At 33.6% G+C, this 144,179-nt stretch overlaps 1 protein-coding gene across 1 annotated transcript; it reads right to left on the bottom strand.

The window, feature by feature from the left end:
* Nucleotides 1–24,027: 24,027 nt before the first annotated feature.
* LOC122522886 (hemicentin-2) lies at nt 24,028–126,498 on the bottom strand. The gene is made up of 12 exons (XM_043644246.1): nt 126,277–126,498; nt 62,768–62,897; nt 56,889–57,100; nt 55,427–55,744; nt 46,465–46,616; nt 43,928–44,203; nt 43,135–43,294; nt 39,419–39,753; nt 38,430–38,793; nt 28,574–28,822; nt 27,042–27,322; nt 24,028–25,338 (listed from the first exon to the last, which is right to left on the bottom strand). Exons 1-12 carry the CDS (start codon nt 126,431–126,433, stop codon nt 25,195–25,197), a joined length of 2,778 nt encoding a protein of 925 aa, XP_043500181.1. The 5' UTR covers nt 126,434–126,498; the 3' UTR covers nt 24,028–25,194.
* Between the last annotated feature and the right edge of the window lie 17,681 nt (nt 126,499–144,179).

Below are 144,179 nucleotides of genomic sequence, written 5' to 3'. Positions count from 1 at the left end.
AAAAGAGAATAAACCATAAATATTGATCCAAAATTAATAGTAAATTAATCAAGTCATTTAAAATGAAATTTTGTATTTCAATTTTATATTTTTCATTCAAAGTCTTTAATATTTTGCTCGCGGAGTAAATAAATTTCATTTTCTCTAACTCTATCTGATTCCCTTCGATTATTTTCCTCTATTGGGAATAACATTATAGTTCACCCTGTTTCTTCTTCTCTTTCTTTTATCGAAGTTTACTCACCACGATATAGAAGGAACAGTTTTCGCGTGTTTTGCCAGTCGGTTTGATGTTTACCACTCGTCATGGTTTAAAGTGGAACTTTCCTTAACTACTACTGACATTTTCAAGACTTTTCTTTATCTCTTCTTCTTCTTCTTCTATTACATCTTATCGTAACCTTTGTCAGCGGACTTGTAATGCTAAGAATACCTTCGAAGAAGATCTTTTGTTAATCAGCTCTTACCCTCTTACCAACAGATTCTCTCTTTTCCTTGTCTCCTTAGCTTCTTTGCGTACACAAGCCTTTGCAGACGATGATAATCTATCTTCTCTCTTTCTCTGTCTTTAATCTCTCTCTCTCTTTCTTTCTTTCTCTTTTTCTTTCATTTTCTTTCATTTTCTTTCATTTTCTTTCTCACATAGAGAAACGAGCTATCTAGCTTTAACTCGTCTGTGTCCGTTAAAAGTAATTGTCAGTTTCTAGGAGCGTCGTAGAATTAGCATCGAGTGAGTAGTCCTCGTGGATTCTTCGTGAGATGATAAACGGGCTCGACACTTTTGCAATGTCTTTGAAAAGTGAGACAAAAGTTCTTGCGAATAGGAAATAGCAAAAAAAGCTAGTAAATGTATCATATATATACAATATATATATGTTATATGTATGCGTTTATATATATGTTCGAACGAACAAGAGAGACTAAAGAATTTTATATAGCCAGTTTTTGGAATTTAATCTACATTAATTGAATATTTTATATAATATAATTTCAACACTGATACGTTTTTTATACTAAATCTACTACGGGCGGTCAAAAATATGCATGAGTAATTTCTAAAAATGCGGTAATTTGTAAGAATCCAAAAATTGTGTTACGTCCTAAGCCGTTTTCTTTTTTCTTTTACCTGCTACACTCAATATTTTTCTCTCCGAAGCTTTATATCAGGTAAACCGATATAATTTTATTACCTAAACTAAAGAAATATATTACAAATATTTCCTATGCTCTCTTCAGTTTTCACATCCAAATATCATCACTCGCCAGGTAACCTACAATTCTTTAGGTCATTCTCCGGTAAAGGCTTAACTGCTTGACCAAAAACTGACCACACCTTTTATTACGCCATAGGACCTAACAATTGATTCAAAAAATCCTTTGAAAACGCATAAAATGTACATTATTCATTTATAAATAGAAGAAAATATATTGTTCACTATCCAATTCGTTAAAATCTTATTCTATATGAAGATATATGTTTTTTTATTAAAGCGATGATTTGATTGCTCAAGGTAAAAAAAGGCATACATAAAATATCGATAGTTTTAGAGTTAATTTGATTTTAATATTTAATAAAAAGTCTATTTTCGATCGAGATAATGGTGAAGTTGAACTCTACAGTAGCTTATGGAAGAGTAGAGAAAAGAATTTATTTAATTGATTGTATAATCTCACGCGCGCATACGCACGCGCATCCAAATTTATATTTAGAACGAGCAACGAAAATTTATAGCGAACAGTTAAGCGTAGGTACGATATCTATCGTACGTACATGCGTGCGCGTACGCGTGTATGGTTCGATGGCAATTTACAAATCGATGATACAAAAAATTGATCGTTACTATGTACCAAAAGGGGAAGAAAACGAAATAAAACGAAACAATACAAATATAACTTGGAATCGATAGATAGATAATACCGAATTAATTTCATCGTTTGAATATATGTATGTGTATCGTTGTGTAATAAAATATAAAATATGTATTATGGTTGTAATGGAATGGTGAAATGCAAACATACGTTCTCGATTTGGTTAATGCTAATCCGATTTTTCATTTGACATAGATTTTATTTTATTATCCTAGCCTGCGAATTCTTAAACGTCCGTTCATCCGAATTTGATTTCATGCTTTCTGCTTTTACTGTCGAAGATTACATTCGAGTAGCATCGTTTTTACGAGTGACCTCGTATTATCCGTAATTCTACGTTCTATTTCCCCTTGCGATCACACGCCGGTCAAACTTTCTGCAAGCCAGCAGCAGCCATCTTACCTCGCTTGACTTCTCCTTCGAAACCACCGGATATTTTCATGAAATTCTTAACATTTCCGGTCAAAAGGAAAATCCTCTTCCTTTTCTGTGATTGCTCAGTAAGAAAAGAAATAAGATCTATTTCCGGTATTTCGTTTCGTGACATCGAGCGAAAACCTACCAACTATAAACAACACTCCAATGTATCTTTTACTCGTATTGACTTATTCCTGCAACTATCGAGAAATACATTTTCTTTTTCTACTATTCGACAAACATTTTATGTTTGAACTCGCTTTTACAGCAAACGAACGTCTATTATTGATTTTTTAGTAAGGAATCTGCGCTTATTAAAATGTATTGATGAATTCAATTGTACTAGTTTTAAATAAGGCAAAAGTCTATTATCACTCATCCTTTGATGGATTCCAGTAGTTTTCTTACAAGAACTCTTTCATGCATATCCCATATTTAAAAAAAAATGCGATTTTTACTGCCTCTTTGGAATAGAACAGGATTTTTTAATTTTCTTTTTTCGATACGACTCACCCATATATTTAGTAACCGTACCCACAGTTCTTTGACTTTAGTGATTTGACTAGAACTGTTTTTTTTTCAATGTGGCTAGGCTATTGAGTCAAATAAAGCAAAATTGTATCTACAAAAATAATTACTTTCTATATGATATACATATATTTTATAGCCAACAGGTATAAATTTACGTTCGATTATAAGTATTCGATTTTACATTTTAATTATTTAATAATATGTTAGTAAGAATATAAAGTTGTTATAATAACAAGTTTCTCCTATAGCTATTTAATTGGTGGGTAAGTATAATATTATACTTACAACAAGAAACAGTGAAAGTGACGACGACATCGAGTGGAGAGTCGACGTGTTCTTAAATAAAAATAATCGGCGACTAAAAACCGACAATGGCACTACGAAACATTCATAATAAGATCTTATCTCGGGTTTATGAGTCCAGCTCGGTTGATTCGCGATGCGAGCCGTGTTTTATCCCTCCTGTCGAGGATAAGCTGGATAAATTTTCATCGTCGCACGCACATCCTACTTTACCCTCGACCTTTAATTTGACGCAATAAAATAGAAGCTTGACGCGTTTAAGCCAAATTGAAAGAAATAAATGTCCAATTGTTTTTCTACAAAAATATATGTATGTATGTATGTGTTATACAATTTGTCCCGTATTTTTGAAATTAAGAGTAATGTTGGAATATTTATATTTTATTGTTTTTACAGGAATGAAAAAATATCGTAAAAATTAGTCATTTCTCTACGAAAACACTTTCCTCACACATATTCAATACTACCAAAAAGGTGTCGCGTCTTTCTACAGTCTTTTTTACAGTCTTAACAGCACACGTTATTTTTTGTTGTTCCAAATGGATCACCCGTCTGTTTTACTAACAGTGCCCCCACGTTGCTTGACTCTCGTGATCTAACGAGAATTAGTAATCCAATGTGGTGCTAGGTCGTTGACTTCATAAAAAACTAATAAATTTTGGAAAGCTGCAAATAAAATGAACGAGAATATACGAGCATACACTTAACATAAATGAAAAGCGCGTAATATGAAACTTCCTTATTGGATTTACGTTTAGTAAAATTTCATTGTTCAGTTAGTAATATCTACTTAACGTTCAGAGGGAGAGAGAAAGAGAGAAAGAGAGAGCTTTCGACTAGAAATTCTATTATTTGGATGCAGCTCGGCGCCCAAACTCTGGAATTCACTGGAAAGTCCGAGTGAATCCAAGCGCAATATCTTCTGAACCTCATGATCCGTGGTACGAGATAAACGGTGGTCGCTAGCTCGTTCTAACGATCGGCTCTATGTGGAGAACCGAGTCTAATAGAAATTTCCCGAGAGATCAGATATCGTTGGTTGGAGAGTGCAAAAGCGCGGGCGGGCACCGCTTGGAAACTCGCTTGACGCGTCGAACGCGGCCTGACGATTATTCGAGTCAAAAGGTTAATGACGTAGGAGAAGTTGCTGGTTGTTAGAACGAGAGGACTTTGACTAATCGTGAGGGGGAGATCGACGTTGTCCTCTTCGCTTCGGGAGGTCAACGGTGTTTCCTACGAATCGAGCTTTAATCTCTCTCTTTCTCTTTCTATTCTCTTTCTCTATTTCTATCTTATTATTTCTCTTTTTCTATTACTTTTACCCCTTTCTAAATGAAAACCATCAACTATCCGTCTATTCATCTATCCAACTTTTTCTTCTGCTCCTCCTCTGGGAAGTATTTAATGCATTAATTGATGTCACGAGTGTTAATATGCCATGCTCCTTGACAACTTACATATCTATTTTTAGAACGCTATCGTTAAAGATTCCACGAGATTCATGACTCCTTGAATAACAATATCGTAGGCAATAAATCTTATTAAATTGTTTAACCCTTTGCACTTTAAACGTTAATAAGATAACTAATAGCAAGTAAATTTTTACGTTATTTTATGGTCACTTAATTATATTTTTAATATTACAGTTTTCTTTTATAATATATTTTTATTATTAAATATATATATTTTACCTTACTTTCGCTATAGGTCATTAATAATTAAACAACAAAAGTCAAATTAATGAATTACCATTACTAACGATAATTACATGGAAATAAACGATTTTCAATTTAAGATTAACACATCATTCCAAGAAATGTTTCTACGGCGTAACTATCCAAAATAAGATGGCGAATGAACTTACCTCCGTGTTCTATTGTTACTTAAATAAAATATTTTTCGGTTGATCTAACGCCAGCGTTTATTCTTCCTACTGTTAACCCTCGAATATCTTGTTCTTATTCTTTCTTTTTATATTTTCCTTTCCGTCTTTATTTTACTCTGCTTTTTTCTTTTTCTCTCTCCAAATGTATACACCCCCCACATACAAGTATATAGCTTTCATATATTCTCTCCAAAGACCAGCATTTCTTTTTTCTTCACCCCTAAATAAAACATTCGAAATACATTCAAGATTAAAAATCGAATAGACTTTTTTCCTTGCTGGTCAAAATGACGATCGGGGGACCGTTTCGAAGAACGAAAAACAAAGTGTGGGTAGGAGCTACGTAGAGAATACTGTACTATGTATAAAAGTAGAGGGAAAAAAAAATAAAAAAAAGGGGAAAGAAATTGGAGCGATTTTATTGAGACGAACAAAAAAAAATTGTTGAATTCCTTTCTTGTTACGTCGAGAAAAAGAGGGAAAGAATAAGGGTTTGAGAGGGATAGACAAATGGAGATCTAAGGAAATAGAGAGAGAGAAAGAGAGAGAAGAACAATGAAGAAATAAAAGAAAGAATACGAAACGATTGCTTGACCCTTTTCCAAGGGTAAACGAATTGAAATAGGATCGATAAATCTCTGCTGTGTACTTAATCCTGCCGAAGGTTTGATAATCGTGAATAGTTGCACCCAACGATAAGACTATTTCGTATGTTACGACGTAATGTGGACAACGATGCAGGTGATTTAATTTCCATGTATTTTAAAATAAAGTTACGCGTAAGTGTATTCATGAGTGTTCAATACTATATACATATACATACATAGATAACTAATTAACTCACAAGCAAAGTGAGTTACTTTTAATTACAGGCTTCACGATCTTATATAAAACTCGTTATTAACTTGTAATATTTATTCAGCGTCGACTAAGGTGTTTTATTCGAAACGTCAAACACACATTAGTTTCTTTTTCGTAAGAAATATCTTCGAAGTAGTAATTATGGTCTCGTGATTGTCACATTCTTATTTAGGTTCTTTATATGGCTTATAAAAGCTAGCTTCGATGGGATAATATCGGTTCTATTATTATTGGGAATTACGTTTACCGAAAGAGGGCATTAGTAAATCTAATCAAACTTTTCGATTGGGATATTCGTCGAATAAACGAATTTTCTTTTTCTCTTTTTTTTCTTTTATTCCAACTTGTTCTTATAATATTATTTTTGTTAGTCACGATAAAGATAATATTTTTATTTTCTTCTTTTTTTTTTGGTTCCTTATCAAACATTCTTTTTCTCATCGTTGTTTACAGAATCATCAATCTTAATTATGATATAACACATGATCACTTTTTTTCTTTTTCTTTTAGGATAAGCAGGAAAAGTTTTTGCGTAGCAAAGCAAGCCATTGTAAAATCGATGAGAAGTCGGATTTGACGTAAGCGGATAAACCGGACTGTTTCTCCACGTCACCTCGCCATTTTCCTATTTGTCCTACGCTACTCCGGCTTAAATTATTACGCTCGTGGAGAGACTTGCTCTTCTAGTAAAGCGGCACACATTGGATCTCGCTAAGCTTCCAATTACCGCGTAGAATGCGAACGTGTATCGCGTTAGGAGAACTCTCACGTTGGTGGCCATTTCTATGTATAGAATACGCGCGGTCTCTAGAACAAACCTGGATCTAGTGGAAAGAGTAAATTGAAGGATGGTAATCGGACTCGTACAGTTTTCCCTAATTCAACAAACCTCCGTTGCCCCTTTCTCATCACTTTGTGCATCTTCCAATCTTTCTCTCTCTCTCTCCCTTACACTCTTTCTCTTCTTCTCTTTCTATCAGCTTATCCTATGGCTTGGCACTAGCACGTTTGTCACGACGCAAAATAATGAATAGTTCTCAAGTTTCTAGAATAAAAGAGAAAGAGTCACATTCCACGAAGACCATTGCAATCTTCCCTTCGCTTTTCCACTACCCTCAAAATATTCATTTTACCTACCGGAATTTCACCACTTATTTTACTTTGCTTTAACGATCTCACGTTATTCATAAACGTAACTTCCTGACGAATGATGAATGATAAGATGCACGAAAATACCTGAATGCAGACTCCTTTCCTTAATTGATAATTAAATTTAATAGCAATTGTTATTACATCTTTTGTATTACATACACCTACATGACAATTTAAGATCAAATTAAACAAATACTAACAATGATATTATCATTATTGTCTGGACTTCGTTAAAATCGTATGAAATAAATTGATTTTTCTGAAGGGTTCTCCCGGTTAAGTGTTTTTTTTCGGACGATTCATATGTTTTCTGCATTCTGCATTTAAAAAAAATTTTTTTTTTTAGTAGTCTTAAGTAGAACTTGTTAAATTTAACTATTCTGATTTTCTACTACTAACCCTTTGAGTGCTATGGACGCATATATGCGTCCAGCAAAAATCTACCAGTTTGAACTTCTTCTTCTTCTTCATTCTTTAATTTAGGCAAGTTGCCTGTTTCGTAACGACGTTTTTCTGCCTATTGCACTGTTAAATTGTCGCACCATCGTTTTCGTGGGCGCCCCGTACTTCTGCGGCCAATCGGTGATTTATCCCGTGCAATTCTGCCGATTTTTGTTGTCCATTCTGCTAATAGACAGAGTGTCGTTTCTATGAGCCGCAAATTTTTTTTTTATGTTGGGTAGGGAGCTAACCTGATCCAACAACCTTCCTCCTTTTCCCGGGCTTAGGACCGGCAACATGATCGCTGACCTTGATCCGTCCAGCGATCATGCAGGCGGAGTTGTGTTTGAACTTGGAACGCATATATTATGCATTTATCAATTATTTCGGCCTAATTTGTACTTGAGATTCTATTTTTTTTTAAAGTGAAACTTCATAGACAACGGTAACGATCAAATTTTATGAAACGTATAAAGCGTTATAAATGAAACTTTCAATCTAAACTACTACAATATGTATCATATATATACACAATTAAGGATATACTAATGTATTAATTTCTAAATCTTCTTTATCCTAAATAAACTGTACCAATAATTTTCAGAGAAAAATTTAGTAAACGTAACGTTGCACGATTTTAAGGAACACACTCTCTCTCTCTCTCTGTCTCTCTCTCACTGTATATTTGAATTAATTGATTATTTTCCACACGACAATACGAAGTTCACTTCTATCGCACGTTGAGGCTAATCACATTCTTTTTTTTTTTTTATCAATGTAGTTCGCATTAGCAAAAAAGTATTCTGTTCCCAACTATCGCAACCGGTAAGCGCGTGCCGTTCATGCGGATTATTTCCGCTGAAAATATTCAATACTCGAATGTACAGAATTTCATCGTCGAGCCAGGTCGTTAAAATTTGGACATTATAGTATTTTTTTTTTACTTTTTTAACATTTTAACAAAAGAAACGGTTTAACAAGTATAACGGTTTCGTGTAACGACCGTTAACTGCAGGAAAAAATGATAGGAACATATTGAAGGCCGCCTCACACGCTCGGCCTGCAAGATTTGATCGATAAAGCTTATGCATTTACGAACTGAGTGAGTTTCGCTTCTTTTTCTTTTTTCACGTGTATTTCTATTCCGTTGAAAAATTTACTTATCGCAATACGCTCTTGAATGAACACGTTCACGCATTCGTGATAACAAAACAAGAGAAATTGTTAATATTGAATAAAAGAAAAAATGAGAGAGAAAAAAAAGCAGAAAAAAACCTATTGCAAATACGACGAGAAAAATACCCGTTTAATTAATGAATTGATCGAATCTATCGATGGATTTATGTTTAATGGATTAGATTAAAAATACTAGTTATTGCAGGGCGAATCTAATATAACAGAACGAACTGTGTTAACTGATAGAAAACATCATTTGAAACATTTAGAGATAAAACATATAGTATATACGCAGATTCCTTCCACATGGAGGAGTCCTCTGGTGATTATGAAAATTAGTGGTGAGGAAAATAAGGGTTAAATTAAAATAATAAATAAAACACGTGAGATATAATATATATCCTCTCTCTATATTGTAATATAAACAAAAGAAATCATGATGTTTTATTGGCTTATCAGGAAAAAGTCTTACGGCATAAAAACCCTATATGATTTATCAAATACGATAATTAATGGCGTCCAACTAAATGTTGGACGTGTGTTTTTCACCTTTCGTTAGCCTTACCGCCCGCCTTTACGGCTTAATTCACTTCTATATAGAAGGATACTTCTAATTCACTCAATATATTGCTTCTTCATTGCTTGAAATTTGTCCTCGTGGGCATCCAGCGGAAAAATAGAAAGAGCACCTTTGTTAGTGGGCTCAGCAACGAGGGTATGAAGAATGGGGAGGCGCGAATATTAGCGCTTTGAAATTCGCTAAATGACTGAGGCACGCATTTCGAATATACGCTAAGATTTTACGATCGTTTTGCGATCGTACAAAATATATGATGGAAATCTTTTTGTCGTGTATTGTCTTTTATTATAAATACAATTTTCAATGCTTTGTCGATTAAATTTATAATCAAACTGTATATTGTATTCCAAAACGGTATCAAAAAATTTATAAAACGTTTATAGTAGAAAATAATTATTAAAGCAGTAAAATAAATGAAATATCTTAAGCGTAAGAATAAAGCTCGGAATATATTTTTAATATCCTGTGTACTTAGTCACCGTGTTTTCGCGAAAAAGCCAATCTACTTGCTTAATACTTCAGAGGAATTCAACATATGTATGCATGCATGTATTTGTGTACATGGTTGTATGTATATGTGTATATATATATATGTACTTGTATTCGTGTTTGATTCAAACAAAAGCCACGACTTAGGATCGTTGCTCGAAAGTTCGGTCAAACGCGTAGGTATTTAGGTTGAAGGTGGGAGACATTAATAAATGGCAAGCTACTACTAGCGAACCATATACCACCACCATCGTTCCGCAGACTTGGTGTTCCATGGTGCACAATAGAAACGAGAAACAATGTGCACTCTGTTTGCGCCTGGTCTTATCCTTTTGCTTTCCTTGGGGCTTAGAATCCAACGGCAACCTACAGCTTGAGGCTTGGAAAAGCTCGATGTGTTTTTTGTGTGTGTGTGTGTATTTATTCGTGCGCTTATGTCCATACACATTTCTGACCTCTTTTTATATATGTAATTAGTATTATATAAATGAGAATTTGATCCTTCATATGAGTTATTTCTGGTCGATACGCATACCCTTCTAGTAATCAAAATTATCCTTTCTTGCAATTTTTTACCTATGAATAAAGAATTCATAAAAAGTATTAAATTATTTTCAACATGTTCATTCTTTGTAACAGCGTTTAAGAAAATTCAATGGATTCTACTTGTTTAACTTTTTTAATTCCATCAAATCATTTACATTGGGATAACATTGGTTTAAATACCGAGAATTTTTACTGGTTGGTTTTTAAAGAGAATCTCTATTACAAATAAAAAGAGAAGTTACTTTCACGTGATATCTTAAGCAAAAAAAAAATCATACTATTTGAAAGCACAGTAATTAATTGCCAAAAAAAATATGATAAAAATCTTGAATAAATTACAAAAAAAGAATAACGTTTTGCATTTACAAATAGTCGAGTAAGAATTTGTTCTCTGTACAAAGTCCGTTTTCATATACACATATATACATAAGTTCTCTCAATAAAATATCGATAATAAGTAATCAAGAACAATTATATTCACTTTGCGAGTATTAATTATTCTCCGTTATTTTGTTGTTGTTTTTGTTTCCTCATTGGGTCGTATATTAAAAGTATAACATTTAATATAAAATAAGGCGATCGAATCATAAAATACACAAAAAAAAAGAACAAAATGAATACTTTCTATGAAAGTATTTAAGCCCGGACTCGTAGGAAATTCGCTTGCTTTGGCGAGCTTTCTTTCTTTCTTTTTTTCTTCTCTTTATTTGAGCTTCTCGTGGTGGTTGGTTGACCGACCAAGTCGTTATTAAAGCACGGAATTGTGAGGAGGATACAGCGTCGTGCCGCGAATAAGAAATTAATTTTCTTTTCCTGTCTCTCGGTACCTTGAGAGAGACGAGAACTGGACCCTTTCGCGGAGCTAATCCAATCGCTAATAATAAGCGAGGAAGCCACTCAACTTTATAGTTACAAGCGTAAACTTCATCAGGAGGTTCCAATTACTTTTCACGGTAACTGCCGGCTAGCAGTTCTCACCTCCTACTCTTCCCTTTCCTCCACCACTATCTTAACCTCCTTCCTCCTTCCCCGTTCCTCCTCCGACATTTTTTCTTTTCCTTTTCTTCCAGTCTCCTTCACTGCCTATCTTTCCTTTTTACATTCCACCCTTTCTCTCGCCTTCTTTTCTCCCTTCCTCCTCTTTTCTCCATTTTCTGCGTTGTTCTTTAACCATCTCTTTCTATATGTCTTGTTTTCTCTTTCTCTCCTTTCTTCTTTTTTTTCTTCCTGTCCCTTTTTCTCTTCTCTCTCATTTGGCTTCATCTTTCTCACTCAGGAAATGAAAGCCGCTCTTATTGTACGACGGAACATTGCTGGAAGTATTGCCAGGGGCATTTAGAACATGTCTCTGATCGTATGAGTCGTTCTTGGAATTTACTACCGTTCGAAGTTAATGTTACTTACGAGCAATTATTACGAGTTTTTCGATCTAATAAACAAGATTTTTAAGAAATTTAAAATGTATTATAGCATACGTATCTCAATCTGATATACAGACAAAAAAACTTTCGACTGAAAAATTGACGATGGCGGATTAACAAAAATATTATATAAAGATAACGTATAGATTTGCAAAAGAACGTGATCGTCGTTGTCGAGATCGGCTCTTTTATGGAGTTGAGTTTTACTACGTAAATTCGTTGCATGTGAAGATAACGTATACTTAAAATGACCCTAGTTTTTTATTTATATACGTTAGATAGACACGAATTACTACGATCCGATTGTCAATAACGATCTATCGCGATCAATTTTTTGTTTTATAAAAATATTTATGGCGATGCTTCCCTTTTAATTTTTCATTCACATGATTGTCATTCGACAAGAAAATAAATGGAAACTATAAAACTTTTACTTTCTTGATTCTTTATTGTATTGCGGTCCTACGAAAAGCACATATAACGTAAATACCTTGAAATGTGTTCCCTAACCCGAAATAAAGTTCCGGGAAAGTACTTAGGGGAGTGAACGAGATGGTGATAAGACAGGAACCGTAAGTATGTGTTGTATCAATTAAACCGGTGATCAATCATAATTTACTCGTCGAGGTAACACGAACGATCGATATTTAGTTACCTAGTATTAAGCATTTAAACAGGAGGTTCTCTTTGAACAGGTGCCGTTGACAGCTTCAACCGGTGACACCGATCACTAATTTTTAAAACATATTTCAATGTGTCGTAAAATGTCTGTCGTCAATAATTCTATCCTTTTTAGGATCATTTTAGGACCCGTGTCTCTACTATTTGTTTTTGATATAATGAAAATTTCATTTTACATAAAATCGATAGTCCGAAAAAAGATTAAAATATTACATTCATTTCGAATGATCGGTTTACAATAATAAAATAGTTCGACGTTCACGGAAGAAATGAAAATAGTCGATAATTCGATAGTCGAATATATTTTCGTGCTAGGAGCATACTCGTTCACGATGATGGCACGTGCTTTAACTTTAGTAACAATGTTACTCTCAGCTCGTTCTACGATTTACTATACTGCATAAAGTCCATAACGCTAACGTTGAAACACGACGGAGATAAAATGTCAACTTTTAGTGTTAATACTCGTGATAATAGCCGAATGAAGACGAACGAGGACAGCGAGGTGAGCTTGTTATATCTACAGGATACTTTTACTTCGGATAAGAATATATTTTTTCCGTCATTCGGCTAACAGCCATTAGTTATAATATTGGCAAAGCAACGATGAAAAACGAGAGAACACCTAGTCTGATCGTGCCGCAGTTCCATCGTTGGCATGTTTCGATGATATTTATCTACTTTCCGTTAGAAAGAAAAAAGAGAAAAGAAAATTTAGAACTATTTCGTTGTAAAATTAAAATACGTTTTAGATCGACCTATATGTTGTATTCTTGAAAAAAAAAAAAAAAAAGAAAGGAATAAGACAAATTTTCCATTTCTAATTTTTTGCACGATGATGAAAATAAAAATCAATAGGCATTAACGAAAGAAAGGTCATAAGATATTTTAGGTATCTTTTAACACGTAAAAAATATAACGCATCGGAAAGATATCAGCGACAATGAATCTGCTTTTTACAGAACGCGTAGAGGATTTCTAAAGGCGTTCGGGGATTCTACGTTGTCATCTCGTAAAATCTCGGCAAAATAGAGGCAATAACGGATGTTCCTCTCTCACGGGGGTACAGGCAATTTGTAGGAACGAAAGGGGAATTTACAGACATCCTGTGAAAGGCTACAAATGTTCTTTGATTCTTCCCATTTCGTACAGCAGTTTTCATTTCCACACAATACCCCGACATTCCGACGTTCGTTCGACTATTTTTACGAATCTTACTTTTAAATCTCGTTTCGAACAACGTCAAAAGAAGAAGAGACAGAGAATACGAGAAAAAGAGAAATATTATTCTTTTTCTAAATCTCTTACCACTGATTGTTATTGTTTTGTAAAATCCTTTTTTTTTCCTTTCAGTTTTTTTTCCTCTTTGAAAAGACACGAGACAGGAAGAAAGGAAAAACAACAACGAAGTCTTTGATAACTCTCTCTCTTTCTCGTATTTACAATTGATATTATCTCGTGTAAATTTATCGATAACAAAAGACTATCTATTTCTTTTTATTTTACCTTTCCACAAACGTATAAGGACATTTCGTTTGACTTTCACCAAAGAAACTCGCATCTCTTTGGCTCTCAATAAACGTCTCATCCTCGTTTCTCGTTCCTGTTTCTTATTCACCCCCTTATTTCGACGCCTCGTAACAGCCACAGGCGAAGGGAAAGAGAAGCGGAAAGAGACAAATGGAGGATGACAAGGACGTAAAGTGAGAGAGAGGGAGAGAGAGAGAGAGATACTAAGGACGACAGTCAAGCTCGAAACTAAAACTAACTGTAACCCTCCCGTATAACTGTGTAACTACATTACAGCATACCACTTGTATAAATTAACTCGAATCTCAAGAAAGTAAGTGGCCGAAGAGCAAAGCGCTAGTTGACTTGCTAATGCTATTTACTATCTCCTGCGTACCGACGTAACACACCGTGCGCTTCTGGAAATTGTTCTTTAAAAGGACGAAAGGGTGCTACCGCCCAATGCTTTTGGCCGTCCTGCTTGTTCTAATTTTACAGCTGTTACCGTTTCTACGTTCTTTTAAGCTGTCAGTTCTTCTTTCCTTCTTTTCCAAGAACTTTTCTTCGTGTTCTTCAATTTATGTTGAAAGAAACAATTGCAAAAGACAGATTAATTTGGTATACGAATAATGTTTAAAATACAAAAATAATTGAGATTTATTTTATATTTCTTTTTATCTTCCAGAAGGAGTGTGTATTATTTTACGAGCAAATCTTAATTATGATTGAACTGTTTGGATTTAAATGAAATACTTTTAATGTGTTGTGTGCTTCCGTGTTTCGAAAGAAATTTCTTCGAGCCATTTGGAAAGTCCGGCTTGAGAAAAATTAAGTTCGCGATAACAATAAACACATTTCGATATGGATCTTTTTATCAATCAATAATCTTTAGTTCGAACAATGTGAATTCTCTAATATTAGACACGGTTTGATGATAAACGGTGTCATAAATACATTTATTTTTACAGTGACGTTGGTCTGTCATGGATCAAAATTAATTTTATCCGAATTTACTCTGTATGAAATAATATCAAATTTAGGAATCCTATGACAAATGTGAGTGATTGGAAGTAATGTGAAGAAATTAAAATTTATGTTATAATCTAATATTTTTGGTTTAATTAAAATATAAGATAAATCTAGGAGTATAAAAGTAATATTATATATACTATCAAGGAAACGATCAGATCGTACTCCCTCCGATTTTTTTTCAAAGTTTGCATACTTGTAGTAGTCCATGAGAATATTCATTGTGCTTTTAAACATGGCGTATATATTAAGTCGTTTGCGAAAAAACTGGTATAGAAATATCATATAGATTCTTATTCCTTGTAGTAAGTTCCCTTGTTGAATATAATAAATTCATATCATCTAACATCTCAAAATGCATCAAAATTATCTCGTATATTAATGCTTATTAATCTTTTATAAATCTATCGAACGAATTTTATAAATATTTCGCAATATCAAGAAACGGATTAACCCCCATTTTGAAAATAAACAGCTCATTTACAAAATATGCTTACTATGGGCAAACAAAAATATCTTGTTTGTTCGTTCCCACGTATTTTATGGCTGCCATCATTTTTCATTTATGTTTTGTTTGTAAAATGACTCTCATTAAAGAAATACGAAACCCTTAAACTGGAAATCGTGGTCGTGGTTCTTCAGTTAAAAGAAAAAGACGAGTCTTGTCTCTAGCCGCGCCTTACCCTCGCATTTAAATCGTTTCGGTTATAAATATGCAACGTCACTCGAGATATTTTACGCGTCCGGAAAACTTCTTCCTCGTTTTCTCTCTGATTCTCGAGAAATCGATTCGTTGAGATTTCGAGGTTCTATTCGTTTCTACACTAAAAAGGAAGAAGTAGAGAAAGAAGGAGATGATATCGAACAGCTAGACGAATTTAAAATGCCTGTTTAAAATTCTTCCTTTTCAAAGAAAAAGAACCATCTAGAATAATCTAGATTGTATGCGTTGATTACGTTGGCATATATATGAATGCGATCGATAAAAGGATTTAGAATGAACCTGTTCATATATATACATATATAATGTGTATTATTAATGTGTATTATACACTCTTGGCTTCTTAAATAACACAATTATATTTGTGTATGTAATTTTATTTAATTATTCGGTATTTAATTTAGTCTTTTATCTTTAGAATTGAAGATCGAAGCGTTTAAAATAATCGTGAACGGTCGAATTTAATAAATTCAAATTTTCAGATATTTTTCGCGTTTTTATAGGACAATTAGCATCGACTAATATCTTTATTTTACCCTCGTCTCATTTAACTGAACGATATAAATGTGGTACATCTTCCAAATCGCAATTACTAGGAAAGTTTACTTACAATTACTTCGAAAAGTAATTATGATCCTGGCTGTTCACTTAAAATATTCTCTTAGTAAACGATATAATTTTTTTCTCAAGTACAAATATAGTACTAAAAAAATCTGGATACGGTACTCATTTAAGCCAATTTTGTACCATCCTGTAAGGTGGTGAAATAATTTTTAAAGGTATAGTTTAATTACTTACAATATTTTAGTCGTAATTCGTATTATATCTATTATTAATTTATCCTAATCTGTAAAATTGTCATTAACACATTAGATAAAATAATATGAAAGATAATTTAAAGATTGAACTTTTTTCCTATACTCACAATGTATAGAGGTTTATCGTATGCAATACCTGATATGGTTCACGTCCCCAAAGTTCTTTTTACATTTCTACGGTTTATCTTGGAAACTTCGGATGTATTTACTCGACAAGCTTTGTTTGCGAGATAAAGTTTCACAAGTGCCACAATGCTTTCCGTCGAGCAAGTTTCTTGACTTCTTGAACGAAAGTACATAACCAAACTACCCACGCGAAGATTGGCTCGATGCTTTTATTAACAAAATATGACGAGAGATAATTTAATAATATCCGCATTACATCGTCTGGGAACAATGAAGGAGTAAATATGAGAAATACAGGAAACACAATGAAACAACTTTCTAAACGTAATTAATTGTAAGCTTTAATAATACTTATAAGTTATATTTGTTGTTGTTTTTTTTTTTAAGAGTTATACTAAAACTAGCTAACAACATAATATCCTCATATTGAATTAAATTTTCCTAGAAAACTTTCGATAAAATCGACTCGATTATTTCCTCATTTTTTATCCTTTAAACATCTAAATGATTTAAACGACGATAAAAAAGGGGATGAATAAAGTTTGCCGATTAGTACACAGTACGATTACTGGCTACTTTAAATCAATAAACGTGAATACTACCTAGTAGTTGGTTTATATCTTACAAATTTAATCGCACGTTTATCGTTGCTCTCGTAGATATACTTTCTCTACTATGTCTATAGTTAACCTCGAAAATAAACTAAAATTATCATAACAATACCCTGTTGAAATAAATATTCATAGTTACATGGTCACGACAATTGTACATATGTTACATGTGCCATAAATTTAATACAAAATAAATACAAAATTAAATCTGTAGATAAAAAAGAGTATTAAGAAAATTTATATGCATGGTATGAAAAATAAATTCTATAAATATTTTATTTAATAAATAAAGATTTAGGTATTGTGTATTATTTATCTTAATAAAACGTTTTATTTTTATCGAAATACACGTATCAAGATATGAAATCTCATTGGCACCTTTCTAACATTGAGTTGAGATCATTCAACGTTCTCGAGTTCAAAGAACGAAAAATGTAAAGTGCTTGGGGTGAAAGAGCTGTTTCTGATACACGAAAGGCTTTGTCAGGACTAGATAAAAGTTATCTATGTCTATTCTTGTCTCTCTCTTTATCTTGGAGTTCTCTTCGTTACTGCGACGACGTATTTAGCAGGTCGTCGCTTAATACGAAGCTTTGCGAACACAGAAATATGTAAATCTGTTGGAACAAGAAAGAGATGATGATCGTTAAATCTCTCTTTCTTTCTCTCTTACACACACATACCCCCAATTTCATGTACACATATACAGGAAAAAAACTACGCTCACTTTGCCGTTGTGTTACCACAGATTGCCACGATGCGAGCGACAGTGCTTAACTTTTCGTTCGAGCGAGAACTTCAATCAAAACTTTTCTTAACATCGACGTATGTACACAGCGTGACCTTATTTCTTCAAGCTTGACTTCTGTATCCTTAGTCTCCCATTTTATCTCTCCCACTCACTCTTTATCTCTCTCCCTTTCTCTCTTTTTCCTTTCTTCTTCTATTCTACTTTCATCAACATTTTCCAGAACGATTTCTTTTTCTTTTCTCCTATTTATCTCTTTTTCTTTTTCTATTTCCCTTCAACATCTTTCTTAAAAATAAAATTCCACGTTTTTAGCCACGCTTTTTATCATTATTTTCTTTCTCTCTTTTTTCATTTCTTTCTTCCTTTCCATCTCCAGCAGTACCCCATCTCTCTTTTCCTTTCTCTTTTCTTATCAACATTATTCATAATGATTTTTCGTCCACTTGTTTCTCTGTTCTTTTCTATTTACCTTCAACATCTTTCTCAACAAAATTCAACATTTTTAGTCACATTTTTCATCGGAATTCTCCCTATTTCTCTCTCTCTCTCTCTTTCTCTCTCTCTTTCTCTTTTTCCATTATTTTCTTATTTTTTTATTTTATCCTTGAACTATTTAAAGTTTCACGAGAAAAGATAAGAGAGCAGGATACCGCGGTGCAACGAACGAAGTAAAATGGTCGACTTCGAACGAAAGTATCCAGTACTACATCCTGGATGAGTTTCTTGGACACAGCTTCAACGATAGACTCGTAAAAACTGATCGCCGACGCTCGTAAAAAAGAAAATCTTGCGTGCGAAGCACCGACCAATCGCGACGGTTAACTAACTCTATCCTTTCTATAATTCTATTTACGAGCTTTCGTGTATTTGTATGTTTGTTGTATATGTGTGTCTCGTTTTAATGCATTAATAAATTTGATAGATATATTCTAATCGTCTGAAATGTTGAAAATTTAAATATCAAATAATCTGAAATTTAGTGCAATTTAATTTGTAATCTATATTGTACAAATTGTATGTCGTCTAGGTTTAGTTTAAAATTATTATACCAACTGTATTTTTTTTTTTAGTGAGAAAATTGCTAAATTATTTTTTCAAGTTTAGTAACCATTTCTCCATAAATTTTAGCGAAATCCGATGTATCCCATTAAAAATTTGTTTGACTGGTAAAAAACTCAAAAATTAATATAAATGTTAGTTAATGACTTTTGGTAAAACAAAAAAGATATAATTTATGTATAATAATTATAATTGTAGATATTATAAGCCGAAGAAAAATAAGTATTGCAAATCTTCTCTTTTTTTCTTATTTAAACCACAATTTTTATATGATTGTGATAAAACCACATATAATATATTGAAACGAAATTTTCTTCTTCTTTTTTCAGGTCTCTTTTTAAAATCGATTTCCTCCGCCTCTTTCAAAGAAGATACTTCTCGAAGAAATAGCTTTTCATCAAACGGTTATAGAAAAGTTGCTAAGCGATGAACGTTATTTATAGAAAACTAAAAAATTTCGAATTAGAATAAAAGTTATTTATAGAAAACTAAAAAATTTCGAATTAGAAGAAAAGGTTATAAAAGAAGAAATTACAGGTTTCATTTTATTTACGTGACTTAATTAATTATCACGGAATTAATGTTTCAACAAATTGCAAACTTTCAACGTAAATACGAAAATGTATTTTTAATGCCATTTTTTGTAACATTTTAATTTTTTTAGTACTCGCGATTAATTATCATTATTCGTTATACTTACGACTAATCAATGATGTCTATTTATGAAATATTCACGTTTCCAAGTTCAGACTATAAGTTTGAATCTTTAATTGTAATTTATCAATTAACGATTGTGTTTATTTTCCAAAAGTAGAATCTTTTGAATAAAATCTGTCTGACACTATTTCTAGTTAATCGAGAAATAATGAGTTTAATTATTAAAATAAATAGATGATACTAAAATAGAATATATAATATTTTGATATTAGAATGTTGTTTTTCTTCAAGGACACTCGAAATAGTTCTCGAATAAAGAATTGTTCGATGGATAATCATAGCACCAGGAAATTTGATTGAATTTGATATTGGTAACGTGATAGAAACATTTCGCCTTCGTACCTTTTTTATTCGTATTGAAGAATCTTTTTTTTTTGCTTTCTCTTTTTTATTATTGATCGAATTTCCTTCGTATGTTCGGAAAAAAGAGTGAATTTCTAGTTAAAATGTGTATTATATAGGAATCGTAAGGCGCCAATAGGATAGTTTAATATATCAAGATATTAGGAGAGTAATCTTTAAAGAAATCTACAATCATAAAATATTTATTATAAGCTCTCGAGAACGATTACGAAAATAGCAAAACGATTACGTTCAAGGTGGAAGAATAAAAGCGCGCGAGCTGCAATTACGTTCCTATGGTATCACCACAAGACGCTATTTTCTATGCATCGCGTTTTCAGTACGAGACTATAGAACGTGGTTTATATAGAACGAACGGATGAACGAACGAAAGAACGGCTAGATAATTTAACGTTCGTAATCGTTTTACCTTACCGTATCGATCATACACAGTACTATGAGGTTATAAATAATATATACTTCTCCGCATGTAATGAGTAGTTCAGCAGGTAAGAACAGCTTTTACTCCGTGTTCCTGAGTCTCTAGTATGAACTCGTCAATTATTAGAACGACCTACACCTATCGACGTATGTCATGAAACTCTTTTTACGCAATTTCTATCGACGCATATAGTTCGTAGATCTTGGCGCCATTCGACAGAATCGGACAGGAATTTTTATAATTTTATAATATCTTTCATGAAATTTAAAAAATAAATAGGGAAATTCGAGATATTACAATAAAAGAAAAAATACATAAAATATTTAATAAAAAAGAAATAAGTATTTCATAATAAATTATAATATTTTAGAAAACTCATATATATATATATATAAATATATATATATAATTAATGAATTTATTTAAAAATATATAATACTAGAATTGTTATGTATTTAATATATTGGAAACAATTATAAACAAAGCTAAGGCGTCTATGGACGCGTAGGACAATAAGTACAAGTTCTCTTTACATTTATAGTTTCGTAAAAAATATAGTTTCTGTAGGTTCGGTAATGATGTGTTAAAAAAACAATTAATATACTAATAAATAAGAAAATGTAAAAAAACTAATACATATATTACCAGACATTTTCTTTTTCCGAGCAAAGACAATCGGTTGATAGTGTTTCAGCAGAATAAAGAAAGTCATGGTATAATCTACCAGATTGGATAGAAAATAAAACCAATCGTAATCTCACGTTCTTAACGTCACGATCGAGCTTAGTTACCAAAAAATACTTAAGACAATCGTCTGGAAAACTTTTAACTAAGGTCGTCTCGAATTTCCACGAGACGGTTTTTCTTATCAAGTCAATTTAGTTTTTCTGCGAGTGGTATGTTCGCATTGTCTGGGGGGTTAACCGATTTTGGCTGTTGATTCTACCATAGCATGGATGGACTTTTGGAAAAGAAGAAATGAGATCAAGTAGCTTACAACATGACTCGTCGAATCGTTTCGCGAAATTACCTTTTACGGGGGATTCGCCGGTGGGAAATGATTTTTCACGAAGGCCTTGGATCGGGAACGTGGCACGATCGGTTCTTGCGGTTACAAAGGGAATAATGGTTATAGTCGGAATTAAAGTGGTCGTTATTGGAAGAGCTATGTGTCTTACTTGTGCGTTCATTCATGGGGAATAATCGTTCGCGATGAACAATCGCTGCTGCTGAACGGAACGACTCGTTCAAATTATTAATCCCTTCAATTAGAAATTCCCGAGCAAAGCGTACGAGGCTAATTGAAATTCGGAAAAATAATGCGTCCCACTACGCGTTATCTTCTTTTCCTTTTTTTTTTACCAAAAAAAAAATCTAATACCTTTTTTAGAGGGAATGTTAACGCGGCTACTCTAATAATTCACTTTGAACATCTTCAATGGTTTATAAACTTTCATAATCAAGGTACATGTATATATACACTTTGTGGGATAAAAATTCTCTGTAATCTAATATTTTTTGCTAAAAATAAAATTCTTTTTGCAAATTCGTTATAAATATTAATTACAAACTCAATAATTATAAACTCATGATCAAATATTATGATTATAATGGCTTTCATATCGAAAAGACTTCATTTCCATCTAAATGATACTTTTGTTAATAAACAATAATATAAAAATAATAATATTTATAAAAAAGACGCGGAAATAAATTGACGCTATTATATCTAATTGTTCATTTGTTGCTGGAATTTGTGAAAAAATAAAAGAGTCTCTTTGACGTAAAACATCATTTAATTTTGTTTTACCGATTATTTTGTATACCTACCATAGATCGTAGTACCCATTTGGTCGTTAAACATTATTTACACATTACAAACTTAAATTACAACTAGTAATTTTAAACAATCTTCCATTGCAAGAATTTCGTTAGAAGTTAGATTAAACAAAGTCAAGAGACATTGAAAGGATAAACGTCACACAAGGGAAAACAGGAATTGTAATTTTCGCATACACAATGAAACAATAGTGCATGATACATTAGTGGATTGCAGTTGGTACAAGGACTAGATATAGATTTCTAGGATTATGTTTGTATGGATTTTAAGTACATAGCTTATTTGTAGTTCAAAATGATACATTGCTTTGGCGAAATTAGAAGAGGAAGAAGGGTGGACCAGGACGGGAGGAGGGGGGGGTCTAAGAGGAGGAGGAGGAGGAGGAAGAGAAGAGTAGGTCGCCTTAACAGCTTTAGAGGCACGAATAGTGCTTAGAATAATAGCTTGAGCCGATCTGTCCTGCCCTGTGTTATCCAATTACCCAGAGACCAGGATCTCTCTACATGTATGCAAAACGCTGTAACGTCTAGGGATCTACAGCAAATGCTCGAATTACTGCATTTCATCCAACAGGATTCTCTGTCTGTCTCATTCTCCTGCTAGCACATTCTATAATTATGTAAGATACTAATATGCATGCAATGATCTATTTCCAGTTCTCAGAACCCCAAATGTCTTTGTCATAGGAAAGTTTGATAATACAATTTCAAACAATGACAACAACAACAACAACAACAACAATGAATGGCATTATTAAATATAAATCATAACTGAAAAGAAAATGCGTGTCAAACGTTTTCAACATTGATGTTAAATATATTTATAATCGTTGTTATTTATCCTAAAAAAAAAAAAGAAAAAAAGAGCAAAATAGAAAATAAAGAAAAAGACCAAAGTTAGTATTCCGTTTCGTTTACAGAAATATCTAGACTACTAATATCTATACGAGGACGGATGGCGATATAGTACAAACAAGGAACAATGAAATCTCTCTTTTGGGTACGGTACAGAGGGTGGATGTGAGATCCTCTACTGGAAGAAGAGGTAAATGGATGGTGGAAGTGCACGTTCTAACAATAAGAGGAAATTCGAGTCACGCACACGAGAAATTCCACCGACTCGTTTCGTTGAGTTCCTCTATACCTTAATAAAGAGAGAGAGAGAGAGAGAGAGAGACAGACAGACAGACAGACAGACAGAGAAAGAGAGGGAATTGGGGAAAGAGCGGACCAAGGAAAGGAATCAAACAATTTTAGGATACTACTACAACAAGATTGTTTATGTTTTTGTTTGTTAATGTTTTTTTTTCTTTTTACTTCTTTTTTGTAAAACAGATGAAACGTATTTCTTTTTATTCATATACCATTATTGAGAATGTGTTTGTCGTTAATCTTATGCGATCGGACATCCCACGGCTCATTTAATATATTCGTTTTGTTATTTTATTATTTGTTGCTTTTCTTTATTTTCTTGTCTCTCATTGAACGTTTATCGAATAAAATTCGGACATTATTTTGACTACTTTCTACAGGTGTCTCAGGCATCGATGCCTATTTACAATAGATTCCTTTGTACAAAAACTAATCTCATATAAACAGTAAAATGTGCGCGTATGCACGAACGCGCGCACGTGGCAGCATCGATGAGCGGGAACGAAAACGTTTATCTCGTTATTAACGATTACCATTACTCTTTTATTTTTTCTCTCCCTTTTTCGTCCCTTTATATTCATCAACGTTTTAAGATAATGTATGTGTATGCCTGTGTATGTGTCTCTTGCTTGATTAGAACGATTAATAAATGGGATGAATGTATTTATTGTAATAACGATTATTTATATTTGTTTATTCTTTTCTTATTTTTGTATCGCGTTAACAGTCTTTCGCAGTAAATGTTAGTTCTTGTTATTGTAAGAAATATCCTCAAAATATATTTATGTATATATAATATACTTATATATATATGTACGTTGTATGTGTGTATGTGTGTGTGTATGTGTACACATATATACATGCTTCTTTCCTCGAGTGAAACTACGTTTTTCCCTCTTTTTTTTTCTTAATCTACAATTATGTTTCTGACGTAACACGAAACAATGAGTATGTTATAGCTGAAAAATGATTTAACGAATGTTTTCGAGAACACAGAGAAAGTGAATCGACCAAAAATTTCACTGGTATATTCAAATCTCAACGACCAAGTCAACGTTCCCGCCATGACGATTTCGAATTATATATCCTTACATTCTTCAGAACGAAGTTTTGTACAATCAACATTTAAAGAAAATCTAATAAAGTCGTTAGAAATGATCAGCACAAACAATGATATATCAAAAGAGGATTCTTTTACCATTGCTTTTCTTCTTCCGCCTTTTCTTCTTCCCTCTATCTTATATTTTCTTTTTCTTTTTATATCATTAAATGTTTATTTGTCAATATCTTCTTCTTTTCCCTCTTTTTTTTTTTTATAATTTACACGTATGACCTTATACGGTGGATCGTAAAAATATTTGGCACTTTTTGAAATTGAAACACTTGTTCTAAATCGAAGAAATTATGCTCCAAATTGTAAACAACTAATAAATATATTCAATTAAATTATTTAACAATTAGAAAGATTAGATCGTGTTAAATGATTGTTAGTAGAATCTTAACTGAATAATTATTACAAATTCAGAACTTATCCGTTCGATTTAGGCAGTGTCGATCAATTAGAAAAATTGTCCAATCATTTCGATGATACACTCCCGTACACGTCCTATTACTATGAGAAGAGAAAAAGTCGAAAGAAGAATAAAGAAAAAAGAATAAAGAAAGAAAAAAAAAAAAAAAAAAAAAGAAAATTAATAAGAAAGTAAGATAGACGGGCACTCTCTTATTATATACAGCTCTCTTGTATTCGATTCGAGCGCGTCACCACTTCTGGCTGATGAAATTTCCCCTGAGCAGAAATTGACGAAGAGACCGGCCTCTGCGGCATCGACGATAAACATTTGCTCGTCCTTTGAAGGCTGTAATACACCTGAAAGCAACGCGAATGATATTTTTCCAGCGTTGTCATTGTCATTTTCGTTTTCATCGTCGTCGTCGTCGTCGTCGTCGTCGTCGTCGTCGTCGCCGTCGTTGTCGTTGTAGTCGTCGTCGTCTTTCTTATCTCGTCTTGACAAAGGCTTGTCATCGTGAAATGACGCGGAATAAGAAAGAAGTAAGCTTTCATAATCAACGATTCGCCTTTTTACCGTGCCGTGCTTGCGAGCTAAGAAGAAACACACGTTACATGCATCGATCTACAATTTTTTTTTTTATAAAAATCTTCAATGAATCTTCTTAAAATCGATATATATATATATATAGATTTTAATATATTACATAATTTATTATAATATTATAATATATTAGTAATATATTATTATACGTAGAATGAAGCAAAAGCTGCGCAGAAATCGAATGAATCAATTAGTCGAAATTACCAATTACCTAAAGGATTTAATTATAAAGGTAACTTATAATCGATGTGCAAATGTTATGCCCAATATCTTCGTAGTTAATCGTGTCAGCATTATTGTGTTAGTACCAGCCATGCATAACCATAAACCGAATATTATATAAGATATAAAACATATTTATAAATATTTATGAAATATATATAAAAATAAAAAATATATAATATGTTTGAAAATAAAAGTGAAAGCGAGCGAGTTAAAATAATGAAACTAAAATGAAAAATAAAAAAGTAGTATAAAGCGAAAGATTTGAAAGATAGTTTTATAAAGCGAGAACGAAATTGTAATTAATGTTGAATTAAATAATGATTACATATTAGATATGATCGCATATCATAACTATAATACGTACGATTAAAGTGAGATATCTATCGTTCGAAATGATATCAATCGATCGAAGATACAATTTTGATATTAAAATTATTCGAAATCACCTAAGGCAATCACCTTTGGGGCAGATACAAAAGTCGGCTTCAAGAGGAGTTACGCGCATCGGGACTGGCCTCTTCCTCGAATTATCGAGAAAACTTCAAGGCAATTAAACTTACGAAGGCACAGATAACCCAAGACTCTGCTAAACCGGAAAAGTTAAAGTGGAAGACTGCCGCATATTAAAGCGAGTGAACTTACCCTCCTGTGACCCTCCCCCTCTCCGTCATTCTTTCTTTTTCTCTCTTATTCCCAGACTTTTACCCCTGTTCCTTCCTTCCCGTTTTACCTTCATCGTCTTCCACCGAAACTCCAAATCTTTAAAAGAAGCTCATTCGTTTAGTCAAGGACACTTAAAGTACCGTCCTACGCTACTCGAGCACTTAAAAGTACGAAGAAAATAGATTGAAAGTCACACTTTCAATCCTAAATTCGAACCTTTTAGCATCTCACTATTATATTTCCTAATAATTTATTTATTTTTTCGTTTATTTTGAAAATTATATAATCTTACTATAATCGCACGTATATCATATGACTAAATATATATAATTAATACACATATTTCTATATTAATGTTTAAGTATCTAAAAAAATTGATTGTAGGCAATAATTTACGAAAAAAAACCGCTTATATAATCATAGATTACGTGATTATCGTGCTAGTGTCAGCCATACATAACCATGAATATATCGAATATTATTGGTCAATGCGTAGAAGTAAAAAAAGAAATAGAAAAAAAGTTAAAAAGATAAAAATATACAAAGCTTAAGAAATAGGCTGATCACTCACATTTTGGTTATTACGTTGGTTGTAGGCTTCCATAGCCATCTGTTTAAAATCCGCCATGGTTGGCTGATGGCTAAAAATTGTCTGATGTGGGACATGATTATGTGAATAATTTATGGCGGATGTTGAAAGACAATCGGCGAGTACAGGATCCGATGGTAGATCCAAACCGTGCTGAACGATCGGCCTTTTCTCAGGCGATGTAGCTTCGTCCGTGACCCGATCCTTTTTTCTTCGTTGAGGTGGTGTCTTGTAGACGGGCGTATATGTTAAGGGTCTTCTTTCTACGAACAGATTTTAGGAAGCCATGTTGAGCCCACGCTAAGTCAATTAGATCGTTTAAATCAAGATGGGTGAATTAAGCTTTTGTTCTTTATCTTCATTTTTTTTTATCTTTACTTTCTTTTTATCGTTTTCGTTATCACAGATTTTATTCGATACAAGAGTAAGCTAATTATGAAAATAAGAAAGAAAGGTAAAGAATAAGAAATAAAAGAAACCATGGAAAATTGGATAGACTTTTTTTGGTAAGATAGAAAATAATCAATTTATATTTTAATTCTCAATTATAAAAGAAAGGTAGATTAATGAACACGCTTGTTTTAACAAGCTATGAATCATTGTCTTTAGTGAGAAGGTTAAATTAAAGATTCTTCGCTTTACTTAAGAGTTATCTCCCTTCTTTCATGTTCTTTTGACTGTTTTAATATGCGAGAGTGTTCAGGAATTAGGAGTGCTACGATAAAAGATTTAAAAAAATTTCTACTCAGTTCTCTGGAAAAGTCGAAAGGTCTTACTCGCTGATAAAGTAACGGTATTCCTAGGTAAAGCTTTTCAACTCTAAGCCGAACAGCGCTGTACTTAAAGTCAATTTAATATTTAACGCGTGTACTATCAGCCACTTCTGTGAATCATGTATTTTTTCTACTGTTCAAGAGACTCTTGAAACTCTTTTAAAAAACCCGTTTATATTCTTACAGAAGTATTCAAATGTCTTGTTATTCGATGTCAAGTGGCATTGAATCCCATTGATAAAACACTGATTGAAAAAAATAAAATTCTTTTTCCTAATAATATTTTTAAAAATTATTTATTGTAACGAATCAGTCACCAGATTAGTTAGCCGAAAATCGTTCGATTGTTATAACTTCGTACAAGACAATAAAAAATGTTCATTTCTATTTAAAGTTTTAAGTTGTGTAAAATGTTAACAATACATTTAATTGTTTCCATGCGAAAACTTTGATACACCTTTTATGGATTTAACTATCAATCTTTAAAAACATTAATAAAAACATATTTGCAGAATGAAAAAGAAGGCAGAAATTGTGATTATCGGTTAAATAGATTTAGTTTATAAGTCAATCTTTGATGAATTTGATTAGCTTTTAAAGTTGCATTTATCTATAATTCAACTCTCTATATAAAGCTTTTCAAAGTTTTTCTACACTTTTTTTTTATTAGCTTGTATATAATAAATAAATATGGAAAGAAAAGTGAGGCAAAGGTAAAGAAAAGTTAGGTCGTTCCTTTACCATATTCGTTAGGTATGATGTCCGGATCGATGTCATCGACCGCCTGCTTGCTCTGAGGGTGCACTGGGGTGGTTGCACCTGCATTAGGTGGCTCGCACACGATCGGAGCGTGCTTTGGACTTCCGGCACGGTCGTTCGAATGCTTCCGGTAGAGCGCTGCCACGATACCAACTACAGCCATGACCAAAAGGGCCGCCGTAGCTATCAGACCCAGTAGCAATGGACTCAGCATCGATGCATCCGTGTTGCCTGTCGTAACAGCAACGTAAAATACTCGATCAACCGGAACTTGTATCGATCTTCTCACTACCCTTCCACTTTTATCTCTATAAACTATCCCTTTCCTTTCATTTCCTTCTTCCACTCTCTTCTTCTTACTTTTTTTTTATAGTCCATCCTATTTACATTACTCGTATAAAATATATTTGCTTAATGATATTATATAAACAAGTGTTCCAAAATAATTATCTCGCGTAATACAGATTATTATTTTAAACAATTTAATATATCTGTAAAATGGTTACTTTTTAATCGTATCTTGACAAAAATAATTTAATCAAGTTGTATAACATAATAACTTTGATATTACGTAAATTTGAAAAGACAATAATATTGTATAGCTTTTCGTAATCGATATTCTTATCGGTCAGACATATTCTATAATTTGTAAGTGATATGGTCGACCATTAGTCAGTCGAAAAATTGGCGTATGTTGCTGTACGCAATTCTTGATAATATCTTCTTTCTATTTTTTTTCCCCGTTCTATCTCTCACGTCGAGCTTCTCAGAGCTTCGCGCTTTCGGTTCCAATGCTTTAACGTTCGATCTCCCTTTGTTCGTGGAAACGAAAGCACACGGATAAAAGATACCCTACAACTTTCCTATTATTGACATGCGACGATGTGTAATACAAAGAGAGAGTCTGCCGTTGAATGATAGATCTAAAAGCGATCATTGCACTGAGCACATGCTGAATCATGTGTATAAGCTGACTCTTTCTTTACCTTCCTTCAATTCCTCTCTTTCTCTTTCTCTCTCTCTCTCTTTTCATTTCTATCTATCTATCTTCCTCGTTTTTCTTTTGAATGGTACTTTGAAAACTTTTGAGTTCGATTTGAAAAGCGAAATTTTTTCTTTTCAATAATAATGCCCAAACGATTTGGACAAATAGATATTTCAAAAGGATATAATTATGAAATCGTATTTCCAATTTCTTTGATATGCTCTCGTAATTTACGGCTCAACGGAACCATAGGTCCTTAAGATTTTGAAAGAATTATACTTTTTTGTTCTCTTGTCATTTTTGAGAGAAAAAGAGGAAGAGAGAGAGAGAAAGAGAGACAAGATTTTTTCTTTTTGTCCTATTTTTATTCTCTTTTAAAATCGGCATCAACCTCATTTAAAAATTGTTCATTAACAATTTGAAAAAGAATATTATTGTTAATTCTACCAACTGCTAGTTAAAACCAACAAAAGGTTATTTTTTAATCCGGATTAAGCTTTTTTTTTTTTAATATGTTAACTCATTTACTCTTTTATTTTTCCCCTTTCTCTATTTATCATCAAGACGTAAATGCGTTTTCATTACAGTAGTATGAACATATGTATCTATGTGCGTACGTGCCTTTCGCATCGAGATAACGCAGAGATATGGAAGTTACATCTCTCTCTCTCCCCTACTCTGATGTTACACTCGTCGTCTCACTGAAGCATGCGACAAACTCGCCCATCAATATCACCGAGGTCAGCTTAATAAGCAGGACCATAATTAACGAAGGTATGTCTATAATGGTGCTATTACCGTTCACCTGGTTTGCGTGTATAAATAGAGATGCGCGATCCTGTTACAATGTGTGTCTACGTAGTACCATACTCTACGTATTTCTACGAGCTCCATTATACATGTAGAACAATTTACACGACTTAACGTTACATAATGATCTCCGCAAAATTGTTCTCGAAAAGAGAAAAAGAAAAAAGGAAAAAATAAAAAATAAAAAAGAAAAGGAAAAATACCATTCAACAGTACGAAAAAATGTCTACCGCAGAATTTACGTTGCATAGTAACTTTTCATTCTCTCGTAATACCGATAAATAAAAACGCGAACATAACAATATTGTTGGGAAAAAAAATGATAGATACATATAATGTGTTTATAACAATGAAATATGAGGAAGTAGTACTCGGTTGCAGTAAAATATCAACGTTACAATTTTTGTATAGAAAAATGTTACTAATTTTCTATCTTCGCACTCTGCCTTTAAATCACAAAAGAGAGAGAGAGAGAGAGAGAGAAACAGAGAGAGGGAGAGAGTAAGAGGATTACTCCATGAAATGAAATGAATAACTATGCATGAAAACAGAAACACATAATTTGCCTATGGATTATTTCGTGTGTATTTCCTAATTAATTTTATCTCAATCAGTTCACGGTTTCACCACTTTAAGCGACCCACAATTAAAATCTATCGCATACAATGTGTATTATTAATAGTTACATAGAAAACAAGCGCCACAAAGTTGCTATAACGCATTTATACAAGCATAATGCTAATAATTACAATTCGTGATTGTGAGAAAAATATATATATGTATACTAGTTATCTAATCTCACGTTACGATCATTAATCCGATCGTAAATATATCTTGCTGCTAAAAAGGAAAAAGGCTATAAATGTTTCAGCGAAATTTACAGCACCATTCAAGTCGGTAATTCATAATTATTGGTACAATTTACAACCTACGACGATGCTTGGATATATTCGAAGTTAACGACGGGCAAGAATCCAAACTCGTGAATTTGCATTAAAGGTATTTACTCGGTGACTCAGCTATCGTACTTTATATACATATACCTACGTACACGTACACATGTATACGACAACCCGCTACATCGTTGTTATCTACCACTGGCAAAACTTACGGAAACGAGCCAATGCGCAGAGTCGAAGTTCGATCTTGAATTAGAATTATGAGACTGACGGTTAAGCGATCTTTGTTTTTCTTTTCTCTTTCTCTCTTGAATTCGGTCAGACATAACATCTCGTAGATATTGGTTTCATCTACTTTATATTGAAACTTTGGTTATGCTCTTATATTATTGCAATTGGAGTTGAAACTGAAGGAAGTAATGATGCAGCAACAACGCAAACGGGCACGTGTACTGTCTCGACTATTTGCCAAATATTGACTTTGCCGTTGGCACAACGTTTGGCGATAGTAACAAAAGCAAGACAGCGAAAGATAGTGAGAGAGACAGAAAGAGAGAGAGAGAGAGAAGAGGGAAGGGTTGGAAAGAGAGAGAGAGCCAACAGCCACAATACGAGATTTCACAAAAGCTGATTAATGAAACTGCAATTATCCGACGAGCAACACTGCAACGCGGATTTGTCTCGACAGCAATCAGAAAACATTCCGTTGCTGTTTCCTTTGCAGGCATTGTTATTCGACGCTTCTCTTTCGCGAGTACACTTGAGATACACAATGCGCGTCGATCGGATAATACTTCCCTGTTCCGGTGAACAAAGATACTCAATCAAAGGTGTTTTATGAAAGAGCACGATGTTGTCCACACATGCATACGTATATACATTCATACGTAATCAATGGTTTCGTAAATGTACAGTCAATCGTAGCTGAGGAACGATACAAATAGTAACACAAAGATCCTTTCAATCCATTTTTCTATCAATTTAATAAAGAAGGATTCATAAACGAACAATAATATTAATTGACTCGTAAAATGCCCCCAAAAAAAAGAGTAAGGAATATATTTGATATTCTGTTAACAATTTACCATTAATCGTAAAAGATAAAGAATTCATTTTTATTCGTAAAAGTGATACCATCCAATATTTTGTTTCGTTACACTTAAACAATGATATTTAAATACAGTAAAAATGTTTAGACTTGTTTTTACGCGTGTTATAATTTTTAAAAAACGTATTCGAGGGTTTCGATAATTCGTCTTGCCAATTTTTCAAGAAGGTATCAGAAGGAACATCGAATATTTTTTGAATTGAAAGATGATTTTGTTTCGTTTCTCTATCGAAGGCGTTGCCATTTCTTGGGCAAAGCAAAACTCACTGAAGAGGATAAAGGACTGGAGATTGAGTCAATACGGTAAGAGATACGCCAGTTTCGATATCGAGAGGAATAAAAGATAGAGAAGATGAGTAAAAGAAAAAAGTCGAGAATGGAATTGGTGTGTGAATAAACGCACGCGCGCGAGTGTGTGTGTGAGCAAAATAGAAGAGTTTTCGTGAGTACTACACGAGTACTCTTTTGCGTTTTGAAGGTGGGAAAATGGCGCGGTGTACCGCGAGACCAGCCAGTTTTAAGGCACACGAGCAATTCGTCCTAAATCGAAGCAATCCCGCGGAAACTCGAAACCAATTTCGAAAGAATTGCATTCTAAAACCATCCGCGTAGTAATAGCTCCGGGCTAAACAACCGGCCACACAGCGTTCGTTCACTTTTAAAGAGAACGTATCAGCAACGAGAATAGCCAAAACCGTCGAGAGACCAAACTCCTCCATGTCCATATTTTCGATCGAAAAACACCCCAACGAATATTTACATTTTCCTAGTTTTTTTCTTATCTATATTAACGATTCTTTTATTATTAAATTTTAAATGACATTATTTTCATTATAATTTATATGTTACCGGCATAGTCGGAAAAGTCATTGCTAATAATATCCCGGCATTGTCATCAATGCAAAGCGCCTTTTGACAAAATCGGAAACAAAAGAATTCTTACAAACTTTTCCTAAGCATTGAACATAATACTTTGGTATCCTATAGAAAATCAAATTCTATTTAGGCAATGTAGAGAAGAATGCATTATCGGGCACAGGCACACACAGACATACGCCCCGCCCCCACAAACAACCCACACCCCGCTTCAATACACACACACACACACACAAGCGAGCGTGGTGCGGGTGTTGAGACTGTGCGTGTCGCTATACTATGCGTATCTCTATAAACTGAAACGTAGTCAATGTTGGTGTGTTATTATGTAGGGTTCACTGTTACTTATCGTAGGGGAATATTATATTACGTTTAGACCGATATTCATAGAGATTTCCACGGAAAATCTATATCTTTTTTTCCCTATCGTATCGGAAGATAAACAGGTTTAGAACGAAATGTTTTATACCTGCAATCTATTGAAAATCATTCGAAGAGCATAGTAAAAAACAAATATTTTTTTTAACTAATTAAACACCTTGACTGCTTCGCGAATTTTTGTGTGCGGGTTTTTATGCGCGGGTTGTTGAAACTATGCACACCGCTATACTATGCGCACTTGTAGAAATTGAAACTTACCTTATGCCGGTCTGTTATTATGTAGGGTCTATTGTTACTTATCATAGTAGAAGATTATATTATGTTTAGACAGATATTCGTAGAGATTACATTAAAAAATCTGAATCTTTTGTTCCTTATCGTATCGGAAGATAAGCGTTACGAACGAAATATTCTAGAAAGAATTTCTAAGAAATGTGAGAAATATGAATACATTTCTGACTTTGTCAAAAGGTGCTTTGCATTGATGACAATGCCGGGGTATTACTAGCATTGCCGGATTTCCGACTATGCCGGTAACATATACACAACGTGATTCTGGGAACTAGAATGGATTACTGGTCGTTTTTATGTAAAAATAAACACACAAAAAATGATATATGTATAAATATCATACTACATAATTCTAACTTCCTATTACCTTATTTTTTTGTATAGATGCATCGATGCGCTCGTTTTAGATGCAATTATATATATAATATATAATTAATATATATATTTGATTTTTAAATAAAACTATAAAAGCGATATTACATAATGTAAGGTTTCATCCAATTTGTTGGTTATAACTGACCTCCTCCTGTTGCTATCAAGCGAAAATGTTCCAAAGAGACCGCAAATAGGCTCTACCCAGGCGTAGGTAGCTTGGCATTCGAGCAAATCAGCGCCGCAGGCTTACGCTCGTCAAATCAATATTTGCACCTCGGCGGGGACTCGCGCATACAGAAAGGGAGAGAGAGAGAGAGACAGAAAGAGAAATAATAGAAAGTGTTAGTGGGAAAGAACAAAAGTAGAAGAAGAAATTCTACGTAAGATAATATATTGTATTAAAGAAAGAAAAGGAAAGAAAAAAACATACCAACTAAGATCATTTAAAAAAATTAATAATTTTTGTTACAAACTCGAACATTTTGTCCTCTAAAATTAATACTTTTTTCCAATTTAACTAAATAAAAAAAAATTAATAATAATTAGTTTATTTCAATTAGTTACTAAAAGTAATTTATTGAAATGAATTGATTTGATTCTTATTCTAACTAGGATATATTATAACTACATAAAGTAGATCATTCATCCCATTAATTAACTTAGTATTTATTTTTAATTACACATTACCGATTCATTCTATTCGAATTGGAATGGACAATGAAGATAACGAGGTTCGATATGAGCAAAATTTGAACCACAAAATGAAGAAGAACTAGACTTGCGTATGATCTGTTCGTACAAATACGTAAAATATTCAGGTCTAACTGAGCAAAAAGAAGGAACACGCCACGTTTAGCTCACTCTCTGTAATCTCTTTTGCGGTATAAGATAAGAGAAGAGAAAAGAAAGTAGAAAGGAAGGAAGGAATAAAAGATGGTTTCTGCTAGCGTCGCTAGCCGAGAAGCATGGACCCGGAAAATCGTCCTTTTCGAATAGCGTATCCTGCGGTCTAGGCTTTCACGCTTGTCTACACAGTATATTTATTATATACACGTGAGTTTTTCTTTTAGATATAAATACAGTTAAAAGCGTGCTGTGTATGGGCGCCATTAATTGTCTAGACTTTTTCAAATATCGCGAATGAAAACACATTTATCATACCTTTTCTTTCATTTTTTTTTTAATAAAAACTATCTATCGAAATGATTTTTGTTTGGCCACGTAAAACATTTGTCAATTTACTCGTTACAGAAACTAAGATATCATACTACTAATAATTCTAAGTATCTTCTCTTGATTATACCTGATACGATAGAAAGTTCAAATGAGATGGACATAGGTAAATGGAAAGAGAGAATGAGAGGGAGCATTAGGGATGGATGATGCATCGAAAGCTAGCATCAGAATGGTCGACGCACGCGTTACACAACCAGTAGAAGGGAGAAGGAGTAAGAGTGAGAGAGACGATGTTCGTTGATTGAGAGTAATCTGTTTTGTTAATTGCAAGGTCCGCAGAGTCCGATACCTGTGGTCGCATTGCGCTGTGTTCAGCATTACAAGCCAGTCCTCTCCCAGGCTGGAAACTGACGATTCCCCTTTCTCTCTCTCTCTCTCTTCTGTTCCCACTTTATCTCCATCTCTCTCCCTAACTCTCCGACTCCGCGATCCGCCTCGAAACATCAGCGACCACGGTGCGAACCTCTCATGAGGGGATGGTTAACCGACTAATTGCAATACCGACGCGTCTACTCTGGACTATTTGTGCAATCGCGATTATACGCGTTGTCCTTGTGTCTCACCCATCAAGCTATGTTTCCACCAATTTCCAATAGCATCGTGTGCCCGTTGGGAAACGAAACGTGTTATTTAATGCATATCTTTGAAAGCTTTTCAAAAAGTAATCGAGATAATCGATTGAGTTGGATAAAGTCTTGTGAAATTTTTAAGGATAACAGACGCTATTTTTTTTAATACATTTGTCGTATAAGCTTACTCTTAAAAGTGTTAGAGCAATACAGAGCAGACAAGAGTGAGTGATTTGTGCATTATTATCAAATGTAGAGAAATAACGTTATCATTTAATTTAATTTTGCGGTGTACTATTATATATACAGAAATTTAATTACTAAAGGAGAAATGTATTATAGTAAAATTCATAGGAAACGAAATGCTTTTGATCCGATATAAATTTTACGAAATTAGTGCATGCTTTGATGTCGTTAATAATGTGTATAGATACAATTTTACATGCCGGTGATTATATCTAACTGAAATATTTCTTCTTTCTACGCTTTCACGTTTTATGACCCTTGTAAGAATCGCGCACCAGTAGCAACGTCACTCACGAGAGCTTACGATGTGTTCCGTGAGCTTGCGAATTGCATAAAAGCTATTTCCTTCTTTTCTTATTTCCTCATAGTTTATTTTTCTTTTCGCCTTTCTTCTTCAGGATATATATGTGCAAGATATTTTTTCAACTCCTCGTTGATTTTTTTCCATCATTTTTTTCGAATACTCCTAGGAAGAAAGACGATTAAAAAGATTACCAACTTGACGAATGTTCCTCGTTTATGTTTCTTCTTTTTTTTTTTTCAATGTATGTTTAAGTCTTTTCAACGTTGAATTTTCATATTTTCCAAACAGTTCACACGAAGAATCAAAAAAAAAAGGAAATGAGGGAGAGAGAGAGAGAGAGAGAAAGGAAGAAAGAAAAATGACTCCATGCTTTTGCTGCTCATAAAGTAGAAACTTAACAATTTTACCGAATTATAACTATTTCGCATTAAACAATTTTGCTTTCAAACTATTCAGACAAACTTTGTTTTTTTTCAACGCTTTAAGACTAACTTTGTTCTACAGTCTCGTTAATAGTTGAATGTTGTGAATTTAAAGGATAGATCCTTTTTCTTTTTTTTTCTTTTATTTAAATTAATGTCTAATCGTTATCCAGTTCCGCTTGGAAACTTTTTCTATTTCTTGTTTTATTTTCTTTTTTAACATTCTTTTTTAGATTTCAAGGTATCGTAAGCTTGGCATCCTACCCTTAAAACCCTTTCTGTCGATTCTGTTCCAATGGTAGTAGTATCTATTCGGTGAAATCAGAAAATGATGTGACATCCACAGCGGTACTATTCAAATGGTTCACACTATACTGTTCCAACGTATACACGTGCAAACACTTTGTTTAAGAATTTTCGGAAGCTTCCTTTGTTCCAAAGACGACTCAGTTTCTCCTTTCTCTTGCGCATTCGCATGCTAGTCGGAGAGTAATACGAAAATAATCACGTAGTGTAACGAGAAAAGTTCTCGCCTTCCTTTCGAAATAATGCGCGACTACGAAACGAGATTGTTTCTCGAGAAGTTATTAAACTTGAAACATCATCGTGTCACGATTGTCTCCAACCTAGGATCGAAAGTTAACGCTAATGGATTCGTTTATATCACTTAGTCAATAGCTTAATATTGAATAGTAGGTATATATCTCTTGAATTCATTTATTAAACTTTATTACAATATCACCACGAAATACGTATGCGTACTTGATATACAATATCAAGAAATTCTAATTAAGGTGAAACTTTACATTCAACATTTTATAAACATACGCATAGAAAAAAAATTAACGAAAAAAAAAATATCTCATGTAAAATGTTGAACACTTTGAAAACCCAAACGAATTATTCATAAATTATTTCATAAATACATTTTCAATCGAAAGAGGAAAAATTATTATTTTCCTCAAAATTATTGTTTTTCGTTTTGTTTCGAATAAACTAATTATTATCGTAAAACGAATTATTTATGCATTAACGGCGAAACCTACCCCATGATCAGTTTTTAATCTTGATTTAAAATTCTGCGTATAATGCTTATGACCATTCTTTATTTAATATTATAATTTATAAATATTAATATCAGTTTATATATTATTATGTAAAAATTGTTTTATTTATTAATTAAACCAATACCGAATTAATAAAAATATAACTTTTGTTAAAAAACCAGACATCGACTCGGTTATGTTATATAATAGATAAACATAAATTGTTGATAGATTCAATAGGGAGTCAACGTGTTTGCGTTAGGATGAAAATAAAATTAGAAAATATTTACCAGTCGTATACATGGCGACACCTTTAAGCGTGACAGGTTCCAAAATGGCGGGGTCACTTCTACCCTTGGCGTTAATAGCGAAGAGATAGAGACGATAACTCTTGCCGGTTGTAAGGCCTGTGACCTCAAAGGTCGGTCCATTTGGATTGGTCGGTAGTGTTTTGTTCCATAGAATCGATCCGTCCTCTTCCGATACGACCTCCAATTGATAGCTATGGATAGGTAGGCCTCCATCGTAACCGTCTAAACAACGTACGATCAGACCAGTTCCTGATTTCGTGCCAAGCTCCTCCAAATCCAAGGGTGCTGACATTTCCGTAGCAGTGCAGTTGTGTAGAGAATAGGGACGACCAGCCGCTATCACCTGAAGACAATTGTCCATAGGTCAGATCGATTCACCTCGATCTACGAGCACCTTTTCAAAGTTCTAACGTAGTTAAAGCTATACCCTTCGATATCATGAACCTAACCTTGACAATGGAAAATGGATCCAACAATGAAATATATTGCATTACAGAAAAAAAAACACCTATTATTCGATGAAGAAAAAGTTATTGCGTTTTTAATTTATATAGATGTATTTTCAGTATTTTTAAAATATCATTATTATTATTTTATTAAAAATTATTATAACATATTATATCAGTAATAATGCGCTGTATTGCTGCGTTTCGTTGAAGAAATAATTAATTTAAACTATGATAAATTTTTATCGAATATTAATATTTATTTTGTTTCGTACACAACAAGAGCGTTGAAATATTAAAAAAGTATCTAACAAAAGTAAAAAAACAATAATCCAATTTGAATCTTCCTCTTTTCTTTTTACATTTCGAGTGATAAAATTCGAATGGGAGGAAATGAAAAAGTGTACTTTGACGATGAATGTTTATAGTTACACAAACGGAATGAGAATAAAAAGGAAAAAGAAAAAGAAATCAAATCGCATTCAACTAAGTAAATGGAGTCAATGGAAAAACGAAGCTTACCTGAAAAAGGCACGCCGCTCTTTGCTTGCCGACCTGGTTAGTGGCCCCACATGCGACTGTGCCGTAATCCATTTCCGTTGTCGGTGTATAGTTCAGTCTCGAACCGTGGAATTGTTGATACTCTTTCAGACTCTCTACGACTGAGGGAGTTCCGGCTACTGATGCGTGAGAATACCGCGAGTGCGGCATCTCCATCAACTCTCCAGAATTATTGAAGGTCCAGTAAAAGGTCAACGGTGGTGGATGACTCTCCACAGCACAGACCAAAGAAACCGTTTCCTGTTTGAGAGCACCAACCACAACCTCGCTTTTACCCTCTTTGCAAACTGGCGTATCTGTAACGTGTTATAGTTTTCTTTTGTTATCTTAAGAAAAAAATCATTTCTTATTTTCTAATTATAACTTCATCATTATTTTTTTTCATTCAAATGAATTATCAATTTTCTTTATCTTTCTTTTTTTATTCTTATTATCATATCATCTACGCATGAAATTTCTATGTTAATTATTCAATTATTATCTTATAAAGGTATAGGTAAATTACCCCTTGAGAATTTTAGTATTCTAAATATAACAGAATAATTTCAAATTAATTATAAAATCTTTTATTAACATCCTATATTTGTGTACGTAAAAATAAATATAAGCCTTTACTCGAATTTACGCATAGTATTCATGGTATTTATTTGGAGATATAAACCCTTAATAAAATATTTGCTTTCATTAAATCAAAATCAAAATTCATATATGTATATATGAGTCCAGTGTATACTACCTAATACGATTTGCTAACAAACATAGCGATTGCATTTGTAATTTATTTGTTTTGGAGTAAAAGAACAATAAAAAGTAAACATTAATCAAGATTATTTTATTTAATGTAGAATATTATTACTTATATATTTTTTATCTGAAATTATGCTACTGTGCAGAATATCAAGGGACTACTACTCTATCTATTAATACCTATATTGATTTTCTATAGAGTCATTAAATTCTCTCGTTGAACGATAGAAGCCATATTCTCACAAAAGTCTAAAACTCCGAGACCCCGAAGGAATATGGACGATTATGGAAATCCATTGTCCACGATTATTGAAATTTAAATAGGATCGCACGGTGTGCGACGGGTAAATCACTCGGTTCGGACGTGCTGCTGTATTCACCTAGTCGAGTTAAACTATTGCAGCGGTAACCCGTTCAATGTGTCACAGATATGGCACGACTGCACGTTAGTCAATTGCGCTGCTTGACACTTACTGAGGTAATCATCTATCACTCGAGCACGTTTCTCATGTAAGCGCAAATTACTTTGTACTGACTTAGATTCCAACGTGAAACTCGTGGCTCCATTTAATTGGGACTAAAGTTTTTTTAGAGAGTGCTCGACGATACTTTTGGCTACATTTTTTATTACATTCGTCATCATTTGAAGAAATATAGCAAATATATTTATCTATGTACACGGTATACCAATTATGATTTTTAAATCCTCTTGTAAACAATATTCTGCCAAGGAAAATTGATAAGATTCATGCTTTGAAAAAGATGTGTTGTTTTAACTGTAGAAACGTCGAACTTGGTAAACATAATTCGTATTTGAGTTTCGAATAAGATCGGATGTTATCAAACGGAAGAAGTAGCGCTGAAGCTGGCGTGCTCGTTCTATCGATCGTTTAATAGGAAATTCCCTTGACATTGGTATTTGAGATAGGCCACGGCATACGGAAGTCCCAAATGGCAAGGAACATGATTTACACTGCCAGAGAAGTCTAGAATCGCGAATATGTATATATAGAATATATGGGCCATGGTAAGGTGGCATTTGATCTTTCTAGTGATATTAATTGCTAATAAGAGAAATTGACGGAACCGGTAGAAGATCAAGCATGTCATGAGACTGTTCACGTTTCCATCTTCTCTTGCTGATGAAGGAGAAGCCACTTTAGTATCGATCTAATCAAACATAGACTCTCTTCAAACCATAGAAATGCGATGTTATATATTATATTCATCTAGAGTAGTCAGAAGTTCTCCAAATTTGAGTCATCAATCAAAAAATATTCTTAATAAATTAATCAATGAATTAAATTTTGGTCATCTTCAGTTATTTCGATTTAATGCATCTTTTATATCCTTCGTAGGATATAAAAAATGCATTTAATAATAATGTTAAATGTTATTTTTGATATTCTTTTATAAGATAAATAATATTATGATATTATACAATTACCGTACAAGTTATTTCAGTGTCATATTTTATACTTTAAGTGATATCAACATATTTTCATGTCCTAGTTGTATACTATTATATAAAGTTCTATAAAAATTGCATTGAAAAAGTATCTACTGTGAAAAAGTGTATTAAATAAAAAAAAATATAATAAATATTTCTTTAATACTATTTTAAAATGTTTATCGCTATCTTAGACTATACGCGATAAACATTTAATAATACATTTAAGATTAGACATTGATCTAGTATTATTTCCCATTATTATATCCGATGATGTTATATGATAAGATTGGTGTTACAGACAAGGTCGACCTAAGACGTAAACACGCACAGATAATGATCGAAGGGCTATCGAGATTAATATCAGCATTGAAGGGGTTGAAAAGTAACGATATAGGTAGTGGACTATCTATGTCTGTCTGTCTTTCTCTCTCTTTCTCCCCCTCTCTCTAACTAACTCTGATTCTCTTCTCTCACGTCACACACCGAGACTGTCCTAGCTTAGCACATTGCCAGACTACCTTCACCCACACATGAATATTCAGCTACGCTTTCCATACATTGAATATGCATCGCAGTCCTTCCTTCCCTCTTAGGTCATTTACAAGATGCAGATACGCCGAGCTACCACCGGGGCCACCTACCATTCTAATAGAATAACCCGCTCTGTGTTTCAGAGAAAACTATCCACCCTATCTTCGTACCCATCCTCCTAACCGTCTTTCTCCCATTCTCCGGTGACCCTTTGGCCTTCCTATTCCCTCGACTATACTCTAACTCTCTCTCTCTCTCTCTGTTTTACATACACATGCCAACGTTGAGTCTCTCTTCTCTTTTCCTCGACGCACACTCTCCTAGAGTTGCTTGCCATCGATTAAGTAATTAACGAGGAGTCGAGGCGTTCGGTGAGAATGGCCAAATTAGAGAAATGCTTTCCCAACGACGGCGGATGCCTAAACCGTAATGGCTCGAGAACGTTACACGAACGAAATAAAATGAATAACTCTCCTCTTATCTAATTGTAAGTAAAAATATTTACGTTTAATCCTGTAACTTGATCGTGTTTGTAAATTTCTTACATTGGATGAAACTAGTTGTTCGGTCTTTGAATTATGTTATTTTGCATATTCTGTAGAAATAGTCGTACTATGACTGTAGTTTACTTTTTATCGGTAATTTGTTTAATCGTAAATTATGGACATTTTTTAACTTAAACGAAATTCATCGTATTATTTGAATAAATTAAGATCGATGATTTTTTACGAAGAAATAGGACTTTCTAAATATGGAGATAGTTCGTAACAAACGCGTATATTTTGTACCTGCTTTTTAAAAAACCAGTTTTTGAAATTTTGTCTACCATCGCTTGAGATATCACGTTTATTTTCATGAATAGAAATGAGGATAATTAAAATTAATGAAATTTAGCGTAAGTGGAATCCTATTGATACGAAAAATAATAAAACTTCAATCGACTCACACATTATTTGAAGGGTCACAGGATTACTAGCGGTCTTGCCCTCGCTGTTTACAGCTAGACAGGTGTAGTCGCCGGCGGAATGTCGAGTTAAGCCTTGAAGCACCAACGAATAATCGCTGAGAATCACGCCGGCTGTTGCATTGTTCTTTAACTCTTTACTCTGAAATACAAAAGTAGGAAGAGTTAGTATGCTCTTTGAGTTAATCGTTGGCAGTGGTAGGGGAATATTAATCAATTTCACAACTACAAAAGCTTAGTTCTTTCGTGAAAAGGTAAAAAAAGGGGTTACAAACTATTCGCTGCAAACGAGATTCCCCTCAATTTTTAAGAAATTCAATTCTTTAAGGAATAAAATATAGAATTCGTTTGGTGAAGGCAAAAGAAAATAAAAAAAAATTCCCAAAAGAAATTAATGGAACGCAAAATGTTCATGAAGTTAGTATCACAAATTTGAGATTTTACAAATGGATCGAGTATTCTGTTATTATTTCACCTAATTCTTGTTTCTTTGTATAACAAATGGCAATTTCAAAAGTGTTCTTTTTTCTTTCACAAATCAAAATAAAAAAATTATATTCAAACAATTTGTCATTTATGTGCGTGGAGCAGAAAAGAGCACAGATCTACGCAATGCTTACTTTTTCACAATCCGAAAAATGCCGTGCTAAACTCAACAACATGAACAAAAAATAGAATTATTTTAAATGACCACTTTTTGGAATGAATCGATTTCGATCGTTACTTTCCGAAACTTTAAACGACAATATTCTCGATGGTTTCAATTTGTACTTACGTCTTTGAACCAGGCGAGTTTATACACTTTAGGATTTGCTTTTACTATGCACTCAAAGTACACGTCGTCACCCTCTTTGATGTCATCTGGATTAAGTGTCTCTCCCATCCTCAGAGTCACCACCGGTTGATAGTGTACCTCTAATCGCCACTTGTCCTCCATTGCACTGTCGGGAATCAGCGGGTTCTCAGCGCGGCAAGTTAGATACTTCCCGTCGTCGTCGATACTCGGCACGAAGCTCAGGACGCTCATGGTACGATTGTTGTCCAGAGGATACTGCGATTTAATTGGATAAATAAAAATTCTGACATTTCGCAACATCTTACCGTTAGAACGACGAACGATTTTTCTTGAAAGACCGTATTACTCATCTTGGCAAATTTCAAAGTTCATTCCGATTGATCAAATAAAAAGAAAAAGTTAAGATAACATAAAACATAAAGAAAAAAAGTCGATATAGGGATCGCAGCACACGTACCTACTCGCAAATGCACTGAGAATTTTCTCTCGATATTTACGATGAAGAGGAACTGAAAAAATGAATACAATACGTAAAAGGAAAATACAGTAGGGACAGGTCGCTGACTTTACTCCCTTTCTATCTCCCTTTTTATCTATCTACCTATCTATCTATTTCTTTCTTTCTTGCTTCCGCTCTTTTTCTCTCCTTCGTTTTTCACGATGTCATTTTAATGATAGCGCCGGCGGGCATGAATATCGGAGAGAGGCTACGTATCTGCATACATAGAGGACGCGATGAATGGAAGTAATGGTTCGTCAGGATGAATGTCGCGTACCATTCTCTCTCTTTCTCTTACTCTTTCTCTGTTCCTGTATTTTACCTTCCCCCACCTACCTCTTTTTAGGTTAGTCTTGTTTCTCTTTTTTTTCCCTTCCTTTTGTAAACTAGTACTGTGCTGAACTTTCGATTTGTCTCAAAGCAATTCGATAGATATTTTCCGATAGAATCTATTTCAGAATGTCACCGTTTACTTCTCTCCTTTCTCTCTTTCTCTCTTCCATTTTTTCTCTTTTCAAATCATATATATATATGTGTTACCGTGAAAGATCGAAATTGAATAATGTCGAGATTCGCATGGGTGTATGCCCGAAATATTAATGTATAAGGATATACCTAAATATTCGGTTTTCACCCGACGTATTTGGTATGTGTTGACATTTCACCATGTGAATCTTGACATTATCCAATTTCGGTCTTTCACTGTAATATATATTATAGAACGTACAATCTAACCAAGATATAAAATAATATCTTGATTTATTTCGCAAAGTTGTAATGCGAATTTTCTTGAATCATTGATTAAGAATTTCTTAGAAAAATATTAAACGAATGACGTTTTAAATTTTTACGTAGAAATAATATTCGATGGAAGAGTAAACGACTAACAACGAATTAGATTACGACTACACTTTGCACGTTGCCACTGCTCGTTTCTCTTGGAAAATCGACGAGAGTCTCGCGTGATGCAATTTTACACCTCATTATGCGAGTTAAGATTTCGTAATAACAGAGCGGATACGTAATACGCTATAATTTCTTGCAAGATAGTCGCTACGAACGATATCGATAAAAATTTTGAATAACACTCGTGCATTCGGGATAATAATCGAGTATAATGACTAGTGAAAAATAATAGATTCTCCTATGCGTCGAAGTTGATTACAAAATAAACGTGATAATACATTGACGAATTTGAAATGAAAAATGGAAAGAGAGAGAGAGAGAGAGAGAGAGAGAGAGAGAAAGAAAATAAAAATAGAAGGAGAAAAAATAAACGAAATAAGAAAGTTCGTCTTCGAACAAAAAAAATCCACAGAATAACTCGCGAACTTTGACGTTTTTCTCTGTCACCTTACGTGAGAAGAGGCGAGTTCGAGTCTAACTTCAAAGGTCAGAAAACGAAGTGGAAATAAAAAAAAAGAAAGAGTGAGGGAGAGAAAGAGAGGAAGAACAAGAGTAGAAAATAAGAACTTTAGATAGGTAAAAGACGAAGAAGGAAAAGAAGGTTGTTGAGAGAGAAAAACGAAATAACCGCAGTCGTTCGAAGTTTGGTTGGAATCCGTGAAAAGTATAAAGAATTTTAGATGACGCCGGTGGTTTCAAGAATTTCCTTTGCCCTCTGTTACCTCCTTTCCTTTAACCGTTTTCACGATCCAACGCCTGAAACGACTATATCGGGTTGGCGGGACACCTTAATAAAAACGAAAAACAACTTTCTCGCGAGTCTTGCACTCGGGAGATCAACACGCTGAGGAAAAATGAGGAAAAAAAAGGGAGAAGAAGATCGTCTTGAAAACTAGGAAGGAAAAGATGGAAGATGTGGATGAACTTTCAAACTTTGTAGAGAGAAAAGAGAAAGAAGATGAGTCGCGTTTATGGAACTCTAAAGCACTGTTTTCAACGAAATCAAGCAACGCTGATTATTACGAAGCGATGATCCACCGCTCCGATTTCACCAAACTTTCATAAAACTACGGAAGTAGATAGAAAAAAAAAATAAAAGGAAAGGACTTACACTCTGCGCCATCTTCTTAATCGGTCTGTTCGCTTTCCACCAAGTTATCACTACTGTGGGTCTCGATCCGGCCGTTGTACATTCCACCTTGTACATCTTCTCCGCCGAAACTCGTACCTCTTTCGTTATGATCTGAACAAATATCGGCTTCACTGCAAATGAAAGATCATTTTTCTTTTTTTTATGCGATCGAATTTGTTAGTCTTTTTACGATCAATTAATTTTCAAATTTAAATATTATATTTTTTAATCAAGGATTAGACGTTTTATCGAATTTCTATTCAATTAATTAGCATATTATTTTAATTCAAATAAAATAGTGATTATAATTTACAATGTAGATTCTATATATTATCATACGCTACACATCAAGTTTCCTATCAAATATAAAGTTAAAAAAAAATCAAAATAAAGAATAATGCAAGAGAATTTTACCATTAGAATTCATTACCGAACGACGTTGACGCTCCTACAACCTTAACACGATAGTCGAGTTAAACAAAACAAGAGACGTAGCATAGAAGAAATGATAACATAGAGGTAACATTACTACTCGACGATGTACAACAGTAATTGTCCAAACATTTTCAAACACAACGATGATTATTTAAACGTTTTAATTCGTTTTACATTAATTACAATTTGTAATTGTATTTTGTTAACAGGTAAAATTCTAATTACAATTAATCAATCGTTACATTATATAGATAAACAAGGATTTAGGTCTTATTCTTTTCTATCTTTACCACCTTATCTTCTAACGAGGGAGAAACAGCTCGAAGGTAAACAAACGTGAAAAAGGAGTTATCGCAAAAGTTCTTAATAAACGGGCATTATCACGGGACGCAACGCCGCGAAATATATATTGTTCTCAGTTAACTACTTTCGGGGTTCCTTGTAAACGGGAAATTTTGCGAAGAGCGAACGGTACAACTTTAACAAAGTTAGATGAATCGCCTCGCTTTCGAACTAATCCCGTTCAATCCTCTCTCTCTCTTTTTCTCTCCCTTTTTCTCTTTTTCTCTCTTCCTCGTAATACGAAACGCTTATCCGTGGAAATTGCGAGTTATTTGGACAAAACGTCAAATTGCTTTTTCCTCTTATTGTAGACGACATAAGGACGTATATTATACCTTTCATTACTACTAAATCCGATTACTTTATTTGAAAAAAAATATCTTTGTTTTTATTGTCATATTGTTATTTAGAAACGCTATATAACAGTATGGAAGGACTATAATAATTCAAGGAAATAAGTTTTCAACATTTGTTGAACATACACCCATATTCTTACAAATCACATTTTTATGCGCGATTGCCGAAATCGATTTTATCATACTGATAGCGTTTTAGTAGACGAATAAAAAGAGAATATTTTCCTTCATAAAATAGTATTTGTTTCGTATCTCTACAATTTTCCGTTCCGAAGGTACCGTTTTTCGAAATATTGCTATTCATAATTAGTATAAACTTATGCGTAGTAATAGCAAAAAAGTATTCATACATCGTCTAGCTGTGAATTAATATTTTTAATTACAATTATAAAAGGTTGATTTTTGTTTCAACTCTTACGGCATATATTAGTAATAATTGTTTAACTATTTATTATAAATAATATCTCTTGTTAACAATGTATATATAAATTGATCTATTTTAATATCATATAATTATCGTCGAAGTTTGGCTCTTATAAGAAATCATCACAGAACAATTTACGAAAGGTTATCTTGCTGCTTCCAGCGTTAAGAATGCTACGTAGAGACGATTACGGGCTAGCAAATGAACTATTACCGTATTCTCGAGCGAAAGTAAAAGAGAATGAAAAAGGGTAAAAAGAGCAAAAAAGGGGGTGAAGTGCGAGAAAGCTAGCCATGTTAGCGTAACTAAGTACTTACGTCACATGAACAAGCCTCTTAAATTCTATGCTGCGTGTTACGACGATAAATCTTAATTATTTCATTTCTGATCCATCATAAAAGTTCACACTTAATTTATCTATCTTTATTCCTCATTTATTCTTTATCTCATCAAGAATCTTTACCTTAATCTTCAGTTCTTCCGTTCCATCTTCATATGCTGCATCTAACACTTATTTAATTATTAATTCGTCTATTTTACGCACACATTATCTATACATTTGATTTATCATTTAGCGGTACCAGTATCGTATACATCATAAACCCCAGCAGTTTGACTTTATGGGAAGAGTACTATACCTGAAGGAACTTGAAAGGAATTCAGTCATACTCGTATCGATCTAACGAGAATAGACGAGGCAGTGAATGCCGATCATTCGTAATACCACACTGGCTGTCGAGCTATGGGCCTCCTAAATTCCGAACCATGCTTATGCGCTGCCACAAACAGCCACTCGTACGACCCTAATTGCCATTAGCCAGTAGCCACTTCTCTAAAATTAGTTCACCTTATCTCACCTCGTGGTTTCACTCCATACATTGTCCACCTACTACTTTCTTCTACCTTTTCTTTCTCTTTTGTGGTTAATTTACGAATCGTATATTTAATTACATAAATCAGAAGTGTATTGATAAAGATTATTATATGAATAATGCAATGAATCTTTTCTTTTTTCATAATTCACTGGTAACATTTAAACGCGCGCGTATTAACCTCCTTTATATAAGCTCTAACTTTTCAATGTTTTATTATAATAATTACATGAATTATCTTTCATCTACATTTCCAACCTAATATGATATTTAAATCGTTACTTTCTTCGAGAATAAATAAGTGAACAAGGAAATAAGTATTAAATAGATTGTGGTCTTTGCGAAAATGACGTATTAAAGGTATATGCAAGAAAATTTCTTCTCCTCCTATCTCGAGAGGACGCGTTTTACGCGAGGACGATGTCGAGAGGGTAGTTACGTCCATCTGCTATGGCGATTTGCGACGCTGACGTCGCTCTTTCTCATTTTCTATCCTTGTTCCATCCAACCTAAGTCAAACCGTCCTTTTCTTTCTACCATCGCGTAATTTATTCCCCTGTGAAAATTTATTAGCCGACGAGTCAGCGTATACCACCCGACTAAAATCGCGAGGCATTTCTATTTGAAAGTCGACGTTTCTTTTCAAAATTGAACGTGCTTTCAAATTCGACTCTTCATTTTCTTTTCAAGTTACACGCGAAACCCTTCATTTAAACCTCTATTCTCTCTCTCTCTTTCTTTTCCTTTTTTTTGTTTAAAGAATTATATTCCGTACGTGTGCTAGAGTTCGACAAAAAAAATAAAATACTAATATCGTGCGTCACGCTAATACTTACAACGCGTTTCGCAACTTCGTGCTACGATAAAATGCTTCGTAATGTAGACGTTTTGTTATCGAACTATTCGTTGAGGTTGATTGTGAGAAGTGTAGATTTGAAACTTGAAGGACATGCTCGAAAACTAATATATGTAAAATATCAGAATAAATTTGTTTCATAGTAATATATATATATATACAAATATACGATTTAAATAATATGATCATTCTTATGGGCAGACTTTGAATAAACAGACAGAATCTTACAAAAATACGTATATTTTTGAATTTTTATTTCTATTATGTAAATTAATTGTTCTGACAATCAAGTTATTCCATAGAAATATTGATTTTTCCATCATTTTTAATAATAAGATTTCTGTTTTTGTTCGAAAATCGATCGGAAGTATCTAATGTTCATTCTATCCGAAAATATTAAATTCATTACTAAAAAATAACAATGCAATACACGTATACTCGCGGATATAATTAATGAATAACATTCTTTTTAATTTCATGGGGGGAAGGGGCATTCACGCGGAAAATTCTGTTAAAAAATTAAAAATAGCATATTTTGTGAACTTTTGTTTGTCTATATAAGCTCTTCTAATATAAAAACATGCTATAAATAAAAAAGTATTAAACGTACATGCCCGCATGAAGTTTACCTTAGCGTGTATTCTTTCATATATCTAACGGGTGTCCATACTGCTTGACTAGTTCCAGTTTTTATAGGTACTCATTTTTAAAATTGTATAGGTATAGGATTATGAACAATCATGGTTCGTATCTTTCAGTTACTTCTGATGAAAACACGATTCAGATGTTACGAGAGCTTAGGGTAGTTTGTAAAGCGAGTTACCTTAAAGTTAGAGAGTGAACGATACTCCTGGATCAAACAAAGAGTTTGTACGAATTATCGAGGATGAACTGGGAGCACTTGTAGGTACTAAACTGTTCGAGACTTATCCTTACTTTGTTCGGGACTATTCTGGATCGATCGAGTGTACCTACGTGAGAACGAAACAACAATAGAAAAAAAGAGATAGATTGAGAGAAAGGGGGAGAGAAAGAGAGAGAGAGAGAGAGAGACAGCTGGAATGAAACGATCTGTCACGGTTATCGATTCGCATTGAGTTACGAGCTCGCGATGGAAGTCGAACCGACTTGTGACTCTTGGATTTGTCGGACGTCTCGTTGAATCACGATTCGACTGCTCGCTCGATATCACCGTTGATTTCGATAGATTTTTCGAACCTTGAAAATAACTTGCATCCAAAATCCAATTTTTCTTCAGTACCTTACATATAAACTGCAACGCTTTAAACGATCAAACTACACGCGATCCTTGCGTGCGTGGATCGATAGTATAATATATATATATATATATAGTTAAATCGGTATATTAAATTCCACATGTCTCGTTATAAAACCACCTTAAGTATCTTGGATACATTTATTACGCGAAGAAAATTAAAACATTATGAAATACGAGCACAGGGCGTAGCCACCGATTTTTGTATCTAGACAAAAAAAAAGGGAAGATTTACTGGCTCCACGAATCCGGCTCTTAATCAAGTTTCATGTATCATGGATCGACGTTAACTATAATAACGGCTAATATTGGCTTTCGCGATAACGGTCTACTATACAGGTCGTAGAATATATTAATTGAAATTAGTTTTCTCTACAACATGCTAAAGTGCAATTATAGTACAATAGTTTTTGCCTTAAAATATCCATAAATCGATCGCTTTTGATGGGTTCTGTAACACGATTGTATATGCATGAAAATCCATTGAAATATATTATGACAATTTTGATTAGTGAAGATCCTCGTCCGATAACAAAGTATTAATACTTCATTTATACAACTAAGTGTATTTAATACTAAGTACCGTAGAATTTCATCTACGTCCATTACTTATAATGATAGTTATGAACAACAAAGATATATGTACATATAATAGGTCTACTAAAGAGTTTTATCCGTTTAGCATACAATTACTTTTTAAATAAAAAAAAGTTGTAGTTTTATGAATAATGCGAGTATAATTTTTTGTCATGAATTTTATAAATTATATACCAGAGTTAAATGAAAATATGTCTTTCTTAATAAGAATAAATATTTATACGTGAGCAATTATTTGAATTATTAATTAAAAAATTAAACAATTTTAAATTTAAAAAAAAGGGAAAATTTTTAATTTAAATTTAAATTTAAAAAGAGAATTCTTTGACACCTATATTTTACCGGTCACCAACTACAAGCTGGAGATAACAGCCCCTACAGCAAGGAATGCTAATAAATTAAGAGACATGTAAAGGTCTATGGAACAAGAAATGTGGGTTTTTCCTTAAAAGACAAAATTAAAGATAAAGATTTTCTAAAGAGAACAAAGGTCACAGATGTAGTCGAAAGAATAGATTTAACTGAAATGGTAATGGGGCAGAACATGTTGTGAGAAAAAAAGATGAAAGGAGACTAAGAGAATCAGAGGCAGACAACAACTAAAATGATTGGACAACATCAAAACAGGCAGTTGGAATTCACTGGCATCAAAAAGCCCTGAATAAAAATAATTAGAAGAAAAAAATGAGGAAAGGCCTTGGTCTAGGAGGGAAGTGGGCGTGCAAAGGCTGGAAAAGAAGAAGAAGAAGAAGAAGAAGAAGGAGCAATTATTAATAAAGATTGAAAGGCACTTTTTATTTCGTATAATTTTGTTTCGATGATAAAGAGAGAAAAAAAAGTAAAAAAAAGAAAGGAAAGGTGTAGCAACGAAAATGAGATTTCATTTGGGCGTTGATCGCAAAACGAGACGAATAGTAGGACAGGCTATGTCCAAAATGGATGCTCGGATGATCGGTCAACGCGTCGACCACGGTTATTAATCATCGCTCGTTGAACAGACTCGACGCGCATCACCGCGCGCGAATAAACATCAAGGCACGAGCGTGTACGCCCGCTTTCGTGAACGTGCCACGTATATAAACAATGAGAGATCGAGCGGACATGAATTAGCAACGGCACTAGGGACGAGCCGTTGAAGCTAAACCAACCACCGTTTGCTCCTTCATCGCAAAACCGAGGAAAAGCTGCGCGCTTCTGCTTCTCTCTTCCGCCATTACAGCCATTCTACCGTCCGTTCGACGAAAGCCACCGTATAATGTCGCTCATGAATAATGTCCTGTCGGCTTCTATCCAACTAATGAAGATTAGTCGAGTTCCGTTCAAGATATTCCCAATAATCCTCTGTTACGGTAAATGTGCAAGCTTCGTTTCGACATTCATCTCGCCAAAAAGCTTTGCTTTTACTTTTTATCATTAAATTGACCAATCAAAATAATTCATTCGTTCAAACATTTATTCTGATCTATTGTATTTATTTAATAAACAACGGCAATAATATTTTGATAATATTTTATTATTATATGAGGAAGTGTGTCATTAAGAGTATCTCACGCTTTAAAAAATAAATTATATATATTTAACTATTTCGGAAGAAGAAAAATAGAGATTTTTCTTTCCTGTAAAAAGAACATTTATCCAATCGTAAGAATTTAAGATTGATATTACGATCGGAATAATCCACAAGTAATACGGTGAACGATCGAGCCAGCTCGTTTCTATCCGATGAAATTTCATCTCGCTTTTCGGTTACCTTCAGCCAAGTGTGAATTGACTTTCAGACATGGTAAGCCTCTCACACCCTTGAATCTTAGTAATACCCAAGAGATAAGACCTAATTTGTGCTTTCTAGCCTAAGGATGTACTCGTAATCGTGCTCCTTCTCGTGATTCTTTCAACGAGAAGGCTCTTGCTGTTTCACTGCATCGGGAAATGAAAGGAAGAGAGAGAGAGAGAGAGAGAGAGAAACAAAGAGAATAAGGGTGGCATAAATGCAGTGATATATCACGTCTTGAGAATTTACACGTAAAGTTATTCCTCTGTGTGTCCTTGTGTGTACTTAACGTTCGATCACGATCAACCAAGCGTGAATTTAACATCGGCCATGACTACTACTAGGCTACTTCTCCTTAATGGTTGTACGCGTGTTTACATTTAAGTTATCGGCACCCTCGAAGGATGTAACAGGGGAGAGAAGAAGCCCAGCACCCCTCCTGCTGCTACTCTTATTCACCCTTAGATTCTCTTCCCTCTTCAGTCCTTCGTTGTGACACTATCTTTGGGATAATTTTGTGATATACTCTAAGAAAGATATTTCCTACGAGTAAGAAATATTTCTTCACCCGCACCATTAAATGTTTTCCTAGCTGAATAATCGGATAATCATTTATCAAGTCATATATGTAGGATTCCTGAAAAAATTGAGCCGCTGGACTGAATGGACCGAAAATCGAGTCCGAATCTTTTGCTTTCCAGATGACTGCTCTAACCAGTGAACTATCGGTCAACTTTCTTACGAATGCCTATTAGGTTTTCAATCCTACATACATATAGGTACATATATATAAGATACAGTACACACACAGCATTAACGGTTTTCATTTGTAACGCAATTTGTATATAGTAAAACACTATCATGATTTGCAAAGATTCTAAGCCGTCATCTAACTAATATCTTTCATCACCTAATGGATTTAAAAGTCCATTTCGTCGTTCCGTGACAGGACAGGTATTCTAAATCGACCTTTAGAGAAAGAGCTCACGAGAAAAACAACGTTTCTAGGTCCTCAGAGGTTGAACATAGCCAAGTTACACAGGGTAAAGGACACGCAATCGTTAAGACGACGAGCACCAACGGCGTCATCGTCATAAACAATATCGTCTTTCTCGCTAGCTGGCAACGCAACAACGACAAAGCTCTGGAAAGTCAGTAACGTTGAGTCTTTCTGCTGTGGTGTCGCACGCCAAGAGCTCGTATACGAGCACGGAATCGAAGGAAGGTGAAGCACGCTTGCACGCGATCCTCTGATCCGTCTTACAAGAGGCGTTACTGCTATCTCCGCTGGTTAATCTCAAACGAACGACTAATAGGTTCGCCGTGTGAACGTGTCTTCTCTGAAACGGAACCAACTGAAAAGGCTTTCGCGGCACACTTTACTTAAACCGAAAAAGAAAATAATTGAAGAAGTCGAAGTTTTTTTATGTAACTATTCCAAGACCATGTCCTTTTCCCTCCTCAATTTTGGAAAGTTAATGATGACGTTTGAGAAAGTATAAGAATTTAAGTATATGTAGAGGTATGAGAACAGAAGGGGAGAAAGATCCGAAAGATTGTCTCCGTGAGGCTTTATTAAAATTTTCTCTTTAAAGATCGCCACTATCGTCTTTTTCCTTGGTTCGAGAGACGAGCTCGTTCAAGCTCGCAGAATTCTTCTCTTGGGCCGACGTGACAGGGAGAAAATTATCACCCAGTCACGTCAAGTGGGTCACGAAAGTTCTGAGAATGCGATAGAAGAGAGCGAGAACGTGAGGAAACTGTGGTTCTTTTCAAAATGAGAGAAAGAGAGATAGAGAAATTCAACGAATATAAAGCTGAGGGTTGAAATGGTTGAAGACGGTAAGAGAATTCCTTCTAGAAAACGAGAGCATTCGTGGACTTTAGATACGGATGAGTAAGATGGAGAGAAAGCAAAGATTATGAAAGGTCTCGGAAAAAAGAAAAAAAAAAGGAATAAAGAAAGAAAGAACGAAAAAAGAGAAAGAGACAAAAAGTAAATGATGACTTACGATTAATGTCGAGAACGAGGACCCTGATCTCTGGAGGCACCTTGTTGGTGTTGCTGGCCTGACAGGATAGCCTTGCGTTGAGATGTTGTCGGCCGACTCTCGGATACGACAAGTGGTTAACCGTAAGCGCAAACTCGCGGTCATAGGTATAGGACTCGTCTATCACGTTGTTGTCGAGGTACCACGTCAGCTTTGGAGGTGGCTTGCCGCCTCTAACCTGGCAGATTAGTTTCACATCGCTATCCTCGTTGTAGGATTCCTTGATCCTCGACTTATTCTTCGACGTGCTGTCCAGAATCTCGGGCTTCGAAGGAGGCACTATAACGTACAAGCGAAAAGCTCGTTCCACCTATTAGTATTCAGATTATCTTCTACTATAGTGGAATTCGTATAAGTTGGAAAAGCTATGGATTAAGGAATATCTTGTTTTATAATAGTATCGATGTAGAAGCCAACCCAATAATACCTGGCATCTAACTCGGTCGGAAAGGCTGCGTTTATTAGATGCCGACAAAAAGCTATTACCTTATGCAATAATTAAAAAAAATAATTAAAATTATTAAATCGCAATTAATAGTCATAGAAAAGTTATTTAATTTTTTTGTTTATTTCAGAGAAAATCGTAAGATTTTTTTCACATTTTATAAGTATTTGCAAATTTCGTTCAACTATTCTTAATCTTATTTAACAAATTGTTACTTTCATTTAAACGAATTTACGACGTAATAGACGAACATAATGTATTGTAGTTTTTAAGTCTATATTTATATCTTATGTCCTCTTCCCTTTCATCTTTAATTTCATAATAAGATTCTTTTATGACACTCTGGTCTACGAGAAAGATGCGAGTTTTAGCCTATGCGACATTATTTATGATCTCGTGTTTTTTCTCTCTCACTTTCTCCCCTTTCTCTCTTTTTCTGCCGACGAAAACTTAAGATCTCGCATTATCTCGTATAAAGTTCAAAAGAATTTATTAACGGGTGGGTCGAGGTAGAAGTGCTTTAAAATTAAAATTCATAGAAAATGCTTTTATTGTAAAAAGAGCACGAAGGATTTATCAAGAAGGTAAAAAGATACCGAAAAAATGGTTGCACGACTGCTAGCAATTATATACGTCTATCTAACATGAATATTAAATTCATATAAAGTGAAAGGAAAAGTATAAGGATCAAAACTTATAAGTATTCAGTCATATTTAAACAAATTGAGATATTTATTCAAGCAAATCACTATATGCTAATAAAATAAATGAATAATAGTGACGTCTGATGTATATGATTTATGGTTACACTAACACGTTATTATATAAAATCTTAACACGATAAATGTACTGAAGTATATACAATATGCTATACAATATGCTATACAATATGCTATACAATGTCAAGTGTATGCACGTATCTGCAAATCAATTTAGTATAATTAATTAATTTTGATTTCAGTATGATAAAGAACTTACCAATTACGGTCAAATTCATCTTTTGATTTCGAGTTGGTGAATTCTTAAAATCCACCATACATCGATAGATTCCTTCGTCCTTGATCTCGACCCGATCGATACTGAGATGTGCCGGAGTCGTAGCCGTGATAAAAAAAGCTCTTGGTCCCAGTGCTGTTGGCGACGACCAAAGCCGGGCATTGCTGAATTGTCGGCGACCGCGTATGTCAAAGCTGCAAGGGATCATAATATTCACCGTTATTCCTAAGAAAAAAGATTATCTTTATTGGTTTGATACACGCCTCCTTTATTGCTTTTATGCTTTCAACCTACGAATTACCTAAGAATATCCGCTTCGCGATTCTCTACATTAAAGGACGTTAAAGAATGTGATTTTACGGATCATCATGGACGGTTCACTCAACCCGATTAAAAGACGTTCGACCGACAAAAGAATGCATGAAGGACGTACGGATAACCATGATATCTAATGCATTTTATAGCGTATCGAATCGCCACGTAATTCTAACATAATTGGTACATGACGTGGATACGCGAGTAACCACTTTTTGATGCCTGCAATCCGGTTTTTAATAAGGCAAACGATTGGACAAGTATTCAGAAATGGAATCAATTTTCCATCCTTCGAAAAGGTTAAACATTTCTACTCGGTAGCATCTAATCTTTGAACACCGCTTTAAGATGGAAACTGTAAAAGAAGAACAAGAATATAAAAAGAGAAAAGAGAGAGAGAGAGAGAGAGAAGGGATGTTAGCAGAAGAACGATACCATACGTGAATTGTAATTCAAGTAGATAAAAGGCTACGAGAAGTAGGTATACCTAACATAGTTTCTCACCTGGGAGCCATCCTCCCTGCATGATCGCATATTAAGCATCCGTAGGAACTGAGAAAGCGAGCGAGATCGAGAGAAAGAGTGAGAGACAAATAGACAGAGAGAGAGAGGGAAGATTTAACAAGAGAACGGGAGATTACGAGAAAGAGAGAAAGCGAGTGCTAGGCAAGGTGGTTCCTCGCGAGCGAACGAGCGACCGACTAAAAGTTAAATTGCGTTCTACGACTGCAAGAGAGTTCGGATTTCCGCTCGTGACTGAGTATTCCCAAAGATATCCTGGTGGCACGACTCCACTCGCTTCCGCAGCATTGACGATGAAATATGATTTAATTCTTCCACTTCGCACTTCGCAAAGATTCCCCTCACAAACGTGAAACTATTCTACGCGAACAATTCTCTTTTTCTCTCTTTCTCTTTCTCTTTCTCTTTCTCTTTCTCTTTCTCTTTCTCTTTTTCTTTCTCTTTCTCTTGGTCCCGTCGTTCGACAACGAGCATGGCTTTCAACTCCCAAACGATAACCTTGCAAAAGCGATTTTCTCCTATCGTTTCTCAGATTCTGTCATCGTCAACATTTAGAAGTAAGAAAGAAAGGAAGTACTATTTATCAAGATCTTACTACATCAGACTTATTCGTCGATCATTTTGCAGATATGCTAAAGAGAAGAAAATCGTAAATCGACCGTGTTTCACATATTCTGCTATGTCAATGCGTGCGCTCGCACTTTGATAGTTTAATTTTATTCTTCCGTTTTCTTAAAGCTAATAAAATAAAGATCAGAGAATCGTATTAGTGTGTAATAGAAAGAAATACAATTAATTAGAGAGAATTTAATTAAAGGAACACTTTGAGAACAACTCGAATTCTCTCTCTTTCTCTCTCTCTCTCTCTCTCATTAGACAAGATATCGTGAGTCTGATCTTAAAGGATCCAATAATTAAGCATCATTTGTTTTTAAATGCGATTATCTTGTTTTTTTAATATCGTTAAATATATGACAATAGTTTTTAACAAGAATTGAAGCGAACAAATTATTCTGGAAAGAATAATCGATTATAATTAAAACGAAATGTTTTACGTTGCGAAAACGTGCGATACATACTTTAGCGTTAGATCAAAAACCATAGCGTGACACGCAAGAGTGTGATGAATTGTGTTTAAGAAAAATATCCCAAGTAAGGGGTTGAGATTAAGAGAAAACGATAAGGGCAGGGTATTTATTCTTCGTTCTTCTACTTGTTTCGTGGAATTATACTTGGCCCTATTCCGTGGCTGTTCGACAAGTTCGATGGGCTTGTGGTCGTAGCAATGACGAGTTACCGCATTTGGCACGTTCGCTCAAGTGTCCTGAACTTTCACCGCCTTATTGCCAAGATATTTTAGCCAAGCCCGAGAAAGAGAAAGAGAGAGAGAAAAAGATCTTTTGAAAAAAAGAGAAAGAGAGAAACTCATAAATATAAACACAGAAGGGTAGTAGGGTTAAAATAATTCTATTGGATTTGGCCTAAACGTGGCAGCCAAAATGAGTACTTTTATTTTCCCCTTCTATTCTTCTATCTTATTCTCTTTCTTTATGTCTTCTTCTCTTTCAGTGGTAAAAAATAGAATATTGATGACAACGAATTTTCTTTCTTTCTTTCTCTTTTTTCTTTTTGTTTTCTTTTTTTTCTCAAAGAACCTTCTACCTCATCCTTTTCTCTCTCAACCGGAACATGAGCACTTTTAAATTTCAAGTGAGAAAACGACACCGGGTAAGGCGCGAATCGGAGAGAGTGAAATACCATGGAACTTTTCGTCCATCGAATAAAATCAAATGGATTTCGAATAGAATCGGATATAGATCGTCGAGAGTTTCGGGTACTTTCCACGAAGAGTATGGTACTTTAAATAGTTCAATGTGGCCATTTCAGTGGTTTCAAATCATCTTTAAGTTTCTATAAAATTATTGCATATCGATAGATAATAATATTCAATATATATGAAAGAAAAATATTTTTAACAAATAAGAAAAGCATTGTTCTTGAAACATATTAAAACTCTCTTATGGGTCTCTATTCTTATTTTCACACGTTAGCCCGCATTTATCATCTCTAACGCGTTACGTTATCTTCAGAACAACGACCTTCGTTATTATCGTTGTACGTAGAAAACATGAAAGTGTCACATACCTGGCATTTTTTATTTACGTCGATGTCACCCACTACATTTTTCTCTAGTCTCACTCTTTCTACTCTCTATAACCATCCTTGAGGGATATACGAATACGCGACGTTACACGAAGTTCCATTAAAAACTAATATGTGAATCCTGGTGCAGATAGGAAGAAAAAAAAGAAAAAGGAAAAACAGAAAAGAAGATAAATTAATGAAAGAGAAAGAAAGAGAGAGAGAGAGAGAGAGAGAGAAATGCTGACGGATAAACGAAGAAATATGTTTGAAGCTATCATCACAGTTTGTTTCAATACTTCTCGAATATACATACACCGATCGTAGATGTATAGTTTATTTGTATAGTATGTACGAATCATGCTCGCATTAACGTTTCATTGGAGATTCCATGAATAACTTTAGGTAGACGATCATATGCCTGTATATATATATATGCCTGTGTATGTTTTGCGTACGCAGAGACAGACAGAGAGAAAGAGAGAGTGGGAGGAAGAGAGGGAGAGAGAGAAGGAGAGTAGTCATTGCGGCCAGGCAACTGATTTATCGCGTGCATATTAATGGTTCATTAGTTCGTTCTCCAGCACTAATGAGTCAATCAGCTCTCAGAAATGGATAAGTTTAGCTTATGTGCCTGACACGATCGTTTACGAGACTCGGTACTTGTGCCAAATGAAACGATACATAAACTAACCTAAGACACGATGATGATGAGAGAAAATCTTACTAGTAGCTATGTTATTCCAGTATTGACATACTCATTCGGGTTAATACAGTGGACCTTGACTGACTTGGTGAATCTTCAACAAATGATAAGAACCAAACTCATGACAAACAAGTACCACCACCCAAAATCAGCAGTAGAGAGGCTGAACATCCTCCCGAGGGAGGGAGAGGGCTCATCGACATCCTTGACATCCACGCGAAACAAATAAACTCACTAAGGAACTTCGTCCACCAGAAACAACAAACGTCAAAGATGCACCGGGCCATCGTGTTGGCTGATCGAAACCATAAGCCACTTGATTTGCAAAACCAAAGGCCCCGCGACGAACAAAATATGAACCATAGACGGCATGAGATCTCCCCATATGGATATATGAATAACTGCAGAAAGCAGTGGTCCTAGAAACCTGTCATATTGTGAGGGAGTTCTTGAATACAGATGATACGTATGCCGCTGTAGATGCCAACAACAACAAAAGGACCTGATCGTAAAATTATAAACGTTCTGTAAGAGGACCGTACTTGACGCATATCCATACGATCCTCAGTATCACCGGCTTCGTGCTGAGAAATCTGAATAATAATAATAATAATAATAATAATAATAATAATAATAATATTAATAATAATAATAATAATAATTAAAGTACAGTTGTAGGAATGATAGTAATAATAATATAAATAATTATTATTATCTGTCTTTGTCGATTATAGCAATTGTTATGCAATTCTTATCTAATATACTAAAGATAAAGATTTTCTACATCTTACAATGAAATCTATATTTGATTTTAAACGAAACTAGGTTACATCTTAATTTAAATTCTTAAAACTTTCGTTTAAAGTTTCACACGTTTAGAAAATCCGTATGCTGATCGTTATGAACGAACGAATGAATAATAAATATGAGTAAAGAAAAGGAAGAAAAAGATATGAATAAAAGAAAAAAAACGAAAAATAAGAAAAATGTTAGCTACGAAGAAAGAGAAGAGAAACGCGAAAAGAATCTTCGCATAACAGTCTGTGGCACGTACGATAAGCGAATAGGAGGATGTCGCACAATAAATATTTTACTGTGTCGTCACGAGAAGGAAGACGGCTTAGGAGAGCGGGGGGTGGCTTTCTGACAAGAGGTGGAATCTACTAGAGAAAATGTACGAATACACGAGGTCGCTTTTAAATATAAACTTTCTTGTCGTAGTAAAGATTAAACTGACTTTACAAGAGTTGATGCGAGTCTTGGTTATGTGTTTCATTCCCTGCAACCACCACTCCGCCACCCCCCAACTACCCCTTCTTTATTTTCTTATCTCTTAAAATTTACCCTTTTCATTCTTGAGAATGTCATTTTATATAATATGTGATGTAATCATGGCACATTATTTAAAATGTATATCTAACTATAATACGGATTATTTTAATTAAATATCTAGTAACGTTATCTAAGATAATTTTAAAGTTCAAATATTGTAAGAATATTTATAAATAATATTATAGTAACGTAAATCGAATATATTTGATAAATGTCACTATGATGAATTATATATTTCCTATAGAGATCATGTAAGAAAACCTAATGATCATTATTTTTGAATAAAAAGAAGAAAGAAATTTAACTGCATGCGATGTCATCGACATTCTTGTCGTTCTTATGTTCTTTCCTTCTCTCTCTCTCTCTCTTTCTCTCTCTCTTTCTCTCTCTCACTCACTCTCTCACTCGCTGTCTCTCTTCCAAATTCGATGCGAAAGACGTAGATCCGTGAACGGGATAACCCAAAGCGATGAGAATTTCTCTCCTTTTTTCTCTTGGAGTTTTTTTCAATAAAACGGGGGACAAAGTTAGGACGTCGAACGTGCATGTCGAAACGAGAGAACTTTCCCATTATCATTGAATCGATGAAAGAAAATGTTAGAGAAAAGGAAGAAAAGAAAAAGATGAAGTTAGGCGATCTCGAAGGAGAAACTATCGACGTGATCCGAATGAAAATCGTTCGAATAGTTCCTATATAATACAATTTCATCTATCAGATTTTTAGCTTTATTCTCTGAAGCATAAATGCAAAAGACAAGATTTTCTAACCGAGGCGTTATAATAAAATGATTTACTTATTACACTGCGATGAACGATACGTCGTTCGTACATGTACGTGATTTACCTGTAAATCGGTTCACTTCCGTCTTCCTTGAACCAGAGCACCATGTTTATGTCGTCGTTGTTCGGCGCATGTATATCGCACGGTAGATGCGCTTTATTTCCCAACACACCTTCTATCGTAGTAATTGGCACTGAAATTAAACGAGAAAAAAAACGATGTAATAGATTTTTCTTCTTATCATATTTCTTTTTATAATTTTTTTATAAATTAACAGAAATTATAGTAATATTAAGTAGTTTTGTCTGTTGAAACCTCTACCCCTCAAAAAAAGGAAACTTATATGAATTCATTTACATTATAATAAAAATATAGTTACGATATGAAATAACGATGGTGAGAACCCGTGAGGAAAGTTTAATTGAACCGTGAACTTTACAAAAATTTCATTACAGGTTTATACATCATTTCCAAAAATTGTGATTTCCAATTCTCACTAAAAGCAAAATTGAAAAAATATCAATATATTTACTATTGTATTTCATTTTCATTAGAATTACAAAATTTATGGGTATAATTATCTCTTTATGCAAAAATTTAACGATCATCTCGAAGTACCAGAAAATTTTATATTGATTAAAAATAAAATTAAACATTTAAATGTTCATTTTGTTGTTCTTTTTATTAGAAATTAATTAAAAAGTTAAATGTTGAATTTGTTTCTGAATTCTAAATACTTCGTTCAAATATTTGTCCTGCGACTGATAAATAAAACATTTTTTATTTGACTTTTACCCACTGCGACCATGAAAAAAAAAGGTTCGTTATCACTAATATAAATGACTATACTATAACGAATGCAAAAGTGTAAAATACGTTTGCATTCATTTTGTTAGGAAGTTGTTTGTTTGAAAAAGGGACAACTATTATTAGATGTAATAATGCATTCGTATAGATAATAATAATTATCGAAAAAATAATGGAGACTATTTCGAAGAATAAAATATGTATGATGACCTTATAAATAAATACTAAATTTGTTTAAATGACATTAAATTAATTGCTACTCCTAATAATTAAATCTAATAACACATAAAAATAATAACGATGAAAACAAGTTGAAAAGTGAAATTGGAGGTAAGTGAATGGCCAAGAAGAAAGTCTCTTTAAGTCTATGAATGTGACGACGATTAAGTGGATGTCTGATGTCGCAACCGTAGGGCGCGCCGTTACTCAATTAGATTTACATGTTGATAGAATTATCATGTTTTAACAAGTTTCTCGCAAGAACCCTTTACACCCTCCTTACATCTTATGATTCTAATGAAACTAGTATCTAAGCCTAATTTAACTGTTAAGTATTACAGAGTAGGAACTATTGCATAATACACTTTCTTCTTTCAAAACTGTTAAATTATTCAACAAGATGATTTGAATCTGAATGAAAAGGTTATAATAATGAGAAAGAGAATAATATAAAATAAATAAAAGGAACATATTATAATCAATATTCCTTCTTTTTCTATTCTATCAATTCGATCGATTACTATCAATTCAACGGAACAATATAAATATGAAAGAAAGGGTGAGAATAATGAGAAAAAGAAAAAATGTAAAAGAAAACATGAGCATACGGTTAATACTTGTATTACTTTTCCTTTCATTTTGTCGACGACGTTGATGGTGAAGGAAAAAGTACAGGAAAGAAGGAGTACATTAGCGTGGAAAAGTCTCTCAGAGACCGGATAGTCAAGCTCTTCCATCTTTCTTTTTCCTCACCTTTCTCACTCATCCTCATTCTTCTATAGTTTATTGCACCCTGCTCGGGAAACTTGCTACGAGGTTGACCTTAATGGTGTGTTCACCTGTCGCGTGAAGCAATACGAGGAGACACATAACGTCGCTCTCGTCGAATAAACGAACGGACGAATGGACGAACGAAGGAACTAACGAACGCACGAACGAACGAACGAACGAACGAATGAACGGACGAACGAACGGACACGATAGCTAAACACACGCACCATGGGTCCAGTTTTACGCTCGACTCGATCCAATCGATCGTTGGAACGATCCTATCTCTGCATGTGCAAACATTGAATAATTGCAACATAACCGTTCATAGATTTTTTTCATTTCGCTGGGGAAAATGGGTTTCTTTGAAATTACGAATTATATATATATATTTATTGATATATCGTAAATTGTATAATATTTATATTAGCAATTAACGATGCTCGAATTAATAGTATCAATAAATTAGAATCTTTACAATAAATTGTTAATTGAAAGTAATTAGAACGGTATCGATTAATTTAGAGTTACATGGAATCGTTCCAAAGTTCAAAATTAGAATTCGTTGAATAACAACAAAACGGCTTCTACTTCTTTTTGTCCACATCGTTGACGTTTCGAGAGCAGGATGGAATCGTGTATCGCGATTTGTTCATAAACGCCCACGTCGTTCTAAGAAGTTGAAGAAAAGAAAAAATGAGAGATATCTACACGGTGGCATCATAAGGAATCCCATAAATAACTTTTCTATGTGGAAAACGAATCCGTCAGCTTGCGGAACGCAGTAAGCTCGAACGTTCGATTAGTGGAAACATCAAAACGTGCGTACGAGCGCGCAGCTTCTCTCCCTTTTTTCGTATTTTTCTCTTCTGTTTTTTTTTTTCTTCTTTTCCCTTCGCTCGCACCATTCAGTTCCGTCTTCCCTCCTGGCCATAAATAAGTAATCATTCGGTTTCCACGAATCTCATAAACTATCGTTCCTGGGGCCCGGCATACTCTTTCTCGGTATACCAAAAGTTTATTATTCTTTTTTATATCTACGACTGAAAGTCAATCCTATTTTTCTTTTTTATTTTCTTCATTCGTTCGTTCGTTCATACATTCTCCCTTACTCTTCGGTAACATCGGAGAACGAACGAGCCACAAGGTTATTTCATCGAAGGTACTAGCAGCTTCCGATAAATCGGCAGACGCCTTCTCTTGGCTCCGCCCGTTTATCTCTGTTCAAAGATAAATGTGAATGTGGTCTGAATCAAACGTGAATGCTTTCGAAATTAGACGCTGATGTTCGTTTGTGTTTAAATCGAGTGGGGATCATTTTCGAGGCTCTCTCTTTCTCTCTCAGCTATTGATATTCTTCTACGCGTTTCGATATATAATAATACGTATGCTTTTGAATTAGTATTAACAACCCTATTCAGAAAAAAACTTATATTTAAAGCGTTTCGCGCCATGTGTATCCATTGACGGTACGCGCAAAAACTTTCTATTCAAGCAGTGTATACCACTGTATACACTGTATATCGGTTGTACACGCGTATACCGGTTGTACACGCTTGCATATTTATTTAATGCGTCCAAACGTCAAATGGCTTGAATGAAAAGTCGAGCAAAAACGGCTCGACGCGGAAGCTGGTAATAATAATTTTTAAATGATCAAATCAAAATAACTTCCTTCTTTTTTTTCTTCTTCGTTAATTTACTTATCCAGTTTTATTACAGTTTGATCTTCTTTTATAGTAAGGAAATGAAATAAAACATTCGAACGAATCTTTTGGGATTCTTTGTAGATAAGTAAGTACTTACACATATACTACTAGCCTTCTACTTTGTCGCGTTTATTATTTTCTCTTTCTCTCTCTCTCTCTCTCTTAGTCTCTCTCTCTCTCAGATCCACCCACTCACACACACACAATCTTTCTTTCTTCTCTTGGTAGTGCACATAAACTTGACGGAAACTGGCTTACAGTAATGACCTCGAACGTAACGAACCTATTCACGATTTAAGGCAGGCAATTAGCCAGAAAGCCAACCATTATTTAGATGACTCTTCTCCCACTACTTCTTTTGCCATTTCCTCATACAATTGATTCGACGATAAAAGAAGCATTAACACGAACGGGGCAAACGCTGAAGAAAGAAAGAAAGAAATGAAAAAAGAAAGCTAGATGAATAGAAGATAGATAGAGACAAAGATAGATACGAATACATATATATATATATATATATATATATATATATATATATGTGTGTGTATGTGTATGTATGCATTTCTTTCTTCAACGATTGTAAAAGTAAAGAAATAAAGAAGAAACGAGGTATGTTTAAAAACCGAACCTCGAGGCTACTTTCTCATTTGATTGAGAGTTAGTCCTCCTCTTAAACCACGTCCGGCTTAGAAAACTACGTAATCATCGACTAATATTAAAAAAACTTAAAACGTAGATAGAAGGAATCGTTTGAAATCGAATTAGTATCCGTGATACGTGGATAGTTAATGGACCTATGTTTAAAACTTTTTATACTCTTTACTGTTCACTTTCAATCAAATAAAAAGTATTAATAATGAAAATGTTGACGACATCTATGTAATGTTACTCGCGAATAATTTTACGGTATGATTTTCTCACATCCTATAATTTTTAGTAATTGAGATATAATAATGACTTTCTATATTTTGATATTTCATAAGATTTATAGAAAACGAATAGAGTTTCGCATTTGTTAATATGCTTACTAATTAATGTCTTACAAGAAATATGGCGTAGCTATGCGGAACCTCGTATTATCAATTGTAGGTGTTAAAAATGAAGAATATAATTTTCTTTTCATTTATTAATGTTATTATATTTAAATACATATGTAAATAATTTATCTAAATTAAATATAAAAATTAATCTTATCTATGTGTGTACACATAATGTATCTTTAATTAAGATTCTTATTTCCAAAGAAAATCTAAGAATCGTGTTTACGAATAGTTAATGATCCTAATCTTTCCTAAAATGATCACATGCTAATGCTAGAATAAAATATTAATCTCGAAGAAAAATTCATAGCTCTCTGTTTCTGTCTGTCTGTCTGTCTCTCTCTCTCTCATCCAAAAGAAATTTAATAACGAAAGTACTGAAATATTCAGATTAAGATTTATCGATAGCCGTTCGGTTCGATTCACGCGACTCTCATTTGCATAAATATACGGACGTACGAGTCAGCGTTGGATATACATTCTGTATGATTGATCGCGCATTAATTATGCCTACGCTTGGTTAACGTTAAAGGTCCACAATATACGAACGCAAAAATAGAAACCTACGAATAAAAAACGAACTAGAAACGAAAATTTGTTGTTTAATTTACACAAGTTCTCTTTAGTCACGCATATTTTTATCGATCTAAGACAAAACCTCGAGATTTATGAGAAATTCTTATCGATTTTAAAAAGAACTTTTATTGGACGGGACCTTCTTTCGTTAGATTTAATATCTAACACACATATTTTATATTATTTTATTATAATATATTTCAAAAAGAAAATAATAATAAACGAGAGAATATTTGTTATTTTAACCGAGAGATGAATTGATTTACTTAAAGCGGTACTCTGTCCATGTCATCGCAAACTTGCCGGGACAAATTAATTAGTCATGCCCGTAGTAAATATGAAATCTCATAATTTGTGTTTTTCCAATGACCGATCGTCCTAAGTTAACTGGTTAATTAATGATAAATAAAATTGCAAAAAGAAAGAAAAGAAAAACTACACAACCGTACACTTAAACTTGAATAAATATTTATTTCAAATGCAAATTTTATACTTCGTAAATAGTTTGTCGTAAATAATATAATGTCGAAGGACTTCTTTAAGATTTCTAATTACTGCAAAAAAATTCCCGTCGTATTTTTTGTTACGTCGGAGTCCGCGCGTCATGGGAAAAGGGAAAAAGAAAAAGAAAAAAGGAAAAAATTACAAGAACGCAACGTTGTCGGGTTTTAAAGCCGAACTAGCGCGAAGAATAAAAAAAAAACTATTTCAGTAAACGAGTGGAACAAATCGAAAAGGTAAAAAAGAAAAATAGGGTGTAGTTGATCTTAACGAATTGTTCAATAACGGTTGATCTCAACGATTCTGTTCGTTTGATTGAATCGAAACAATGCTCAGAAATGTTGTTAATGAACCAGCATGTTTATCGTATCGCGAAAAACAGATCAACTTGGTGCGAATGGAACACAACCGGAGTTTGCAAGAACACAACAACAACAAAAAGTGAATAAAAAAACTTAACGAATAACGAGCGAACGAAGGAGGTGGACCGACTGCGGAACGATTTTTGCTACGAGAAAAGCTTTTTCTCTCTTTCTCTCTTTCTCTCTTTTGGAGATTTTTTTTTCTTTTTCTTTCTACTAGCTCTCGAAGCTTTCGCGCAAGCATGACTTTATTTACGAGTCTTTGGCGGCTGCTCCGCTCTCGCCGGTAATTGCCGCGGCAATTACAACGCGATTTATTGTAATTACAACTTTTACCGTGCGACGACCGAGCCAAACTACAAGCAGCATGTGCCTTTTCTCTTTCTCTTTCTCGGCCTAGTAGTAGTAGTAGTATTAATAAATATTTCTACCTATTACCTTGTCTTATTTTATATTAATTATCTGCTATCTTACTTTATATTCATAAATTTTATTTAATATTATTGCATTGCAGTAGAATATTTTTTTATATAAATCTTTTTTTTTTCTTTTTTTCTTAATATTTTATATACATAATTGTTTCGTTATAGAAAATATCGAACACCTCTAACGTTCATTTCATTTAAATTCTTACTTCCCGTATTATCGAATAAGCAAACAGGTAAAATTACCATTCCTAGCAGGTCTTCTTTTTTTTTCTTTAAGATGTTAAAATAAGTTCTAATCGTAAATAAGATTTTAGATTCGCGGTATGCTAATGAGAGAACGAATTTCGAAATGTTATTAAAGATGAACCTTATTGAAAAGAAAATTGAATTGTTAATTAAAGAAGTCATAAGTGTTATCATGTATCAAGAAAATCATTCTCGTAATTATTGTACCTCTGCAATTATCATAAATCATTATTGCGTCTTTGTAATTAGTTAAAAAAAAATTTTGTGACGATTTAATAAAGATAAACATAATTTTCTTTTCAAATTGATTAATTGACAATCGATATATTTTAACACTAAACATACCATAACGGGTCAAATGACCCATTTTGAACTTTTGCATTGAAAATGCACATATAATTTTATTGCGTTTGCACATTTGACTTCATGACTTTTTCTAAGTAATTAATGTACAGTTATAAAAATTTTTTTTTTTTTCTTTTGTTTATTCTGAGTAATCATTGTTGTATACCGATATCTACCACAACGGGTCATTTGACCCGGAGAGAATTTTTTTGTTTTATGAGATTATCGAGTCATATTTGTAGTCAGTAAGTTGCACATTCTTCCAAAGACTGTTGCGTAAAGTAGTTCAACGAAAATAGTTTAGAATAATTTCAAGAAAATATCAAATTTTAGATTGAAAATAGCTTTTTAGTGTAAGAAAAAGTGGCAAAAATTGAAAGTCTTGGTAAGTACCTAGCTTATATTTTATTTTGATAGCTATAGTAATACAGGTAATTTTTTACCCAGAAAAATGTCGAAGCAAACAAGACAGTACAAGTTCTTAGAAGATATAAATAATATTGGCGAAGAGTTTTCAGAAATTAGTGAAGATGAATTTTCTGAAAATGAAGATATATTGGTTGCAAATAAAAATGAGTTTGATTCTACAGATACTGACGATGAAGAGGAAAATATTGTGAATGTATGTAGTGGCCGAAAAAGAATAAGATTACTCTCAAGTTCGGAAGAAAGTGAAGTAGAAATAAATGAACAAAATGTTGCGAATGATGGATCTGTTTGGCAACAAATGCATGTAGGTGGCACACCTGGAAGAGCACCACTTCATAACATTTTTAGGCAAGAAGTAGGCCCAACAGGATATGCAAAACGTCATATAATGAAAGGTAAAGTTAGTACTGCATTTTCATTGATAATTGACCACCGTATTATGAACCATATAAGACCATTCACAATAGAAGAAGCAAAGAGAGTGTTAGGTTCCGATTGGAGTTTATCTAAAAAAAAATTAGATGCATTTATTGCAATTTTATATGCTCGAGCTGCATATGAAGCAAATAATTTGAATATTTCCTTTTTGTGGAATAACATATGGGGGCCTAAATTTTTTTCTGAAACTATGAGCAGAAATAATTTTACCGAAATTCTTAGATTTATTCGTTTTGATAAAAAAAGTCAGCGGAGCCAACGTTTGAAAACAGATAAATTCGCTTTGGTATCTGCAATTTGGAATATTTTCATTGAGAACAGCCAAAACTGTTACAAACCGGGTGAAAATATTACTATAGACGAACAGCTATTTCCGACTAAAGTACGATGTAGATTTACGCAATACATGCCTAAAAAGCCGGATAAATTTGGAATCAAATTTTTGTTAGCATCGGACGTCGATAGCAAATACGTCATAAATGCACTTCCATATCTTGGAAAAGATGAATATAGGCCCTCTTCAGTACCACTCTCTGAATATGTTGTACTCAAACTCATTGAGCCATTTACGGGTTGCGGAAGAACTGTGACCACAGACAACTTCTTCACAAGAAAATCCCTAGCAACACAACTCCTAGCCAAAAAAACTACGTTAGTTGGAACTATTCGGTCAAATAAAAGAGAATTACCACTAATTGCGAAGCAGAAGAAAGATGATATGGAACGATTTTCATCGAAAATTTTTACAACAGATAATTGTACTCTTACAATCTATAAAAGTAAACCAACAAAAAAAGTACTTTTACTTAGTTCTAAACATAAATTCGTTAAAGTAGAAAACAATGATAAACGTTTACCTGAAACTGTTTCATATTACAATAAAACCAAATTTGGTGTAGACATGACCGATCAAATGGCGAGGAAATTTACTACAAAATCTAAGTCTTGCAGATGGCCTCTCCAAGTTTTTTTCAATATCCTTGATTTAGCTGGCATAAATGCCTGGATTTTGTACAAGCAAACGACAGGAGAAAATATCTCGAGACAAGATTTTTTACTCAAGCTAGCAGAAGAACTTGGCGCCGATTTTCGAGAAGCCCGTGAACAACCAAAACAAGGAACAAATACGAAAGGATCGTTGCCTAAGTCTACTACAGATGCTTATAAACGTATGAGATGTCAAATAGGATACTGTAAAGAAAATAAAACCAACAAAATTTGCTCTAAATGTAAAAAATATGTTTGCGGAAAATGTACAATGGCCAGACTTATATGTAAAAAATGCGATGAACTATGAATTAAAAATTTTTATTTTTTGCTTTTGTAATAGAAATGCTCAACATACTATTTTGTTTAATTATAATAAATTTAATTTATGTTTTTATTTCCTTCCTAACATCCATATTTCATACATTCAAGCATGAAACATAAAGTCGGGTCATTTGACCCGCTGTGGTAGAGATAGGTATACATTAAGTCTTGGTATGATTAGTGTTAATGTATCAAATCGAATGTACTTTAGTATACTTTAGAAAGTTCTATTAATTGAATAAAAGAAATGGTAGGTTTTAGAAATCGTAATTTTGCGTGATGCGTTTGTATGTTGCATGTTTATAACGAATAATTAGATGTTAAATAGCTTAACATTGCAGTATATGCATGTTTATAACGAATAAGTAGATGTTAAATAGCTTAACATTGCAGTATATGCACGACTGGCCACCCTTTTAGGGATTCCCTTTGACGATATTCTCTCACTCTGGAATGAGATTATATACATCAACGAATTATTCTCGAAAGTATTAGTGATTCGCGAAAAGTAGCTATTATAAAAAAAACCATAAATAAGTTTTTGTATTATCATTTGAAAAACGTTAGATCTTCGGAGATTATTGCTTCTTCTTTAACTCATTAGTGCCTAGTATAGTCGTTGCATCGTGGATGGTCACGTTTGCGCTCATTTTTCCCTCCTTCTCGTCATCCACTTCTCATCTCTTTTCATTCTCAACAATTTACATCTGGCACAGTCCTACGAAGACGTTTTACAGCTTCTACTTTTTTTTAAAGTTCCTTACTTTTAAACATTCATTTTCAAAGTTACAAATTATGTAACGTGTCCTCTAAATTTATAAATCTGATTTCAACCTTTTGAACAAAATCATTCGACTTTTTGGACGTTGAAAATCATAAATATCTATGTATAATCAATATTTTAGACGAACACGGAATTTCACTAGAGAGATACGTATATATAGATATGCGCAAATGGTACTATCTACTTTCGTATCGATGTCACGTATTTCCGTTCCTCGTATGTTTCAATTAATCCATCCATCGGCAAATTTTGGACTTTCCACCAACGTTGAGATTTTATTTAAAAATAACTGCTAGAAGATTCCAGGCATTCGAACAGACACGTGCTCTGCTATGGCAAAAGATTCGTGATAAGAGAAAAGATAGAGAGAGAGAGGGAGAGAGAGAAAGGGAAAAAAGAGAAAAAAAAATAAAGATTGAAAGAGAAAAACATGAAACCTGAACGGGTGAAAAGAGAAGGGAAGGAAGGAGAACTCGAAGTATGGGAAAATAAAGGGCGTGAACCGAAGAGAAGCCAAGAAAGAACACGAAGGAGGATATAAAAAGGGGTATGCTTGATAGGAAGGGGTAAAGAGGGAACCAAGAGGGTTGGGCTATCGGTAGTGGTAAGTGCACGAGCAGCACGCCGTGCCTGGCACTTAAGGATATATATTAGCGTTGGGAATGTATACATATATATACAAAGCTACTGCGGGCTTGAATTCAATGCGCAGAAAAGAAAAATATATAAAAGAATGGCTTTCCACGTAAAAATTTTCTTTCGGTAAGAAAAAAGATATAGGATCCCCAATGAAAGAGAAGTGAAAATCGTTCAGCTATTTATGCATGAGGTATTTTTAAAGTCATTGGTAGGTGCAATTTTTCGCACGATTCATATTTGGCACGCGGAATCTTCGATCTCTTTAGTTTCTATCTGGTCCTTTTTTCCCCCCTTTGTACTTTCTAAGAAACTACTACGCGCTTTAAACTTCTCTTTACGACGTTCTATAGTCGCATCACGATTCCAACGTCTGTTTTCCAACGCTGCGAGTAACAGCTTTCGTATGGAACTGAGCAGTTCTCTGTAACGGAGAGCTTTACAGTTACCGAGCCACGCTAGCAGACATTAATCTCTCTTATATGAGTTACGGCCCGTATATTTATACATATGTATACGTATAAAATATGCGAAGGTACGCATTCGTGAATACATACATGGACCTCGCCAAAATAGTCTACGATCAGTATTACTTTTAAATCTTACCTTAGTGTCATTATTGCACATGGAAAATTAATAATGTCTTAAAGATTAAAAAAACTTTCGAATGACGGCAAAATTATCGTTCAATTTGTCTGATCAATTTTTATACCTGATGTTAAACTGCGCTATGCGCTAGAACATTTATAGTGAAATATTTCAACTTACGTGTACCATTAAATCGCATAGTCTTGTATTACATTATACGATTAGAATAAGGACAGAAATTAATGATAGTAGACTAATAATATATATATGACTAATAATAAGAGGTTAATTTGAAGGATGAAAAAAAAAAGATTATATCATAAATTCATAGAATTCTTTTTTTTTTAATTTGTATCGAGGAAGAAGAAAAAACATTTCGAAGAAAATAAAAAGAGCATCGAACGGCCCTGTTCCTTCTATCCTTTCTTCTCAACGAACTCTTCCCCCTCTTCCTCGGTAATTCTCAGTTTTTACGAGCGACAGCTTTTACACGATGCAGCCGCCACGATACGAAGAGTCTTCATGGTTTTCAAGAGGCGTTAAAGAAAAAAACTAATCTCGGCTATGAGAGCGTATGACTTACGGACCGAACAAGTTTCACGTGGCTCTTCTTGACGCTTAACAGTATCGTTATATTACGATTCGAGTAGGATTTTTTTTTTGATATGGTATACTGAATAAAAGATTTTCATCGAATAAAACGTTATATCTTTACTCCTCCAAACATATACATTTATAGATATCGGAAAAGATTTTTCTGCCGGCTTACATTATCAAATCAAACAGAGAAATTATATTAGATTGGATCCAAAATGTTGAATATAACGAATCATACGGAGCAAATACCTATGAACTTTATCGATGGGACAATATATTTCCCCGCGATACGTACGTGGAACAATTCGATGTTAAATGAAAATTAATAATTTCAGGTAATATCAGACAAAAATATCGGCATTTTCTCGTTACTGAAGTGGGATATCGTTCGACGTATGTATATTTTAACCATATTTGTCGTGTTGCAATGGCAATTATGTATTCCACAGATGGAACGATAACTATACGACCGAAGAAAGCATAATCGATGATTTTGATATTAACCCTTTAAAAAGTCGATCGACGTATTTTGAACGACGAGATTAGTACAGAAAAAAAAGACAAAAAAGAAAATATGCGTTCGACGGTGTAAACCAAGCAATTATGTGGATTCTGCTTTTACGAGCCTCCTGACGCGCCGTGAATAATATTCTTGTTGGCTGAATACATGAAAAAAAAAGAAAAGAAAACAAACAAAAAAAAAGAAGAATAAAAAAAGAATCGAGGGGAAAAAAGGTCAGGGAATTCCTCTCACTCAATTATTATCACGACGTACGGCGAATTCTCCTGCGACGCAACGAGTAATTTGTCGGGCTGGTAATACGTGCTCTCGGTTCTTTCGGCCCTTTCGGCCCTTAAGATTTATCGGTTTATCGTACCCACCCCTAAATCCCTCGACGAATAAACTCAAACGCATGCGATTACGTGTCATTTACATCAGAGAAACAAAAACAAATTAAAAATATTTCCTTGAATAAAAACTTACATTTACAAGATATACATTTGTAGAAAATAAATCCTAATTAAGGTTATTAATTAAAATATGTTTAATAGTATATCGAGAGAGAGAGAGAGAGATTGACAAAATGATTTAATTAAATTCTATTAGCAACAAGATATACAATTTCATTTATTCTTCACTGCACATAATGGTCATCTAATGATAGCTGCTATCCCTTTTGGCTATCGTCCTTCTAAAATAACCGTAATTCAAGATAAAAGACCCTTTTAAAAGAAACGAGAGACCGTGAGCAATAGTTTCTTTTTTGTAATACAATAGGTATATAAATTGGACAAATTTTTGTCCACTTTGAGAGAAAGGGTTTCTCAGTTTACTGTCCAACCCCTTTTCGGTGGTTATTGTTCATCCCCTTTTCTAGTTCGAAAAATGCGCTCTTTACGCGAGTCTATTTCGCTTACATTTTTCCTAGACAAACGGAATGTTCTTAGGAGCGTGAAAATCGTGAGTAGAATAGCCGTTGCTTGTTTCTACATTTTCTCTCTGTTAACTTGCATTTCCGTATGCCACACGCGTGCCAAATTCCGCTCGTCTCGGTCCCTTCGTACGACCTTCTGGTTCGCCGTCTGTCCGTCCTAAGCGCATCTCTGATCTTTCAAAGAAATAAACCTACGAAAGCGAGAAAAAGCTCTTTCGATCTTTCCTCCCTTTTCCTTTCTTTCTTTCTTTTTTTTCTTTCTTTCTTTCTTTCTTCCTTTCATTTATTCCCAAAGGCATACAAAACTTCGGAGAAAATTTAACTTGCTTACAAACTAAACTTCCACTCGTTTGACTTCGAAAATTCGATTTTCTACTTACGATCGCTTAAACAATTAATTATACTTATTAAATAGACAAAAAAACAACCCGTTTTTTGAGTGTCAATTAGAAATATGTCAATTACAATTTCATCGTTGAATATATGTTAAATATGTACGAAAATATATAAATATTATATTACATATTGAAAAAAAAATTACTATCCAATTAGAAATTTGATTAATACGATCGCAAGTTATCGATTAAACGTAAGCAAAAAATTGTAAGAGATTATGAAGAGTATGTTTTGTGTGAAGAAGTACGACGAAAGATTCTTCTAAGAAATATGATGAATAAGAAAAAGTTAAGAAGTACGACAACGTAGTAAGAGATATTTTTGTCAAGAAGTAAGACATTAAAAGTAGCATAAGATAAGAAGATTATTAATTTGTGATTTAGATAATTATAGACACTTACGATTTTACCCTATTTTACTTTATCAAAATATATCTTTAAATAAATATATACAAATTTCTTTTCCGCTTGTCTTTAATTTTTAAATAATGATAATAAATATTAAATAAAGAATAAAAAAGAGAAACCTTAGAATATCCTATCTATTTTGTTTAATAACCATAATAATCTTTCTGCTATTTTCGTTTCTCATTAATTATATTATATTAAATTAAAACGAAATAGTCCGTGTATGTTGTTTGAAATACTTAAGAAGAGAATAAGAGAAAAGAATGTTGAAGTAAAAAAAAATGTATCATTTTTAGTTAAGGTTAAATGAAGGAAATTTGTGCAAGCATGTTCTACATGTATCATCTAGCGACTGGTTACCCAAGGATAGCACATTCTCTCCCAACCCCGTGTGTTCGTATTTCTTACTAGCACCATCTTATCCTTCTTCTTCTTCTTCTTCTTCTCGTAGAAGATATCTCGCCTATCCTGCACCACCTGTGGTTTCGACCACTTTCGAACTGCGCGCCATGTGCATCCATCTATCTCTTTTTATCTCTTCAACCCTCTACAACATCTTATACCTACCTCACCCCCCTACCCGTCATTCTGTTCTTCCTCTCTCCTTCTTCATTCTTTTACTTCTCTTCTTTTTTCTTTCTCGGCTTCCATAGAGAACCCTTCTTCTTCGATATTGTCTCATCCTCGTCGTCGTTGTCATCCTAGTTGTCGTCGTCGTCAAGCCTAGAAATCGAACGTTGCTCCTCAAAAACTTTTCGTATCTCCTTGAGAATCGTGTTGACCGAAACTCGAATGACTTTCGATCGGTCTTCTTTAACGACGAGGATAGATCTTAACAGTTCGCTCGAGTGCTTGACTTTTTTTCTTGTTTACTTCACCTTAACAAGTGATACTTTCATGACATTGTTCTTGTCGTCCCAATATATTATCAATCTTCTCTAGGGGATTTATAAAATTTATTCAAAAGAATTTATTTTTTTCTTTTAATACTAGATAGAATAATTTATTTAATAATTTTTGAATGCATAATTTGAATGAATGGTATTTTGGGGTATAGAAGACAGAAAACAGAAAATTTATAAAGAAACAGAAAAAGATAATTATACAAGAGGTTCAAGACAGTATTTTAAAAATGATATTGAATGATTGAATATATCTATTTTGTTTAAATAAAAATTATCATATTAATTCTTAATCAGTGTATAGTAAACTGTGATTTTGGAGATTTCTATATGGAACATTGAGAAAAAAATGATTTGTGATATATAAACTATTAATAAGGATTTTTTAACTATTTTACTTACAAAAATATATTAGATATTACCCTTTTCTTACTAAAGTATCATAGTAGTTATGAGAATTAAACGACATTGGTTGTCTACTATATTTGACAGAAATTCTAAGAATTTGTGTTGAACTTTTTCAATGTCATAACTGTAGCAATTACAATATGAGGACAAGATAATGCTACCATATTCAAGAATTGGATGTACTAATTGACAATAAAAAGTTTTTAATATTTTAGCATTTTTAAAGAGTTTCTTAATTTTTAAAAAGTTATCTTGTAAATAACTCCTAATAAACTGAGACTATGAGAAATGATATTATTATAATAAGATTTAAAAGAAAGGTCAAAAGAAAATATAATATCTAAATCTTTAACAATATCAAACGAAAATAATGACGTAGAATTTATAGAATAATTAAAAGATAATAAATTGTTCTATTTTTATAACCACAAATAAAGAATAATATTACTAATTATTTCTTTTCGATGATGTTATAAAAATCACAAAGAAATAATGAATAGAATTTCGTATACCATAGAGCAAATACATAGATCATGCTAGAGCCACCAAAGTACTCTACAAATGATAGTCATCATTTAGAGTTGTTTTCGTATATAAGCGACATACAAGACAAACGACTGTCATCTCCTAACAGCACTTTAGCGTTATTCCAATGGTGCCTTCTTACTCGATGCCGATGATGTACTTCACTACTATTATATACCAGCTACCAACGAAAACGATGATGGCTACACTATTACGAGATATCCAACATCGATGCTACTATATTTTTCATGATCCTCTACATTGCCGCTATAAATTCCTTCTAACCAAAGAACAAGCATTTTGGGTGACTTGTAATCAGCATAAATAATGACACGTTAATCGTTGGTCGGTTTTACGTTAAACATGAAGTGCAAAATAACTATACATAATATACATAATATATGTATATACATAATATATGTATCGATAATTATGATATAGTAATAAATGTAAAGAATCAAATGTTTTAAATTTGTTTAATGCTTCATTTTATAAAAGATTTAATTTTTATATATTATAATAAATCAGAAAATTAATTTTTTTCAAGTTTTTTTTTACTTGTTTCACTGCCGTACTTACCGACGCGTATTATTTAGGATCAAAATTATAAAGGAATTTATAATATTTTAACAATTAACATACGAGTAATTACTGTTAATGCACTAAGTTACAAAATATTAATAACATAAAGACTCTTACAACACATGTGACTATAGATTTCATTAATTTCCCCATCTAACCATTAGTTTTTGTTCCTTTTTTCAATATATTAAAAATCAAAAGTAAGAAATATATAAAAGATTAATCGTAGATCCACTGAAAGGAAACCAATAACAATTACCTGATATAAAGGTCAGAGGTACTATTTCGATCCCCTTTGAAAATTTCTTCTCGTATTTATTTATTATCCGAGGAAAACGTTTCGTAAGGAAAAATATTTTCCTTTCTTGACAATAGGATTCCATCGAAAAGATTCGAAAAGGAAATCCTTTCGCAAGCGAGGCAGATTCTTTGATATAAAATTTAATGTTATCGACGTTGAAACGTATCTATATATATATATATATATATATATAAATATGCATATATATACATATAGATACCTATATATTTACACACACACATATATATATATATATCTATGTAGATGTGATTTGAGATAGATCTCGTTCGTTTATCCAGGAATTTAAATTATCGATTGTGGCGAACGAATCGAACGTCGATACTTACTAGACGGAGTAAAATATTTTGCAGATAGCTGAAAGTACTCGTATATCGTTCGAAAATGCGAATCTAGAGCGTTACTTTACTTCTCCTTACGCGATACGTCGATGGTAAAATATAACCCTGGTGGAAACAGATCTCTGTGGTGCGCATAGATAAAACTCCCTAGCACTTCCGTATCCGGTTACTTATTTACTCCTTCTGAAAGGACACATAAGATCTAGGAAAAAGTGAAAGAGAGAGAGAGAGAAAAAGAGAGAAAGAAAGAAAGAGACCATAGAGAGACTCGGAAAAGAAGGGATACGGTATCTATATGGACGATCTTTAAAAGGTCCCCTTTTTCGAGCCCGGACCACCCGTGGTGAGTTTCGCAAAGCCGACTGGTTCCTTTATATCATCGTGGAACGACGCTCTTTATTTATCATATACAATACTGCTCTTCAAAATTTTCTAGAAATAGAAATCCTAGAATAGTATTTATATACATATAAATAATATACAGTTAGTAATAAAAGTATTCATAGTTGTTCCTACTATTAATTTGAAATAATTTATACTTGTTTGTAATACAAAGTTTTTTAATATTTTAATTCGCAGAAACCTATTTTAGAATTATTAAACTTTCAAATTGATATAGATATGTTATTGTAAAATATAACATTTTATTGAAATATTATATTAATTACATTAAATGATCAAAAATTTTTTTCATAAGAGTATTCATATTTATGATAGATATAATAAATGTACAATGAATATATTTGTGTGTGTGTGTGTGTGTTATTAGTACTTGGTTTCTGCATTTTGTAATACTTTGGAGACGATTGGACATATCTTATGAAACCAATTTTCTTATTAATTATGTACAATTAAAACTCTCTTATAATAAATTGCTCTTTAGCAATAAAATTAATATTAATTCAGAAATAAATTTAAAATACTGTTTTACAGGAAAATTTACAGTGGAGATACGAATACTTCTATCACTCGCTGTACTGTATATGTATAATCTATAAGCGGTATTTGCTCGTAACAAGAAACGAATAAAACAGAGAGAGATAAGTTGATAATTTATATGATTATAATATTTTCTTATTTTTCCAGATGAAAACAATAAAGTTACTTATACAGTAGCACGATACTTTTAAATGTTACTTGATCCCAATCGATCGGATTTAAAATAATATATTCCAGTTTAAAACTCTATCGTGTTAAAATCAAGTGTTCGAACAAAAGGAATAATAGAATTTCAAAATGTATTCGAACAAATCACTATTCGAGTTCCATCATCTTCACGATGTAAATGAAGCTTCAAGAGTTCTGACAGACGTTGTGACAAACGATCAAACGTATCGCGAGGAATGATTTGTTAGACGGTCTGTCAAGCTCGTCAAAAGTAACCAAATAGAATCGATATTTGAAACAGCATTAAGGCGGTATACCACTATGTACTGTCCGTTCGTCAGAATGCTTGTACGTAAACAGTACTGACATTCTCTGGTGAGGATACTTTTTCCATTTTATTCAAGATTTATTTTTTCTACACGTATTTCACATATCCAACAATCTTCAAAAGAAATCTTACTATTGCATGTTTAATAATTCGATGAATTTTGTTCAATAAAATTCTTCCATTACATAGAATTATTACAGATGTTCTAACTCAAATTTATCCGTCTATCAAATAATAATTTGCACGGTACTTCAAGATCAATTTTATGTTACCATGAATTTTTATTCACCTACGATCATCATCTTTGATCCTTTTATCTACAATCTATGCAATTATCGACGATACCTATAGTTAGCAGGTGGTTCGATGCGAGAAGGAATTTCTGAAGGAGAAATCCACACAGAGATCTCGACGTAATTTCAAAGGTACACTTTACGATGTGGTAATTACATTCAAGAGAAAGGGGATACTCGATACTTCAAATAGCTTTTGCTTTTGTCCCATCAAAAATATAATGATTTGTTCAATCATAATCCCTTCAAATTAATCGAACATTTTAAACGTAGATAATTTTTCTCTTTCTTTAGAAAAATTCTACGTTTTACTTTTTAAAAATATTAACTATTTAAGACAAAAACACAAAATACTTTCTAAATATTGTTTTAAACGCGACACATAAACGAACGTATATTACACGCATTTATACTTAATTTTTTACATTTTTCAAATTTACAAAGGATCCTTAACATTTTTAATTCAATGTTCGATGAGAAGAAAAAGGGAAGTTATTCGCTCTAAAAGAACTTCTTGGTGCAGAAATAGAGGAACTGGTTATAAGAACACTTTTCCGAATAACGGTATAATTTTACTCGGTGCAGTCTTGTTTGCAAAAAATTAGGTACGGCGGTTAAGTACAAACATTAAAAACGAGGTCAATTTTCCGGACAAAAAACATAGAACCTGAGATGCGAATGAAAGTATGAACTACGCATGGCTTTACGTTCAAATTCGTTTAACAAACTACACTACATATGAGCATATTACAAGTAAATTATTTCATTTCAATATAAATCCCTTTCCCCCCTCAATCTTATACGGATAATAAATTTTTGAAAAAGTTACTTTCAAATAATAATTCTACTTTTTTTTATTATAATTTAACCTATAAGCAGTAAAATATTATTAAGCTCTCATTTCTATTCAGTAATGTTATTATTATTGTAACAAAATATAAATTACTAATTACGAGTCATTAAGATTATTTGTTTAAGGACCTAAATTATTACTCACAGCTGCAGTTAAAACTGAAAAATGTTCATTTGTAAATTTTTTATCATAGTAGTTGAGTGAAGATTAAAAATGTGAAAAATGAGAGATTAACTTCACGTAGGCAGGGTCCATTTTTTATTCGAAACGGAGCACAAAATATTTTAACGATGTTTGTTCTCTCATTTACTTTCTCTCTCTCTCTCTCTCTCTCTCTCTCTCTCTCTATTTTACTCCCTTTTTCTCTCTTATGTCTGTGTACGTAATATACATAGGATGGTAAACCGGCTACTTGATTAGCCATGGAGAACTTTAAGAGCTAAACTCTAGGCGTCTTTCGCTATCACTTTTGATTACTCTTTGATCGAGCTTACGAGACACTGGCATAAGTTTCAAAGAGAAAATTTCAAACGTTCTTTTAAATGACGACGACGACGACGACGATGAGTAGAAAAAATCGAGACCCGGTCTTACGGAAAGAAAAATAGAGAAAAGGGAATGTATAAATGTATTTCTCATTCAATATTCGTATATCTAAATATACGAAAATGTATACATCCTTCCCTAGATAATGTTATTATATAGATCGAGTATAAATTTCAAGTTAATTGATAATAAACTGCTGAAGTTTTGCGGAACACTATTTTCGATACAAAGTTCACTTTGCTAAGCTGTCATTTTGCGATTATTTGCAATGACAAAATTAATAAATGATGTTAGAAGTGTGCATACTAATGACCTTTAAACGAATTTTGCCACTTACTTACCATATTTTCCCAAAATATTTTCAAAAATAGGTCAGTTTTCCGAACGCTATAGTAGCCTTACCCTTTAAAAGTATGATATCTACGTATCAATCTCCCACCCAAAAAATTTCTTTCAATTACGCGAAAGTAAGTTTACAATAAATTAATAAGAACTTATCGTTGGATTATTAGTTGGAACGAAATAGTTAAGTTTAAAGGGCCAATAAAGTGCGGAAAAGAAAAAAAATTAAACGAGTCGGAGAAGGGCTAAATAGTCCGTTACTTTTGCTTGACTGACTACTCCATTACGGGTAGCACACGGCCAGCAGTACACGGGCAGCCTTCAACCTCGAAACTTCCTTTTAATACGAACACGCATCGAAGAACGAAGAGGAGCAGCCAACGAAAACCGTTTCGCTCGCGGAACAGCTAAGCGACGAGATGGAGGAAGCTCTGAACCTTCTGGAGTTTCTTTCCTTCTCTTATACTTCTTCTTTTTCTTCTTCTTCTTCTACTACTTCTTCTTCTTCTTCTTCTTCTTCTTCTTCCTCCTTTTCCTCCTCTTCCTCCTCTTCCTCTTAACCCTCACCCTCCAACACCATTTCTAGACCAACTTTCTTCGAGTTACCTTCCGCACGATCGTTTCATCGCCAACTCTCGAAAAGCCGCGAACCGAACTTTCCTACCTAACGTGATATCTTAGCTCGATACTTTTGGCCCAGGAACGACCAGAGTAGTTCCTCAACGAAAATCGGGATATCGAAGATTTTCCTAGATACAGTATTCGAACTAGATATCCGCTTGGATACGCTAGCTTCACGTAAAAACGTTTTCCTCGACCTGTTTTTCTTCTTCCTTTAAAAGAATCCAAGCTTTTTTCTACTTTAGAATCATACTTAAGCTAAACTATTATTAGAAATCTCGTTGTAGGATATTATTTGCAAGAAATAGAAAATATATATTGACTTAAGCGGTTGTCAAAAAACGAAATTACATTGTATTTCAAATGCAACAACAAAAAGTATTCCTATAATTTGCAGATCTTTGTGTGTATTTAATATATTTTTATATTAAATTAGTTTTATATTATATATAGATCTTTACTTTAAGATTCTATTTGTCGTATTATTTAATAGATTCATGTTTTTCTTCATTCTACCGTCTCTCGTTTTCTTTCTTTCTCTTTCTCTCTCTCTCTCTCTCTCTCTCTCTCTCTTTCTCTCTCTTTCTCTCTTTCTCTAACACCTTCCGTAACACTCGTCTTGAACCATGTTAATGTATACGAGTCAAAGTTCGTGTCGGCAAATTGCATAGTTTTAGCTGCCATTGGATCTCGCCAAGTTCCAAAGTAAGTTTCTTCAACGTGATCGTTTGGTTATGTTGGAAGCTCGGAAAGCACGAAACTTTGCCTCGATTTCACTGACCAATCTCTTCAGGGCAATAACGCGCGGATTGAATTTACTTGTAAAGTTGTATGTCTTTACAGTTTTTATAGTCGCACCATGTCGGATACCTTAATAAAAACAGAAGTATCTATCATCATTTTCGAATGATTTATTAATAAAAGAAAATTTTCGAATTAAATGATATATAAATCATTAATGCACATGCAAGTCTTAATGAAAAGTACTTTAAATGTAGAACAAAAATATGTATTCACAACATTCCGCGAACTTTCTACGAGATAGTTTACTTTCTCTAATAAAAATCATGTCAAATTGTATCTGAACGAGACAATAACGACAATGATGACGGTGACGGTGACGGTGACGGTGACGGTGACGGTGACTACGGCGACGGCGCAGGGATTCTCGAATCGTGCTGGCAGAAGGAACTAAGCGAGAGAAAATATTGATTTAACCGCGTTACACCAGTCTTTACAGTGAAGTTAAGACCGTCGAAGCATAATTTAATGCTTTCGCTGTTTCCATTAAGCGATCTTACCAAACTTCCTAAGAGTTTCTTGAACATGACCAATTGAATGTCGAAAAGGACAAGCACTTTGAGTTACCTTGCTTGATCGAACAATTGGTTTCCGATAACAAGACACGATTCAACGAAAAACTACTTTTGCCCTTAGTTAAACATTTACGTATCGAGCTTTCTTGACCATCATTTTTTTACTTGAAAATGATATGAAAAGAAGATTAAGAGATGAAATTGATAACTGTTATCAATATTTGAGATTAATTTCGATCGAATTATTGTATTTCTAAGACAACCAACGTTCTTCGGAAAAATAATACATCTCGGAAATTGTAAGTTTAGCTAATTCCATCGCAAACGTATAACCCACGTTTAGGTTTTATGCTATGAAGCGTCGTTATCGCAAATATTTCCTTTCGACATAGCTCTTTTTACGCAGGAAAGGAAAGAGATAGATAAAGGTCAAATAAGGAAAGGGAGATAGAAGTAAAGATTGATAGTGAGAGAGAGAGAGTAGAGGAGTTGGGGAGAGAGGGGCAGGAGGAAAAGAGAGTAAGAAGCAGTAAGCACCAAGCATGGAAGTTGGCGGAATGAAATTGGATTTAAGGTTTCCACGTCGCAGAGAAAATTTCGTTACCGACCTCACCGGTTTACAGAACTAATACGTTTCGCAATATTTGCTCTATTCCCCCGTACCCCCTTTTTCCACACTTTCCCTGGCACGGTGCTGCCAACGGCACCGCGACGCCGTTGCTTTTGAAGATGCTCTTGATTCTCGAGCACGAAGAAAACGGTGGATGCATCCTTTTCATATTTCTCCACGGTAGACACCCTTAGAATCTCACTATTTTCGCATTATTTCAACGATAAATTTCGTCGAAAGAAAATGGCGCCTTTTGCCTCTTTCTTTCTTTCTTTCTTTCTATTTCACACACACACACACATACACACACACACACTCTCTCTCTCTCTCTCCTTTCCCTCTCTCTTATCTCTTATTCTTCATCTTTCCCCGTTTTCCTTCTTTTCCTTTTTATCACAGAGAAAATTTATATTGCTGAAAAGAGAAACGATCTCTCAACGAATGATGACCCGACTCCACCTTTTCCTTTTCCCATTTGATGTTCCACCTATTCAGATACCAAATTCCATTTGTTTTTGAATTATTACTACGAGAGCTTATGTTAGTATAATTTTGGAAAGGTGTAATAACTCGATTCTTCTTTACTTTTTTTATAATCTTTATGAGACTTTTTAGCAAATTTAAATGTGAAAAGTATGATTAAAGATTCGCGAAATTCATGAAGGTATATATTACCAGGTAAAGATATATTGTCTTATTGTACTTACAAACGGAGAATCTAATTTTCTAGACGATGTTTTCATTTGATTTACGGATTAATTTAAAATTGGTTTAATTAATAATATTTCAAGCTCGAGAACATAAGGGCGTAAAAGTCAAACATGAGGAATAAAATACATATAATGTAACCGAATTTAGGATAATAGTTCATCTTGGTGCAAGTAAAATTAGAGATTCAAATTGATGATGGTGCTACATGTGAAATAATTTGAAAGGCACTGGTCCGTGTACTACCATAGATATAATTTCCGTTTATCGTTGTTTATTACAATCAGTGAATTCATGCGACGCGTATTCCATGTGAATAGCTTAGACTCATTTGAAATAGAATTTCCTGGAACTATGTTCTACAACCGTTTGACAAATGAAACGGTAAACAAGCTGCTTCGTTAAATTACCCATTCTTGTTAGTATCGGAGAAACTTTACGAAGGATGGAATAGCGTTCGTTAATCTTGCTGATTGGAATGTTATCCCAAAGTGGTATGCCTACTTTTTAGTAAATAGTTTGAATTTTATTTTCGAGGTTTTTTTAATTATTAAATAAATGTCTACTTTACTTCTTATAATACGCTACTCATGAAAAACTCGTCTTGTCTCAAGTGATGCTTCAAACTACTCCAATGATAAAATTATTTTAAAAGGTTGCTAAATCTTTACTGTCTACACGGCTGCGATTTTCGAATGTTAGAAATGTTTGCTGTATACCCGAAGGGTTCCAAAAATTCTCGCGTACTCATTCTTGATACATGAAAAACAGTGTGAAAGAGGAAGAGAGAGAGAGAGATACGGAAGGAAGAGCATGGAAACTATACTAGAGGTAGAGAAATCGTACTGGCAATGAAATATCCCCTGTCGTCCGGCATAGCCCGAGGATTTGTCAAACGAGAATTGATTTAGGTTCGGAGGCTTAATCCTCGAGGGAGCCCGCAATACAGTTTCCACCCCTTAACCACCCTCACCTACCACCTCATACTAGAGTTCGTTCGATCGAAAGCTCGTGTCCTAACGGAACACGCAAATAAATGGAGACTCTTATATTGCTGGAAAGGATCAAGATCATTCTTATGCTTGACGTTGGCTGTAATATTTCAAGTTGAGAAGCCGTAATAACAAATAAAAAGGTTTAGTTATTTTATATCTCACGATAAAAGCCATTCGTCGTATATAATACTTACTGTTAGATAAAATATATGATAAATATATATCAATAATCAACATATTAATTACAATAATACAGAATGTAAACAAATAAATGAAAAATTTATTTTTCCTATATCGTATTATTTTTCGAAGCGAATTTATCTATTATCCGTTGAGATTAGCGTCAATAGATGAAAGAAGAATAGGCAATTAAAACGCAAAGATAAAAAGAAGCTTAAGGAAAAAAAATGTGAACGAACGAACAAACGAACGAACGAAAGAACGAACACACGACTCAAATATAAATCCAACAAACCAAATGCAAATTGTTAATTAGATGGTATGATTAAAAATATAATTATGCAACAAACATTCGAGATGATGCAGTCCGCGACTGAACTCTCAACGTGACATAAATGTCCTTGCTACAACGTATAACGAGATGCCCTAATTATACTCGTTGCGTTTGATGCAGGAAATAACCTTAAAATATGGCGTCTGTGTTAAACAGTAACCCTTATTTCTGGCACACTAACAGCAACCTTTTTACAAGAAATGTACTTTAAACCGTTTAAGATCTATGATGCACGAATTTTGAGTTGTGACAAACGATACGTGAAACGAAATGCGAGAAACTGTAATAAAACGGTGAATTCGAGAAATTAGATTTCTAAAACGATTTATTCGACGGTTGAAGCATTTTCGTCGAATGAAGTTAATAATTAATTTCCAATATTTTATCAAATTTATAATATTTTTACAAACTTATACGTAGGATTTCTTAATTAGCATTTAATTCTCCTTGATTTCATATTAACGTTTTAATAAAAGGAATGAACATTTCTTTAAAAAAAAAAACGCATAGATTTTTATTCTATGATCATAAAATCACAAAGTAAGAAAATAATCGAAAAAATCACATTTGCATAATTAGTAATACAAAAAAAAAATCTTGAACTTATACAGTCGTAATTAGCTCATCCATGATTCAATAAACTCCATCTACGTGACGGTGAGGGACACGATTCTTTTAAAATGCGAGTAAATAATAAACACTTTCGGCTAACGGTCCATGTAAAAGCGAATTCGAAGAAACGACGACGATACCTGTCTCACAGAATGGTTAATAATGTTTGGTTCCCCGAAAATCAAATCATTAAGGATCGCATTGAAAACAGAAACGATTCGGATAGTTACCTTTTTAATTATATAATTCCCAGAAAAAAGGGAACCATGTTCACCCTTTCTCACGTAAAAAAAAAAAGAAGAAGGAAAAAGAAGGCGTTTCGAGAACTCGAAAAGATTGAATGAATCATCCATGAGGATCGCGCGTCTAATTTTACGGTAAATGCTCTTCTCGACCGAGAGTCTCCTTTCCGCCGCAACCCGTGGAAACGGGAGAATAATTTAGGAACACCGATATATAATACTTAAAATGATCCGTGATTGCTCTCTCTACGTGGTATATTTAAATTATACGATCTTATATAAAGGAACTTACGAAATTGAGTTAAGTAAGAATGAGATTGATTTTTGATACGTAATCTCGTGATTATTAAACGTGTCTCTATGGGTATGCAAATGCGTGAAGCGAGTCATAGAAGTATTCGTACTTGTTCTTACTATATATATATTACTTTGAAATAATTTATACTTATTTATAATGCAAAGTTTTTTATTATTCTAATTCGAAGAAACCTATTTTAGAATTATTAAACTTTCAAATTGATATAGATATTTTATTGTAAAATATAACATTTTATTGAAATATTATATTAATTACATTAAATGATCAAAAATTTGTCTCATAAGAGTATTCATATTTATGATAGATATAATAAATGTACAATGAATATATTTGTGTGTGTGTTATTAGTACTTGGTTTTTGCATTTTGTAATATTTTGGAGACGATTGGGCATATCTTATGAAACCAATTTTCTTATTAATTATGCACAATTTCAATTCTCTTATAATAAATTGCTCTTTAGCAATAAAATTTATATCAATTTTGAAATTTGTTAGTCCTAAGATACGATTCTGTGTTTAACAAATTTGAAATATTGTTTAATAATAAAATATTTATTGTTTATAGATTGACAATAGGGGTTCGAATATTCCTGTGACTCGTTGATTATTAATCTTATTCTTCGTGCAATTTTAATGAATAATAATATTTTATATTTCGAGAAGTATCGATATTTTAAACAATACGATTTAACTTTTGTATTTTCCATATGAAAAAAGAAAAATAATTTTACATTGATGGTAAAAAAACGTGAATAAGAAGAAAAAATGACAGCACTGGGGGAGAGCAACTCAATATGTCGTTAATAATGAAATAGACACGACGGATCGATTGCACATACGAGCAAGTTTCGTCACCGTATTTCCTCAATTAGTCTGTCGTTTTGTTTCCCATTGGCACGAGCTATTCTCATGTATATTCTGGTATACTCGCACGTGCCATCGGATTCGTGGCATTTTGATTTTCAAAAAATTATTGCTAGTGTCTGGGTGTCATTCGTGCGAATATCGGGCTCGTATATGAGAGAGGGAGAGTGAGAAGAGAAAGAGAGAAAGAGAAGAGAGGAAAGAGGAAGTGTGGGCATGTGTGTGCGCTCATGGGTGTGAGTGTGTGTGTGTGTGTGTGTGTGGGAGAGAAAGATGCAAGATGCGTCGAACAGGACATTAATCCGAGCCGCTTTCACGCGTACTGCCATAAATTACAACAGTGTGTTGTAGATGCACATGGTGGTTTCCAATTTCCAAGAGCCACCGTAGTAATAGTTGCGAACGCAGAGACTGAAACTATGAAAGGAGCTATCGTATCCCAAGGAGACTAAGAAGAACATACGTCGGTCATACTACTATAAGCTCGCGTTTAATTATCCACGGCTGGATCTCCCAAGAGGTCGACCGTCTTAAGGAGAAATGCTGAATTCTCGTAAGGTGGACGTCCGAAAATCCTGTTACAGTTTAATTGTTAATTTACCAGCTCAGCTAGCCGCGACGCTACTAGCGAAACCTCTATGACGTTTCAAGGGAAAACAATAATACGTCTTGAAAATTGTATAGCTAAGGTTGATAATACTTCGTGAAGGATTAAACATTTTCATTAAGATCAACCCCATCATATTATTTTATTATTTTCAGTATAAATATAATTCTAACTCGTACGATTAGATGCTATGGATTTGTACAATTTTTAGATAGCAATATAAGAACGTAATACAAATGAATCTAGATAATATCACGATTCGAATAATTAAACAAGTTTCACTTATAAAAGCTACATCGTAAAAATAACGTAAGGTATTACACGAAAAATGAAACTTGTTGAAATTGAAAAGAAAAAAGGCAAAGAATTATTCTATTATTCACTTAACATCCGATAGTGTACGTCTACTATACGACGGAATATACTACTAACGCATAGCTCGTCGGAAGCTTTTCACGAACATAAACCGAACGTTCTCGGTGTAGAGAAGGCAACTTCCGATAATCTGTCCCCCTTCCTCTTCGGAGTTTCAAGAAGACGGTACGAAAGTTCCTGGCGTGTGTCCTACGAGAGAAGGACTCGCCAAAGTGCTTTCTCCTTCTCTTACCATCGAGGAGGTGTTAGAGTACGCGGCGACACTTGTAAACGCGTGTTCCCGAGGACTAAGGGCGAATCAATATCTTATAAATCGGGCCATTAAACCGCGTTTAAAGGGGGATAGTTCCTTTGCCAATGGCGAAGGGTCGCTAAAATGCCAGCGTGAAATGTTCCCTTTCTACCCCGCTCCTCTTTTTCTCTCTCTGTCTCGGTCTCTGTCTTTCTCTATTTCACTTACACACGGTCCCCGTGAAGTCTTCCTTTCAACGTCAAAGTTCGGCTTAATTGAAATTCTTAGAAAATAGAAAGAGGGTGGTTGGAAACAAAAGGATCGTTTTAATCGATCAATGTAATCTTTATCGTCCCTTTCGGTCCCTTTTACTCGATACATCCTATCCGACGTATTTTCATTGGCACATTGCGCCGGTTAAACTTCCCCTTGCCTTTTCTGATAATACAAGTTAAGCGATGCTCGCTAGCTCGCTCGGCCGTTAGCTTAAGCGATTTATATTGATCGTCAAACCGATAAAGAGTATTATCCCTTTTTCAGCCGAAGTTACTCTTCTATCGTAAATGACAAAACGTTAATATATCCCACATTAACCAGGATTTTAAGGAATGATATCGGTCCTTATTATTACTAGCTAACTCAACATCAAAGGAATCCTATTAAATTATCAGTACGAATGGAAATAAACTCAAGCGACGAGCTCGTAAAAGTTAATATTTGCGGTACCATTTTAAAATAAGAGAATATCAAATTTACGACGTTTTTGTTTCTACAATACGAACGTTATTATTATACCACGATTCTCGTATATCGAGAAAAACTTCGATTCGGAAGCCAAAGGTCTAGCCTGGTCAGCCATTGTACTCTTTATTATCGTCACTCTCGTCAATTTCTTCGGCTACGAGCAAAAATTTTATCGTGTTTGTGAATCGTCGATATAAACCGTAGCTAGAGATCGTATTTTTCTTGCCCAACTTCTGACAGCTTGTTCATACCCATCCCCATCCCCATTCTCATTCTCATTCCCATTTCCAACCCTATCCCTTCGACATGAGAACAGAACCAAAGTTAAAAAAGCTCGAATTCTCGACACATCATTTACCCGTACGTTTACCATCATATCGTTGCCGATCGTTTTACGAGCATTCAATTTTTACTAGCACAACGGACGCGACGTGATTCCACAGTTACGATGACGATATCTATATATATGTACGTTATAACGTATTTCAAAATATAAAAGTGCTACGTGTCCAGATCGCGAGCTTGCGATTGGCTAACCGATATACGTCAATTTTTATAGTCTATCGTATAGGTATTGTTACAAAATGAAACAAAAGCCAAGATGACGTTTCAAAATCTTTGGCACATCGATGGTAATCGACGGCCAGCATCGTTAGAATAATATCAGTGACGTCATAGCAAACTTATATTGTATTTACGATGTTTTGAAAATATTGTTTCATAGAAGAAGAGAAGAACGGTTTAATCAATTGAAAAGAAAGAAAAGTATTATACAGTTACTTTAAAATAATGTTCGTATTTTCTTGTAGAAAAGAAAGAAGTTCATACTAACTTTCTAAAAAAAAGGAACAATAATTACAAAAAACAAGCATTTTGAAATTGTATTTTCCTTGCAATGAGCTCGGTAATGCGTTAGCTTACAAGCAATCGTATGTTCAAGTCTGTAAAATTCGCTTGTTGTACATGTTACGTCGAGAGAGAACATCGTATCCTAGTAAGAATTTCGCAAAAAATGTATAAAATGACCGAGGGAAAAGGGAAGAACCTTCCCTTTGTCCATTGAAATCGTACTCGAGGGAAACCCTGAGGTCTCTTAATATCTCTCACTACTTTCGATATCCCTAATCCAATAATTTTAACACCTGCAGGATAAACCAGCGATAGCACCTTTTATTTTTCACGTAATTTTGCAAAATATGCCAATTGTGTCCGTTATAGCAAGCTACCCACATATTCTTTGTCTCTCTCTCGACTGTATTCCTCTCTCCCTCTCTCTCTCTCTCTCTTTCTCTTTTTCCTTCTGTTTGGCTTTCTTGCTATCTCGTTTCAAAACCGCTATTTTCGAGCATGTTATTACGGTTAACATCCACGAGTCCTCTGGCTGTGCTTTAAACTCAGACGTTCATTTCATATTTGCTCGACGAATAAAATTACTCTTCTCTTTCTTTTCATTTTTTTTTCTACTCATTTCTTTCGCTGCCTTCTTCGCTTTCGAGAGTCAGTTAGATAAAAGGTAGAAAAAAAATACTTTTCTGTCAAATTAAAAGATACCAATTGATCCATCATATACCTGCCATCTATCATTTTATTTCAGATTTGTTTATTAGGTATATCATAGTTATTCTTATATACATAATTGATCGAGTTATCAATTATTTAACGTATTTCAAGAATAGAAGAGATAAGTAATGCTCTGTGTTAACAAACGATCCTTTCTTCTCTTCCTATTTCTTCTTTCTATTTCATGACGGATATAAGAGAAATGTATCTTCCGTGTAATATTGGAAACTTGTATATAATTTAGTGTCTGCTGACGAGAATATATTACATATTTATCATACTCAAGGAAATCGCTTTTCTTTTGTACTTATGAATAATAACGAAGAAAAGAAATATAGTGAAATTATACTTGAGACATTTCTTCTTTTATTATTACCTATCAATTCCTTTTTCTATTTATAAATTTTAATCTAGAGCAAATAGATATCTCAAATACTTATGTGAATTAAACTAGAAGTAGGGAAAAAATGTGGATCAAACAATTTTCTAGATAACCGGATAGGAGATTATTTTAAGTACTTCAATGGATCAAAGTTATTATCGCATTATTATAGAAAATCACTCGATTATGAAATAAGTTATTTCGATCAGATATTTTCTTCTCTATTAGTCGATATCGTTCAGTAAATGTAATTCTATCTTTGATTCCGTCCTGTAACTTCATTCATGGGACACCTAAATAACAGTCTTCTAGAATTTATTTCATTTATTTCATATTAAATTTAACGTAAATCCAAATTGATACTATAATAGTAGATATACGTTTATTCTATTTTTATTTTAAAAATATCAATAACGTTATTATTATTATTATTATTATTAATGATTACAAACAGAGACATCGATAATTATTTGGTAGAAATAATGATTTAAATACAGTTTCGTTTTAATTATTATCTCCAAATTAATCCTATGTAAAACAAAATTCCCATCTACAAACAAGGAAATGATTGAAACGAACGAGCTTAACGATTGAATAACGAAAATCGACGTGGACGTATACCACTAGCAGGTTTTTGTAACTAACCGAGAATTTCTTTCTGATTTTACGCTTTCAGCTTTAGCGGGAAGAAAGATTGGAAGCTGACAGAAAGAAAGTACGCTCTCAGGAAGTTGTTCTTAAGAACCTTTTCCTTATCCTCCCCTTCTCTTTATCCTACTTCCTCCTCTGAAGAAGGAACCTACGAGAACCACAACCATCACCACTACTACGAGGAGCTTTGCTTCGAGTTAAGCGAGCCGTTCCTAGCGCGAAAATTAATAGATTTCCTGTCTCCTTCATATGAGGAAAGGTGAGAGCCTTGATAAACAGTGCACGCGATATATCGCTTTGGAATTTATGTTCGCCTTATAGACTCCAAGAAGGAGCTACGATTTTTCATTGTTCCTTTCGCAGAGAAAGAAAAATCGAAACTTTGTCTGTGTGTTTGTGAAATTGAAAGAAAGAAAGAAAGAAAGAAAGAAAGAAAGAAAGAAAGAAGAAGAAGAAGAATAATAATAAGAGAAAGAAAACTTGGCATGGTGCAGAGTATAGAATCGATATCTCCATTTAAACCACGTAAACGTTCACTCTGTTCTCTTTCATTCCTTTTTTTTCTCAATCTTTCTCTTCTTTCTCTCTCATACATATAGGGAACTTTCGACATTTTCCTTTCACATTTTCCGATAACGAGATTAAGACGGATACCGAGTCCTTGATGCATCGATCGATGCCTACGTTCTATTGACAACAAACGAGCTTAATTCTTTCCGGGATAATTGGAAACGTGCCGACTACTTGACTAAATGGTAATTCGCTTCCTTCTTTCCATCTCTTTAATCCTTTCTGATGGTATACACGGATATTCAATTTTGCGTTTGACATTAATTCATTTTATTGTTTTCAATTTGTTTAAATAATAACTGGAGTGATTGTAAGTGAAAGCAGAAATCTTTATTTGCGTATTTTCTTATAATATAAATTTATATCAAGATAAATATATTAGAGAAATACAGTGAATTCTCAATTATCTCGATTCGTCTTATTTATTTATTTAGGAAAAACATTAAATTTATAAGAATAAAAAGATATTTGTTAACACATTAAGCTCCGGCAACATATCAGTCACAAAAGCCCTTATGCCGACTTTATTTGCGTGTTTCTGAACAACGAGTAGCTAAAGAAAATATTTGATTGCTTGCAAAACATCGTATACGTTTTGTTTTTGAAGTTAACAAATGCAGATCAACGTGTAAGATACTCGACAAGCAAAAAAATTCCGCAACATTTCAGGACTGGCACTTAATATGTTAAAATAGACAAGTTTGTGATAAATACGTGTTCGGTTACCCCTAAGAAACTTGACACTCTAAAGCCAAGGGACTTTCTCTGTTGGAGTATACGGAAAATTATCAGGGATGACGAACTGCTCCCACGATAGTACTTATCCTTTCTTATTTTTCCTTTACCTTTACAAGTTAAATTCTATAATATTGTTTAAAACTAATAACTAAATTTCTATTTCACTTTGGAGTTTTTATTCGATAAAGTTTTATATTTTATAAAATTGCGAAATATTTTATGTAGGAAAGAATTTAGCATCATGTAGGTAAATACTTTCATTAAATACTTCCATGAAAAAATGTATAACAAGAAAAAGATGAATTTTATTAAACAAATAATATCTACACATTATATTACAATCAATTTTTGTCAGAAACAATTAATTTATTTCAACGTTAAAGACGACTACTAGGTATAGCTTGTAAATGTCTTTAATATCGATTCCTGACGATCAATAATAGAAAATAATTATACTTCATGTAAAAACGTGACGAAAAATATGTATTATATTGCTAACGTTTCAACAATAATCCGTAAATATAGTTTCAGGTGAAGTTCTCTTTTCGACATAAAAAAAAAATAAAAAAATAAAATTAAAGTAAATAAATTGTCAAGATTTGTATATAAGTATATATGAACCGTTTATTTTGAAAGTGGCCTAACTCCATTTTTCATTTTTTTCCGATTACCCACGGTAACATGTACAGCTTCAAATTATCTATCAATAAAGCATTTAAGATTTTTTATATTCCGAGTAAATACGGTAATTCTGGACACATAAGTTTTCAGAGTTAGTTGAATCACTGAACCGTTTATTTTGAAAGTGGCCTAACTCCATTAGGAGTAGAGATTTTGGTGTGGTAGAAATGGCATTAAAAAAAAATAATTTACTGTTTGTCCCCCGAGAGTATTACAATATTATCAAAAAGTGTCGGAAAGGTAATAACTTTATTGTACATGAAATGAGACAAGAAGATTTTGTATCAACAAAATTATTAGAAGACGCAATTTTTAAAAGGGTAAAGAATTCTAACGGAGAACAAATAAACTGGTTAAAAATATGTTGGATGCGTTTTGTCAAAAATGAATAAGATTTTCTATAAGACATCAATGAATGAGAACGAAAATTTGAAAGTCCTGAATTTAATACCACGTCGGGGTAGACCAAGAAAGTTCGAAAATATTGTATTGACACCACTGTATAAAAATATAAGACAAATTACAACCGCAAAATTCAAGGACATAATTGACTTATTACGATATATACCACCGGAACATCATGATTTCTTTAAATCCCTTTCACATACACAAAATGTAGATGAGTAGAAAATTGTTTTGTAATTTATGTTTGTAAAAAAATATTTTGAATCGCATAATTTATGTTTTTAAAGTGTTATAAAGATATGTAAAATAAAATAAGTATTGTTTTTTCGCAATTTGAAGCATCTTAAATTATGTTGAATGGACTTCGGTTCCTTCAAATTTTATAACGAATCTGGTTGTTAATTTTGAAAGTGGCCTAACTCCATTCTTGGTAAGAAAACGCATATTATTCACTTAATAATTGCGATTATTTTAAAAGGAACTGTAAATTTAACACCTTTAGATACACTTAAGCAATATAACTCATTGTTATTCTTTACGTATATTTTTAATTGCATTGAAACGCAAACCTTTAAATATCTCAATTTAAGGTTATATGGAGTTAGGCCACTTTCAAAATAAACGGCTCATATATATACATTTATCATGATAATCCAATAGATAAAAAGAAGAAAAAAAATAATTTCCAAAGATATTCTTGTTAATCGTGATAAGAATTCGTTATATATTCTAATTATAAAATAGAAAATGGAAAGTCGTAGACGTAATATTACCATGCCAATCCTATATTATTCGTAAAATGACAACGAACAAGTCGACACTGAACGCGTTTGCAGTTGAAATCGAGTAATTCGAATGCGAGTTCGCGATAACAACGTGCTTTACATTTCCTCTGTTCGAAACCGCTAACGACGCGATCGATCGCAATCGGCCAGAAAAAGATTTATGATTTTCGTAATTGAATCGACTGTGTGCGAGAACCGATCGTGTACCATCTGAACTAATGTGTGCGTCACGATGCCATGAAAAAAGATTACTGTTTCGATGTTATTACGAGCGGATCGAACAAATAAAACGATTAAATCGTTTGATTGTGAACTTTCTCGATCTAGGTTGAACTAAAAAATGCACCGTCGACGAGACTGCCAATATGCTCAGATTGATTTTACGATCGATCGAACGAGACAAAATCCAAATTTCCTAGATTTCCTTTCAAAAATGATTGCGCACCACTTTTTCGATTGATAACAAAAATGAATATTGGGAATTGACAAACCTTTGTCATTACGTCTGGTGGTCCAAAAAGTAACAAATTTTACTGTGCAGTATAATAAATTATTAAAGCATAAGATTCATTAAAATCAAATAAAAAGGCAAAAAAAAACATTTTTTAATATATACTATGGAAGTGATCAAATTATTTCTGCTTAAAAAAAATAAAAGTAGAGTTTATTGTATTGTGAATAATTATCACGGTAAAATGAAAATTTAGATATTAGTTTTCATGCAATTCCTAAACTTGATATAGCAGTTTTGTTTATGTCAAAAATATATTTGGAAAATAAGAAAAAAATCGATAGGCTAAAAGTCTGACAACGTGTTCTAAAAATGAATTGAATCTGTTGAACGACCGATGCCTTGATCGGTACTCCAGTGGTTTTTATTATCACTCAAAAATGCCGTCACAGATGAATGTTAAAAGTTGTATATTTGTTGGGAATAAGGATAGGAAAAATAAATCAGATATATTTTTGAGCCTAGCCAGTACTAAAAAGTACACTTTATTTGGCTCGTCAGGGAAAAGCCTTGCGGCATACAAACCCTGGTTGAATTATACACACAATGAATCCTAACAACGATGATGAACGTTTTACAGCTAGCTTGCCTATCGGCAGCTATCGGGCGATGAGATGCGTATGCAAAAGGCAGAAATAATTCTGACCACGTGTAGGACTGCTTTTTTTCTTTGTCGCTCGTAGTACTTCGCTGATGTAATCGTTGCGAAAGAGTGTAGTTCTCTTCGATGTAATCTCTCGCAGGTCTCGTGGTAGAATGGAACGAGGCGCGAGAAAACGTAGGCCTTATAGGAAAAGGCGATGCAACGCGCGGACCAATTGCCGAAAAAACAAATACCGTAGCTGTCGATTCATGTGATTGGCCTAATAGATGTGGTCGGAGAACGCACGCTAGAAGAACGAAGGAGCCCTTACAAAGGGATCTCGGCGCTCCTTGGTTTTACCGCTGAACTACGATGCTTCCTTATCGCGGGTGTCGTCGCGCTTCGGCAGGTTTCGACACGTCTCGACACGTCCCGACGATCGACTCACTCACTCGTTTGCGTAGGATACGCAACAGAATCTATGTTTAAAACTTGAGGAATAAGCATGTTGGTAGATTGGGACAGCATTATATTGTTTAATTCAACTCAGAAAATTCTGTACTTATCAACTTTTTACGTGAATATTTAAATCTTTCAATAAGTAATGATCAAGCAGTTTCTACAACACGACATTGTATTACAATTAATGCTGTATTTATACGATATTTACATAACATTTCTACTAGATAATTTGTATCATATTTTAGCTTCCATAAGCTTCTTGTAACTCACATGCTCATTAAATCACTTTTTCTAATTGAATTATTTTTTTTAATTATTTTATGTCAAAGAAAAAATTAATAAAACGGCAATAAGTTTAAGTGAATTACTCAATGGCATTTAAATGATCAGCTTGAAGAATTTTCTCAGCATTAATAAGATTCTTTTGAGCTGGATTCGAACCAACCCAGTTAAATATCTCACATAAAAATAACCTAAATTAATTAAAATAAATATATAATTACTGAATGTGTATAATCAAACGGATAACTCTTTGGATGAACACAATAGTCAACCATGTTTTTTAAAGCCCCGCCTTCAGGTTAGTTTCTAATACTATAGATGAACTTTAACGATTAGAAATATTTATGTTTTATGTATTATGGAATTTTTATTCTTTTTTTTTTCTTGTTATTGTTTCTTACTAGTAGGATCCAAATAAAAAAGCATTTCAAATAATAATACAATATACATATAATTTCTTAATATTTGTTCCTTTATCAAAATTTCATTTCTTTTCCGTATGTTCGTATACTTGGAATGTGTTATGTTTAGAAAGACAATAGAGATGCCAACACTTCAATGTTATCATAAATAATTATTGGCGCGCACAGAGATGAATAATGACCCGTCAATTCCTACAAAAACTATTTTCTTGAACACTAGAGAGACTAATGCGAGCACGCATTCGCATTTACCAGTGTTAGTTTATTATTGGAGTTTACAGATATGTATCTTTGAGTATGCAAAACGTACCATTTTTTGCATGATAGTTAATGACTTTTAGATAATAAAGAATACATATGTGTATACGCCCTTAAGTCAAGAAAAACATATGCAAATACAAGATAAATTAAAAAATACTCATCTGTAAGTACGCACGCATATAATGGGCGAGAATTGTAAATTCCTATTTTTTCAAATTTAAAACTGAAACTTAAATTCTAACCAATGCTTTTGAATTTAAAAATATAATGATTAACATTAATACTTCGATATTAATAAAATCTCTAATCGCGGAAAAATGAAGTTAAATATTATATATAAAATTACCGCGTCTAGAAAAGAAAAAAAGAAAAAAGGAAAATAACATGAAATAAATAAAATTTACAAGTAAAATTTGAACATATCGTTTAAAATTAAAATATCGGACGCGATACGTAACACATATACATACATTTGGCAATTCAAAATCCAATATCTGCTATCAGAATGAAATTCAACAATAGAACAAAAAGAAAGAGAGAGAGAGAATTTGATGTTGAAACTTCGGTAAAATAAATACTCGATCGCGTGCATAGGAAAATATTGTCATCTTTTTATTCCACCGTTTTTTTTTTTTCTAATAAGTACAATGTCATCTTCGTCGCGCTCCTTTTGCAGGATTCAATGTACTTAGCGTAGCCGTCCACAAGTTTTCTGATTATACGAAGTAAAGTGCTTTCAGTTGGATCTTAAGATATTCTTGCGTATCTTCTTTCATTTTGTCATCGCTCTCGTCAGGACCTTCTTGAAAACTTTCTAGCCGTTCGTAAACTTTTCACCGTCTCCCGCAGCTGTTGCGATACCAAACTATTGCTATTCTCTGCGCGTTTCGTCTGATTTTACCTTTGATTACAAGATTGAGAGGAAAGGTGAGAGAAAAAAAAAAGTAAGTAAAAAGACTGAGAAGAAAGAAGGAGAGAGAGAGAGGTAGGGAGAGAGGGTGACGAAAAAAAATGCTTGTTAATTCTTCTTTCGATAGACTTCGACCAACGAAATTAAAAGTCTCGTTGAACGCGTCGAGCAAGAGAACTAAAAAAAAAAAGAATGGCGGAAAAGAAAAGAAGAAACAAAAGAATTTTTCCCTCGTTCCCCTAAATTTCACGACACGCTTGTCCACAAATCCCTTTTACTCTCTATCTTTCTCTTTATCAGTCAACCCTTTCTTTCTCTCTCTCTCTTTCTAGCTCCTACCCGCGACAATATGACGTTCGAGCATATTGTAGGTATAATATTTGATGCGTACGATCGCGGCTCGACGAGTCTCTAACCTAATTTAAAAGCGTTCTCGCGCCCCGAAAATATTCCCACGGCGAATGAAATCGCTCGTTTACTCACGATCTATACAATGTGGCGGAAGCGGCGACATTTTTTCTTTTTTTTTTTTTTACCAGAACCGTCGACGCGAAGAGGATAAATTATATCGATAAATCGCATTTAATACCGCGGGGCTAATCCGTTCGACTAAAGCACGCAAGTTCGTTCTGAAAAAAAAAGAAAATAAAAAAAAAAAAATATTAAATTCGTGCAGGCAAACTGAATGTTCAGAATCACGTCCGAAATTCGTATAAATTCGTTTTCGTGTCACGCGAATTGCGCCCTTTCACGAGCGAGACCTACATACATACATACATTGATACATACATACGTATATACATGCATATGTATCTTTGTATATTATTTTCTAACTGCACGTTATACATGCATACATTTATATTTTTCTCTGTAATACAAGATATTTTTCGTTTTACTTATTTTACATTGATGACAGCTCGCATGCCATTTTATATTCACGCGATTTTTCAAATTTCAATGCCATTTATTTAGGTCGAATATTATTTTTACTTTTTCCCTTTTTTCTTTTTTTTTAATCGTTTAAAGAAGGGTTCGGAAAAAATTCTAAATGCGAAACGCAATATTATCCTGATACTTTCATCGTGATCATTAAAATCATTTGTTACCATTGTAATTACATATTAAATATTAAAATACCATCTATCATTTTATGAAATATATGAAGCAAAATAATATTTATTATAATTTAACGTAAAAACAAAAGGAAATATAACTTGCAGTAGAGAAACAGGCGATGATATATTATTAAGGTTTTTTTTTTTTTTAGTTATGAAATTATAAACATATTTTTAAGTAAAGAACGATAATATTTTATTACCCTGTAATCGTCATTTTTATAATACACCTTAACGACAAACGAACATTGAACCCCAATTCTACTGATTTATGGTTTAATAAATGCTCTAATATTGATTAAATAATATAGTATAGTAGAATTATATATTTAATTCTACTACCAACGGTGCTCGGGAAAAATCGATTCTTATAATCACTTTTTTCTGTGTTTCACCTTAAAGTTATAAGGATGGAAAATCTCCGAAGTAACTTGTCCTTTTCGGTATTCCTTAAAAAAGAGAAAACAATATGCTACTTTGTTAATTTGACATTTTTCAACGAGTCACATTGAATAAAAGACGAAACAAAAGAAAAGAAAACCGCGAATGTAAAAAAATTCACGACAAAGAACTTTCTTTAATCTCGTTTTTTTCTCTTTTTTTTTCTCTCTCTCTCTCTCCCTATCTCTATATCTCTCTCTCCTATTTTATCGTATTATAAAATGCGCTTAGATTACGAAAGCTCGTAGAAGCGTGATGCACTTTTTCAAGACGTCGACACAGATCGCCCTATCCTCCGAACACATTGCATGTTCGCTGAAATAATCCCAGCGAAGTAAGAGACAAAGCAGAAAGTAAGAAAGAAAAAGAAAGAAGAAAAGAAAAGAGAGAGAGAGAAAGAGAGGGAGGGAGAGAGATACAGATAGGCAGACAGACAGACAAAAAAAAATGAGAAAGAAACGTTGGAAAAACGTCGAGAAAATTCCCAAGGAGCCATGGAAATCTAATCGATTACTCGATCCAACCAGCCATTCTTTTTCCGACGACGCAGCAATCCGCTCTCTCTCTCTTTCTCTCTCTCTCTCTCTCCCACTTTCTCTCATATTACCTTAAATTAGAGAAAGGCAGAGAGGTAAAAGGGTGATAGGATGTAATCAAGATACAGTAAAGGGAAGGGGGTAATTAAAATTCCCCGGGGATAACTATGAAGTCGTACTTCTTCCTTTGAAGAAGACGTAACGTAATTACAAGACAAATTCTGATTTGTCGTCCATATACGATCAATATAAAATGGAATTTTTAAAGTCGCAGAAAAAGGGAATTCATTCTTTATTTAAAAACAAAACGAAAAAAATATTTTTACAAATATATAAAGCGTTTATAATAATAAAAAAAAGTACGTTAATGATATTAAAATTAAAAAAAGAAAAGAAAAATATTAAAAAAGAACACTCGAAAGCATTTATAAATAACGTAAACGACTCTATAATCCGTTTATAAAATAAACGTGAGATAATAGAAATGAAGAAAGGAAAGAAGGAAGGAAGGAAAGAAGGAAGGAAGGAAAGAAGGAAGAATGGAAAGAAAATCTGAAGAAAAGTTGAGCACGTGAGATGGCACGCGTATGCCCGGCACGGAGTTCTCGTAAATAATGGCGGCTGTTGCCGCGAAAGATTCGCTAGTCCGCTCTTTCGTATACCACGCAGGAAAGTAGCTTCGAAAGCAGCTTACGAGTTTGCCTCGATATCGCGTTATTACTCTAAGAAAAGTGACGCCGAGAAAAGATGAACGCGTACCCGCCGACCCGTCTTCTTAAAAACTCGAGATCCTGCGAATCTGGCGTTCCTCGAGAAAATCTAAGTTTAAGAAATAAAGTACGTTATTATTGTGGTGGTATCTGTTGCTACTGGCATTCGATTGGTTGGTGCTAGCCAACAGGGTGCTGCTGCTGTCGTTGCTGCAATAGAATCTGCTGGAAAAAAGGATAAAAGGATAAAAAAGCTCGGTGGTCGGCAGCCACCAAGAAAGATCGGATAAAGATTGCATCACGTAGCCGATATTCCGTCGACTGGCAGCACGCGCCATAAGGCAGATTCTCTCTTTTCTTTTCTTTTCTTTTCTTTTTTTCTTCTCTTCTCTTCTCTCTCTTTCTCTCTTTTATTCTTTCCTTTAGCCACGTTGGCTAGCTTCGAATGGGAATACCTCATATATTTTTCGCCTCATACGACGATAACCGGGCGCTGTGGTCGCACAACGAAAGGTTTTCCGGTTAAAATGAGGGACGTCCTTCCCCTCTTTCTCCCTCGCTCTCTCTCTCTCTCTCTTTCTCATTTATTCTCTATTTGTCTGTCTGTCTGTGTCGTACGCTCTCTCTCTCTCTCTCTTTTCCTGTCCATTTCGAGCTCGGCACGATTTGCGACATACCGGAGGAAGGAGAAAATATGTCTCAGAGCCGTAACTTCCGGATACTAGCACGGACGATCGCTCTTCTATTGCCCTTTTTATCTTCGACGATCCTCCTATGTTCCTTCTTGGATTCTGATGATTCCTACTACGATTATCTACGTTGGAATTCCTTATCCCTTTTCTTATTTATTTTTCACTCTCCGATGAATAATTTCCAAATAATTTCCATTTGACTAGTCGACCTTATGAAAATAAACGAACGATATTGAATTAGAATTATTTTATAAAAACTAGAGAAGAACCTTCCTGAGGTATTCTATTTCAGTATTCGTTTATACGAGTAAGTTCAAATAAAACAGGTAATAGCAGTTCCGGGTCATAAAAAAAAGGAGTAAAAGGTGACAAAACGAAAATGGTATTCTAAAATAAACGATCCGAGACGTAACAATGTTCAATAAACCTTCAGTACATTCGTAATTCTGCAAGTGATACTATTAGGGGAGTGGCAGAACGTGGACAAGACGGAGTTGGAACGAAAGTCAAATGGGACTGTGTAAGAGAGTAGGACGGTATTCTGACTGTGCATCATCCCATAGATCAGTAACCACAAGTCACTACCCCTTCACGAATGCTATACATCTACCATATGTCTACCAGAATTGTAGACGGTATTCGTGCTTGCAAAGTCTTATCGAAATAGGAAGCTACGTTACATTTCTAGTTTCTCTGTTTAAAACGAACAACGGATGGTGCTTATAGATGACCCATTTCTCATGTCAAACTTTTTCGCATAGAAAAGGATCGACAAGATTCTTAATATCTTTTCGGTGTAAATACGTCCACGGCGATACGTGTCTCTGTGTGAACGAATGGCAGATTATAATATCGTAATTGGAAATATGGAAGACTCAACATGGTAACATCGCCGAAGACACGTCTGATGCCATCATGCATTATTCAAGAGGATGGCCTCAAATCCAACGCAATTTCGTTACATTTCTCACGAGATTGGTTCCTTTGTATAACGGCGTCGCTGCAGTCATGTTGCTTGATTCGAAATTTCTTTTTTTTTCTTCTTTCTTTTCTTTTTTATTGAAAAGTGTTCGGGAAATATAAAAGAAGAAGGAAAAAAAAGAAGACGGATGATAATGCTAATATTTGATGATATAAGTTTAAAATTCTAATAGCTATGATAGTTGCTGTAACATTAAATGACATTAAATGACAGTAGCATTCAATCGGATCTATTTGTTAATGTCTGCAAATGATAAATAGCTATCATTCAATCCATATTATTATCTTATTTGATCCTTGATGTCTTTAAAATCTTCTTTTACCTTATAATACAAAACATAATGCCTATCAATGCTTCTCATAGTGAAAGGAACGCGTGGGTGACCGGAATACGTTAAAAGAAAAATAAATAAATAGAGAAAAAAAAGAAAGAATATGTGTATATGTGTGATGGACTATTTCGGTTTTCTACAGGCAAGGGAGCCCTTTATAAAAGGTTTCTTTGGATCTTATTTACGAGAATCGACGAAGCGACTGCGGCATTCGATGGAGCCCTAGCGATTTCGACACCATTTCTTCGGACCACACCTACACATACACACAAACACACACAACATGCACACATATACATTATATATACAACACCAAACTATATATTATCGCGTGCGTTGCGCCGTCCATGCGTCGAGCTTCACTTTGCCAAAGCCATTCTAAAAGACCAACCAAGAGACGAGAAAAGCGATCGTAAAAGCAAGCTCAACAACTTGCTTGGGACAGCTTTTCAGCCCAAAACCCTACCGCAAAGCCATTTGCGGGACCATCGTGATTCAGTGAAAGGCTCGAGCTTACCACTCAGGTCTAGATAAAGCTAAGGTATTGATTTGCATTAAACAACGATCCCCTGGAGATCAATGAAAGAGGATCTAGAAGGAAAGAATATGTAAATAAAAATTCACAAAAATATCTTACTTATTTTAGATCAAACTTTCATTTTATCTTATATATTCTTTTCAATGAAAAAACCGATTAAATGAGCATTTTCTTTTATAAATATTTGATATGTATAATATACATGTATATTTTATCGTTTGTTTCTAATAGATATTCATACACGTTAAAAATAATATTCAAGATATATATATGAACAGTTATTATTTTTAAATACATCGTTCATTAAGGACTTTAATAGATATATATCAATATATAATTCCTAAGCCCTATACTCCAAAAATATTCATCGCTTCATAACACGCGTAGCCATTTTTGAATACTTCCTTCGACACGTGGCTGAATTAGCCAGCTATATCACTATAAAAGCAAGTACGTGCATCACCATCTACGTGAACGAAACACTCGCTGAATTTCGAAATGTTTTTTACGTTATACCTATTTCCTCTTTTCTGATATCGAAAAGAAACCGAACATGAAGAGAAGGAAAAAAAGAATGAGGAAAGTAAAGTAGAAGAAAAAGAAAAAAGAATCTCTTATGTTTGCGTGTATTTTCCAAAAAATGCCACGTATTTTCTTTTATATTATGTTTCTATATAAGAGATGACGATTAATTTTAAATTTAATTGGAATAATTGAACATGCTGGCTCTCTCCTTTGGATCAATTAATTCGATTGATCAACATTGACTGTAATTTAAACAAAGATTTACCTCAATCACACGATAATTCATCAAGGTACAAATAAAATGCAATATATCGATGCTTATAATCGTTAAGTAAATTATGGCTAAGTCTACATGATCGAATTTGAAATTAAAGTGGTCTTGAGCGGCTCTTCTCTCTCTATCTATCGACCTCTCGTTTTCTCTCCTTCATCATCTTCGTTCATTTACACCAAGCTATCGACCTCTTTCTATTAACCAACCCCCAAAGCCACCCCCACATTCCATTTCTCGTTGGCTATTTCTCTCGACTACGAAATCAGAGGTAGCGTGTTTGAAACACGAATCCGATAATATCGCTCACCGTGCAATTTTGCCCGGTAGTTACCGGACGGTACGAAAAAGGAACACCCTCCTCTTTCCTCTCGCATCTCTCTTCAATCGATGGCTCTTGCGCGCGATACGAATGAGGTGAACATTCGCGATCCCGGCAGTACGTTAATTGGCTGACACTAAATAATGTGCTCAACCTGATACATCATTCTTTTCTACTTACACTCTTAACCTACGATTTCTTCTTCGATCTTTTACTTATTGACCACGAATCGTAAATAATATAACGTAAACATACGAATGCTAAAATAATGATGCGTACTTAACTATGCATTTTATTTTCCATATTATTACTTTTTTCTATGCTCCACGGGATTGCTCTGAATTTTCTCGAATACATCTTTGGTTAGAAAGAATATTCATATGTTAAATACGTTATGAATTAAATACAAAGTTAATGATTAATCATAGAAGCGATAACGAATGTAAAAATAAATATTCATTTTTAGGAGCTCTGATTTATAATGTAAGAAATTCATAAATATTTTATGTAGGTATACATATATTTGGTACTATTAGAATATTAGAAACCCGGTCTAGAAAAATATAATTACGAATTTCACCTAGTTGTCCAGTTAACTTTTCTGTTGAAATTTAATATTTGGAAAATGTAATAATAAATTAAATAATTTCATCAAACACGAAGAATGAAAACAATTCGATATTTTGTAAGATAAACCCTTTACGGAGGAAGAACGTTAATTGCGATTTTTTTCGGTAATGTATAGCGACAGCGCACAGATGACAAGAAAAATAATTAAAAAAATCTTTTTTTAGATAAAAAAACTATTTATTTTTCAAAAAATCATATATGTTGCAGAAAGATAACATTTAGTTTATTGGTATGTTGTAGAAATGCAACGCGACTCTGTAAAGAGTTAATATTTCTCACGGGAATGAAATCAACATTATCAAAATAATAATAATCAATTCATTATTTCGTTTTCAGTAAAAGATTAAAACCAGTTGACGTTGCCTGTTGCAAATATGTCCACTAACGTTACAATTACGAAATTACAAAAATTCCAATCTACCAAATTGTGTAGGATCCTTTGTACACGGTGATTTAACGTTGACCAAAGTTCGATCAGGATACGAGTAACCAAAAATTCGCCGTGATTTCGAAACGTGGTTTAATCATTCAGAATACGACTGATAACGTTGTAAACGTGTATATGTATGCATTTGTCGTGTTTTTGTGAGTATCGTTATTACGTAAAGGAAAAACGGGGAGATGTGAAGAGAGGACAGAGGGAATACGAATTACTTAGCGTTTTATTTGGTAATTGCATTTACACCATCATTTTACAATAGAAATATTGTTATATGTCTAAACAATCAAATAAAATTATACTTCCATAATTATTTATATAATTACTTTTGTGTTGAAAAACAAGAAAAAAGGAACAAAATATTATTCCCTATTAACTTAAAAATAAATTTTCCCGATAAAAACACGACTTGTGATGATCGTTATTTCGTGTAAATAAACTAAATGCTTGTAGTTTATCAAATATCCATCATTCCTCGCGATAAAGATCCGAAAATGAAAGATAAACAGAGAGAGAGAAGAGAAGATACAGAAAGGTTAAAAGTGCAAGCAGTAGATAATTTATACGTATGAGTGGAGATCAGACGAAAAGCACCTCTTGGTTACAGCGTAAAAGCAAAAAAAAACAAATTTTTTCAGAGCGAGAGCATTCGTTTATCGGTTACCACTGCCGCTGAAATTAGGCTCGGTTAGTGAATTTTTTCTGTGATATCACCGTGTCATGATATAGGTGCCAACGCGAGGTTATAGCGTACGTAAAAAGTTTAAAATGAAAAAGGTCTTCTAGTATAAAAATAAAAAAAGAAAATATGATTATAAGTAATGATCGTTATGTAAAATAATCAATTATTCATTTAATTTCATTTAAATCGTTATTTAAATGAACTCCGTTAATTCATGAAATAACCAACTAAACTCTGAAATGACTATACTGACCTGTTGAAGTATAAAAGATCACAGAATTACATACTTCAACTAGATAATATATAAAATCGTAGAGGCGAATAGTTAAAGTATGATGTTCTTATTTGTTTTTTTTTATTTCGCCCTTTTAAATGTTATATCCTAAAATAAATGATTAGTTCTAATCAAAATTAATTTGCTTGATATCAGCAGTTTTTAGAATAAAATAATTATACGATTAAACGGTTTATTATAGGTTTCACGTAAACAAATTTCTTCTTTATGTTAGACAAGAAGAAACATTAGATTTTAAAATGTTGCGATATAAAAGTAAGATATGACATTAGAAGAAAAGTATTTTCATCGTTTCAAATTGAAATATTTATAGGTAATATTTAAAAATTGAAACAAAAAAAAACATTAAAAGAACAAGCGAATGACAAAAGCTTATACAACTCTAGCTTGTTGTAATTACTCTTTGGTCCTTTGAAGTAACGACATACTGTTTTAACGTGAAGTTACAAAGCGGAGACCCTTTGTCCATTAGCAACGTGTGCACGCACGCGTGAGAAAAGGACACTTCTCTTTTCTCGTTCGTTTAAACATTTTGAGCGTGGTATTTAACTAAACGCATAAAATACTAAGTTCACGAAAAAGAAAGAACACGTTAAAAGAGAGGATAAATTGGATACCTCGTTTGAATTTTCTAGGATTCGTTAGTGTAATCGTTCGAAAATAATCCTTCAAATTAAATATAATATCTGTAGATCGTTTTTCATTGTAATATAACAATTTGAGATGAGGGCTTGAGGTAAAAATAAGTTTCAAATATACAAAGGGATAAAACGATCTCAAAGGATAATTTTATAGATAAATTTGGACTTCGTTAAAGTTCAGCAAAGATAGACACACACAGGAAAAGCACATTGTCATCGATCCCTACAACGCAAATGGCCTGAGGTAGTATTTTCCAGAGGATTGTTTAACTACCGTTAAAAAGAGTAAATAGGTGGAAATATTATTCCCACAAGTTCAAATTTATCTTGCAATAAAGATTTGAAATGATATGCATTTGCATCAGTTTACGATATTACTCGAACGATCCACTATTAATAGATCGATTAATAGATCGTTTCCTTAAAAACTAAACATTTCATAGCAGTTCAACAGCAACTAAAAACGAACGTCGAATAAACGAAATTGGAATATTGCCAATATTTCAATTCTTCTTTAGTATTCCATGAGTTCGTAATACAACTATTGCACTGCAATCCTCTTCGTCTTTAGTTATTTTATTTTCAAACAAATACTTAATTTATTATATACCGAAAGTCCATTTATTATGTTATTAATTACAACCTACATACGATTTATACACTTTTCGGAATTTATCTTATCTAGCATATCGTTTTATTAAAAAAAAAAAGAAGATATTACGATAACTGATTGATATTGACAAATTTTTTTAAATAATATAAAATACCTTATACCAGTATGAACAACAAGATATGATGAAAGATTCATGCAAAGATAAACGAGGTTTACCTTTTACAATTCCGGTCAACGAATCGTTCCACACTGTCTGACCGTACTCTACCCTCAGTAAGCCGACCAAATGTCAACAAAGTTGTGTCGCAAACTGTAAACTTTGGCAACGCAAGAGGGACGCTCGCATAATTCGATGTCGTTCGCTTGGTGTCCTGCGGCATCGAAGGGGTTGACTTTGGTTGTGATGGTAGTAGGAGGAGGGGGTGGGTTAGAGAAAACACTTCGCTTGAATACATCTTTTCGGTTAATATTCGGTTAAAATTCGGCAAAACGTACGTTTAAGGGTTTTCTTAATGTTTTTTTTGATAAATAATTGATCTTTTGTATATTGTTTTCGCATTCTGGTATTAAAATAGTATTATATCGCCAATTTATTATTGATTTATCTCGATAAAATGATCCGTTATATTTTACTTTAAGAACAGTTAAAAGCGTGTTAGTTTTGGCTTTTACTGTCTATCTATCCTGGAAGAGTTTGTTAAATTAGTTTCAAATACGCAATCATAGTTTATGGGTTTTTATTTGCTTCTATTCTACTTCCTTTTATTTTTTGCAGCCGTTGCCCGGTTATTTGTCGGAAGTCAATTTTTTTGCAAATAACGTAGAAAGCTGTAGAGCAATTTTTCTTAGGTCAGATATAATCCCGGTCTATATAAGGAAGGAACCTCCGATGCAATTTTACGAGAGAATATTCAGTATCCGTTTGCAAGACGGGAGCAAACGTCTTGGAAACTTATAATTAAAAAAAGGAAAACGCGTTAACTTTTCTTTTTTCTTTTCTAATCTTTTTTTTTCATAAATCTTTTTTCTCTTTTTTTTGGCAAACCAACACTCACTACTCGTAAACGTTCTGCAGTAAGGAAAATCACGGATACGCCTTCCACTCTCGAGTGTTACCACGCTTTTCTTCTTTTTCTTCTTCGAGAAAAATAGAATGAGAAAACGTAGCTCTCGAAGATTTAAAGTGCCGTCGGTTTCAAGTCCACCCAACCATGATTTTCCCTTCGGGCTTTAGGGTACAAGAATGATTCTCTTTCTCTTTCTTTTTCCCCTTCTCTCTCTCTCTCTCTCTCTCTCTCTATCTCATTTTCTCTCTTTTCATGCTATGAGAATATAATTAAAATAAAATTGAAATTAATTTCTTTTGAAATCGATATTATTTACATTCCATTGTATTGATTATATTTTAAATAATTCTTCTTTTATATTCACACACACACTTGGCATAGCGAATAGAAGAAGAAAAAATCGTATTAATTACTTCAACTCTTATCTTTCTTTGTCTCATTCTTTTTCTTACACGTACGTAGGTGCGTTTTAGCTTCGTAGAAAGCGGCAGAGTTCGTAGAGAAAGGCCGATCACGCTGCCTCACGTGATTAACGTTTACGAGCAACGCTGCTTAATTAATTGGACTGCTCCGAAAGCGAATATTAATCGTTCGTACTCGAGCTGGTCAGTGGGCTCGATTAGTATCTTTCGACGAACCGCTTCAGGCTATTTTCTCAAGTTACTCACTCTCATTTCGAAACTAGTATCAGCGGAAGCTCCGCAAGATACTTTTGATTGACTTTGCTATTCGCCTCGTTTTTCATTCTTCTATCTTATTGATCACAAAATAAAGATTACATAAATTGTTTATATGTACTAAGATGTAAAAAGAGACCAGATGGAAAAAATATTTTCTTTAAATATACCTCTAGCTGCGATATCAATTATTTATTTACTATAATTCATTTATCCTCATTAACTCATCTATTTATAGTATTATATCTATTTTAAGATTGTTTTGGATTATCTTCCAGGTTATTAAGTTTTAGGACGTTTTGAAATTATCTCCTGTAATTTATTTTTTATGAATTTTTTTTATTTATTTATTTATATATATATTTATATATATATATATATATACAGAATAGGTGTTCCAATTTCATACCAATCTTTCTTGACACTTTCTCTTTTGTCGTGGAATTTCACGATATAAAGGCAACTCGTAAATCTCTCAAAGAACATCCAATAGCAAAGGAACGATTCTTGCGAGTTAGGAATTCCACAAGGACGAGTAGTTTTTTCGAAGCTCGAAAAAAGATCGTTTGCATTTCAATTGCGAGCGAATAAATCGCGGAATCGAACCTCGGAAGGGTTCCCGAAGTCGAATGTAAGCCGCTTCGTGCTTCAATAATCGATCCCTTCGAAACATATAACGCATTGTCGGTTGAGTCTGTAGTATCGACTAGCTAAGAAACTTTTCCGTGAAATTTTTTACTTAAAAACCAGAATAAATTAAATTTATACACGAGAGAAATAAAAAATATTACAGTTTAAAAATCAAAAATATTACACAGTTTAAAAATCATTTTATCATTCGAGTTTAAGTCTCATAAATTTATGATGATCGATAAAATTCTTCTTCCGTGTAATATAACTATAATAATTAACATTGATAATTAATCTAATTTAAAGATTACGCTGATCGATTGTAAATGAATTTCATCATCCGGTGCTGCTAAAAGCTAATAATGGCATTAAGTATACGCATTAACAGTATAAAATATAATACGTTTTACGTATAGAGGAAGTCTCGAGCAATAGTACGGTTCTATGTGAAAGTTATTATTAATGTAATTACCTTTGGCACTCTGGCGAATAAGAACAATATTTTTTTGCATTGAAATGCATTCCGTGAACAGAGTAAGCGAGCTCCCGTTTTATTTTACCTTTTTTTTTTTTTCATTTCACTCGATATAGTATGTCTCTAGAGCAGCTAACAGCTGTTGTAAAATGTTGCCGACCTTTATTCGCACAATAATACGCACGATAGACAATATTTTTTGCGAAATGCATTCCGTGAACAGAGTAAGCGAGCTCCCGTTTTATTTTACCTTTTTTTTTTTTTCATTCACTCGATATAGTATGTCTCTAGAGCAGCTAACAGCTGTTGTAAAATGTTGCCGACCTTTATTCGCACACATACATACGAACGATACGAGAATATTTATTTCTCTTGTCGTCCATTAGTCACGCCTAATTACTAATCAGAAATCCAGTCGTTGAATTTAATAAACTCAATATCAATGGGAATATATTTTTCCATAGTGATAAGTATCATAAAGACATCGATCATTCTCCATTTTCACTTAGATACAATTAACAGTGTAAAGAAAACAAAAAAAAGAACAAAATATCGAAAAGCAAATTTACGTTGTTCAAACGATCACCCATTTCGAGAAAGGGGGAAGGAAAAAAAAATGGAAGAAAACACGTTGTCGATGCATTTGCCACTTTTGTTTTATCTTTCATCGAAAACGTCGTTCGTTGATATCGTTACGAAGTCTGAGAGTAATTGTGAGAGGAGCTCGTTAACGCGCCACTAGAATATGGCTCGTGGAGGGCTCGTTAAAAAGAAGAAGAAAAAAGAAAAAGAAGTGAATAACATCGAGCTTTAATAAGCACCGTTCGCTCCGTATAATGCACTCTGTGATTTACTTCGACGTTTCGTAGTCACTTCTCATGCTCCTTTATTAACTTCGTCATCCTATGGCTCCGTTTGTTGTCTCCTTTTTCTCATTCCCTTTGTCTATATTTGTAGATGTGTACGCATGTATACACGTTCAAAGGTTATGATCTTTCTTTACGATTTGTAATATGCCAAAGAAATATGCGTGCTGTATGTACATACATAAGAAGGATAATTACTCTTGAAGATTTTACAAATATCAGGATCGTAGTAATTAATAATCATTGCGCGACGATATGAAAAGAACAAAATAGGATTAATTACTCACGAGATGTAACTTATATTTATTATTACGAGTCTTACAAATAATATAGTAACGAAAGATACTTTGTTTTAATTTTAACTAGTAAATACAAAAATAGTTACCTTACCTATCTAAGAATAATATTGACGATGAATAGTTAATTTCTTAGGTTGATCGGTAAATAAAAATCTTGAATAAATTTATTTCCATTAAGAAAATAAAAGTTGATAAGCCAATGCATTTCTAATGCAAAGATAAAATCAGCGTATTGTGGAACGGGTATCTAGTATTGCCTCATGACATTGGAAAATTGGGTCGTACTGACTTGCAACGTGTAAGACTCGTCAGAATGGTCACAATATAACATGTTGTCCCATGAGTTTCTCGCATAAGATCGAATAACAGATACTCAACGACGCTCTACTATTAACTAACATGACTGTAACACCCATGGGAAACGTGAGCTAGGATTACCGTGCTATATCAAACTATATTTAGAGCCTTCTCTATTTGTCATTTCAAGGACGTCAAGTTGAAAGACAAGTAAAAGACATCTCTCTATTTTCCACCTATTTTTCTTCCTCTTTTATAAGAAATATATGAAAATAATTTCATCTAACATAAATTAAACTATATCCTTTAAAAAACATTTAACATATCAAACGTTACAAAAGAATTCAACATTTATATAAATATAACCCGAATTTTCTCTAATATTCATTATTGATTTTTAATTTCAAATTAATTTCAATATGTTTACATACTTATATATATATATATAATAATTAATATTTACAAGTATTAGATATTCATGTTGTCACAAATGGAGAACACGATACTTTCTCACAAATCGAGAACACGATCTTTTCTCACAAAGTTCATTTTATTTTACCCTAAAGACTCGATCGAAGAGAAAAATTTGAAGAAGCGTTGTAGAGCTCGTCTCTCGAGGCTTCGTTTCACCAAGTTTCTATCTAAAAATTGGAATTCAGTTTAAAAGCCGGCCCAACCCGGCCCAACCCGGCATTTACGATCTATGAGAGTATTTCCACGACGAAAGGGGATTTGCACTGGGGATTATCCAGTAAGTCTCTATAAAAATCTAAACATGTGAGAGCGCAGAGTACAATGGCTCTTTAAGAGCCATCCCATCGAACCTCACCTTCCTCACTTCACCACTCTATATCATTCTGATTTTTTTTTTTACAACTCTTTATCCAACCAACTCGCATCGCAATTTTACGCGTTCTCATTTTCGGCGAAAGATACCCAATCGAATCGTTTTCTCGGATGTACCCAGCTAAAAAATCTGCCGTTTTATTGTACTTTCTGCAGATTGAAGCTAAGGCTAATACAAGGAAAAACTTTTGCATCGAAAAAGGAAACTCGGGAGCTCTGATCGAGATCATTTTATTCCAATTCATCAATATTATATTCAATGAGTTCTCATTTTTCGTCGAACAACATCTTTCTCCCACTTTGCTAAATTAAAATACGTATTAAATAAGTTTTCTTTTATCTTGTATCATAGATATGTTTTATTAAACGATCGTTTTCAAACCATATAAATAAAAAAATAATTAAAAATTATTTTAATTAAAAGTTTTGATCAAAATAGGATATTTTATGTGCAAATTTGATGAGATCATTTTAAAGTTGTATTAACTTTTCATATCAATTTTTCTTTAAACGCGAGTATTGTTTTTATTCTTTTGTTCAGAAATATATAGATAGAACTTTACGGAACAGAGGTCAAATATAGTCGTTAATATTCTAGTCCTTTAGTTTCGCTATCAAAGTACCAAGAATGAAAAGGTTCTTTTACTATTGAGTAAACTTTCGACACGTATTATAACTGTTCAATCAATTCGCTTTCATAGATGAAAAAGCCGTATTCAGTTGGAAAATCGTGTTGTATTACAAATATGTTACTAATACTATGAATTAAAAATAAATATTTTTTTTTAACGAATGATAATCTCAAAGATATACTAATATTTTAATGCCCGATTCAAGGGGATTAAATGGAAATAAACGATGTAACATGAAAAATATAAAACGTTTGATTCTTCGATTTTATGGACATGTATTATCTGAAAATGTTTGAAATCATGGTCATGAAAGCAGATGGATCGTATACGTAGATAACCACATTGCTCAGATAATTAACACACTGAACAGATCCTCCAATTAGTAGCGATAGGCAATTAGCATATAAGCGTGACAATCGATGTATCTATACATGTATCATGTAATAGCATAAATGTAGATAATCTTGTGAGAATAAAATTTCAAACTCGATATAATCTTTAACATGCAATGTTACTCATCATTAATAACAAAACAACATCGAGTAAAGAAGAAGTTTTCATCAATAATATCCGATTTTTAATGAAACCGATCCAAACGAAACATACTCAACCTGCGGTCAGATACACCCTGTCATAAATTTATCCTCTTTTTGTTTTGTAGCTAAAATTTTAGCCATTTATCAACACCCAACAACACTACGCTTTCGGGATCGATCGCCCTTAAAAACAATACCAATGATCACATTAATGTTTAAATACACATATTATTTACTATACACTCTATGACCTTTTTTTTTTTAGTCATCGATTTTCAACCGGCACCGATGTGTTCGTAATATTTAATATGTTATGAAGAGGCGAATACAAATTATTCGGAATGAAAGGTAAACAACGGAGAGGAAATAATAATAATACAATTTTTATCTACGACATTTCTTCAGGAAATTTCAATTTTTCTGTCTTCGTTTGTTTTATTAATCTTTATCTTCCCTGTCTGAATTTTATCGATTCGGTAATATATTATCATTTCAAGGAAGAACATTTCCAAATTAGTTTGCTTGACGTCACGATTAAATTTTTCCAATTAAGATCATAAACAAAGGCCATGTCCTAGATCGGGACGAATATATAACTTAGAACTCTCTCTCTCTCTCTCTCTCTTACCGTAAATCAAGAAGAAGGATGGAAAAATTGACATTTGCCGTAGCAAACTTGGCTAAACTCACGATAATTATAGCTGTTGTTCAATTTCCTTGTATGCTTTATCTATCGAATATCTTTTGCATCTGCTATATGAACGTACTTTAAATCATCCAACGGAGTTTCTAATGATCGATTAGCATTAAAAAATAAGAGAGAAAGAGAGATATATAGGTACTACTTATTTTCTTTTTAATACGAACACAACTCTCATCAAAAAGCATTAGTATGGCAAATAAGTGATAGAGCATGGAAAAAGAAAAAGGGAAAGAAAATAAAAGATAGAACAAAAGGGTAGGAGGCGGGGGGAGAAGGAAATAAGAATAAGGGATAGGGTAGAATAGAGGGAAACACAAAAGAAAAGAAAATGAAAGAAGAGTTTGTAGGACGTAGAAATAAAACCGACAGACAGCAGTGTTACTATCCACGTAACGCCCTTTTCCCCCTAGCATCGTGCATTTTTCTCGTTAGCCTCTATCTTCCTTTTTCATCTCGTGATACTGCCCATCGTTGTTTCTCTCTCTCTCTCTCTTTCTCTTCCAACCAACCTAACACCCCTCGTATACTCACGTTTAATCCCGTTGACACGGATTAACGAGGATTCTTGACCGTCGCGCGTCAAAGGCTACTTTGTCCTAGCCGTAAATTAATCGATGTCAGATGTCAAATTATTTTACCCGACGCAGATAACGTGAGCGTCTCGCTAAAATAGAACAAGAACAAGAAGAAGAAGAAAAAGAAGAAGGAGAAAAAAGAAGAAGAAGAAGAAGAAGAAGAAGAAGTAGATAGGTGGAAAAGGGTGGGGGAGGGGAGGAAAAAAAATAAAGGGAAACAAAAAAGAAAGCGATTCTCATCCATCATACGGCAAATCTTTTCTTCGTGCGACGTTTTTGCGAATGGTTAGGAAGAAACGTCGTTCCGACTTCATTCATGTGTTGTGTGCACACATGTACACGTCTAGCATGTTTTTTTTCCTCGACACGCCTCGATCGTGTTAATAAAAACACCTCCTAGCGCCATTTACGAGATTAACCTACACTTTCGTAAAATTTTACCTGAGGCGTCTCGTTAAGAAGAATTAAGTACATACTTTCGGTAAATTGAAAATAAATATAAAAAGAGTAATATATAGAACAAGTTGAATGGAAGTTCTATAATCGATCTAAACTACCGGCCAAAAGTTTCGAATTACTTGCTGATTCTTGTAAAAATTAAATATACTGGTTAAACTTGAAATCATCTATCGTTAATATCAAATATTAACAAGTTAAATTATCTTTTAAGACATTTTAGCATTTTATTATGTCCATAATGCTTTATTATAGTTTATACATTCACAATTTTCCAAAAAAGAAATATCGTTGACAAATTCTACAAGAACCACCTACATTCAATTCGAAATACTCGAGAAACTACAATTGTCAGGATATTCAGAATATATCAAGACTGTTATAAAATTATAAGCAATTTTTTTGACGATAGGGCAATTTAAAAAAAAAAGTTTCATTCCTTAATAAAAAGAAGAAGAAAAATAAAACAAATAAAAAACATATTACTCAAACGTTTTTGTTAGCAAACAAATCTACCTCGGGTTTACTCTAATGGCATTCATTTTGTTCATATACTTAAATATATCCCGATTTCTCTGAATAACACGTAGCGATTCAAAACTTTTGGCCTATTTATATCGTATGTTCAATATCGATAAAACATTAAACAAGAATTTTGATAGGTCGTTCAATGAACTCCGTTCGAAAAAAGTAGAATAATAATAAATGATGATTGATACACGCATATATTATAAAGAATTACACGCGTGATGAAGGAAAGGCGTGAAGAAGATTCAGCTGGAGGGGTCAGTAATACGCAGCTAAAGTTCTACGTCTCGTTGAAAGCGTGTAACTGGTAGCAGAACCCAAGGGATTACTGGTAATCTGTGGTAAGCTACGCTACGTGTGCAGGTACCAGCAACCTGTTTCGGATATTGTTACGACGAGGAGCCGGGAGCCATTTCAACGACGAGTCGTTCGAACTCTAGTATCCACTGTGCTGTTTCTCTTCCGGTACCGGCGCCGGCTCGTTTGTAGACTCGTTAGCACCGTACCGCGGATACGATGAGGAGATTCGATGCTTTACAGACGAATTAGCCAAATGTTGCGAAATTTCCATCGTATCCTGTCTGTTTCCCTCTCCTTTTGTTCCTATTTCTTTCTCTCTCTTTCGAGCTCTAACGAACGAGACACACACGTTCGCCAATTCCAATGAATATTTTCAGCGAAGAAACATATTTACTCTCACTCTCTCTCTCTATCTATCTCTCTTTCTCTTTGTTGTATTGGAAAATGGTCAAATTGGTTACTTGCAAAAAATTTATAGCATTCCCTGAACGTTTGTTGTCTTTGTGAATACACGAATAATTATAATAGGAATAGAAATGATTAAATACAAATTCGATTCGAATAGGAGAATATTTTTGTGTATGGAATATAACTAACAATAAGATATAACGATTGCTACCAATTATTATATATAGACAAGTGGTAGATGAAAATATATTTTTATATTAAAAAGAAAATAAAGAAAAATACAGAGAGTATTTTCTAGTTACGGCTAGAAGAGATCCTTTACGATGTATATAATAGTGAGATCAACATGCCAAGGTTCTCGCGTAATTACAACGCAATAGCCGACTAAGCTTTCTCTAAAGACAGATATTAAATCAGTTCGTTCACACGTTAGCGACCAATTTAACGACACCGCCGTCGTAAAGTATTCCTTCTCTCTCTCTCTCCCTCTCTTTTTCTCTCACGCACACTCACTTATTTTTTCTTCTTTCTCTTTCGTACTTCTTTCTATATGAACGACGACCTTCCTTTAATAGCTTAACGCATTAACGTTAGATATATCTTCCCACCCTTTAGCCACGCTTGTAATAGTTGATCAACGAGAAGAAAAGAGAACTTGGCGTTTAACCTTTTGATAACAACTCTTTCGAGCTAGTGTTTCACTTCTCGAGTACTTTCCCAAACGAGATTTAACGTTGTAATCACTTTATACGAAATAGCTTCTCGTACTCTTAAGATTCCTTCGAAAAGCGAAGAAAGTGAGACTTTTAAGCGAATAACTTTTATCCCTTAATTGAGAGTCGTTAGTTCTTTAGAAATTATTCCGAAAATAATACATACCTACAATTGTTTTCAATCTGATATTCGAAGAAAATAAAAATTTGATATTCTCTAACTGAAAGACATAAAGATTTCAAAATAACATTGTGATTCGCGGTTTAAAACGCTTGGCGGATAGAAGTGAATTCTCATGCGTTTAGTGTATCGCAGTTTTGTAGAACGAGACCCCAGGGTACGATATTCTGTATTATAGTCGTCACGCGTATATACGTTCATGAGAAATACGTAATTCGAGTGGTTCGTATCGGTAGCCGTTCTATAACGCACTATGCCGCTTATGTAAAGCATACTACGTGCATATATGTAGATACATAGTATACAATATATGATAATACGTAACATGGGACTGTTTGCTAGAGTTGAAAGGATATATCATTGAGCAGGAATACCCCAGTAGTAAAAACACCGATTGTTGAGTCGAAAGTTGAATATAATGTTATATTAAACAATATAACTTATCGTATACATTTTCAACCGAATAAATTCCATTTCATATGCGTTTTTTGATCAAAAATATTTATCACATTTGAATTTAAAAAAAATGTTCATCAATAATCCTATTCTTATAATAGTGTCAAGCTATACAGAAACTTATCGACCCGCAAAATGGTAACAAGTTTATTAAATTCAGTATGAATTCCATAAAATTGTGATCTATAAATTACCAAAACTTATCAACCCATAAAAACTCTTATATTATACAATTATAAAAACTACCCAGCTATAGTATCACTTTAAATCAACTCATACAAATTATAAAAAATTTACAATAATATTAATTATACTACAAAGGATTACAAAAAATTCACATTAAAGGGTTACACTACCTTGACGTTCGGAAAAACTATCAGAAAACTTTGATTTGACACTACTTGAAAGTATTTTCGAGCTAATTTTTTCGAGCACCAAGATATCTTAACAAATCAAAAAGAACAATCAATATAAATAAAATTATTTTTTTCCAAAAATAAAATCTTGTAAATAAATTTACTTAATTTTAAATCATTGATAATTGGTAAATTCAAGAATTGAATTGAAAAATACGTAGCTATGTATGTCATATATGTTTCAAAAGAGATCAATTATATTTCCTCAAAAATTGGACGTAATGAATATATATGTTATAATATATTAAGTATTAAAATTAGGTCAATCATATATATAGTAAACAAAATAGTTTTAGCTCATGATTAAAAAATCATCTAATTAAACAGTATCATCTTTTTTTCGTAAAATCAAAGAAGTCTTCATTAGATGTTCTCTCGCAAAGTGCAAACGAATGCGATGAAGTCTTCCCTTTCGTTACGCAAAGAATGACAAATGGAAGACCATTAGAACGATTTCGTGATCATTTCGTCCTTCCATCGTCCATATACGTGTAAGCGATAAATCTTTAGAAAGATCTGTAATTATAAAATACAAAAAGCATAATAACACAGCGTGAAAAAAGAAATTAAAATTATTTAATTATCGCTGATATAGATAAGAACAAAACTAATATCTCGTTAATTTAACTACTAATTAATTTACTAATCGTTCATCATTATAGTAATTTGAAGAACACTTTGTCATTCTAAAAACGTAGACACGAACATAGGCACTATTTAATTCTAAATACAATTAGTCTCTAATATCTTACTTACGTAAAATGCTCTCTCTCTACTCGATTTTATTTGAATTATTTAATTATTTATATTACGTGGATTATATTAGAATAAAAATTACATATTTCCACTACTTTTGTACTAAAAATCGTTAAATGAAATGTTCGTGGTAAAGACTCACCAATTAATAGACGTATTTACGTTTTTAGTAGGAAAAATTCAAACAATAAATGATAAAAAATGTACCACGGCTAAGATTCGGTACATATTTTTAAATCTATATTAACGCAATTACGCGCATAAACGTTAATGCATTGAAAACCGTATAAATGAAACTTCAAAAAAGACAAATAAATCATACATTTACTTAATTTTGTTGAGCTTTCGAAAAAAAATATCAGTGATATTCTTATACATACTTTTTGTTAGTTAATAATTCATAATATTTATGTAAATGTTTTTAAAAATTTGATAAAATAGGACCATATTCGTAATAAAGAGTAGACAACGAGGAAAAACTCTATGTAATTAGAAATAGATTCGTTAATGTTATAGTCGTAAGACAAATGAAGGTTAAAACTCGTATAAATGTAACGTATTTCGAATAGACGCTCTCGGTAAAACGCTATGTCGAAACTGACACGAATCGTAACGGTACTCATCAGTACGGTACAACAGCAATCCACCTTGTAAAATGTTGAAAAATTTAATGGCCTCAGTATCATTTAATACGACGCCAGAGAAAGATGACTTCTCATTGTAGAAGAGAGTATCAAACACAGGAGGAAAAGGGATTGTTAATGAAGAGATAGATCAAAGAAAAATACGAAGAACCGTCAACGGTAATAATTTAATTGAAAAAGTAAGAAACAAACCAAAACCTTGTGATTTCTTTCCCCTCGTTGATTAATTGCACCTGTTGGAACGAAAGCATTACAAAATAAGTATTCGTGAATAAGCTTGTCGACGAAATTCGATCACACGCCGCGGTACTTTTTGTAACGCAACCGTTTAATTGCAATTGGAATTAACCGTGGTCGAAGCTGCCCGATGAGCGTATTAATTTGCCACGGAAAATGTTTGTAGACGAGTGTGTTTATATTACGCGATATATGTACGCGTATGTGTGCACGCAAGCCAGCGTGCGTGTGTACGATCGATTGAGCCCCGCCGAAAATTCATTTAACTTGCCAATTTTTCCGATAAGGTCTCATTAATTCTCATTAATTTTTATTATCGTTCTCACGTGAATCTGCAAAGATCGTGTTGCTGATTGGTTTATATTTTTTTTACATTTATTAACATATAAATACTATAATTTATTCAAATATCCCATTAGGAATACTAGAGAATCTATATTATTCGGACGATTTATGATTCTCATCATTTTCATAACTGATTAAATATATTTAATTATAAATAGATATATATATAAGTTGTGATATACAATAAATTACTTCTTAATGTTAAATCCCGCACATATAATCCGACAAAAATATCCCCTTAAGGATCGAATCTTTTTCCCACACATTTAGTCCTTAACTTTCTACCAATAAGACATATCTTGTTTATCGCACAACGATAAATTCAGGTGGGTTTAGCGCCGAGGTTTAATTAAACTAGTTTGGTCGTCATTCCGTCCCTTTCCAGAGCCCAAGCTTTTACGTGTCTCCGTTAGAATCGATCGGCCACTTTAAGTTAGTCGCTCGCGAACGGAACGCACTCTTTACGTTATATTAGTAAATTTATGTAGGTAAGGAAAAAATATATCTATACGATACGTACTAGTAAATATCATTAGTATTCTTAAAAGCGCCACTTTATTATGCGTACTCGAGGCAATAAGCGAGAAATAGCACGAACCATTTTTTACCGTTCATTTATTTTCTTTCAATAACTACTCGTTCGATTATATATAAAGAAAGTTAAGTTAATGTTAAGTGAAATCAAATAATTTATATTGGCGTCTACAGCCTAATGATATTGTTTTGCTAGAAAGATTCAATATATTCAAGAGTTGTAAAAAAGAAAAATAAACAAGTAGTATAATAAGACTTATTTTTTAACGTCCTTTCAGCATTAATGATTCTCTTAGCAACGTAAAAGAATGAGATCTTGTTGATCTCACGTAAGCAGTCTTACGTAAAAGCCGTCATAAGCCGTGTTGTGTAGATCCCATAGATCGAAACACGGATAACGGCAATCCCGTGGATACCAATATTTACGAGTCGCCAACGTTATTCCAATCGTTTCGTTTCTCGTCATAAGAGGAGTCACGAAAATTTATTTATCATAGGTTTCGGGTCAGTAAAAAAAAAATCCCTGATATTTTGATCGTTCGAACAAGCTATTATTCTTTGTTCTTTGCCGTGCGGCAAGCGAATTGATTAGTTGCTTGCTTGGTTGCTTGCTTTGCTAGATGCTTGGCAAATCAAGAATCTAACTCGTAACTTCTTTATCAAACTTTCAATTATCCAAAGGTCCTGCCCCTTGAGCCGAGCAATTACAAACACGCGACTCTCTCCAACATAATTTCAATAAATATTTGCATTCTTCTAACTAAATAAAAAAACCAATTAAAATCTGAAGACAACGACGTTTTTATGATAATTAACACATTTCCAGCTAACGTTCCAACTAATATATTAATCCGAAAATATTTATATATCTTATATTCTATATTTACATGAGAGTTTTCGTGTAGAAAATATGCAAACATTTCTAAACACATACACACAAATATATATATTCATGTGCCAAATAAATTAAACTACCAAAATTAGTCCTACTTAATTCTAATATAAGTATATCATATGTCTAAAAATTTATCAATTAAATGATTACTATTCCAGCAAACGAATTTCTCTATATGTTGTATGACCGTTAACTAAATCGAACTAAATGATATGCATTTACATATCGTTGAAAAACGACAAAGTTAGCGCGTAAAGTAACGAATGGAACTGAATAAATAATAATAATCATAATTGGTAAATGGAAGGAAGCAGAAACTGTGTAATTAGACGACTCGTTTATGCAAATAAAAGGACGCTAATTACGTCGTAAATGCGGTAACCATATCAAGATCAATATTCCGCGTCGCGTTTGTTGTTTACGCGAGTCTCATAAGCTACGTAACGTAAAATGAGAAACTCTTAGACTTTTTGGGGGGCCATTGAAACACCATAATTTATTTTTCTACTTTTAAGAGAATATTTGTTGAAAAGCAATAACGTTATTCGTAAACTAAAATACGACATCGATGCGACCATTACAACGTTCGCATGAAAATCTACTTTATTTATGCGTTATCGAGTTAATAAAAAATATGAAAATAAAAAGAAAATCAATACTAATAATAGAAAGCTTAAGAGTAGGGAAAAAACGATTTGATTAAAAAACAGGGTAAAGTTCACTCGGATTTAGAATTTGGTGCTTGGCAATAAAAGCAAATAGGTGTCGCATAAATACTACTCTGATAACTAGGCTCACAACTTACCGGGCTTATCCAGATCAGATACGTCGACCTGCGAGTAGACCGAGGCCACTCCCAGGACCAACAAAACTGTGGTCGTGGTTGTAGTGGTGCTACTATTCGTTGCGGATTGCATCGTCGAAGCGATGCTAGCGAAGTTCCACCTGCACCTCCACCACATTTTTTCTCTTCTTTCTTTTTCCTCTTCCTCTTTCTTTTTCTTCCTTCTTTTTCCTTCCTCTTCTTCTTCTTCTTCTTTTTCGCACTAATTATTCACAAAATAACGAACAAAAAAAAATAAAAAATAAAACGGGACACGTTCCCTTCAGTTTTTCTTTTCGTTCTTGCCTGGTTTTACTCCTGCTAAATGTTAGCACTCCATAAACTTAGGACAGTTTCGAAATGGCACTACTAATTGCAACCACGAATCTTCTTTTCGTTTTCTTTCTTCCCTCTTACGTTCGTTATGCCAGCAACGCGCTCGCTGCCGTCGCAGCATTGCGTCCTGGACATTTTCCCTTAATTTCTTTTATTTTCCTCTTATTTTTGTATTCTAACCTTCTAGGAAGATTGATTTTCAAATGGATTTTTGATAGAAGGGATATTACTTGAAAAGTCGACGATATAATTTTTAATCCATTAATAACATCTTTCGTCAAAAAGTTTCGTCGAATTTTGTCAAAATGTACAATTTTTGTTTTCTTAACTTCAGATATCTCCAGACAAAAATTTGTATATACATGTATGTCTGTAGAAATGGGTGATAGAAAATTTGGATGCGACACACTTCGATAATAGCAATGTTACGACGAAAACTTATGAATATCTCACGTTTCGTTGGCAGTTTAGTGATAATAACTCATGAATTTGTCACGTTTCGTTGGCAGTGTTGAAAGAATTATCATTCGAAAAGTCGACGATACAATTTTTAATCCAGTAATAACATCTCTCGTCGAAAATTTTCGTCGAATTTCATCAAAATGTACAATTTTAGTTTTTCTAACTTCGGATATCTCCGGACAAAAATGTGTACATATATGTATGTCTGTAGAAATCGGTGATACAAAATTTGGGTTCGACACACTTCGATAACGGCAATATTACGATGAATGCTCGTGAATATTTTACGTTTCGTTGGCAGTTTAGTGATAATATCTCGTGAATTTGTCACGTTTCGTTAGCAGTGTTAAAAGAATTATCATTCGAAGAAACACGCGTTTAGTTTGATTTAGTTAGCTTTTATCAATCTCTCTTTCTCTTTCTCTCTTGGGAAGAAAAATCTTTCAAAAAGAATCACGTGTACTTTTACATTCAGATTAGACCGACGATAAAAGCGTCTGCGTATTTTTATCAAAGAAGAGTAGCTTATATTCATTCACAAAGAAACTGATAATTATCAGCAAAACAGACGATAAATTCTTGCACTCGAATCAGAAAGATTGACTAACTCACTCATAAGACAAACCTTGGTAAGCTCTGAAGATAAGTTTCAATCGAGACTGTAAATATCCCTTGGAGATACAAATCGACTTGCCCTAATCGATTTCACGTGTCTTGTCAAAACTATCCACGAGAGCGTGTCACGTGCGTACACGTAAGAATTGCGGTGGATTCTTTTTTTTCGGTCCAATTGTGTGCAAATGTCCTTTGACAGCAATAAAAAGAAAATAGAAACAAAAGGGGGTGGGGGAGAAAAAAGAGAAAAGAGAAGAAAATTGAAAATAAAAAAAATTGCAGAAACAAGGAAACAAAAATCTATCTTTAGAAACGGGCTTATCTCTAAAAATACAAAAATCCGTTTGAAATGTCACTGAATCGACGACGGATCATCGACGAAGGCCGTCCATTTTTTGTATTCCATCGACGGATTCCGCACCGCGTACGTTTACCGTCGTCATTCGCTAGCATACGTTATGATCGATTTTATTTCGATAGCAATAACAGTTGTCAATCGATCGATCGAACAAACTAACTACACAACGATAAGAACAAAATGATGAGTTCAAGAGAAGAGACCAACTTCGTGTGTCCTTTGTTTTTCTTTTCTCCTTTCCTTTCCTTTCCTTTTTATTTATTTCAACGTAAAAACAAATCTTCGACGATTTTCACTCATGACAAAGTGTACTTTGATATAACGCGTTATGCTGGTTCGAAATAAAGAACGCGTAAAAACACCTTTCCCATGACGGAACCACATCGAGTCCTGACCCGCAGCGGCTCGGCACTGAAACCATTGAGTAGCACGAATGACTGTCGCGAGTCTCCTCGGTTATATCCGTATTTGCTCGGATACGTTCGGGCACGCTCGCTTTACTATCCTCTTCTATTCTATCACGCCACCCTCTTTCTCATTCTCTAGCTATCGGCGAGTCGAATTTCTCTCTTCTAAGCCGAGATAGTTCTTTTCTCTCTTTCATTCTCTCCTACTTTTTTTTTTTTTCTATGAAATATTATAAATAAACAAATAAATATCTATATTTATTTATATTTTTATCGATAATCATGATAGCGGTCTATTATTCAACAAAATTTTACGATTTATTTTATAATATAAAATAATTTTAATGTAAAAAAAAAATCATAAGATATTCATTTTTCCAATATTTTGACTCATTCCGCTGTCATAATTATAGTCACATTTATTCATTTTTCATCTATTCTTATATGCTATATTTATTCTATGATCTTCCTATTATTAATTTTAATTTGGCATATTAACATTTTTATATTTATACTTTTCTTCATATGTTTATTAGTTTATATTTTAAAGACCTATCAACAAATTTAGAACTTCGAATAGAACGCAGAATCTTTTTTACCCCAGATGAATTCCTAGTAGTTTATATTAGAATTCTCGTTTCTACGTGTTTATATTTAACTACATATATTTTCTTCTATTTTTTGATATATCTCGTTCTCTCTCTTACTTATATTCCTTCCGTATATCGTTTCATTTACTACGTATCTCCAATGAATCTCCTCCCAGTCTCTCTCTCCCTCACTCTCTCTTACTCCCTCTTCGTTATTCTCCCATGCAGAGGATTACTATGATTTAGCGACACGGCTAATGAGTCGCCATAATCGTCGTGGTGCAGGCACCGTGCAAACATCGTGCGTGCAACTTGCACTCACCAGGAACGAGATGCTCCTGGGTACTGTCTTACTTCGTTATCTATGTAACTCACCTAAGGGAACTCATCCCCCGTCTCTCTCTTTCTCTCTTTCACATATACACACAAACACTGCGTTTCTATCTCTTATGGTTTCACTTTGTTAGTTTCCTATTACAGGAAGCCGCGTGTTAACGAGTAACCATTGACCTCTGTTCCATTCGAAGTTCTTTAGAATTTATTATTTTTGAAATCCGAAGAAGATGTTTCAAGTTCTCCGAAATAATTAAAAAATTTGTCATTAAATTTTTCAATGGACATTTCCAATATGTAATAGTTGAACGTTGAATATACTTTGACTATGCTTTATTAATTAACATTTCTGCATCTATCTTGCATGTTCGGTTTATCAGCATGGAACATTGAGCATTCTAATTATTGATGCGAATTATCGATTCGATGCATAAAAGAGCGACCAATTGCAGGGTTTATTAAAGTTTCCCCTTACGTTTATCCTCTCGATGCACGGCTCGACAAATTTTATTATTCCCCATCTAACGATCGATCTGTCTCATTAAACTCGTTAGAAATGTTTGCTCATGACAAATACGTAACGGACATTACGTCGAAATTACAAATTAATAGTTTATTTGCTTTTATTGACGTCGTTTATTCGTAAAAGATTCACAAATGAATTCAGTTTCGAGTAATTTCAAGGAGAAAACGAGAGATTCGTTATCATTTAATTAATAAATAATTAGCGCATATGTAGTTTTTCAAGATATTATAGAATTTTTATAGAAGGAAGTTAGACTCGTAAGATAATTTTATCTACTTGTAAATGAAATTAGTTTGAAGAATATTTGAAGGGGAACAATCTTATAAAAAATAATATGAAAAATGTGTTGAATGTTTGTGTTTGTATAAGCCAACAGCAAAGAGTTGAATTCTTGGCTCGTACGCAAGTAGGAGAATGCACGTAACCGATGCACGAGGCCAAACGGAGGACACGTACTTAAGCCGTCGACGAAAACTGATGGTTCGTGCGTAGCAAGTGCATGCGCGAGATAACGACCCTCGAAGCTTCATGACTCTAGAGAACTACCTCCGATCGCGATAAATTCTGGCTTTCGTGTTTCCATCGCTATCGGGAATCGACTGCAAATCACTTCCTAATCCTCATCGAGTAGGTATCTCCGGAGGTACCTTTCCTAAATCCGCTTTGGGTTCGGGGCTTTAGTTTCGTATATCGTTATTCTCTTATCCCTTAGTTCGGCGTACAGTCGACGGCTCATCGATGATCTTTAAACGTAAATCACAATCGGTGGATATCTATGCGTTCGAAGGCTGAATATCAAATAGGATAATTGTGGTTCAAAGCTCGTTATAATGCAGAGAGTTTCCTTCTATCAAGTCTCTACGCGACGTCTTCTCATCTATTTAATATTAATAAATATCATTCGTCAATGTGAATACTATTCTCTTTCTCTCTCTCCCTCTCTCTCTCTCTCTCTCTCTCTCTCTCTCTCAAGAAAATCTCTTAGTAGTATCTTCTCGATCCAATAAAATTAATTTTTAATGACTAAGGATTATATACTATCTCGACGATCTTTGATGAAGAAACTTATCGATCAATACGAAGCTCGATGAAGCTACGAAGAAATGCAATCGATTTTCAAGTCATCGATCTTACGATAGGAACGAAAGGTAAAGGGAATCGAATCAAGAGAGGAACTCAAATCTAAATCGGTAATCACGATTAGAGCCTACCTACGTGGCAAAGATCTTCCATCTCATGGTTGAAATTCTCGTTGAAGTCTAGACCACGTGCTAGTTCGACGACATTTTACATCGAGCACAGTACTCGCTTTCATGCACGCCCGACGGATTGGAACCCGACACCACATCATACATCATGATACATCGTTGAACACCCAGGCTGTTAATCCGAAGCACACGCTAGATGCGATGTAATTGGCTTTCCGGTTTGTTCTCGACTTTGTATACGCCATGAAACCTTCCAGGCGCGCTGTTTCTACTCACTCCTCTCTTACAACTTTCTTTTCTTCTTCAACGTCTTCCATTCTCCGCAGATCTTCTCTTTTTACTCCTTTTCTGATACGTTCTTGGCTTATAAACGTTTGGCTTATACATATCTAATTATATACATGTATATAATTATACTTCCCTTGTCTCATTTGTTTTTTATTTGAAATATATATTTACTTTTCTACTTTTAATTCGAACAAATTCTTTAATAATTTTAATTTTTTTATTTTAATTTTTGTTTAAAAAATATTTCATTGTCGTAATTAGCCAGCGTTGACGTGGAAAGTAAGTATATTATATTTTCGTTTAATGTCTTCGATGATTTCATTCGTTAGATATTCTGAGACTTGAATACTCGTTCTTTTTTCTTTTTTTTTAAACAACCATAAAAGAAATTTTTCTAACATATTTACTCGTGCATCGGTGAACGTTTGCCGTACTAAGCAATGTGCGTTGTAAGTAATGATCAACCTTTTCCCATTGGAGTCAATAAATTTCAATTTGCAGTCAAGTTGCAAGCATTTGCAACTTGGTTTAAATCTAAGTTCCGTAGACTTAAATTTAAATTGAGACATTATATAACTCTTAGCATACGTTAAATATAAAAGTAATTTTATTTCACTATTTCTATAACCTGGAGCTGTATCCTTTCGTTTCACAAGTAAATATTGAAACTTTGTCTTCTCATGCAAGTAAACAAATCAATAATATTTTATATTATTACGCATTTATTTTATCAATGTAAAGTATATTAGCGGTAATAGAGCATTATCATTATTTAAATTAGCAATCGTACAATTGTTTAAACAATAAATGATGAATAACTCACTATCTAAATATGAAATAAATAAATTTTATCATCATGATGAAAATAAATTTGAATAATTATTACTTTCTACTATTATACATTTATTTTATCAATACTGGGTGTAAATATAGTAACAAAACATAATTATTATTTAAATTGACGATCTCGATAATTACGAATTGTTGTTAATATTTTTACTGAAATCCAATAAAATATACTACACTAATTTACATACCTTAAATAAATATCAATCAGTCAACAAAAATGATTATTCTAATTTTCGTGGACGGACAAATGTAAGAGAGCTGCGTGGTCTATTTCTCGAAATTTATTGGCATACTAATTGTTTTTCATTCGTTAAAATCATTTAAGCCGTTCTTCGTAATTGCTTACATAGCTGATATAATCGTCGAATATTGTCTTTTGTTTATGTGTGTTCATAACATGTAAGCAAATAATTTAAAAATTATTTGTCTACCTATCATTTTTAGATATGATTTAAAAAAAAAACATGTTTTTATAAATATCAAATAACCATCTCCTGTAAGAATTCATTATCTTTCGAATGATTAACTAATCATTAGATTCGGATAAAAATGGCATTTATAAGAACTCATTATAAAATCTCTTTCAAATACATAAGATTAATCAATCAAAGATCGAGGCTCTGGCAAACCATTCTCAATTATTGTTGGTGTTTTGAGTAAGAATCGATCGAAGAAAATGGAAAAAGCGTATCAGCAATTCGTTTCTTCGTTTGTTTCACTCGAAGTAGAGAAACGAACGACTTCGTAAGTGGAGGGTGAGAAACGGTAGATGGTCTGTAACAGTTAACTATGCTACAGAAAAGATGCTAGAGCTAAGGGAGATGAAGAAGAAAAAGGAAAGGAAGAAAAGGGGGTTGTGCCGGTGGCAATGTTGGCTGGTCGATGGGGTGGAAAGTGGGGGTTACTGGTACTGAAATTTATGTCGGTGTTTACGCGGAGTAGATGGCGTTCTTGGTGGAACACAGAAGGAGAATAGTTATAACGATTACGGGTTCACGAGGTACGAGCTCTTGTCCAAGAGCTGCAAGATTTTCTTGTCTTTCTCTTTCTCTATCTGTCTTTTTCTTCTTCGTATTCTTTCTTTGGTGAGATACGTCCTCAACAAAAGAATCGAAAGATCGCAAAGAATTCGTAGAATTGCTATAACAGAGGGAATTTCTACATTCTTTGCTTGTCCAACTCCAAGAATACCAACCTATTTTTCATGTCAGACCTTAGTAGTCGCACCATTAACGTAACTACTTGCAATTTAATTTGCCCTTTAAAACGAAATTCATTGAAAACAGTTAACTCGTCGCATTGTTTATCAGATGTTTTTAACGGTTTATTCATCGTTCGATATCGCGTTTATTGAAAAATTTTACCAAAAATTCGAAATAACTATGAGAAACTAGTTCTCCTCTGACTCTTGTCACGTTCGTTGGTCCGATTGAATTTTTCCCACGTTCTCCCACGTCAGTGTTGTCAGTATAAACGAAAGCGGAAATTTTCGATGATCGATTCCGAAGCGTTTCGTTGAAAGACGGCGCTTCATTGAAATCATGCGTGCGTAACTATCGAAAAATATTCGACGATGTGAATAACATTTCTTTTTCTTTTTCTCTCTCTCTCTCTTTCTCTCATTCACTCTTACTCTTACTCTTCCTCCTTACTTATACTTATTCTGTCTTCGAAATGTCTCATCGATCGTTATCGTGTGGCGGTAACGTTTGAAATATTCACAAGCTTCGAGAAATAGGTGGGCCAAGCGGATCGTCAGAAGGAACCGTGAAAGTTGCAAGATGCCGGCGATGCTCGTCTCGAAAAAACGTGTTCTTGCAACGATAATGGAGGACAAGGCGTGCTAAGAATATCTAGAAGAGTCATTGCAACCGCCAGAAATCTCCTGAGAGCTCATGAAATGTACGAAGGGAACTTGTTCTTTCATTATGTTGATGACACCTCAGCCAAATACATAAAAATATTTTAAACCAACCTTAACTTATATTAACATGTTTCTTACGATTATTATTTTTTTTTTTCTGTAATTTACAATGAATTTTAATCCTCGTATTTATACTTTTGGATTCAACGCGTAATTTGAATAATGAAATATATACTATGTATTTACTAATCCAAAGATTATCCTGTGTAAATATTACATATATTCTAAACGCATTTAATAGAAAATATTCGTAAAATCATTGTTTAAAATTATTTATCGATAATATAAAGTCTGTGAGAAGACCGTTAGATTTCAATCAACGAAATCGCCTTAGCAAAAGAACCCTCTCGGCATCGAGCAGGTGTTTCTGCTTGTTAGTTTAAACTGGTTTCTTTGGCGCCAAGCGAAGAACAAGATAAAGAAAAAATGAGAATAAGAGAAAAAGAATACGCCGATCGAAAGGCACTTACCGTTTGCTTCTTCCACTCATCAGCAAATTCTCATGATCGGTCCTTCTCCTATAGTATTTTCACGGTACGCAAAAGAAAGAGAGAGACAGAAAAAGAGAATTTTGAGAGAAAGACGAAAGAAAGATCCATTGTGTGTGTGTGTGTGTGCAATATACTTGCAAAGTAGACAATGCGGTTGGATCAACATAAGCGTGAGTTGAAAGATCCAGTTGAAAGAAGCACGGAAAATGGAAACAAAGTACGAAAAGGGTGAAACAAGAGGAACCTTTCGACGAAAATTTTACCCCCTTTACTTTCAACTCCCTTTCTCTTTTTCTTTCTCTTTTTCTTTCCTACCATCACGATATCCTTTCCTCCTCCATTTCCTCTTTCTTCTTCTTCACCTTCCTGAAGCTTTTCCCTTAACGAGAAATGACTCATTCTCGTTATAGGCTGAGAAAATAGGGATCAGGAGAATAATAAAAAGGAGTAGTGTGGGAGGAACACATTTCTTTTTCGAATCGCGACGTATCTCACGAGGAATTTTTTTTTTGGAGAATTAACTCATACTATGTGCAATTGTATCAACTCTTTAAAGCTTAGATATCGATGTGAAAAATCATTCGTTTCTTCGAGAAACGAACATTCCAACAGAAAATAAAAAAATACTATTTATTTTGAAAGTATACAATCAACTGTTACGTTGATGGTTCTTTTAGAAAAATCGTCGTGAAAATTAACTCGAGTTTCGATATTAAAACTGTACAAATTAAATAAAAATATATCACCCATTATACCTAATTACAAATATGCATATAAAAACATTGTAGAAAATGAATATAAATAGCGAAAAAAATAAATGAATGACAATTATTTTATAAAATTAAATAAATATCTATGAAATATACTTTGACGAGTACTTGTTAGTGAATTTCTTGATAGCTCGAAGATTGAATACGCTTGCAATTCTTGAAATAGAACAGAGGTGAAAAGTTATCATTTCAAATATAGGAAAACTAAACTATCACAAAATATAATTCCTTGTAAGAATGATCAATAGTCGAACTCATTGAGAGAAAAGGAAGCAGTAACTCCGAGAAAAGGCAGTTGGAAACGGAGACGATAAACGAGTAGAAGCAGAACAGTGAGAACCATTATAAAATATAAAAAAAGCATATCGAATCATCGTTATGTCGAAACGGGAGCGGATTGATGTAATTTCATGGAAGATTCGGCATATTCAATGTCCAATGGAAGTCGTTTAATGAATGGAAGGCAAGGGACCGAGAGATTAAATCGAAAGTCTACAGATTAAAATCGTCGAGAGGCGTCCTACTTTTTCTTCTCGAGGCCGAGAAAAACCGACAGAGAGCTTGAGAAAAGTGAGAGATGGAAAGAAAAAAAAAAAAAGAGAGAAAGAAAGAGAGAGATATAGGGGGGGGGGAGAAAAAGAAAAAAACGCGTGTAAAAGAAGGAGGAATTAAATCGATTGAAAAACTTTGCCAATGTAACTAACTAAATTTATCCACCGCGTAGATGAATGTATATTTGCTTTTTTATCGCAAACATCACGTGAAATTTATTAGAACGAAATCCGGACTACCTTCTTTCATGTAATCACAATTTTTCATTCCTTCTTACTTCTTTTTCTTCTTTCATTTTTTTCCCTCCTACTTCTCTCACCATAGAGAGAGAAAGAGAGAGAGACAGAGAAATAGAAAAAAAATATAAAACATAACACGCTTTAAGCGTAAAGGTTCTATATTTGTTGAAGCGTTCTTTCTTATGAGAAACTTTACGTACGTTATTAATTTAAAATAAATTAATTCGTATCTTTACAGATTACATCGTCACGCTTAAACATCTCCTCACACTTTCCACTATCTTTTTCTCTCTTGTCCATTCTATGCTTTCCTATTCGTAGATTTTACAAAAGGTAAAACGTTAGATAATTTTACGTTTACATGTTTGCGTTAGAAGCTTTAATTTATTTAAACATTTCACGAACGTTGGAAAAGTAAAACTATCGTAAAGTTTCGACTTTGAACAAAAAACTAGTGGAAATAATCGAATTCATTAATCGAGTCGATCGATTCGGTCCGGCACGGTAATTGTAATTATTTTCTCGTTACAACGTCAAACCGTGTTTCTCCAATATCTCTATCGATCTTCCAAAATTAAGATCAAAGCTATAACATTAATATCTATTATTCTAAAATTAAATATTCGTTACCTTTTACGTACGTTATATTTTGTTTTCTTAAATGTTCTTTTCAAAATCGCTTTATCAAAATTATTGAAAATAATACAATATGTAATATAAGATAAAAAAAATCTTGAATATAAAAAAAGACGTAAATTTTTAATACTTTTTAACAATGATAACAATGATTACGATTGCAAAATATTTAGTTTTGGTATTCAGTTATGTCTATGTTTTTATTATCCAAAAACTTGGTATTCACCTCAGTCTTTGGAATAGATAGAGTGAAAGTGCTCTCTTCTAGCGAATAGAGTCGTTTTTCCATTTTTACGAACCTCTTCAAAGACCCTACTGGAACCACCGCTGGAGCGCAAATCATAAGACGTGTTCCGTACTAAACTTTTTACAGTCTCGCACGTTTTTTGCATTCCGTAATATTCCCGATACAGTATATGAGATCAGTAAGTTCGTATGAATATCATATCCCAAAAGGTGCACGGAATATCTTTCCTATGAGACACTCAGCTCGAATAATGTAAACAAATACCAAGTTTACTTTTAAAAAAGTTTAATTTTGTTTTCGAAAAAAAAATAAGAAAGAAATGCAAAAGTAACGACTGGAATTTAAGTAAAATGTCTAGGAAAGAAAAAACATTAATTAAATTCTATAATTTTATGTAATAGAAATTACACTATGAGGGAATTTTTTGTTATAGCATTTTTAATTTACAAGACGGATAAATAAAAATCAATGAAGTTATAAAATATTTATAAAACGATCGGGGAAAATAGATTGACGCGTTTTTAATCATTTCGAAATGAGATTTTTCGAAATACGTAGTTAATAATTAATTTCTTTGAATTCTCATATAACAAATAGTTAATTTGTCCAGACGAATCAATATTCGAGCATATTGATTTCGATAAGACTCGCCGCTTGTGTAGCAACATCGCGATCGCCAACACCGATGCTCTTGCAACATCATTAAACGATAGATCAGATAAAAGCGTAATTAAAGGGTTCGCGCGTATAGTACGACGTAGCCGCCATGTTGTGCCGGAGAACGAAAAACCGAGTGGGGTGGGTTGGCATCGGATATAGAACGTCCGAAGGGTGGAAACGGAGGATGGCGACGGAGGGAAGCAACGGAGGGTAGGAGTTGAGGGTGGCAATCGAGGGTAAGGCTAGCCGGCAAATTGTAAAACGTGAGGCAGATTACGCACAGTGGCGGCACCGACCCGTAATAATAAATTATTATCGACGTACCGACATTAAACACCGTTCGACGAGGTGCCCGAATTGCCCTGCAAATTCGCCGTTTCGAACCACCCGCATAAAACGTGAAACACGCAAACTATAGGAACGAACGAACGAACGAACGAACGAACGAAGAGAATAAAAGGATGGAGGTGGAAGGCTCGGGTTGCTTTCGATACTGATTTTGTTAGCAAAGCTTCGACACACAATGCCCACCTGTGACCGGTATTATCCTTTACTGCAGCCAACCAACGCATTCTGATTTAATCATCTGTTTAACTGCACCTATCATTATTTCTACGTCGTTTCGCTTCGAATGAAATTCATTTTAAAAGTCATACATGTAATATCGAATTTTTTCTTTACTCGTATTTTCGATAGGAATCAAGATAAAGGGTTTATAATTTTCCTTGAATCGAAAGGACGATATCGTTTGGATCTCTCGGAAGAAGATGACTGGAATGCTCGACCTAATTGTAAGTTATGTCGACCATCCTGACCATCCTTGCGGACGCAAAATTGTACCTTTCGTAACAAATATAGCGAGGGAAGTTCAATGCGGTAGAAACTGCAAGCATTGCGGTCGATCTTATTGTTTTGGTCGTTTCCGAGTCGGTGGGCATAGTAATATCAACCGTGCGAGTGCTACAATTAACAACACTGTATGAATGTGAATGTGTGTGTGTGTGTGTGTGTGTGTGTATGGTCAGTGTGTGACTATAATATTTTAAGCGCGTTATAACGCGAATGACCTATAATCTCTGCCTTTATAGCAAATATTCAGCATTCGCTTTTCCCTCTGATTACACGTGTTTCAAAGATGTTGCTCTGGTATATTATGCGAATCTTAGTCTAACGTAATAAAATAAAATTTCATTACGAGTATACATAAAATGCATTTACTCATCGTATTAATTACTTTGTTCTTTCTCTTTACTTCTCTCTCTACCTCTTACACGTATATATGTATACATTACCGTGACAGACCGAAATTGGAGAATGTTAACATTAACATGGTCGCTTGTCAAAAAATACCAAATACGACGGTCTATGACCAAATATTCGAATTTATTGTTATACATTAATATTTCAGATGTACCACAAATGACCATGCGAATCTTGACATTCTTCAATTTTGGTATTTCACGGTAATATATATTGTATACATTTTTATTATCTAACGAATTGCTAATTAGACATGCGCTCATATGCAAACAATAAAGAATGATCAATGCGTTGCGATAAGTCCAAGAATTGATAAAGTCATAAATGAAAATCTGCTTTCGACAACAAAACGTAATCCATGCGTCGCTTCTAGATTGAATTGCCAATATTAACGAAAAATTCATTAAACACATAGGATTTATAAATTATATAACGGCTTACATTAATTGGTTATCCTCGAGTGAGCGTGTGCACTATTATAAAAAAAAAAAAAAAACAGAAAAATAGAGAAGATAAAGGAGGAAAAATGAAGTAGGTGGAAAAGAGAGAGGGAAAGAGAAAATCAGTGAATTCACGCAGTTTGGCTTTTGAACGAGGAGATAAAGGCATCCGCGGTCTACCTATTTCAATTGTTTAATCTTTATTGCCGTGGAGCGCCTGCTCGTAAATATTATTATTTAATGCGGCAGTTATATGGCACCATATTGGAGCGGCGTGAAGGATTTGTCGCTCGCCATGAAATAAATCATGCGACGCGCACCGACTACTATTCGAAAACTTTCCGAAATTATTTGATATTAATCTCTCGCTTGGCCACGTCGGGGTATAAAAGCTCAACGAAAAGCGAAGAGCCATCTTTTTCATATCTCACTCTATTCGAGTTATTACGCAAAATTCGATCGCTCTTGGTTATTTTTATCGAATTTCAACGAAATATATTATGAATTTTAAGATATATTTCCGAAAATACAAAAAATGATTAATTATCCATTAATCTTTCACGTTTTTGAACAGTTTGTATATACATATGTACGTAGATGGCATAAATTATGTATTCGTGTAAGTGGGTGGCTTTTATTCCAACTAAATTTCTTTACGAAAATGTTTATGACTAATTTTGTGTAACAAATTGCTAAAAAATTATAATCAGTATGACATATATAAACGTAGAGCTAAATTTAGTCTTTCAAACGACTTTTGTTCATAATTCTTGCGACTTTTAGTTCCAAAGATATTTCTATGTCAATAAATGTAAATAAAGTATAAATGAGGTAACGGGATGACCTAAATAAATTCTTGGAATTTACACACTCAGTTAGCCAACATAAGCAGCTTTTTCTATTTGAATGGAGCGTCTTATTTATTACTATTTACTATTCGCTACGTATTTCTTGCCATTATGAATCGCAATATTTCAAGCGAGCATATTTTCGAAATAGAAACTCATAAAGATATGAAGCAAAAAGTATTTTAAAAATACAAGAGTCCTCTTTTTACCTATTTACACAGAAACTATTTTTATAACAATGTACAATTCATTAATTTAATGATTAAAATATATATATAAAAAAGAAATAATTAAATATATATATTAAAAATGCTGCTCCTAATACATGAACAATGTTTAGAAAAACCTTTCTTAAGGTTTTCTTTCTCCGGTAAGGTTCTTAAGGTAACCTTTCTCCGCTCGTTGTTTCAATTACCAAGCATTAATTACACTTGACGACAAGATGTTTTACAATTAGATAACAGCTAGCAGGACACGGATGATCATTCTTCGGACAGCTCATAAAATTTCTTTAGAGAACGATACTGACTTCCTTCCTTCCTTCCTACCTTCCTATTTTTTCTTTTCTCGATCAATTATAGGCATGAACGGTGACACATTCGTTTCGAACTTGTGAACCAACATGTTATAGCCTTGATAAGTAAACATCCATTATCCTGGTAGGAAAGCAAAGTGCGAAGTAGCCCCGAGGGTTAAGGTTTACCTCGGAGGTCTTCGTACGAGTGAGTCAACTCGTTCGAAGAGAAGAGACAAATCGATCAAGCTCGATCTTTGGCCCCTTTTCGAAGCTTGCTTACTTACTTGCTTGCTTCCTTAAGATCGAAGGGAAAAATGTTACGCAGCGACCTTCCCAACATTGAGTTCCTTCCTCCACATCGATAGATATCGGGAAAAGATATTACGATCTCTTGATTGAGTTCGATCGATCCTTTCACGAGATTTCTTATTTTCCACCCCTTCCTATCGCGACCCTTCCAATGTTGCCGACAAACCAACACCATGAACCATCGACGAGATCAACTAGAACGGATGATTTAAGGTTAATTTCAAACGGATTAGCCTTCACCTCTCTCTCTCTATCTATCTCTTTCTTCATCCTTTTCACAGTCTCTTCTTCTTCCTCTTCCTCTTCTCCTCTCTTTCTTTACCTTTTTCCTTCTTATATATATATATACTCCTTTGTATATTTACTGATAGATTGCATGCACTTTGGGATCAAATGTTTGCTTTTAATTTTTACTTTCTTATGAGAAAATGCGAGAGACTGCTTGAAAATACATTCGTAATATCTCTATCGAAAATTGATCGGACCGTTTGTGGCATATTTTAAAATCGACGAACAACCGACATATAATATGTCGGAAGAGATCAACGCTCGGAAAATAATTGTTATCAACGATACTTGTAATTTACTGAACTCGAATATTGCACTGCTATAAAACCTTTTTATTAATCATAGATTTGAATAGAAATACCTGTAATTAGTGTTTGGATGATATTATTTATTTAATTATTTCTCAAGATATCTTCAAATTTTCTTTTCATAAAGATTAGATTTTAGAATACATTTAAATACGATGTATCAAATTTGATCCTTCGTAACAATTATTTTTCGACAGTCTTTAAGATAATACTCCAATGATGAATAGAAAAAGTATATACCTCCATCAAAAGTTTTTAGAAAGTGTATCAGTTCGGTCATTTGAGAGAGCTATTACACAGATCGCGTGTTCCTCGGTATTCTCGTTACTCGATTATCAGGAGAGAACAACTCAATCGACCGACGTATAACTTTGCATGAATAATTTCGTAAAGTGTATACGTCGAGTCTACCTCGATTTACCATTTGCACGATCACACGTCTTTCGAAGAGCCGAAAGCATTAAGTACTCGCCTACAATACCTCTGGATATATCGTTGCGTAATATCACCATGTTGCATAACGATTTCCATTCCATTCTCTAAATGCGACACGCATCATAAAATAAAAGAACAAACAATAATAGAAGGATATCTACGAAATAGGAACAATGCGCGAACGATCGTAAAAATTTCAAGTGGACAATCCGCGCTCTCTCTTTCTCTCTCCCTTTCTCTCTCTCTCTTTCTCTCTCTCCCTATACATTTGAAACAAACAAGTCATCTAGGAACTTATTAACGTTAATCGGTGAGTAGAATAGCCATAACAATCTACGTAATAATGTCATGTAATAAAAGTCAGATTTCTATCGCGGTATACAATATATTCTGAAGCGTTAAATGCTCTCGCATCGGATGATGCTTCGGCGAATTTCCATTAAAAAATTGTATTTACCGTGACGTTTGTTAGGCGATTACGCGAACGTAATTAGCGTAACAAAACCTGGATGTTTAATAACTCACGCTACTCGACGAGCATCTATGTCAATGCGAGGGCAACACTATCGACCACCACCGAAAACGTAACCGTTTTCCCTTGTTCCACCTTCGTCCGATGTTCGGATTACACTCTCGTTTGCTTCCTGTGTCGTTTACATCCCGTGTATATACCACGAGTATCAACAACGACAACGACAACGAATGCCTGCTGGTGTGACGGCAACGCGCCAGCCAACGAAACAACACGGAGACGAACTACACCGCGTTTCGCTTTAATACCTTGCAAAGAGTCGTTCGGTCGTCCGAACGATCGATGTTTCTGCGCTTGGTATCCGCAGAAACGTATGTCTAGCAATTTCGAGATTCGCACGTGAAAAATCGAAACGTTCAACATTTTTTTCCTACTTTCCTTTCTTCCCTTTTCTTGTCTTTTCTTTTTCCTTTTACGTGAGAGAATTATAAGCTTGATTTATATAAAATTTCTTCTTCTCTTATTCTCGAAAATGTTCTATTTTATGATTTCATTCAAGTTACGTACGTATATAACTACAAGAAACAGAAAATGAAAAAAAATATACATCGATGGGTTTTTCCGTTCTCATCTTTGTTCACAAAAGAAAAAAAATGTAATTACCTGTGATTCATTTCTCAGAATTACGTACTCTTTTGAAATGAATAACACAGTCGTGTGAACATTCGTGTAACTGTTATAGAAAACGAAGATTATAACGATTCGTTTATATTATTTCAGACCAATTAATATTGTAGGATTTTTAATGGGAAAAACAGTTTTATTACAAAACGCAGATCCTCTCTCTTACAACGCTCAATACTCACTACTCTTTGTCGCTCGTGCATTCATTCGTCGCATTCACACCGTCCTTTATTTCGTCCGTTGTATCAGGTTACTTAAAATCTAACCAATACCTATCGCCCTATGCTAACAAACTAGCGTCTTTGTCAGTAAACCCAAAAGATAAGACGGCGACGCTTACCGTCTCCTACAATATCTTTAGCAAGATTAAAGTAAAAGAACATTTTATCGAATCTTATTAGGAATCTCTCTCTTATTAAATCGCAATTAAGTCATTGATAGAACTTAAGCGCGATATCTGCAAGGTGTTCCATGAATAACGTTTCTAATTGTTTCAATACGTTGCCCTAATTGCAAAATATTTCATTTAAAACGTTTGATCTTATTTAACAGTAAACAAGTAATTAAATAACGAATAAACGACAAACGATCTTTAAACGATACAGATATTATAAAATTCGTCCGTAGTAATTATAATACAATTAAAGGAAAAAAAAATCCAAGTGGTCATGTCCCACAATCTCGGAACTATTACAGGTGTAACGATTTTAATTCTGCACTGCATGTATAAACAATAGACAATCAAGATACTACAAAGATAACAAGATTCTTCCGTAGTAATTAAAACAAAATTAAAAAAAAAAATTAACTTCGAGTGACCGTCTCTCACAATT

The sequence above is a fragment of the Polistes fuscatus genome, unplaced genomic scaffold (assembly GCF_010416935.1).
Source record: "Polistes fuscatus isolate 324 unplaced genomic scaffold, CU_Pfus_HIC Scaffold6, whole genome shotgun sequence".
Classification (NCBI taxonomy): Eukaryota; Metazoa; Arthropoda; class Insecta; order Hymenoptera; family Vespidae; genus Polistes; species Polistes fuscatus.
This window is presented reverse-complemented; position numbering and strand designations above follow the sequence as displayed.

Bases quoted from the DNA above. Each gene is read 5' to 3' on its own strand.
- LOC122522886 (XM_043644246.1), bottom strand. From the start codon at position 126,433: ATGTGGTGGAGGTGCAGGTGGAACTTCGCTAGCATCGCTTCGACGATG. The intron at 27,323-28,573 runs GTAAAGGAACGA...ATCTGTTCGTAG, and splicing joins CATCATACCTAACGAATATG to AAAGAAGACCCTTAACATAT. The intron at 25,339-27,041 runs GTGAGTGATCAG...CGTTGCTTTCAG, and splicing joins ACCAACGTAATAACCAAAAT to GTGTATTACAGCCTTCAAAG.